This window comes from Cetorhinus maximus, chromosome 1, assembly GCF_964194155.1.
Source record: "Cetorhinus maximus chromosome 1, sCetMax3.hap1.1, whole genome shotgun sequence".
Classification (NCBI taxonomy): domain Eukaryota; kingdom Metazoa; phylum Chordata; class Chondrichthyes; order Lamniformes; family Cetorhinidae; genus Cetorhinus; species Cetorhinus maximus.
The window spans coordinates 12,835,103-12,979,281 of record NC_135879.1 but is presented as its reverse complement, the minus strand read 5'-3'; the positions used below and the strand labels follow the sequence as shown (position 1 = coordinate 12,979,281).

The 144,179-nt window shown below is 46.5% G+C and overlaps 1 protein-coding gene across 2 annotated transcripts; it reads left to right on the top strand.

Annotated features, from left to right (window-relative positions):
• The first annotated feature begins 43,138 nt into the window (after window positions 1–43,138).
• LOC144680941 (uncharacterized) lies at window positions 43,139–134,396 on the top strand. 2 transcript variants are annotated; one of them, XM_078542556.1, is made up of 5 exons: window positions 43,139–43,297; window positions 82,551–82,697; window positions 123,630–123,763; window positions 131,250–131,420; window positions 133,901–134,396. In XM_078542556.1, the coding sequence occupies exons 1-5, from the start codon at window positions 43,204–43,206 to the stop codon at window positions 134,027–134,029; spliced, it is 675 nt and encodes a 224-aa protein (XP_078398682.1). In that variant the 5' UTR covers window positions 43,139–43,203; the 3' UTR covers window positions 134,030–134,396. The 2 variants fall into 2 exon arrangements, with proteins under 2 accessions (XP_078398682.1, XP_078398770.1); XM_078542644.1 differs by lacking the exon at window positions 82,551–82,697 and having other exon boundaries at window positions 133,901–134,129.
• Window positions 134,397–144,179: the final 9,783 nt, after the last annotated feature.

The following is a 144,179-nucleotide window of genomic DNA, read 5'->3' as shown; positions in this document are numbered from 1 at the left end:
GTGGCCTGGGCCTCATAGCAGTAACAGTCAGCACATGACGTCAGGCAATGGCCACTAACTGCCTGCTGTATTGCTGAAACTTAAAATGGCTCTCACCGAATCAGCCAACAATTTAACTCTTCCCCCAGTTCAAAGTGCATTCAATTTATAGGCTAGAATGTCACAGCTTGTGTATTTTTTTATTCAGGCTTTTTTTGTTTAACACTTCCTGTTGCTGGTACCACACATCATTATCCATCCAAGGGGAAATGGGATTGCAACCTGCTCCCGGGCCCCTGCTAGATTTTGCACTGTGTAAATCTGAGACTTAACTTTCTTGAATAAAATAAAACAAACAACAGTTGCACATTAGACCAGCTGCTACAAGACTGAAGCACTGGCTTCCCCACTAAGAGGCAAGACCCACAACTGTCATCTAGAGACAAGAGAGTGCTAAATCTTAACGGTTGTCTCGAGTGAAACTGCGTTTTTAATCTGGCTGCTAAGAGCTGCGCCAAAGCACATATGGCTGAGCGCAGGTGGCCATTAAAGCCCAGATAAGCATATTAAGGATGTGCAGCAAATCCAATGCAGTCATCCCAAATGGTACAAATTAGCCTGGGCCAAATTAAATCAGAGTAAGCTGAACTGAGCTTTGAGCTCAGCTTCAGATTGGGAACGGGTTTTGAAAGGCTCGTCTCATTTAAAGTAAAAGGTCCTCGACGCACCCCTAAAACCATTTACTATTCGGAGGAAAGATGGTATTCCCTCTGAATTATGAGATAGGTGATCCTTCCTGTTCAATTGTTGGGTTATTGTTTTTTGGGTCAGTCTGATATATTCCATCCAATTCAAAAATACCAAGAGCGTTTCTTCATTAACACCAAAACAAAAGGAAAGTTCTCTCTGCCCTGGGGGTTGCATTGCCAGGGTTGGGAACAACCCCTGTTTTAATGCTTCCTTTGTGAGGTCATGCAATGAAAGTCCCATACTTAGGGCACCTGGATTTCTTTGCTGTGCTATTGACCTCTTCAACAAAGGAAAATGGAAGTACCACTAAAATGATTCATTTGGTACATATAAAAAATATTTAAGAAGGGGGGAATATAGTTACTGGTTAATATAAACCTGTCAGTTTAACATCAGCTGTGGGCAAGTTACTGGAAACTGTCATCAGGAATAGAGTGACTGGACATTTGGACAAGCATGAGTTGTTGAACAATGGGTCAGCGTGTAATTGTAAAGGATAGATCATGTCTGATAAACTAGTTACACTTTTTGAAGAGGTCACTAGTATTGTGGATAGGGGAGTGACTAAGGTGTCATCCAAATGGATTTTTGGATGGCATTTAATAATTTTTCACACAAAAGATTGTCAAAATAAAAGTCCATGGAGCCGGAGGTAACCTTGTGGCATGGCTTGGCAATTGACTGGAAGTTCTCTGTTTGGAAAAATGTGACCAAGGATGAATGCATATCTTATCACCACATGTGGATGAAGAAATAGAGTTTGTATCCAAGTTTGTAGACGACGCTTAAGTTAAGAGGTACAGTCAGCAGTGCAAGTGGAAGCTGCAAAGGAATATAGACAGAGAGTGGACAAATAGAAGGTGGATGAAATTAAATATGCGGAAGGAAGTATAAACTCATCCACTTTGGATCCCAAAAGACAAATTACAATATTTTCCTAATGAGGAGAGACTAGGGGCTGGAAGGAACAAAGAGATTTAGTTATTCATGTACACATATCAATAAAAGCTAGTGCAAAAACTAATCGAAAACACTAAAGGAATGTTAGCCTTTATATCAAGATGGTTGGAATGAAATCATAGAAATTATAGAAAATTTATTACGCTGAAGGAGGCCATTCAGGCCACAGTGTCCATCAACGAAGAGGTACCCAGCCTGTTTGGGTTTTGAAATGTAACCGGTCCGATTGTCACATCTGGCTTTCTGTTGTCATGTGACCATTACATGAGGCTGCCCCTGGAGGCAGACAGCTTAGAACAGTTTAATAAAGCCTCTCACAGAGACAGAAACTAAAGAAGACTGCTGTCTTTATACTCGAAACATGGGGCTGAATTTTCAGGATGGCAGGGACTCAGCCCCGCCATCCAAAGAGTGGGTGGGGAACACATCCCCGCTGACTCTAGCAGCCCTGATGCCATATTATGCTCTAATAAGCGTTGATTGGCATAAGGTGCAACTTTCACCCCTCACTTGGAGGCAAGCCCTGCCTTGCAGCACTGCTGGCCAATCAGATTGGCACTAAGTTCTAGGAGCCTGAGGACAGGTAAGTGGCAGGTGTCTGATGGCAGGGAGACTAGGGAATGCCTGTGGGTTCATGAGGGGGATGCGATTGGGGTCTCAGGGGATAGGCCAGGGTGGGGGTGGAGGGAGGTCCGGAGGTCACCCGGCCTTAAGGGGAGGACGCCCCCAGTCAGAAGGGGGCGCCCCTCCCACTTCCCGCCCAAGATTAAACTTGCTTTATTTTCGGGTTTCCCCCCCGAGTTGTCATCTGCCTGTCAGCTTAAAAATTGAGGCTCGGTGGGGAATGGCCCTTAAATGGCCATTAAGTGGCCAATTAACTGCCTTAACTAGGGCAAGGGCGGTCTTGCTGTCCGAGGCCCTGCCAACCCCAGCGTAAAATCACTGCCAGGTCTGGGCAGGAAGCAAAGAAAAAATAGATTTTTGGACCCTGGAAATGAATCAGAGAAGACACTGGGAACCCAGCAACACAGAAAGGTTCAAATGTGCAAAAAAGCTGCTGAAAAGGACAAAGGAAATGCAGACAAATGTTGCAAATAAATTACTGAGTGAGTAAATATGGCTGCAGTAAATTTTCCACTCCCATTTCCAATTGAAATGAATGGTGATAAGTGGAAAAACTGGCAGCTTTTCCATTTATAATGGCAAAACTATGAGATCGCAACAGACTTCATTAACAAGCCTGAACCAATGAGAGTAGCCACACTTTTAACACTGCTGGGGAAGGGCTGCTACAAAGTGTATACCACTCTAAATCTAACAGATGAACAAAGAAAAAGATGACAGGGATCGAACACCTTGAATGCATATTTTGAACCCCAAGTGAATGTTACATATGAACGATATGTATTCAACGCCAGAGTTCAGCGTCAAAACGAGACCATTGAACGGTATATGACTATAGTAACACAGCTGACAGAATCATGTGAATTCGGCAGCTGAAAGATGATCTGATTAAAGACAGATTAGTCTTAGGCACGAGAGACCCTCGGTGAGAGCAAGTCACTGAAAGATGAGAAACTGACACTAAGGAAAGCGATAGACATGTGTCGAGAAACGGAAATTGTGAAATGTCAGCTAGAGCACATGTATGGCAGAGCAGACCAGGAGATACATTACGCTGAGAGACAGGCCAAGCCGAAAGAGCGGAGCAATCGCAAACAAAGGGCAGAATGCGAATACTGCGGAGGACAGCATGCATGAGAAAGAAGGATTGTCCAGCATGGGGAAAGCAGTGTTTTAACTCAAGAAGCAGAATCACGTCACACACAAGTCTTTGGCTAGAATGAAGCAAAACAAGCCTATACAGATGGCCACAGGAGAGATATCAGCAGAAGAGTCTGATGAAGAACTGCACACAATACAACAGGTTGGTTCAGTCAAGTTTATAAGCGACAAATGGTTTGTGACTGTTACCATGATGACCACAGAGGGAGAGTATCAGGCGAAAAAGAAATTCCAAATAGACACGGGTGTGTCATGTAACATAATGACCTTCACAGATCTGTGTGAAGTGGCTCAACATGACGATCCAAAAATGAAGCCCTCGAAAGTAAGGTTGAGGCTATATGATGGCATAATACTCAGACTGAGAGGACAAATTAGCCTGACAGCCCAATGCAATGGCCAGATCTGGAGTCCCAGACCATAGATGGGATGCAACGGCCACTCATCACAGCTAAAGTAAGTCTAAAACTTGGACTAATAACCCTAAATGTGCCTACAGAGAAAGGGAAACAAAAGATTCCAGAGCGAGGGAGACAATATGTAAGCAAACTACAAGATGGTTGCCGACCATGTCAGTGCAAGGAAATGCACGAACAGAAGGTAAATGAAACAGTTCTGCAGGTAAATGCACACCTCAGAGTTGGACTTGAAGATTTGAAGGGCAAGATTCCAGCTGAGTATATACCGTTGAAAACGCATGGTAAACTGAAGTCTTCAATGAACCAAGCTGTGTGAGATCAGAACAAACAAATTTCAGAGACAACACTAAGGTACCAGGAAGAAAAAATGACCCACAATTCCATAGTTGGCAACTCAAAGCAGGAGTTGAAAAAACTCAACCAGATGTACAGCCAGGCAAAACAGCAGGCAGAAAAGGCATGCAAAAAAGTTGCGACCCTGAAAGGCTCCTTGAAGAATCAATATGTAGCCATGCAAAAACATGAGGAGCTAGTCAGGCTACAAAATCTCAACACTCTCAACAGGAGTCAGCCCACGTGTAAACTTGGGAGTGAAACTGTTCCTTCACTGCAATCAGCCGATCAGGGAGAAGGGATCTCACCAACTGTACTGAGCACAGAACTACCATCAATACCAGAGGTCCATGTGTCCTCAACAACCCCAATGGAACAGCAACAGTCAAGGGCCATAGGAATGACACTATCTGGACAAAGAACACCACCCAGACAAACAGCCAATGTCAACGCACACATGCACCATTAAGAGACCTGCATGATTTAAAGACTATGTGTGCAATGCATGTGCACTGACTGACTAATGGAACAAACAGTGGTTAATGCATGCGAACAGTGGGTGTATAGTAGGTAACTTGGGTAACTCACAGTCACACAGGATCATGCATGCAAAGGTGTCTTTTGTTCACTAGGAAAAGGGGGATGTTTGTATCTTTTGTTCACATGAAAAGGGGGATGTTTGTGTTTTGAAATGTAACCAGTCTGATTGTCACATCTGGCGTTCTGTTGGCATGTGACTATGCCATGAGGCTGCTGGAGGCAGACATCATACAGCAGTTTAATATAGCGTCTCACAGAGACAGGCACTGAAAAAGACTGCTGTCCTTATGCATGAAACACAGCCTAATAGCACTTACTTGCATTACATCTGTAGCCCTACAAGTCACAGTAGACATCAGAGCTATTTTTAAACATGGTGAGGGTTTCTGTCTCTATCACCCTTTCAGGCAGTGAGTTCCAGGGCCCTACCACCTTCTGAGTGAAAAAATGTTTCCTCATCTCCCCTCTAATCTTTCCACCAATTATTTTATATCTATTCCCCCTGTAATATGACAGAGGAAGTTCTGCTTCTGCTTATGCAAAGGCTGGATCATCTGGAGTATTGGGTTCAGTTATGGGTATCAAACCTCAGGAAAGATATATTGACTTTGGAGGGTGCATGGTGCTGATTCCTCAGTGTGATAAAAGGTCAAATGTTGCATTAACTTGGTTGGTTTTCCCTGGAGTTTAGAAGGTTAAGGGATGATCTCATTGAGGTCTTTGGAATGATGGGTATTTGTTACTGGTGATCGAAGGTTGAGCATTTATTACTAGTAGCCCACTGAATTTTTTTCAGGCCTTTAATAGTCAGAAAGCTTACATGCAACATACAGAAGAACTCAAGAGCACAAGAAATAGAAGCAGGAGAAGGCTATTTGGCTCCCCGAGCCAAAGTGGATAAGTTCACATTTTCCCACATTAAACTCAATCTGCTAAATTTTTGCCAACTCCCTAAAACCTATCTAAATGCCACTGTAGGCTCTTCATGTCATCTTGACAGCTTACTTTCCTACCTATCTTTGTGTCTGACCTGTGCTCACGACATGAGAGACTATCCAACTGGTGTGCATTATTCAAAAATTACACCCTTATTGTTCCTTTTTCAGAAAGATGTAAGTGCATTAGAAGCATTTCAGAGAAGGCTTACTAGGCTAATACTAGGAATGGTTGTCTATTGAGGAAAGGTTGCACAAGTTAGGTTTGTATCCACTGGAGTTTAGAAAAGTAAGAGGTGACTTGATCGAAACCTTTAAGATCCTGAGGGGTCTAGACAGGGTGGGAGTGGAGAGGATGTTACCTCTTGTGGGAGAATCTAGAACTAGGGGTCACATTTTAAAAATAAGGGGATGCCCATTTAAGACAGAGATGAGGAGAAATTTTTTCTCTCAGAGAGTCGTGAGTCTTTGGAAATCTCGTCCTCAAAAGGCAGTGGAAGCAGGGTCTTTTAATATTTTTAAGGCAGAGCTAGATAGATTCTTGATTAACAAGGGGGCGTAAGGTTAAGGGGCGTAGACGGGAAGTTGCAATGAGGTCAGCAGTGATCTTATTGAATGGCGGAGTAGGCTTGAAAGGCCGAGTGGCCCACTCCTGCTCCTAGTTCGTGTGTTCATATGTGTGTTCCTATGCAATGCCAAATCAAGATTTGGAGTGCATGTCAGTTAAAAATTAGAGATTTAAAAACCTGTAAAGAGTTAGTTTTACTGACATTATGAAGCTCTTGTTTTCACCAGAAGTTGACTTTTTTATTTTAGTCAATACAGCTTCAGTCCAGGGCTGACAACCACTTTGTTAATGTATCACTGACACTCAAGGTCAAATGTACTGACAAACCAATTTCTTTTATCCTTCTAATATGAAATAGGTGACACCAGAATTACCATAAAATAACGCAGTACAATCTTTATCACTGCTAAAAAAGTAAAATGCCCCTATTTGTTTTGTGGAAATCCGCTGACAATATTCATGAGATGCATTGATTTTTGCTTTGTGGCAAGTTAAAAAACTATCCTTTTTTTGGCTGAAGGTTGCAGCAATGTTCTGATAGTTGATGTGATTTTAGTCAGCAACCCTCCTCCAATCTATGTTCCTCTAACTTTCCTCTTGTGCATCCTTTACTTCCTTCACCCCACAATAGCACCATGTCTTCTGTTGTATATTTTACACATGTCAGAGCCATGCAGAGATGACACTAGTTTCTAAGTGTGTAAGAGGTTTATTTACAAGAGTATCAAAATATCTCTGCAATCACAAAATGTCCGCACTCGTGCTTACAGGTCAGCTTCTAGTAGCTTCTGTGGTGTCTGCTTGCTTTGCTCTGAGTCCACAACCAGTCTTAACCAATCAAGCACAGTGAACATAGATTATCAAATCAAAGACAACATTAGAACACTGCACCTTTTAGAATTCCCTCCCTAAAACTCTCCATCTTTCCCTCTTCCTTTAAAATGCCCCTTAAAATCTACTTCTTTAACTAAACGTTTGTTCACCCGTCCTAGCATTTCCTCATTCTGTACAATGCCAACTTATGTCTGATCTCACTCCAGGGTAGCACCTTGGGTTGCTGCATTATGTCAAAGGCGCTATATAAATGCACGGTGCTATGGTGTTCAGTCTGTCTGCAGTGTATCTGATCTGAAAGCATTCTCAATTGCTTCTCCTCTTCTTCAGTCAGCAAAAGGGAAAATATTTGTGTTGGGGAACCCAACATGATGGATCTACCAAAATAAATGACAATGCAGACCTGTGGCCAAAGCAGTGGAAACAAGAAACATTAGAGGGAAAGGTTCAGTAATGGCCTCAAAATGTTACCTCAAATCTTGCATTAGCACTTGCGAGATAGATGCCTTTAAACAGCACACGGTCTCGCAGCCCTGAATGCCCACTACGAGGACCAGAGTGGCATAAAAATTGGGTAATGGTGCGAACATCTAAAAGAGATATTTAAAATAATCAATTGCAGATTGTAGATTGCTATCAGTATAAAGCCCGATCAGAAAATTAATCGTTTCTTGAAGGTTTGAAAGGAAAATTAATTGTGCACTAAATTGGGTGCAAAATTCTTCCCGTTTGTCTGTTAAGTCAAGCACAAATGATCAGAAAATCACCTTAAATTAGTTGCAGGAGCATCAGAGTTAGCAGAAGGCACCATTGACTGAATAATCTGAGGATAAGTATGATTGTTTCACCCATGGCTTTCTCCATAGGTTTTTTTTTTATTCATTGGATGTGGGTGTCGCTGGTTAGACCTGCATTTATGCCCACCCCTAATTGCCCTTGTTCAGAGGGCATTTAAGAGTCAACTACATTGCTGTGGGTCTGGAGTCACATGTAGGCCAGCAGATCACCTAAAGGGCATTAGTGAACCAGATAGGTTTTTACAACAATGGTTTCATGGTCATCATTAGACTTTTAATTCCAGATTTTCATTGAATTCCAATCCCACCATCTGCCATGGTGGATTCAATCCCAGGTCCCCAGCTCTCTGGATTACTAGTCCAGCAACAATACCACTACACCATCACCTTCCCCAACATGATATGTAGGGGTAGATGTTTGTGTTGTGCTCTGAATGGGCACAACATTGACAGTGTGCCTGCAATGCCCACCCCCAGCATGGCAATCAGGTTCAATAACTCATTCAGTAAGCTGTGGCCACCGAACAGGAGCTCACTAAATCTGTCCTGTTTGTTCAGAAGCAGCATTATCCAGCTGCTGCTTGCAGCCACCAGGAAGCCTGGTGACATTGGCGAGAGATGGGAGGGGGAAATGCTTGGAAGCCAGTGGAGAGCAGGACAAGAATGGGCTGACATCACTCCTGACCCTGCAGCTTGTTTTAAAATTTGCCTTTAGGGCAAGATCCCTTTATGGACCCAATGGCCCTCAACACCTGGAGAACGTGGAACCAACGTACTCCGCACACATTTCAAACGTTTCTCTGTGCAAATGGTAATTGGGATCCTACAACAGGCATAGGGCTTTAGTTCAAAATTTTAAACAACCTCCCACCTGTTTTGGCCTGGAGTGCTTGACTCCCATTTGACTCCCAACTTGACTCCTAAGACTCGTCTGAAAATTGAATCCAGTGGGCAAATGGGTGCACCAGATCCCCCACAACAAACTTCCAACCTGGGGGGGAACCCTGTTTCCTCAGGTGAGAAACGAGCGGTCAGTCACTGAAAGTCTCCTCAGAAAGCCGCCCCCTTCAATTGCTCCCCTCTGAAGTCAAGCGAGGCCCATTGTCTGCATAGATCAGTAGCAGTGGCTCTGGTGTTGTGCTCCTGATAGATGTCAGTCTTAGCTCAGTGGTTGGTACTCACACCTCTGAGTCAGAAGTATTCGGGTTCAAGATTTCAAAGACCAAGGGTAGAATTTTCCGGTCCCACCCTCCGCGGGAATCACTGCAGGTGGGGTGGAAAATTTGACGGAGCAGCAAAAGGTCCGTTGACTTTGGGCGGGAATTTCCAGTACCACAGCGGGCGGGATGACATGCAATCAAGGCTGTCACTGCAGTGCCAAACTGAGGGAGCATGGGATTGTCAGAGGTGCTGTCCTCTGGATGAGAGGTTAAACCAAGGATCTTTCTGCCCTCAAAGGTGGATATGAAAGATTCCGTGGCACTTTTTGAAGAAGAGCAGATGAGTTCTCCAAAGCAGTTGTCACTCAGCTAAAGTTACTCAAAACAAAGTACCTGGTCTTCATTGCTGTTTGTAGGACCTTACTGTGCAAGTGGCTGCACTGTCAAGAAGATATAATAATTCTCATAATGTTATTGGAATTTATTATAAAATAGAGTAATCGTGGGATGTGTCTATTTGTGTTTGTGGGACTTAATTGAATTAGTCTGGGTGCTTTGATCTAAGAAGAGAGGTTAGGTTTGAAATGTTACTTAGGTAAACATGGGGCAGCTTAAAAACATAGGAGTCAAGGGAACATTCACATTTTGAAATAAACCAGACTAGATTGTTTTCAAAGGGAGGGTGAAATGTCTGACCTAGCCAGGTGAAGTTTAGAATCAGTGTGTTTATTTTTCCCAAATATTACTGTTAAAACTTAGTGCTATGAGAGGGTTTCATTATCAGGAAGATAAAGTCCACAGACATAGGTCAGAATTTTGCCCTTAACAGGGTGCTCAGCAGGGGCAAGCGGGAGCGGTGGGGAAGCCGCCCGCTGCCTGCAATTGGCACCGCACCACTATTTCACACCAATTAAGGCCCATAAAATGTGGAACATGAGCGGTAGCTCGGGGTGGGGAGGATTGTAACGGGCCAAGCACGAACTTCGCGCATGCACACGAGTGAACATGGAGCTGCCTCAGGGATATGAAAAATAAATAAATAAAAATGGACGTTATTAATGAAAAATTAAAGTTTTTATTATGTTTTTATTTGCTTTTGGAAACCTCATCCCGTCTGTGGATGAGGTTTCCAAAAAAATGCAAAAATGAAAATTTGAAAGCAATACCTTTTTAATGGCCTTAATAGGCTGTTTAATTGTCAGCGGGCACGCTGCTGACTCCGGCACATGCTCGCCAAACGAAATATCGCGGGACTACGTGATGACATCGGGACGCTTTCCCAATGTCATCGCACGTCATTTTACACTCAGCCGGGTCGGGTGCGCGCCTGCCCACCGAGCTCAATATTCTGCCCTATGTGTCTTACTGTTGCCTTAATGAAAGTGTAACTGGGAGTTAGATTGATCAGGGGATTTAGGAGTTATCATAATAGTAATTTGTAAATCTGTGCATGTATTTAAAATCATTTCTCTTATTGATAAATGCTTAATCTAGTTTTGTAAAAACCTATAAGACTTGGTGGTCTTATTACTACTGAATTGAAGATACGCATCTCAAAATTTATAGAAATTAAAAATTAGTTGTGACAGTTGTTTCAAGTTTCCCTCTGGGGTTTGAACAGTTCAGCATTTACCATCGGCTCTGTCATAACAGCATTACGACAATGATTACACTTCAGAAGTGCCTAATTGACTGTAAAGCGCTTTGGGACATCCAGAAACACAGTATCTTTGGAAGACACAAGTCCTTTCCTTTTTTGTAACTTCTGACCTCCCTGACCATCCTTTTTGCTGCTCTCCTTTCTCCTTCTACATGTAACATGTCCAGCATAGTCAGACCTGCTGACACAATCTGCTTCCATGAGGCTAGAAAGAGTGGAATCATTGCTTATATTTTGCCTAGATTCTCTTGCAATGTTGGTGTGTGCCTTAAACGTTGCCATCTAGCTGTTATTTTCTAATTAGAATGCACCACAATGAGCGGTGTGGCCAATCAGTCTGCAAAGCTGATGGCCATTTATAGAGACACTGATTGCTTACTGCTCCTTATGCCGACGCATAAATGCCTGTTTAAGAACATCTGTACCTGACTGGCTTCAACTAAATCAGAGAATTCTGCTCTATCTCATTAAAATATAATCAGGATAAATTGAAAGGAGCAGCCTGTTTCGTTTCATTCCATTTCTTTGTTACTACCGCTACAACAGGTGCAGGGTGGTGGCTGCAGGGTGGAAATGGATTAAATTCATCAAAGCCCATCGAAAGGGCAAACGTTTAAACTGTAAAGCTTAAAATTCCAATGGGCAGAATTGTACGCTGGTGGGATTTTACAGTCCTGCTGAAGCCAATGGGCTTTTGAATGGCTCGCCGCATTTTACAGCCCCACCCCCACCGTGACGGAGCCATAAAATTCCGCCCCATGTTTTGTAATCCAAACGATTTACCGTCATTTAACATTACACGGTCCAGCTGGTTAGCTGTACGTGCAATGGCATCAGAAGCCATTTCATTAGTTGTACCGACAAGGGAGTCCCATTTCAGGACTTGATGGCGACAGAAGGTAAGTTTATAACATGGCCAAAAACGGGTTGATTATCAACCTGTAAATTCCTTCTGATGCACCAACGGCAGACGGTAAGAGTGGAAGAGTTTCCTGGTCAGCCAGAACCGTGTGGTAGCTGCAGTGCAACGGCCCCCTCGAATTAAAAGACACCACGCGCAAGCTCTTGGCACGTGTCCTCCTCGCCTCAAGGGACTGCTAGGGAGAGAAAGATACAAGTTCAGGTCGAAGGCAGTGGGGAACATTAAAGGAAGTTTGGTCCAGTGGCCTAGTGGGAGGGCGAAATGCTGCAGAGGCAGCTGATTGGCTGGTCTAGATCATAGTGACAAGTCCTTATTGCTGGAGCTGAGGGTGAGGGAGTGGGGGAGAGGGGTTTAAGTAGACAGGGGTTATCTTCGCATTCACCTTTAATTAATGGTCATTAAGCTCTTAACAAGTTGCAAAAAAGGACAATAATGCTGGGTTTGTGCACCAACTGGCAATAAACTGGGTTACTTCCCAGAGGAATTTCAGGAGCCTGAAAAAATATCCCTCAAAGCTAGCGCATCAGTTACCACAGTTCAAATGCACAGGGGAAAATCAACTCCATAGTGGAAGCTTATTATATCCGTGAATGTCAAGTGGAAAATTAGCTTTTGTTAGCAGTTACTCTGATCCCAGTTATCAATTTGAAGAAATTCCGGCTTGCTAACTGTTAGCTAGGTGCATAGCAACTTCCAAATTTAACATTTACCTGCACAGATACAGACAGGCAAATAGAAAAGCTAGTGAGCTACAGAGCTTATGAATGACTGGTTTCCCAATCAAAGCCCATAAATAGGATCCAGAGACTTAGGTTGGGCACATTGCAGGATTAGAGAAACCGAGCAGCCAGGATATGTACCTGCTGAAAAAGCATTGCCAAATGAGCAAATCTCAAGGCATGTGCCCATTATGGAAGTGGCACCTTATGTAGAAAGGTTACTGCTGTCACTCTTTATGTATCTTCTCATGGCTGGCATCAGACCGCTATAGAAATAGGACTGAAGGCAACAGCGCCTGCCTCGCAAGACACTGGCGGGAAACCCGTTATGGGGAAGAGGGGACAAATCTGGGGTAGAAACAGAAAGTAACACAAAGCATCCATACATTATAAGAAGAACTGAAATAATAAAATAGCCATTTCTTCCGTTAACAGATGACTGCACGTCAACCGCTGCACAAGATAACAAGAAACCCAAAGCCTATTTCGCTTCCATTTACTTTTGTTCTGAGCTTTCCTTAAAATAATAAACACAAAGGCCAGAATTTCATGTTGAAGGAGTTTCTGCCATTCCTCATCCAAGGGCAGGATAAAAAGGGACAGGAGCATTGGCTGCGTGAGCTGTTAGGAGTTCAGTGAGAGTTAACTGCTGCTTTAGTGTTGAGATTTCATACCTTTTCCTGTGGTTTCTGCTGAGTATTTGTTTTGTTAGCTTTGTTTTGAGGACTCTTTTGCTTTGTCAACTCTCTTGGAGGAACTCTGCCAAGTGCACCCTTCAGTGCACGAGACAGTGCCATCTGCATCTCAACAGGTGGGCATTGTTTGCCCCGCTGGCGGGACCTCCTCTGAAGAGGAAGAGAGTGGCAGAAGGGAGAGGAGGTCAGGTGTCTGCAGGCAGCGTCCCAGGGAGCGACCTGTGGGAGGAGAGGAGCAGGCACAGGGGAAGTAGGGCCAGTAGGGAGAGAAGGGCAGAAAGCGCCACAGAAGATGCCACTATCCTGCTGCCAGTGTGTACAGGCAGCGATCCAGCTACCTCAACCAGCTACCTCTGAGGTCCAGTGCTGAAGGAGGCTCCGCCTTTCTAGGGACTCCATGATATCCATATGCCAGATGATTGGGCCGGAAATTGCCCCCAATTGCTCCTGTGGGAGGGCACCCAATGCCAGTGGCTCTAAAGGTCACAGGAGCCCTGAATCTTTTGCACCCATCTTTCCAAGGGTCAGTGAGGGAATTGTGTCGAGTGCTCCAATCACCTGTCCATGGTTGTATCAAGCTACTCACTGACGTTGTCTTCAGACAGGTCATGACATTCATTCATTACCGGACAGATGAAGACAGCCAGGCTAAGCGAGCTAGAGGCTTTGCAGCAATTGCTGGGTTCCCCCACATCCATGTGGCCATCAAGTTGCCAGCGGGTCAGCCGGGTGCCTTCATGAACAGAAAGGACTTTCACTCCATGACTGTGCAGATAGTATGTGACCATAAGAAACAGTTTCTGCAAGTTTGTGCAAGGTACCCTGGCAGCTCCCATGATGCCTACATCCTGCGACATTCCCAGGTGCAAAAGCTGTTCATGGCTCCAGCTCAACTGGATGGATGGCTGTTGGGTGACAAAGGATATCCTTTAAAAAGGTGGTTCATAGCACCCAAAGAAGGGGCAGAAGAGGGGTACAATAGGAGTCAGACCTCCACAAGGGTGGTGGTTGAATGGTTGCTGAAGAAGAGGTTCTGCTGCCGGACTGATAAGGGGGTGGACTGCAATATCCTCCAGAGCGCGTGTCGCTTATAGTCGTTGTCTGATGCACTCTGCACAATCTGACAATGACAGGGGGGGGGGCCACTGGAAGATGAAGATAGTGAGGCAGCTCCACAGGCCTCAGAGGGTGACTGTCCTGATGGATCTGATCAGGAGCCTGGGCAGGTACAGGGTGAGGACGTGGAGGCAGACTTGAGGAACCTTCGGGGAGGCAGGGACACCAGGGAGGCCTTGATTCAACACATCTTCGGCTAGGCTGCCAAGGCACAGCTTCAATCTGATGGCAGGGTGGCGCCTCCTTACCACACATTTCTGAGGGGGCAATCCCATGACCCAAATGCAGCTTCACAACCCCTGTAATAAAGTGGACTTCAACCTTCAACACCATACCAGCCTCACACCCCACACCCCATCCCCCACCTCCAGAGGAGCCTGTCAAATTTGAACATCCTACTCTTCTATGTCCCCAAGTCTAGCAGCCACATCTCCCAGCCTTGGCCGGCACAGGTATATGCACCATTTGTTACTCTGATTCTTACACCCCTGAGCACCACGAAGGACCCTTCACAACATCTCCACACAGTTCCATGCCAACTCAGTACTCACCCTTGCCGAGCGCAGAAGATCATTAAACCGTTTGTGGTACTGGATCCAGGAGCGACACACTACATCACGCCCACAAACCTGGGCTGCCACCTCTGACCAGGCCTTCATTGTCTGGTGTGATGGCCTCCTCTTGTCATCCTGCGGCATCAGAATGCCCCACCTGGCACTCACTGCCTCCACTAGAGTGCACAGGCACTCATCTGAGAACCAGGGGGGTGCAGAATGCCCACCAGCATTGCCCTCCTGCCTTGTGTGCCCATCACTGCTGCAAATTTCAAATGTGTCTTCAAGACAGCTCCCTGAGGCTCCTCAAAGCCTCCTGGCAGCCTTCAGGGAGCTGCCCTTGCTGTGCTTAAATGCCCTCCTGGGTCCCCAATGGGCTCGGCTCTCGCCACGCTCCTGCTCCTGCCCCTAGCACATCGCCAATGTGCGGGCATGTTTCACACTGGCCTGCCCTTAATTGGCCAGCCAGCATGAAATCGCGCTAGGGGTCTGATTGCAGTGGAAGCGGAAATTGCGTTCGCTTCCCAGCCTACCGATCAATTGCAAGCCACAGAGTATTAAGTAATGATTGTAATGGAGAAGAGAATAGCATCAAACAACCATATAGTGAAATTAATTTATCGCAGATAAACAGAGAGCTGTTTATGTTGAGTGGAGGCTGATTACACTGACAGATTGCCAAGGAAGCTAAAGCTAATATTTGATAAAGTAATTGAATAGGTTCTCTCGATTGTGGTCGATTGCAACATTCCGGGAAGTTGGTCTGACTTAAAAACTGGGAGGCAAGGAGCCACAAATTACCACCCACCACTTCATACTTGCTACTTTTCCCTGTATGCTTCCTTAAGACATAAAATCCATCTGATCCTGTTGCACCATAAGCGAAAGAATAGGGAGATCTCGTGATGGCCACATACAGCCTTGATTCTCCACAGAGCCGTGTCTTTAGACCCAAACAGACCAGAGCCAGTACACGTTGAATCCAGTTGCACGTAAACATTTGTATTCGCTTGCATGCAGAAGTTTGAGGTGTTGATTCAATTGATCCTTGCTTAAAAGGATTCCGTAGTGTTAGGAACTGGAAGTAGTTTAAGTAAGTTATATTTCTATTTGTGGGTGTTAGGGGTGAGTTTTAGCTTTAAGCTTAAGGGCAGAATTTAGCCCTCGTCGGATGGGCGGGGGCAGTCGGGAAGCCGTGTAGTGAAACATGAGCGACAATGCTCAGCACGGCCTGGGTGAGGGTGGGGAGTGCGAGCGGGGTGAGCGAGAACTTTGCGCCTGCATGCGAGTGCACGCTTGAGAGCACGGAGCTGCCTCAGGGAGATGAAGAATTTTAAAGAAAAGTAATAAAGAAATGAAAAATGTTATAAAACACGTCCCCTCACGTGACAGTCACATGAGCAGGGACATGTTATTAATTAAATCTTAAAATTTTTACTTGATTTTTATTTGCTTTAAGAAACCTCATCCCACCCGTGGACGAGGTTTCCTAAAAAGTGCAAAGGCCACTTGCCCTTTTTGTCTGCCGCCAACCGCAAGGTTGGACGGGCAGCGAGAAATGTCCATGAGTTGAGACTTTAATAGCCTTGACGGGCCTTTTAATTGTCAGTGGGTGGGCTGCCGACTCCCGTGCACACCCACCGACCGAAATGTGACGTGAGTGCGTGGTGACTGCAGGACGCTCGCTTGTCGTCATTTTGTGCTTGAGCAGGTCGGGTACGTGCCAGCCCACTCAGTGAAAAATCCTGCCCCAGGAGCCAGGGGGAGCTGGGCAAGAGAGGGAGCTGCAGAAAACAGATTTCCCATGAGAACAGGAGAAGATCCCAGAAACCAGGGAGTGGGGAAAAAAGAAAGTCCCAAGAAGACCTTCTAGTCAAAGGAAAAGAACAGGAATCTGGAAAAGGGCCTGTTAAGTGAGGAGCAGGGGAAGGCTCCAAGCTTAAAGGAAGAAGGCTGCAGGATGCAGACTTAAAGCAAAATGGACTTGCGAGAAGCCAGAAGATCCAGGAGACAGCCGAAAGTCTGTGGCTCTCTACTACCGGCATGTGAAGCAGAGGTGTTCTGTTGGCATGGCTGAGTATCTGAGATAGAGTGCGTGGAAGGCAAAACTCGAATGCACGTGGCGATCCCGGGGAGAGGAACATCGGAAGGAGAGTTTGAAACCCTGGAGGTGGACCCTTGTGGAAGGCGTCCAAGAGAAAGCATCCAAAGCGGGTTCTTCGAGAGTGGAGATTGGAAATCCTTGTGTGAAAGACGGAGTCAGTGCCACTGGTTGGCTCATGGTTTGACAAGTGTCTTGGGGGAATTGATGAGGGGTCCATAGCATCTGTGTGGGGTGGCATCTGTCACTTGGTTTCAGAGTGTGGTGTGTCTGACCACAGGTCACCTATTGGTTTACATGAACTGTGTACTTACTGTGAACATGAGAGCATAAGATAGGTTTTGTAACTTGTGTTATCCTGTCAAATCTATATATATATCTGTAAAGGTATAGTTGTGGGTGAAGGAGTATTGTAATATAGTTCGCCTTTTCTTGTTTAATAAATGTTTTATTCTTTTGTTAAAAGTTCATCAGCTGACTCCTGTGACTCTGTTCAGTAGCTACCCTCCACGTTCCTAAACAAAAAATAAAAGTTGGGATCCATCAAGATGGGTCCCACCCTGGGATCTGACTTGTCCAGTAGTAACATCAGCTGGGATCATAACAATCGGGTAGATGTGGAGAAATGATTTCCGTTGGCAAGACAACCGAAAACAAGAGAGCAGAATCATTAAATTAGAGCTAGGCCAATCAGAAGCAAAATCAGTAAGCACTTCTTCACACAAAAGGTAGCATCAATCTAGAACTTTCTCCCACAAAGAGCTGTGGATGGCGGGACAATTGTAGGTTTCAAGAACAGCGATCGACGGATTTTTGTTAGTTGTCAGGGTATATGGAACAAGGAAGGTAAATGGTTTTGTGGCATAGATCAGCCAAAATCTACCTGAGTGCATGATGGAGCAGATCGATGGGCTAAATGGTCTACTCCGGTCCATAATGTTCTAATGTTCCTAAGACTATTAACCGATAAAACAAGGGTTGAAATGAGGTGGAGTACCGAGCTCCTTACGCTCACTTCTTCCCACAAGCCACGGATTGTACCAGGCCCAGGTGCATACCTGTCATTCTGCATTTTTCTCAGCCCGGGAAAGTTGGAGGATGGCGGGTTGGGGGGGGGGGGGGGGGTGGGGGGGGGCGGGTGGGGGGGGGGGGGGGGGGGGCGGTTTATGTGAATGAATGTGGAGCATTAAGGGTGGGACCCTGCTGTGGCACACGGAGCTTTTCCCCACTGCCACATGGTGCCAAGATGTAGGTTCCCACCCTTGATCACTCACATGGGAGGCTGTCGATTTGAGATGCTCTGTTGTGGGCATTAGGAGACGGAGAACAGGCAGAGCTATCTCCGGTTATTTAATGTACCTCTACAGATTCTATTTTCCTCCTGCACACTTTAGCAAAAAAGAGAAAACAAGAATACATGTTGGGGGAGCACCACTCCCGGTCATGTCTGCTTTGTTGAAAAGGAAACCTCTATAATCCACTCCATGTTCAGAAGATGCGCCTTTCAATTCTCTGAATATACCCCTCTCAATATTCGGAAAAGATCCCTCTCAACCCCACAGTTGGTTATTCATGTATCCATGCATTCAGACATTCACGTTTATTAGCTGTGCCACTGGGCCCACTACAGTGTCGCTGCTAAACTGAGTGCGTGAGCACACGGCAGTCTGGGATGTACCATGCAGGGCTTGTTCCTTAATGTATACCGCAGGCGCGAGCGGCCATGCAAAACATTTTAAACGTATTGTGCAATGAAGAAAGAGGCCGCGCATAACAATAACATTTTACTGGGAGCAATGGCCTGCTATCACATTGTGAATCCATTGTGAATTGGAGCCTCAGCATGCGGAATTGTATAGAAACAAAAAACTGCGGATGCTGGAAATCCAAAACAAAAACAGAATTACCTGGAAAAACTCAGCAGGTCTGGCAGCATCGGCGGAGAAGAAAAGAGTTGACGTTTCGAGTCCTAATTCCGTTTTTGATGTGGAATTGTATGCCTGGGTGAGGGGTGTTAGCCCCGATGTACGTCAACAACAACAACTTATATTTATATAACACCTTTAGCATAATGAAACATTCCAAGGCTCTTCTCAGGAGCATTATAAAACAAAGTATGACACCAAGCCACATAAGGAGATGTTAGGCAGGATTTGACAGCCCGGTCGCAGCAGAGGCAAGGCCAAGGAATGTGGTGAACCATTCCAAAATCCATTGACTTCAGTGGGACCGTAAAATCCAGCCAGTGTAAAATTCCTCCTATTAGGTCAAATGACCCAAGGCTTGGTCATAGAGGTAGGCTTTGAGGGGAGTGTTAAGGGAGGAAAGTGAGTTAGAGAGGTGGAGAGGTGTCGGGAGGGAGTTCCACCACTTGGAGCCTAGGCAACTGGAGTCACGGCCACCAGTGATGGAGCAAGTATAATTGGGAACGCACAAGAGGCCAGAATAAAGGAATGCGGGTGTCTCACAGGATTGTGGGGGTGGAGGAGATTACAGAGATAGGGAAGGGAAAGGCCTTGGAGCAATTTGAAAACAAGGGTGAGAATTTTAAAGTCAAGACGTTGCTTGACCGGGAGCTGATAGAAGTCAGCGAGCACAAGGGTGATAGGGGGATGGGACTTGCAGTGAGTTAAGACACGGGCAGCAGAGTTCTGGGCGATCTCAAGTTTACAGAATGTGGGAGACCAGCCAGGCATGCATTGGAGTAGTCAAGTGTAACAAAGATATGAATGAGGGTTTCAGCACAGATGAGCGGCAGGGGCAAAGTTGGGGCATGTTACGGAGGTGGAAATAGGCGATCTTAGTGATGGCACAAATATGAGTGTCCACAAAAGCCTCTCTCCTGCAGTCTAGCCTGTCTGCCCCCACCCCCTCCCTGTACGTCATTCCATTCTAAATGCTCACACCACATTGTAACGTTGACTTCTTCGTTATACAATGAGCAAGGTCAGCAACCCTCCAGGGTTGTCCTGGAATCTCCAGGAATGGCAGATTGATTTCCAGGCTGGAAGCAACTTGAGCGAAACATCATGGCCAGGATTTTTCCTATGGCGGGCGGGCTGGGCGGGAGTGGGCGGGAGTGGGCGGGAGTGGGCGGGGGCAGGGGCGGAGCCGACCATTTTATGTGGGTGGGCCAATTAAGGCCTGCCCAGCATAATACGCAGTAACGCTCAGTGTTGCCCGTGTGGGCGGGGCAGGGAGGGAGAGTCGGGACCAACACTGTTTCATGCATGCGCGCAATAGAGCGCTTTAATCTCCCTGAGGCACGGAGCTGAGTCAGGGAGATTGAACGAATAGTAAAATAATTAAAGAATTGAGTTAAAAATTTATTTAAACATGTCCCCTCGTGCGACTGTGTCACAAGAGTGGGGACGTGTTTTTATATTTATGAAAATTAATTAATTAATTTAATTAAAGCTTCAGGAAACCTCATCCTGCTCGTGGATGAGGTTTCTTGAGAAACCTTAAGTAGCTCAGTTAATTTCTTAATGGCCTTAAAGGGCTGTTTACATTTCGGCGGGCGCGCAGCCAACTCCAGCGTGCACCCACTGAACAAAATATCGCGATGACACTGGGACGCACGCCCAACATCATCACGCGTCAGTTTACATATCAGCATTGTCAGGTCCGCCCCCACACGCTGACTGAAACATCCTGCCCCATAGGTGGACTATTTTTCACCTTCCTTCAGCACTTTCATTTATTTGTCATAAAAATATTGAACATGAGATAATAGATCCTGATGGAAACACAGGACAAGTCAACATGACGGCTGCAAAAATGCTCTTCAAACAAGGCATTCCATCCAATTATGTGTTAGAAAACTCACTGCATTTACTCCTTTTCTCCAAGAAACTGAATGACAGGTAGGTCTGGGTCTAAAGTTCACGATACTCTGAGAGTTAAGCGCTCTGTCACTGGAGATAAGGGCTTCCCAATTTGTTGTATGGCAGAGAACCATAGAAACTTAAAGCATTGAAGGAGGACATTAGACCCATGCCTTTGCACGCTCTGTGCAAGGGTATCCAATTAGTCTCATTCCCCCGGTTCCTTTCCCAAAGCCCTGTAATTTTATTTTTCCTTTTCAAGTGTATATTCTACACCCTTCCACAAGTTACTATTGAATCTATTTCTACCATACTTTCAGGCAGCGCTTACTAATTATAACTCACTGCATTAAAAAAATTCTGTTCATCTTTCTTCTGTTTCCTTTTGCTAATTATGTTAGATTGTGTGAGACATTAAGCCAAGGCCCTGTCTGCTCCCTCAATCGCATTGTAAAAGATCCCACAGCAGCATTCAAAGTGCGGGGGAGTTCTCCTAACCAATATTTATCCATCAACCAGCGTCACTACACAAATTCAAAAGCAAAATGCTGTGGATGCTGGAAAAACTGAAATAAAGATAGAAAATGTTGGAAGTACTCAGCAGGCCTGGCATCTGTGCAGAGAGAAACAGGGTTAACGTTTCAGACCTCTGACTTTCACATTATCTGGCCATGACGCCATTGCTGATTGTGGGAGATTGCCTGCTGCATTTCCTACATTACAACTTCAACATTGGCTGTAATGTATTTTATGATGTTCCGTGATGATAAAGGGCGTCATATCAGCCTGAATTTTTCACTCACCGGCCGCGCGAGATCGGTGGGCCCGGGAGTGGACGGGAAACAAGCCCCCAACCGCGATCGGCCACCAACCGCGATTTCACACTGGCCGGGCCAATTAACGGCCAGCTACCGTGAAACGCGTGCTGAGAAAGGCTCAGCACTGCTGGCGAGGGCGGGAAGAGGGCGGGTGCCAACGTCACCGCGGGTGCTGGCGAGCGCCTCCACTGAGCTCCCTGAAGGCAGACACGCGCCTCAGGGAGCTGCAGGCCTCCACAGAATATAAACGAAACAGCAAAAATGGTGCAAAATAATCCCACGCAGCACAATCAAGCACCGGAAAGCATACCTCATAAAAAAATAAACATTCCCCAGGTTTTGTTTTTATTTTATTTCCCCCAGGGATGATTTCGTCCCGCCCTGGATCGAGGTTTGAGCCAAAATGTAAAGGCCGCCTGGCCGATTGGCCTGTCCGTCAGCTGTAAAAGTGGACGGGCCATGAAAAATCGCTTTCAATTGCCTCCTTATCGGGTTTAATTGCCCGCTTAATCGTCGGTGGCTGCACTTCTGACTGCCACCAAGCGAGATATCGCGTGAGTGCGCAATGAGGTCGGGACGCTCGCCCAACGTCAGTTCGCGCTATTTCACAGCCGGGTGGGTCAGACACCCGCCCGTGGGGTGTAAAATTCTGGCCATAACTTTCATAAAGAGAATAGAAAATGTCGGCAGAGGCTCATAGCAAAAAAAATTTTTAAAAGACGAGTCTACCCTTTCACTCCACAAAATAAAAGCGGCCCTCACGGGTGCTAGACATGTTGAAGCAGGAGGAGAGCCCCAGCAGGAAAAGGAGGATGTATCGGAGACATCCAAGACCCTGGGAGGACCATCAGGACACAGCGTTACCCTAACTAGGAGTAACGGACCTAACTCAACCTCTCCAAAGCAATGTGTGAGGTGGTTAGCTCACTAATGAAGCCGTATGGATGAATTGACCCAACTCTGGGGCAGAATCTTTCCCACCTTGGCCGGGCTCGGAGAGAGGGAGCAGGGGTGGTCGCTGAGCTAACCACTGCCCGCAATCAGCTCCGCACCGCCCTTTTACATGGGCGGGCCCATTAAGGTCGGACGGGCAGCATAAAGTTGAACTTAATTACTTCGTTAATGGCCTTAATTGGGCCTTTTAAATATCGGCGGGCGCAGCAGCCGACTCCGGCACACATCCGCCGAACGAAACATCGCGGGACAGCGCGATGACATCGGGACACACGCCCAATGTCATCGCGTATCATTGTACGCGCCGGCCTGTGGGGCCCGCCCCTGCACGCCAACTGAGAAATCCTGGCCCCCGAATGAACCCTTAATTCAATGAGCAGCATCGATATGAGGTTATCAGTAGCAGCAACAGTTTTCTTTGCCACAGGCTCCTCCCAAACCCTGAAATTGACCAATGAGCTTGTGGCCAATCACCGTTGCAGTGACTATGGCCGGAATTTTCCATCCCCTCATTGCCAGCGGGATCTCCCGGTCCCGCCGATGCGAATGGAGATTCCAATGCCTCGTAGGCTCCGCCGCGGGGAGAGCCGCCACGGGGGGGAGCTGGAAAGTTCCGGCCTATGTCCCCAGCGCTCTGTTTGGGGATACCACCGAATGCATTCAACAAAGCGACGCCGTGTAGCACAGGGAGTTTTTGAAAGTTGTGGCACCCCCAACGTAGAGGGTACTTATTCACAGCACATACATAGCCAACCAAACACCTGTGTCAAATCCAGCGGTATTTGTCAACAGGAAGGGACACATCCAAATGATATTTGAGCATTGACCAAGCTGCCTAGAAACGCCTCAAAGAGTTGTGCAAGTGGGAGCGCCCACAGCGTGCATGCCATCAAAAAATCTTGCCTACCTCAGGTTTTTTCAGGTGAAGGCTAGCTGGATGGTTGACTTCCACCAAGATAATGGGCCACTTTTACCTTCCGCATATGATGGTGGACATCCGGACCATGTCAAGCAGACAGTGGCGTTGTTTGGACAAGGCTGACTGTACTCGACAAAACACCCTGAAGAGGGTTAGCCAGCAGCGAACGATATGCTTATTTTAATGAGATGTATTTTACTTTAAATTACCCGTCACATTACAGTGCAGCACTGAAGCTAAGCCAACTCTAACATAAGGCGAATAAACAGAGCCAGAGTGTTCTTTGATGGGGATTTGGGGTGTTTTTTCTGTTGCGAACTGTGGCCAGTAGGAATCGGATTGAGATTGCCATAAGCACATTTCACATATTAGTAGGCAGGTTTTTAATCCCATCAGGTCAGAAGTGCAAATACAATGTGTGCATCTTCACCTCTCCTCGCAGTTGTCAGTTACCAGTTCATCCCCCAGGCACAGGTTTATGAAATGCCATGCAATTTTTAAATCATTCCTTTCTCACCAAGGAGACGGCAGCTTTTTATGAATAGCACATTACAAGTTGCAACTATGCACAATGGCTAGAAAGAGTGCCTGCCAATCTGTATAATTAGAAGAAGAAATAAAACAAGTAACTCTCAAAAGCTGTTAATAACCTTTGTATATGCGACAAATTAATGACCAGAAAGACAGTAATGTAGCCCCAGTGATACATATTAAAAATGAAATGTAAATGACTTCACAGATGGTGAACAACAACTGCAACACTTACATGATGCCGTCTACACAAAGGTACCAGTATGTTTTGCACAAAGCAAATACTGTGAATCCCCCGTCATTTATGATGGGGAATATTTCCTCTATAATCATGTCAATAAATAAAAAACCAACCTTAGGGAGTCGAGGAAAAGGGAATGATCTTAACCTAATTGGCCAATGGGGCACGGATGGTGTCAGATTGTCTACCCGTTTTAGACTTGATAAGAGAGTAAAATTCGGCATGGTGCAAGTCTGGCAAGTTGTAAATAAGGCACTTTGTAAATCAGTAACAGTGTAAATCGGGCACGGTGTTATTCAGGCACGGTGTAAATCGGGAATGGTGTAAATCGGGCATGGTGTAAATCAGGCACGGTGTAAATCGGGCATGGTGTAAATCAGGCACGGTGTAAATCGGGCATGGTGTAAATCAAGCACGGTGTAAATCGGGCATGGTGTAAATCAGGCACGGTGTAAATTGGGCATGGTGTAAATCAGGCACGGTGTAAATCGGGCACGGTGTAAATCAGGCATGGTGTAAATCGGGCACGGTGTAAATCTGGCATGGTGTTAATCAGCCATGGTGTTAATCAGGCACGGTGTAAATCAGGCACGGTGTAAATCATGCACAGTGTAGATCAGGCACGGTGTAGATCAGGCACGGTGTAAATCTGGCACGGTGTAAATCAGGCACGGTGTTATTCAGGCACGGTGTAAATCGGGCACGGTGTAAATCGTGCACGGTGTAAATCAGGCACGGTGTTATTCAGGCACGGTGTAAATCAGGCACGGTGTAAATCTGGCACGGTGTAAATCAGTCACAGTGTTATTCAGGCATGGTGTAAATCAGGCACGGTGTAAATCAGGCACAGTGTCAACCAGGCACAGTGTCAACCAGGCACAGTGTAAATCAGGCACATTGTAAATCGGGCATGGTGTAAATCGGAAACTGTGTAAGTTGGGCATGGTGTAAATCAAGCATGGTGTAAATCGGAAACTGTGTAAATCGGGCATGGTGTAAATCAGCCAAGGTGTTAATCAGGCACCCTGTAAATCGGGCACGGTGTAAATCGTGCACGGTGTTATTCAGGCACGGTGTAAATCAGGCACGGTGTAAATCAGGCACAGTGTTATTCAGGCACCCTGTCAATTGGGCACGGTGTTATTCAGGCACAGTGTAAATCAGGCACAGTGTTAATCAGGCACCCTGTCAATTGGGCACGGTGTTATTCAGGCATGGTGTAAATCAGGCACGGTGTAAATCAGGCACGGTGTTATTCAGGCACGGTGTAAATCAGGCACGGTGTAAATCAGGCACAGTGTTATTCAGGCACGGTGTAAATCGGGCACAGTGTAAATCAGGCACGGTGTAAATCAGGCACAGTGTTATTCAGGCACGGTGTAAATCAGGCACAGTGTAAATCTGGCACAGTGTAAATCAGGCACGGTGTAAATCAGGCACAGTGTTATTCAGGCACGGTGTAAATCGGGCACAGTGTAAATCTGGCATGGCGTTAATCAGCCATGGTGTTAATCAGGCACGGTACAAATTGTGCACAGTGTAAATCAGACACGCTTAATTGGGCACGGTGTTATACAGGCATGGTGTAAATCAGGCACGGTGTAAATTGGGCTGGTGTAAATCAGGCACAGTGTAAATCAGGCACAGTGTAACTCAGGCATGGTGTAAATCAGGCACAGTGTAAATCGGGCACAGTGTAAATCAGGCACAGTGTAACTCAGGCAGAGTGTAAATCAGGCACGGTGTAAATCAGGCACAGTGTAAATCAGGCACGGTGTAAATCGGGCACAGTGTAAATCAGGCACAGTGTAACTCAGGCATGGTGTAAATCATGCACAGTGTAAATCAGGCACAGTGTAAATCAGCCACGGTGATATTCAGACACCCTGTAAATCGGGCAAGGTGTTATTCAGGCACGGTATAAATCAGGCACGGTGTATATCAGGCAGGGTGTAAATTAGGCACGGTGTAAATCAGGCACGGTGTAAATCAGGCACGGTGTAACTCAGGCACGGTGTAAATCGGTCACGGTGTAAATCAGGCATGGTGTAACTCAGGCACGGTGTAAATCGGTCACGGTGTAAATCAGGCACAGTGTAAATCAGGCATATTATAAATGAGGCATGGGGTAAATCGGGCACGGTGTAAATCGGACATGGTGTAAATCAGGCCTGGCGTAAATCAGGCACAGATTAAATCAGGCACAGTGTAAATTAGGCACAGTGTAAATCAGGCACAGTATAAATCAGGCACAGATTAAATCAGGTACAGTGTAAATCAGGCATGGTGTAAATCGGGCACACTGTAAATCAGGCAAGGTGTGAATAAGGCACATTGTAAATGGGGAATGGTGTCAATTAGGCACGGTGTAAATCAGGCACAGTGTAAATCAGGCACGGTGTAAATCGGGCACGGTGTAAATCAGGCACGGTGAAAATCAGGCACGGTGTAAACCGGGCATGGTGTGAATCAGGGACAATGTAAATGGGGAATGGTGTCAATTAGGCACAGTGTAATTCAGGCACAGTTTAAATCAGGCATGGTGTAAATCAGCCATGGTGTTAATCAGGAACCCTGTAAATCAGGCATGGTGTTATTCAGGCATGGTGTAAATCTGGCACGGTGTAAATCAGGCACAGTGTAAATCAAGCACAGTGTAAATCAGGCACATTGTAAATCGGGCAAGGTGTAAATCAGGCACATTGTAAATCGGGCACAGTGTAACTCAGGCACAGTGTAAATCGGGTGTGGTGTAAATCAGGCATGGTGTAATTTGGGGACTGTGTAAATTGGGCGTGGTGTAAATCAGCCACGGTGTTAATAAGGCACCCTGTAAATCGGGCACAGTGTTATTCAGGCACTGTGTTAATCAGGCACAGTGTAAATTGTGCATGGTGAAAATCAGGCATGGTGTAAATTGTGCACCCTTAATCGGGCACGGTGTTATTCAGGCACGGTGTAAATCAGGCACGATGTAAATCGGACACCCTGTTAATTCGGCATGGTGTTATTCAGGCACAGTGTAAATCAGGCACCCTGTAAATTGGGCACAGTGTTATTCAGGCATGCTGTAAATCAGGCACAGTGTAACTCAGGCATGGTGTAAATCAAGCACAGTGTAACTCAGGCACAGTGTAAATCGGGCACAGTGTAAATCAGTAACAGTGTAAATCAGGCACGGTTTAAATTGCGCACAGTGTAAATCGGGCACGGTGTAAATCATGCACCCTGTAAATCGGGCACGGTGTTAATCAGGCACGGTGTAAATTGTGCATGGTGTAAATCGGGCACCCTTAGTTGGGCACGGCGTTATTCAGGCATGGTATAAATCAGGCATGGTGTAAATCGGGCACGGTGTAAATCAGGCACGGTGTAAATCAGGCATGGTGTAACTCAGGCACAGTGTAAATCAGTGACGGTGTAATTCAGGCACAGTGTAAATCAGGCACATTATAAATCAGGCATATTGTAAATCGGGCACAGTGTAAATCAGGCACATTGTAAATCGGACACAGTGTAAATCAGGCCTGGTGTAAATCAGGCACAGATTAAATCAGGCACAGTGTAAACTAGGCACAGTGTAAATCAGGCAAGGTGTGAATCAGGCACATTGTAAATGGGGAATGGTGTCAATTAGGCACAGTGTAAATCAGGTACAGTGTAAATCAGGCACAGTGTAAATCAGGTACGGTGTAATTCGGGCACAGTGTTAATCAAGCGCCCTGTAAATTGGGCAAGGTGTTATTCAGGCACAGTGCAAATTAGGCACAGTGGAAATCAGCCACAGTGTTAATCAGGCACAGTGTAAACCAGGAACAGTGCAAATCGGGCACGGTGTAAATCAGGCATGATGTAAATCAGGCACAGTGTAAATGGAGAACGGTGTCAAATAGGCACGGTGTAAATCAGGCATGGTGTAAATCGGGCACTGTGTAAATCGGGCACTGTGTAAATCGGGCACGGTATAAATCGGGCATGGTGTAAATCAGCCACGGTGTTAATCAGGAACCCTGTAAATCGGGCACGGTGTTATTCAGGCACGGTGTAAATAAGGCACATTGTAAATCGGGCACAGTGTAACTCAGGCACAGTGTAAATCGGGCGTGGTGTAAATCAGGCATAGTGTAATTCGGGGACTGTGTAAATTGGGCGTGGTGTAAATCAGCCACGGTGTTAATCAGGCACCCTGTAAATCGGGCACGGTGTTATTCAGGCACTGTGTTAATCAGGCACAGTGTAAATTGTGCATGGTGTAAATCAGGTATGCTGTAAATCAGGCACCCTTAATCGGGCACAGTGTTATTCAGGCACGGTGTAAATGAGGCACGGTGTAAATCGGACACCCTGTAAATCCGGCATGGTGTTATTCAGGCACAGTGTAACTCAGGCACAGTGTAAATCGGGCGTGGTGTAAATCAGGCATAGTGTAATTCGGGGACTGTGTAAATTGTGTAAGGTGTAAATCAGGCATGGTGTAAATCGGGCACCCTTAATCGGGCACGGTGTTATTCAGGCACGGTGTAAATGAGGCATGGTGTAAATCGGACACCCTGTAAATCCGGCATGGTGTTATTCAGACACAGTGTAAATCAGGCACCCTGTAAATTGGGCAGTGTTATTCAGGCATGCTGTGAATCAAGCACAGTGTAAATCGGGCATGGTCTAACTCAGGCATGGTGTAAATCGGGCAAAGTGTAAATCAGTAACGGTATAAATCAGGCATGGTGTAAATCCAGAACAGTTTAAATTGGGAACAGTGTAAATCGGACACGGTGTAAATCCGGCACAGTGTAAATCCAGCAAAGAGTAAATCTGGCACGGTGTAAATCGGGCACAGTGTAAATCGAGCACGATGTAAATCAGGCACGGTGTAAGCCAGGCACAGTGTAAATCAGGCAAGGTGTGAATCAGGCACAGTGTAAATCGGGCACAGTGTTAATCAACCACCCTGTAAATCGGACAAGGTGTTATTCAGGCACAGTGCAAATTAGGCACAGTGGAAATCAGCCACAGTGTTAATCAGGCACAGTGTAAACTAGGCACAGTGCAAATTGGGCATGGTGTAAGCCGGGAACAGTGTAAAACAGGCACGGTGTAAATCAGGCACAGTGTAAACCAGGCACAGTGCAAAGCAGGCACAGTGTAAATGGAGATCGGTGTCAATTAGGCACGGTGTAAATCAGGCATGGTGTAAATCGGGCATGGTGTAAATCGGGCATGGTGTAAATCGGGCACGATGTAAATCGGGCATGGTGTAAATCAGCCACAGTGTTAATCAGGCACGGTGTAAATTGGGCACGGTGTAAATCAGCCACGGTGTAAATCAGACACAGTGTAAATCAGGCACAGTGTAAACCAGGCACATTGTAAATCGGGCACAGTGTAAATCAGGCACAGTGTAAACCAGGCACATTGTAAATCAGGCATGGTGTGAATCAGGCACGCTGTAAATTGGGGACTGTGTAAGGCGGGCATGGTGTAAATCAGCCACAGTGTTAATCAGGCACGGTGTATATCGGGCAAGGTGTAAATCAGTCACAGTGCAAATGAGGCACAGATTAAATCAGGCAGAGTGTAAATCAGGCACAGTGTAAATTGGGAACGGTGTCAATTAGTCACAGTGTAAATCGGGCACAGAATAAATCAGGTGCAGTGTAAATCGGGAACTATGTAAAATAGGCACGGTGTAAATCAGTCATGGCGTAAATCAGGCACAGTGTAAATCAGACACAGTGTAAAATAGGCACAGTGTAAATCAGGCAAAGTGTAACTCAAGCAAAGTGTAAATCAGGCAAAGTGTAACTCAGGCAAGTGTAACTCAGGCAAAGTGTAACTCAGGCACAGTGTAAATCAGGCAAAGTGTAAATCAGGCAAAGTGTAACTCAGGCAAGTGTAACTCAGGCACAGTGTAACTCAGGCAAAGCGTAAATCAGGCAAAGTGTAACTCAGGCAAGTGTAACTCAGGCAAAGTGTAAATCAGGCAAAGTGTAAATCAGGCAAAGTGTAAATCGGGCATGGTGTAAATCAAGCATGGTGTAAATCGGGCACAGTGTAAATCGGGCACCATGTAAATCGGACACGGTGTTATTCAGGCACGGTGTAAATCTGGCACGATGTAAAGCAGGCACGGTGTAAATCAGGCACATTGTAAATCGGGCATGGTGTAAATCAGGCATCGTGTAATTCGGGAACTGTTTAAATCGGGCGTGGTGTAAATCAGCCACAGTGTTAATCAGGCACTCTGTAAATCGGGCACGGTGTTATTCAGGCACTGTGTTAATCAGGCACAGTGTAAATTGTGCATGGTGAAAATCAGGCATGGTGTAAATCGGGCACCCTTAATCGGGCACGGTGTTATTCAGGCACAGTGTAAATCAGGCAACCTGTAAATTGGGCACAGGGCACAGTGTTATTCAGGCATGCTGTAAATCAGGCACAATGTAACTCAGGCATGGTGTAAATCAGGCACAGTGTAACTCAGGCACAGTGTAACTCAGGCACAGTGTAAATCAGGCACCCTGTAAATTGGGCACAGTGTTATTCAGGCATGCTGTAAATCAGGCACAGTGTAACTCAGGCACAGTGTAAATCAGGCACAGTGTAACTCAGGCACAGTGTAAATCAGGCACAGTGTAACTCAGGCACAGTGTAAATCAGGCACAGTGTAACTCAGGCACAGTGTAAATCGGGCACGGTGTAACTCAGGCACAGTGTAAATCGGGCACGGTGTAACTCAAGCATGGTGTAAATCACGCACGGTGTAACTCAGGCACAGTGTAAATCAGGGACAGTGTAAATCAGGCACGGTGTAACTCAGGCATGGTGTAAATCGGGCACAATGTAAATCAGTAATGGTGTAAATCAGGCACGGTTTAAACCGGGCACAGTGTAAATCGGGCACGGTGTAAATCAGGCACATTGTAAATCAGGCACGGTGCAACTCAGTAACGGTGTAACTCAGGCACAGTGTAAATCGGGCACAGTGTAATTTGGGCACGGTGTAAATCAGGCATGGTGTAAATCGGGCACAGTGTTAATCAAGCACCCTGTAAATCGGGCACAGTGTTAATCAAGCACCCTGTAAATCGGGCACAGTGTTAATCAAGCACCCTGTAAATCGGACAAGGTGTTATTCAGGCACAGTGCAAATTAGGCACAGTGGAAATCAGCCACAGTGTAATCAGGGACAGTGTGAACCAGGCACAGAGCAAATCGGGCATGGTGTAAACCGGGAACAGTGTTAAACAGGCACAGTGTAAATCAGGCACAGTGTAAACCAGGCACAGTGTAAATCAAGCACAGTGTAAATGGAGAACGGTGTCAATTAGGCACGGTGTAAATCAGGCCTGGTGTAAATCGGGCAGGGTGTAAATCGGGCACGGTGTAAATCGGGCATGGTGTAAATCAGCTACAGTGTTAATCAGACATGGTGTAAATAAGGCACGGTGTAAATCAGGCACAATGTAAATAAGGCACGGTGTAAATCAGGCACAATGTAAATAAGGCACAGTGTAGATCAGGCGCGATGTAAATCTGGCATGGTGTAAATCAGGCATGGTGTAAATCGGAGACTGTGTAAGCCAGGCATGGTGTAAATCAGCCACGGTGTTAATCAGGCACCCTGTAAATCGGGCACAGTGTAATTCAGGCACTGTGTATATCGGGCAAGATGTAAATCGTGCACGGTGTAAATCAGGCATGGTGTAAATCTGGCAAAGTGTAAATCAGGCAAAGTGTAAGTCAGGCACAGTGTAAATCAGGCACAGTGTAAAACAGGCACAGTGTAAAACAGGCACAGTGTAAATCGAGCACAGTGTAAATCAGGCACAGTGTAAATCGGGCACGGTGTCAATCAGGCACGATGTAAATCGGACACAATGCAAATTGGGCACACTGTAAATCGGGCACACTGTAAATCAGGCACAGTGTAAATCAGGCACAGTGTAATTCGGGCACGGTGTCAATCAGGCACGGTGTAAATCGGACACAGTGTAAATTGGGCACACTGTAAATCGGGCACACTGTAAATCGGGCACAGTGTAAATCGGGCACACTGTAAATCGGGCACAGTGTAAATCGGGCACAGTGTAAATCAGACACGGTGTAAATTGGGCACAGTGTAAATCGGGCACACTGTAAATCAGGCACAGTGTAAATCGGGCACACTGTAAATCAGGCACAGTGTAAATCGTGCACAGTGTAAATCGGGCACGGTGTCAATCGGGCACAGTGTAAATTGGGCACAGTGTAAATCGGGCACAGTGTAAATCAGGCACAGTGTAAATTGGGCACAGTGTAAATCGGGCACGGTGTCAATCAGGCACAGTGTAAATCGGGCACAGTGTAAATTGGGCACAGTGTTAATCGGACACACTGTAAATCGGGCACAGTGTAAATCGGGCACAGTGTTAATCGGACACACTGTAAATTGGGCACAGTGTAAATCAGGCACAGTATAAATCAGCACGCTGTAAATCAGGTACTCTGTAAATCGGGCCCAGTGCCCGACAACTCCCTGCCCCTGCCCGGCCCTTCCTGTCCATTGGGAAGACATGTTTCACGCTGGACAGGCATTAATTGGCCAGCCAGCGTGAAATCACGGTCGGGGACCTGTTTCCCAACTGCTGCTGGGTCCACCGATCATACACGCCCGTCAAGGGTAAAATTCAGGCAGAGTGTCAATCAGGCACAGTGTAAATTGGACACACTGTAAATCGGGCACGGTGTCAATCGGACACACTGTAAATCGGGCATAGTTTAAATCGGGCACAGTGTAAATCAGGCACAGTGTAAATCAGGCACAGTGTAAATCGGACACACTGTAAATCGGGCACAGTGTAAATCGGGCACAGTGTAAATCAGGCACAGTGTAAATCAGGCACAGTGTAAATCGGGCACGGTGTCAATCAGGCACAGTGTAAATCGGACACACTGTAAATCGGGCACAGTGTAAATCAGGCACAGTATACATCAGGCAGAGTGTAAATCAGGCACAGTGTAAATCGGACACACTGTAAATCGGACACAGTGTAAAACAGGCACAGTGTAAAACAGGCACAGTGTAAATCGGGCACAGTGTAAATCGGACACACTGTAAATCGGGCACAGTGTAAATCGGACACACTGTAAATCGGACACAGTGTAAAACAGGCACAGTGTAAATCAGGCACAGTGTAAATCGGGCACAGTGTAAATTGGGCACGGTGTCAATCAGGCACTGTAAATTGGGCACAGTGTAAATTGGGCACAGTGTAAATCAGGCACAGTGTAAATTTGCCACAGTGTAAATCGGGCACGGTGTCAATCAGGCACAGTGTAAATCGTGCACAGTGTAAACCGGGCACAGTGTTAATCGGACACACTGTAAATCGGGCACAGTGTAAATCGTGCACGGTGTAAATCAGGCATGGTGTTATTCAGGCACAGTGTAAATCGGGAACCATGTAAATCGGGCACGGTGTTATTCAGGCATGGTGTAAATCTGGCAAAGTGTAAATCAGGCAAAGTGTAAGTCAGGCACAGTGTAAATCAGGCACAGTGTAACTCAGGCATGGTGTAAATCAGGCACAGTGTCAACCAGACACAATGTAAATCAGGCACATTGTAAATCGGGCATGGTGTAAATCAGGTATGGTGTAATTCGGGGACTGTGTAAATCGGGCGTGGTGTAAATCAGCCACGGTGTTAATCAGGCACCCTGTAAATCGGGCACGGTATTAATCAGGCACGGTGTTATTCAGGCACAGTGTAAATTGTGCATGGTGTAAAACAAAAGTTTAATTTTTCATTAATAACATGTCCCTATTCGTGTGACAGAGTGACTCTGTCACATGAGCAGAGACATGTTTTCAATTAAATATGAAAGTTTTTATTTTATTTTTATTTGCTCTTGGAAACCTTTAGGTTGAACGGGCAGTGAAAAATTAAAGGCAGTTGATAACTTAGTGGCCATAAGAGGCCTTTTACTTGATGGAACGAGGGTATCCCTCCTGGCAGCCACCTCCTCCAGGAGGACCGCGAGGCCCTCATCTGAAAAGCGGGGTGGGCGGGTGGGGGGAGCCAAGTACCCACTCGACCTGCCCTCCCGCCTGGTGTTAAGGCCATAGCTTCAGTCTCCAGAACGCAGAATGTGATTCTTCCCTGGCAGCCTTCAAGGAGCCACCTCTGCCGTCTTCAAACCACCCACCGGGTTGCCATTGGTCTCAGTGCCCGACAACTCCCTGCCCGGCCCTTCCTGTCCATTGGGAAGACATGTTTCACGCTGGGCAGGTATTAATCGGCCAGCCAGCGTGAAATCACGGTCGGGGACCTGTTTCCCAACTGCTGCCGGGTCCACCGATCATACACGCCCGTCAAGGGTAAAATTCAGACAGAGTGTCAATCAGGCACAGTGTAAATTGGACACACTGTAAATCGGGCACGGTGTCAATCGGACACAGTGTAAATCGGCCACACTGTAAATCAGGCACAGTGTAAATCGGGCACAGTGTAAATCGGACACACTGTAAATCAGGCACAGTGTAAATCAGGTACAGTGTCAATCGGGCACGGTGTCAATCGGGCACAGTGTAAATCAGGCACGGTGTAAATCGGGCACAGGGTAAATCAGGCACAGTGTAAATCAGGCACAGTGTAAATCGGACACACTGTAAATCAGGCACAGTGTAAATCAGGCACAGTGTAAATCAGGCACAGTGTAAATCGGACACACTGTAAATCAGGCACAGTGTAAATCGGGCACAGTGTTAATCGGACACACTGTAAATTGGGCACAGTGTAAATCAGGCACAGTATAAATCAGCACGCTGTAAATCAGGTACTCTGTAAATCGGGCCCAGTGCCCGACAACTCCCTGCCCCTGCCCGGCCCTTCCTGTCCATTGGGAAGACATGTTTCACGCTGGACAGGCATTAATCGGCCAGCCAGCATGAAATCACGGTCGGGGACCTGTTTCCCAACTGCTGCTGGGTCCACCGATCATACACGCCCATCAAGGGTAAAATTCAGGCAGAGTGTCAATCAGGCACAGTGTAAATTGGACACACTGTAAATCGGGCACGGTGTCAATCAGACACACTGTAAATCGGGCACAGTTTAAATCGGGCACAGTGTAAATCAGGCACAGTGTAAACCAGGCACAGTGTAAATCGGACACACTGTAAATCGGGCACAGTGTAAATCAGGCACAGTGTAAATCAGGCACAGTGTAAATCGGACACACTGTAAATCGGGCACGGTGTCAATCAGGCACAGTGTAAATCGGACACACTGTAAATCGGGCACAGTGTAAATCAGGCACAGTATACATCAGGCAGAGTGTAAATCAGGCACAGTGTAAATCGGACACACTTTAAATCGGACACAGTGTAAAACAGGCACAGTGTAAAACAGGCACAGTGTAAATCGGGCACAGTGTAAATCACACTGTAAATCGGGCACAGTGTAAATCGGACACACTGTAAATCGGACACAGTGTAAAACAGGCACAGTGTAAAACAGGCACAGTGTAAATCGGGCACACTGTAAATCAGGCACAGTGTAAATCGGGCACAGTGTAATTCGGACACAGTGTAAATTGGGCACAGTGTAAATCGGGCACACTGTAAATCAGGCACAGTGTAAATCGGGCACGGTGTCAATCAGGCACAGTGTAAATCGTGCACAGTGTAAATCGGGCACGGTGTCAATCAGGCACTGTAAATTGGGCACAGTGTAAATTGGGCACAGTGTAAATCAGGCACAGTGTAAATTGGGCACAGTGTAAATCAGGCACGGTGTCAATCAGGCACAGTGTAAATCGGGCACAGTGTAAATCGGGCACAGTGTTAATCGGACACACTGTAAATCGGGCACAGTGTAAATCGGGCACAGTGTTAATCGGACACACTGTAAATTGGGCACAGTGTAAATCAGGCACAGTATAAATCAGCACACTGTAAATCTGGATAGTGTAAATTGGGCAGGGTGTAAATCGGGCATGAAGTAAATCTGGCACAGTATAAGTCAGGTGGGGTGCGCATAAGACTTAAGAGAAGCAGTGGCCATCTGGCCCAAGAAGGAATGGAGTATAAATCAGGCAGCCTATTTGTTTCCCACTGGGTGGGTTAGGCTGGCATTAGCCTCCAAGAGTGAGGTGAGGCAGGGTTAGAGGGCAACAGGTAATTGGTTACAGAAAGCAAGCCACAGTTCTACAAATGAGCAGCTCCCATACACCTGACAGCGTCAGCCCCTGCACTCCCATCCTCATTGTTCAACAAAGCAGGATATTTGAGTTGGGCTGAGGGAAATTCCCCTCTTCCCCATTCACTGGGACAGAGCTTCCTGCCTCCAATGATCTGAAAACCAGTGCACCCTTCACCTCCACTTCCAAGATGAAAGATAATTCCTGGGCCTGGGAAGGAGTATGGAGCTCACAGCAACTAACAGTGCCCCTCCAGCGCCTCCACACCTCCTATCCCAGTGGGATAATGTGCTGCCTTTGCCTTTTCTCTGTTACACAGGAGCACATATGGAGCAGGAAAGTGAACCGCTGCGCTTTCCTTGGAATGTCTGAGGAATGTTTTTGGACTTAGGGTCAAAATGTTGATTTTTGATGTTGATTTTGATTTTAATGTTGATTTTGAGTGCCAATATGTAGAGAAGGTAATGAAGGTAGTGGAAGTTTAGGCTGGTATGGGGCCAGTGAACTGCAGGGAGGAGAGTCTGACTGTCGGTGGAGGAGCTCAAGGGTTTATTTTACCTGAAAGTCCTGTCCAATTACTCCATGATGTTCAACCCTGACTGCCAATGTGCAAATCTCAGCTCGTTCCCCTTTTTCCCTCTTTCTGCTGCTCTTCCTCATTTTCAGCTGAGGCTTGTCTCCAAACCTTTCAGGTTGCCTTAGCTCCTCCTGAAAGGTGAACTTGTGCAGCAGTCAGCAAATAGGGTTGCCAAATGTGATTAAATGTATTCCTGGAGGTTTCAGCACATGGCTTGATCCACACTCCAGCCATTCCTCGGCCAACACATCCATCCTTTTGACACCCTGTCTTCCTATGCCAATTGGAAAGTAAAAAGTCTCATTACCCAGTTGGATGATGCTTGCCTTTTTTCTCCCATTTTCAATACTTTTATATCTGGTAAAGAGAAATGTTCAAAGGAAATGACAAAAATAAACTCCCATTTTTAATGCCCAGATGATTTTTCTCCAGGGCTGCACACAGCAGTGTCCTGGAGATTGATCTTCTAATACTGGAGGCTCCAGGCCAATCCTGGAGGGTTGGCAACTCTAAAAACAAAAATGGATAATCTGGGATACCTTCTCATGGCTGTAGAGTAGGTCACACCTGCCTCGAAATTGGAAGCATAACTGTATTGTCACACTGTCTTGGCATGGTGATGAGGGGTTGGGGGAGGCGGTGGGGTTCGGTGCTGGTGTGGGGGTTGGATGGGGGTCAGGTTATGACTGGTGTTAACGGCCAGAGCAGCAATGAATATGCTTAGCCTCCCAGAAACTGTGCCTCCTGCCAATCCACTTCTTTGTATAATATTGGCACATTGACCTTTCACAAGGCAGTTGAGTCGTAGCTGCATGCTAGGGTATTTTTGTGGTGATCCAGGACCACCTAAATCGTGATCAAGTGGTACCAAGTGTGATTTAATCATTCCAACCACAAGGTTGCTATTAGGCACTATGGTGTCCATATGGGCCACACTTGCACTCCTGAGACCTGATAGTAGTACGGCATTGTCACAAGCAGTTTCCTCCTTTAGAAGGCCAAATGTTGTATAAATGTTGGCCTGGTGTCAGTGGATAGATGTTAGGGTGACGTGACAATTATCACCAATAGCGGATCGAAATGAGTCGCTCGTATAAAAGCTCAGTGGAGTTGGTGGCCTAGTGCGACAGGCCTGGACTGGATATGGTCTGCAGCCCAGGCCCCAGTAAATGGTGACATCTGTGGTCATCCTGCCTGTTGCAGCACAGACAGTGAAGGCAGGTTCCTTCAAACACACTCAAGTGGTTAAGCCAGGGGCTGGTTTGCGCTGCCAACACCATCCACTAGATGCCTAAGGTGCCAGCACAGTTGCCTTTCTTCCATCTCCAGGAATGAACTTCTTCCCCATATTTCCAAGAAAGCCAGCAGAATACCCATACAGCAACTCGCTAAAGCTTCTTCCACAGCATCTTTCAGACCCATAATCTAAAGGGACAAGGGCAGCAGATGCATGGGAACGCCACCACACCCAAGTTCCCCTTCAACTTGGACATTCCTTCATTTCACTGGGTCAAAATCCTGGAACTCACTACCTGACAGCACTATGGGAGTTCACCTTCACCACACAGGACAGCAACAGTTAAAGAGACAGGCACACAACCATCCCCTCAATGGCAACAAGGGATGGGCAGTGAACACTCGCCTTAACCATTGCGGCCACTATCTCGAGAATGAGTTTCTTTAAAATGGCCCTTACTTATTGAAAGAGTTGCTGTTATACATGTAGAAAAAATCCCACAAGAAAAGCAGCGAGCAAGAAGACACTGACTGTGCTGCTTGGCACATGAAAGCTTAACAGGGAGTGAAAAATAAAACAAGCAACTAACACGAAATGGAGATGTTTGTTACAGGAAAACAATGAACAATGGTCCCTGACATTGATTCATTCGTCTCTCACTCATGATATTCCTTTGCTTTCTCTGCAATAATTCTAACCCCCTTGGCATTTCAGTCTGTCTGCTCAGATTGTTAATGGACTTTTTCTCTCTCTGATCCCATCGCACTCTATTTTAGTCCAGTCTGTACTTTTGGCTTCTTGATTGGGTTCTGACTTCATTTCATTTCTCTCCCTCGGCCTTTTCAATCTCCCTTTTATTGTTGCCACCTGCAGCTTCTCTCGTACAATTCTACATATTGGCTGCTTTGAATTGTTTCTAACGATTGCCCATCATATCTCTCCCCTGTGAGTCTGTGTAGAATAATGGATAACCCTAACTAAACTTGCTCATTTTAATTATACTTAAGGAAACGTGGATGGCTCTTGAATTAACGGTGATGGGCGGAAGTTCCCCTGCCATATCGTTTACAGCATGATCTTCATCATTTCATATCCTCACGCTCTTCCCTTTGGGGGATGCTGTGGTGTGGTAGAAGGGTTCACAGGCTGATTAACAGTCTGGCAAGCTGCGATCTGAATGGTCCTTCCATTGCTGTAACCTTCTCTAATGCAGCTGAAAAGGTCTGTTTGCTGGAACCACTTTAAGGGCTTAGACCTCACAGCCCATATGACGAGGGGATGGGGGCCACTCACACCCACTGGATGGGAGGATCCCCAGTGAAAATCAACCCCAAATTCAAAGCCAGTGCTCTGACACCCCAATGGCTAGGACCGTCCTGAGTGGGGTTCAAACCCAACTCCTCCTGATTCAGAGGTAAGAGTGCTAAATGAAAGCTTGGCTCCCAGCAGAGCTGTGAGGGCTGTAAGTTACAGACCAGCTGCTTTATCTTCCAGTCAGCCAGCTAAGTAGTATTTAGGCAGCATCCTTAACCTAGAAAATGGCTCAAGATGCTTTATGTGGGCGGAAGGCAGGGAGATAAAAGGCTTTAAGCGGTGGATGTCAGATTATGGTGTGAGTTAGGAGGAGGCGATTGAAAACTTGATCAAAAAGATGGGTTTTTGCGAAGATTTTCAAAGATAAACAGACAAGTGGAGGCTTTGTCGCTGATGGAGAGACACAGGGAGACAGGGGTGCAGAAATGGCCAGAATCGGAGGACCAGCTAAGGTGGGAGGGTGTGTAAGGTGGAATGATAGAATAGGGACAAGGCCTCAGAAGGATCGGAAAATGGGAACAAGGATTTTAAATTTAAAGGGAGGAAGAGGGAGTGTGTGTAGATGAGCGTGGGGAGAGGTGATGGGTGAGCAAGACTTTGTACAGCGCAGAATCCAAATAGCTGGAATCTGGGTGAATTGGAGTTTGAGGAGGGGGTGCTGGCTGAAAAGGAGAGCACTGGAGAAGTTGGAAATCAAAGTCAAATGGTCTCAACACCAGGCAGCTAGTCTATAATGCAAGAATGGCAAGTTGAGCATCTATCCCATTGAGTCTGGAGGTGGCAAAAATGTGGTTAAGGATTTCAACAGCAGGAGAGGTGAGAAAGGACATTTTTACAGAGCTGGGAGTAAGTAACCTTAATGACGATAGATGTGGAGATTGAATAATATTCTCACTGGCCGGCCGGCGTGCTGGCTTCCTGATACCATTCCCAGTGCCCATATATTTGAGGAGGTGGGTTCAGAGTTGGCAGGGCTACCCGCCCCCACAAGGCGAATAACCAATAAAGCTCATCAAGACTCTTGCTGCAATTAAAGGACCAGTTGGTCACCAGTTTCCCAAACAGGGCAGGGCGGGTTCAACCCCAGGCAGTGTCCCAGGCAGGCCGACAGGTCCTCCCTGCTTACCTGGGTGGTGGTGCAGCCAAAGGACACTCTGTAGAGGGAGTCCCCCCTGCCCATTCACATCCACCACCACTCCCACAGTGGTGGTCTGGCTGCCGTATCTGTTTTTTAATTGAAGTTTCAGAAACGTTGGTGACAGGGCACCTCCGTGTTGAAGTGTCCTCTCAGTTACTTACCCGTTACTGCAGCCTGCTGTTCCTCTCAAGCTGGAAGGCCTCTGATTAACCTTCCAGTTTCGAGAGTTGGCATCTTTAACTGTCTCTTTAACTGTTGCTGTCCTGTGTGGTGAAGGTGAACTCCCATAGTGCTGTCAGGTAGTGAGTTCCAGGATTTCGACCCAGTGAAATGAAGGAATGTCCAAGTTGAAGGGGAACTTGGGTGTGGTGGCGTTCCCATGCATCTGCTGCCCTTGTCCCTTTAGATTATGGGTCTGAAAGATGCTGTGGAAGAAGCTTTAGCGAGTTGCTGTATGGGTATTCTGCTGGCTTTCTTGGAAATATGGGGAAGAAGTTCATTCCTGGAGATGGAAGAAAGGCAACTGTGCTGGCACCTTAGGCATCTAGTGGATGGTGTTGGCAGCGCAAACCAGCCCCTGGCTTAACCACTTGAGTGTGTTTGAAGGAACCTACCTTCACTGTCTGTGCTGCAACAGGCAGGATGACCACAGATGTCACCATTTACTGGGGCCTGGGCTGCAGACCATATCCAGTCCAGGCCTGTCGCACTAGGCCACCAACTCCACTGAGCTTTTATACGAGCGACTCATTTCGATCCGCTATTGGTGATAATTGTCACGTCATCCTAACATCTGTCCACTGACACCAGGCCAACATTTATACAACATTTGGCCTTCTAAAGGAGGAAACTGCTTGTGACAATGCCGTACTACTACCAGGTCTCAGGAGTGCAAGTGTGGCCCATATGGACACCATAGTGCCTAATAGCAACCTTGTGGTTGGAATGATTAAATCACACTTGGTACCACTTGATCACGATTTAGGTGGTCCTGGATCACCACAAAAATACCCTAGCATGCAGCTACGACTCAACTGCCTTGTGAAAGGTCAATGTGCCAATCCATCCTGAATTGGACAGGGAACTGCCTCCATGCCAATTAAGGGGGCACCCCATTCAAAATCCTAAAAAATGAATGTTTTCCCTGGGGGCAGATTTGGAACGTGGAAAGTCTCTACTTTTGCTTCCCAACCACCCACCCCACCACACCCCCTCCTAACAATGAAGGGAAAATTTTGTGTTGAAGGTGTGCAGAAGGGGCACAGTTTCTTCTTGTTTGATCTTTAGTTGACTGTAATGTTGGAGATGGTGGGAGGAATCTGATTTCTTTCCTCGCGCGTTAGACTGGAGTGAGATTGTCTCCTGCGGCCAAAGCCTGGTGTGAAGCTGAGGGCAGAGGCTTTGTACTCGCCAATGACCGCTCCCCCGATTCAGCTGATAATCCAGGGTCAGGGAGACCCTGAATATTTTCAGCAGGCTTGCTGTGGAATTCCAATCTCTATGCGGCTGCCTGCCTCAGGAGGCGTGGTGTAGGGAAGTGTTGGAAAATCACAGTCCAGGCCCCAAGCGTCTTTCATTAGGTAACGTAACTGGTCAACTCCTGCGTCAATTGAAATGGCTGCTGGGTTACAAACTTTCACTTCATGATCAACAACTTGCATTTAACATGGTAAAACGTCCCGAGGCATTTCACAGGGGGAAAATCATAAGGGCAATAAAACATCTTGCTTTTAAAAATAATTCTTTGAAAAGTTTAATAGTTATAAAAATAGGGGACTTGGGGTGAAAAATAGGGGCTGTTTGACTGATGGACGGAGCGATCCAACTGGGCATTGAAGAGTCTGTTTGGTTTTCGATTGGTGCGGGAAGATGGTGAGACATGTTAGTTGACCAATGGCGGGTGTGTGGGGGCGAGGTTGGCGGAGACAGCAGATCATGTGATGACACTCCAGGAACACGTCCAAATAGAGTTGGCAACCACCCTAAAACAGGGTCAGGAGCACTGGCCTAGGGAATGAATGCAGAACAAGTCAATTAGCATCTAGAAGAGGTAATGGTTCAGCTGTAGTAAACGAAACTTGAACCTTTCTTTCTCTTTGTTAATGACTTTGTTGTGCATTTTAACCCTCAGCTTTCTAACCTACATGGTTTTCTCTTTATCAGATTCTTTTTCAGCCTGACTAGCCTACATGGGAAGAGCTATTTATTTCGTCATCACAATGACATCTCTCATAAGACATGATGATTCACCTTTGAGATGATTTCAGATTTCGTTTGATTTTGTGTTATCGGAGGGGCTGGTGAAAGGATTGCTTCTCTCTGTTAAGATAGGGACATTGTTAGCTTTTTTGTTTGACTTCCGCTATAAGCAAAGTGAGCGTTCCCTGCTGGGGATACAGGAAAATCCTCATTCTGCTACTCTGCACTCCAACAGTAGAGAAGAAACTGTCACAAAACCTCTTGATAAAGCCATCTCTCCTCCAGTACCAGACAGAAGCACCGGGCTGGTCTCCAAATGAAGCCTATCTATTTATAACACACAAAAGTGCTAGGGGTTGGGTGGGGGATGGAAAAACAAACCATTCTGATTGCTTGTCCTTTCTCCATATGTCTTCACTGCGTGAAAGCTGGTACAGCAGATGCCTCTCACCCAGGACGACCTGGTGACTTTCCAGACGTTTTGCAGCGCTGTGTCGTGGCTCTCCAAGGCCAGCGTCGAGACCAAACTCCGAGGTAAGATCAGCCACATGACTCCCCGAGAAGTACACAAAGGACCAGCAGTGTATGAGCAGCCAGCTGGTCTAGTTAAATAAAGCCGATCTTTGGTAGATGTACTTTCTATTAATAGAGATCTGTGTTTCCTGGTCTCTTCACTGAAAGCCTTTTAGAGAATGGATTCAGTGGATGGGCGGGGGGATGAAATCAGAAAGGGTAGAAGAAAATAAAAGAGCTTCACTTGCTTTCTTAGTTCAAAGCATCAACCTTTTTGAAATACGAAATCGCAGTAACCAGGAGACAAGCACATGTAGACAAACAAATAAAAACTGAATTGGTGTTCGGTTGTTTGATCATGTTTAGAAGGAGGCAACCCGGGGTAGAAATTGGCCCTTGTGGTGCCCATTCGGACAAATAACATTGATGTATATACAGGGAAGCTACATAAACACAAGGGAGAAAGGAACAGAAGGATATGTTGATGGGGTGAGATGAAATAAGGAGGCATTAGGCTCGAGTGGAGCATAATCACCAGCATAGAGCCATTAGACCAAATGCCATTCTTACGATCAGGTGAAGGAGGGTGCAAGGACTGCCCCCTTTTTCCCCACTCCTCAATTCATCCAAACAGGGTTTTTTGAAATTTACATGCTGATTGCAAAGAACTCAGTCCAGCAGGCTTTCCTGGGTCTAAAGAGTAATGGGTTAGTTTTTATTGGGCTAAAAACCTACCCAGGTAAAGATGTTGAAAATGTTTTTTAAAGTAAAGAACTGTTGCAACACCGACACGTGTGCGTAAAAATACATGTTACAAAGTAGAAGAGGTTAACTTTTGGCCAAATTAAGAGTCAATAATAAAAGACAAAGATATAAAGAGTATGAGTCCTTTGCTATGGTTTGTGGCTGATGCAGTTCTTCAGCTGTGGTTCTTGGGCTTTCCCCCTAGAAACGCTGCTTTGGGGTTAGAATTTCTTTGTCTGTTGTCCATAGTCTGACATAAGCAGGCAGGGTTCACTTTAGTTGAAAGAGAGAGAGAGTGGTAAACAGCCTTTTGCTGTCTTCAGATGTTGCTTCTCCAGACTGCCTTAGCAAGCAGGGTTTTGTAATAAAAGACAATTCAAAATGGTGATCCCCATCACATGACCTCTCACTCCCTAATGACTGAGTATTCCCCAGAAGCTAATTGATCAGCTCATGACTAGACAGACTTGGCCTTGGTGATTAATGTTTTAATGTCCAAGTCATCGCCTATGATTCCTCCATGTAATGAGTTAAGAAGAACATATCAATAGCCATTGGCTCTGTAGACTCTCTATCTCCAGCCTGATGGAATGGAATGCAGCTTTTATAGTGCTGCAAATAGTGGCAGTCATTTTAAGTTTCAGTCCTTCGTTGAAGTAATCCTTGACATCAGTAGGTGTGAAATCCCACAAGAGGATTGCCTGGATGTGTTTTAGTTGTAATCCACATATTGGAAACTTCCAAAAATTTGACCAACTTGCAGTTGCAGACATGTCAGGTGACCCGTGGCTGCCACCTTAAGTCAGTGTCAAAGGGCAGGATTTTCCATGCGTATTGGAGTCGGGGATGAGCGGACAATATGGCAGGAAGGCCAAAAATCAGTTTCACGATGTTGTGAAACCAGTTCGCGATCGTCCGCTCTGCCCGTCAATGGCGGGCCGCTTTTCCCATGGCCAGACATCGGGAACTTCATTTTAATATATCTGCATATCATTATAAGCCCAGCTCACCGGAATCATCCCCCCACACTGGATCATCTGGGCACGTTGGCATGTTTCACAGCTAAACATAAGTGATGGGCACCTGGCGAGCTGCACTTCACTCAGGGCTCTGAGGCTCGTTTGCCTACCTTACTTTGGACAGCGCTCGCAGTCATCAGCGCCAGGCTTCTCAGGCAGCATCACATCACTTTTCGGGGGGCTCACAGGAAGATCTCTACTTACCAGACCAGCCATAAGACGGGGGTGGCTTTTCAGTGGCTGCAGGGCTAGGGCTTGCTTGGGGAATGGGGAGAAGTGGCCTCAGGCAAGGGAAGAGGCTGCAGGGCCAGGGCATTACTGGGGAAGGGGGGGTATCCCAGGGTGTGTGTGGGGGGCACATGTTGACCAGTGCAAGTGGCCTCAAGAGGGTGAGGGTTGAGGAGGCAGTCCCCAGAGGAAATGAGGCCATACGGAGATGTGAGGGTGTGTGTGAGAGAGTGAGTGGTGATGTCCCTTGAGCTGGCAGTGAGTAAGATGCCAGTGAATGTGTGATGGGCTTGAGTGTGTGAGTTTAGAGTGATGAGATAGTTGTCTTACCCTGGCAGCACAGGTAAGATCATTCATCCTCTTTCTGCACTGGACTGGATGGCCAACCTCTTCTGTGCAATGTTGGCACTGACCACCACTGCCACCACCTCCCAAGCCGGAGTGGTGACACTGATGGGCCTCCTGCGACCAGAGTGGGGGTAGAGGACATCGTAGTGGGCTCCAATGGTGTCCAGAAGGCGTCCCAGGGATGCGTCACTGAATTGGGGGGGCTGCAGCCTTCTTGCCTTTCAGGGCCATGTCTTCTGTGCAGTAGCCCTGAACTGAAAGCGTTGAGAGGTGTGCACGCGGCTGCACTTTAAATATGGCACGTGGCGTGAGGAAGCGGTGAGGTGAGGGCATGGTGGGCAAATCGGAGGTCACCCGCCAGCAAAATGACGTGTTTCCCAGAAATACATGGTTAATGAGGCTGGATTGGCCATTGCGGCCAGCGAGTGAAACATCCTTTTTCCCACCCGCTCCCGCACTTGGTGCAAATCTGGGACGATTGGGTCTTTTGTTTTAACGGTTGAAACTGCCTTTTTAAAAAAGTTCCAGCGGATGAAATTGAAATTTAATATTTGACACAGCACACCTCCGTAACAGTATGTGACTGTGCTGTAAACAGCGTGTATGGTAGGGTTACCAACTCTAGTTGGGCATTTTCCTGGGTGTTTCTCACATGACCTCCCCCTTTCAACCATCGCACCCAGTTAAACAGTTTTTCTTCTCCCTCATCTCCAGTGTTTTCAAAACTAAGAGAAAAAAAGCGGCAAAGAGGAGAGAGTAAAACATTTTTTTAATGTCCCGATGATTTTTTCTCCTGGGAGTTATTCGCAGCTGTTTAATTCCCAAAGACTCCGGGGGCAGGATTTCTGGGTCATCGGGAAACAGTCCGCCGTCCACAATCAGCCCCCCCCGACCGCGATTTCACGCTGGCTGACCGTTAATTGGCCGGCTGGCGTGAAAGGCGCGCCGAAAGGCTCAGCGCTGCCGGGGTGAGGGCGGGAGGAAGGCAAGCGCTGAAGTCAGCGCGGACACGGGGGGAGCGCGGAATGAAAGCTCCCTGAAGGCAGAGAGCTGCCTCAGGGAGCGGAAGAGTTTAAAACCATCAAATAAAGATTTTAAAATGCAGAAAAAAATGTCCACACATTCATCGAAACATATCGATTGTAAAAACTCTGCCCATTTTTTTAAAGTTAATATCAGAAACCTCATCCCGCCCTTGGATGAGGTTCCCCAAAAACGCAAAGGCCGCCTGGCCGATTTGCCTGCCCGCCAACCATAAGGTTGGACGGGCAGTGAAAAGCTGTCATCAGTTGCTACTTTAATGGCCTCAGTAGGCCTCTCAATTGTCGCGGGCGCGCTGCTGACTCTCATGCCCACCCGCCCACCGACCGAAATATCGCGAGAGTGCGCAATGATGTTGGGACTCTCGCCCGCGTCATCACGCGCTGTTTTACGCCCGATCGGGTCGGGTGTGCGCCCGTCCGTGGGATGTAAAATTCTGCCCCAGGACAACCTTGGAGGGATAGCAATCCTATCGGATGGGTATCAAAAGGAGCAGTTTCAGATGCTACGCCCCACACCCATCACAGTGGGAGTACAAGCCTTTAGCTGGCCCAGCACAGTGTCGGGGGTGCATGTCAAGAGCCGGCTCCTATTTGAGCTCTGTGATGTCCCATCCATTAGTCTTAAGTTGGAGCAAGTGCAACTAGCGTTGCACCATGAATGCTGAGGAACTTAGGCCGAGGAGTCTCGAATAATTCTGCTACTCTTTCGCTGCCATCAGATAGATGAGTACACCTGGGTCAGCATTGGTCCTTGTTGTGCTGGGCGGAAAACAAGGGCCAAAATGACCAATTTTGCAGAACCCCACGGATGCTTGAAGTAAGGCCTGATGCCATATTGTCCTTGGACAATTTTCAGGCACGCCAGGCGGCTCCTTTAAACAGTGGGTGGGCCCCCTTCATGAGCCAACGAGGAGCTTAACGTCTGTTTAAATTCGCCAACACTGAGGGGAGCAGGTGTTGGGCCTGTTCCTGTTGGATTTTGTGGGATAGCCAGTGGCTGTCACCAAAAAAAGTAAATTGAATTTTTTTAGTTGTTGTTGCTCACCTCTGTGTGGAGCTGGGAGGAGCAAGGAGAGCATTTAATCATCATTATTGAGCGTTTTAAAATGACAGTCCAAAGTAAACACCCCATAAAAATTCCCTGCAAGATAAAAGGAATTATTTGTGGAATGCTTATCAATCACTGTAGAAAGGCGATGAAGAATACATTCATAGTTCAACATTGCATCCAAATGCGAGCGTCTAGCATTTTATGGGCTTTTTTTTACATTGTGTGGAACACCTGCGAGAAGAACGTTACATGTCAAGTTAAGAGCAAGCCTGGAATTCTTCACAATTCTGTTTTAGTTGAAGAAATCCTTCAACCCTTGAAAGAGCTGAAACCTCAATTTTTATAATATCATGGGCCTGTAAAATTCATTACATAATTATAGCTTCTTTACAGGGAGACCCACTGGTATATTATTTATTTGTCTGTTTTTAGCAAGAAATGCTCCAAACATGAGTGGGTTTGTTTTGCAGTTCCCATCGTTTTGAGCTGGCGGAGGTGATGATTTGTCACAGAATGCAGACTGCACAATCCTGGAATGACTGTAGTCTGACGTAATGTAAACAAACCTGGCTGTTAATTTCCACCCATGCAGGAAAGCCCCACAAGCAGCAATGAGATGAATGTCCAGAGGATCTGTTTTGCGTGAGAATTAAGCATTGGCCAGGACACCGGGAGAATTCCCCTGCTCTTCTTTGCACACTGCCGGAGGACCCTTTGCATCTATCTGAGAGGGCGGGCGTGATTCATAATTGCACCTCACAGCTGCCCCTCTTCTCTTCTAGTTATACAGTGTGGTTGCTCAGGACTCTGGGTGCTATTATGGGATTACTGCAGCACCGTTGCTGTGCTATGTGCTTGTGGCTGCTCCAGATACACTGGGCTACCCAGTGTCGAAATAACTGCTGTGGACCAGCGACGTCTAAAACAAAGCAGGGGCCTTCTCTGTTGACAGGCTCTGTGAATAATTTGTAGAACGTTTTATTAATTTGTTCCCTCCCTTCCCTTTATTTTCAGCTGTGGATCAGTGGGTATCCTCGCTGTTGAGTCAGAAGGTTGTGGGTTCAAGTCCCACTCCAGAGACAGGGGCAGAATCTTCGGGCCCTACGGAGGTCGGAAACAGAGGTGAACGGAGCCTGAAAGTACTGATATCAGTTGGCCTGCCATTTTCCCCTCCCTTGTTCCCAACACTAGCAATGTAGGGGAAGCGGGTTTAGGGCCGAGCAGGGCCCCTGCAAGGCGGGCAACCAGTCAGGCTCATATAAGAGACGCTCGTTAAGGCCAGTTAAAGGAGGCCGACTACGATTTTCCAGCTGGCCTCCAGTTTCCTGATTCAATGGGGGGCAGTTTAACTGCAGGGAGACGGGTACCCAGTGACAGGCCAAGGGGGCAGCACTCCAGGTAGGCCTACAAGCCTTCCCTACCTGCCTGCATGTGGGTGCGGCCAAAGGCCAGCCCCCGTAGAGGGGTTCTTCTCCCTCTTCTACATAGCGGTGGCCTAGTTGCTTTCTCTGCCTTTATTTGAACCTTTTAAGAAGGTTGTGAGAGAGCACCTCCATGTTAAAGCACCCTCTCAGTAACCTACTCTCTGCTGCAGCCTGCTGCTCCCTTCAAGCATGAAGGCCTCTTATTGGTCCTCCAGCTTCAAGGGATCGTGAACCTGTCTCCATGCCAATTAAGGGAACATCTGGTCAATATCCCAAAGAGTGACTGTTTACTACTCCCCCCGCCCCGCCCCACCCTACCCCCCTCCCCCCACCAGGGACGGTTTCGTGACCCAGAAACAGTGACAACTCCTGTTCCCCGTCCCCAGAACGAAAATTCGGCCCACGGTCACGTGATCCAGGCTGACACTTCAGCGTGGTACTGAGGGATGTGCTGCCCTGTCGGTGGTGCTGTCTTTCAGATCAGCCACTAAACCAAGGCCCCATCTCCCCTCTCAGGTGGATGTAAAATGTCCCAGGGCAGCATTTGAAGAAGAGCAGGGGCATTAATCCCCGGCCAATATTTATCCCTCAACCAAAAATCTAACACAGATCATCTAGTTATTTATTCATGCCTCATTATGGGAGCTGGCTGTGCAGAAATCGTTTGCCATTTTCCCTACATTACAACAGTGACTACACTTCAAAAGCACTTCATTGATAGCTTTGGGCATCCTGAAGCTGTTAATAATTTCCATATTTATCTTTGTCTTTGTGGGGGGTTTTTTTTGCATCTGCTCAGGATGTGCAGCAATCCTGGGTGAGAACCTAGGCAGGTGACTAGCTTTTGATTATCTCCTGATGCTATACTCACTAGTGCAATAGATGAAAAGCAGAGAAAGGCAATTCACAGCTATTCTGTGGAAATGCTGGTTCTCCATTTAGTGCGTTCCACAGAGGTCAGAAGCACATCTTGGCTTTTCAATTTGCTGCAAGATTCTGCACAATTTGTTCCCCACTGGAGTTTAATAAGGCACATTCTGCCATTTCATTTCAACAACTCCAGTTTGTGTTTGATGCAGGAAAGTGTGTCTGAGTTGATAAAAATTATTATATAACTTCTACGGGAGGTGTTGTGGGGGTTCAATCCCCTGACTTTTGACCTCCCACCCTCTTCGGCGCAAGATCAAGAAGTGGCGTGGAAAGCTATTGTGTTGGCATTCCTGGGAAAGACAGGGCCTAGAGTAAGGGCCTGCACCTGCTGTGACCACGGGCACAATCCCATCTCAATTTCCTCTTCCTATGATAGTGGGGTACCCGGGTGCAGGGTTCATCGCCAAGCGAAAACCAGGGGCTTGGGCCCGGACTCTCCTCGGCTCAGAAGCTGGCCCCGATGGTAAGCCGAAGAGCAGCCCCAAACCCCAAAGCAAGTTCAAAGTATTTTTTCTGCTTTTGCCACATGCCCAGGCCTTTGGGTGCCCCCTGGCTGCTGCCCTCCCATAGCAACTGGAAGGCCCCAAGGCTGGCAGCTAGGCCTTGCAACTTAAATTCAGGCCTCTCAGGCTCGGAACTACTCCTGCTCTCTGCCTGTTTCTCATCGAGATTGTAGTCAGAGAACTACCACCCTCTGGAAGGCTCCTGGGCCTTGTCAATGGACTAGGAAACCAAATATGGATGCAGCTCGGCCTGGACCGGTGTGGCACACTTCGGACAGGATTTTCCCTCCAGGGGCAGAAAACAGGGGATCAGGACTGTTTCCGGGAGCCGGATTCAACCCCTGGTTAATTCATTGTGATTTTCACAGGGGCGCCCTGTTAATTGGACTGGAGATGGGTTCACCATCCAGTTAAAGGACGCGGTGTCAGCTGTGGCTCAGTTCATAGCACCCTCGCCTTTGAATCAGAGGGTTGTGGGTTCAGGTCCCACTCCTGGAAACCAAGAACTGTGATTGTACTTGAAAAGAGTTGCAATCTGTGACTGCTGATAACTCGAAAGAGTATCCAGTTAAAGGACGGAGGGTGGGTTCTTGAAGCTGGAGAGCCAATCAGAGACCTTCCAGCTGGAAAGGAGCAGGAGTCTGTAATGGAGGTTAAGTAAGGAAGGGGACACTTCGCCTGGGAGGTGCTTCACTTCTACTGGTTTAAATCTGAAATTTTTTTTTAAAATGGCTTTTGCAGCCATGTCACTGCTATGTGATTTGTGGGGGTTGGAGGTCAGGGGGCGAGCCCTTCTACAGCAGGCAGGCAGGCAGGCAGTCAGGGAGGGCATCTAAAGGCCTGCCTGGAGTACTGGGCCCTCAATCTGCCACCAGGCGACTGCCTCCAACCACCTAAACTGGTTCCCCGCCTCCTTTCATTCGCTTCAAGGGGCTCTTCATGAGTCGTGCCAGTTACCCCCCAGGTGTGGGTGGGTAGCCCGACCTTCACAAAAATCGTCCCAGCAGGGGCCACAAATCCAGGCCTTCAGGTGTGTAGCGCCTGCCCAGAAACAGGGACCCGAAATAACCGGATCCTAAATGACTTGCTATTTGCTTCATTCCTTTACCCTGTTTAATAGGTCTAATGACACTCTTGAATCAATAATTTCCGTGTGATATGTTTATCAAATAACGAAAGAATAAAAATTGTGCGTGTATAATTCCACCTCCAACAAAATAAATTGTTAATCACTTTTGAAATCTATAAAATATTTTTGGATATGTTTTATACAAGTTCTCACATTTTGAACTAAATCTTTATTATAGAATTAGTTCTGGTAAAACAAAGAGTAGGGAACATTTCCCACCAACACAGTTAACCACGACTATGGTAAAAACCTCAATAATTGCAAACTAATACCAATACCATTTGTCCATTATTTTGCAGGAGGAAAATAAAAAAAATTTCAAATGCTAACAATAGCCCTGAAAGGACATACCAAATTTAAAGATATTGATAAGTCCTGTGGTATTCTTGATCGAGGAAGATCATGTTTGCTGGTACGAGACAAAGTCTTCCAAACAGCATAGAATGAGCTCTCTCTGCTGTACTGTCCGTTGCTTAGCAACTCACATTCTGACTCTTACAAAATGCCAATTAGGATGACACAGGTGTCATCAGTCAAAATCAAATTAACAAAACTTCTCATTTTTAAAGGGGCACGAGTCAGTAAACTCAAAACTCTAAATAAAACAAAAGGTAACTCATCAAATTAAATCATAATGTTGTTCCTGCTGTCAACCGTGCATGTCAGTCTCTCGATTCAGGGAAGGCCTCAAGTGTACTAGCGGACACCCGGGTGTGGATGTGGTAGCATAGCCACGGAAATGAGGCAGTCAAGCTGGCTGACCAACTCATTCGACCAAGCCCGGCCTGGGCAGACCCAAGAGCAGTCCCACGATGAGGTCCCCTCACTTGCCACCAAGCCCTCGATCTTCGCATGATATGGCCAAAGATCAGGAGGGCGGAGATCGAAGTGGAGCCAGAAGTTGCGGAGGAGGCCCCTTCGTGCAATGGAAGAGGGGCTGCAACCTCTTATACTCTGACTATGGTGGTAATGTCACTGGGCTAGAAACCCAGAGGCCTAGGCTAATGCTTTGAGGATGTGGGTTCAAATCCGATCGTGGCAGTTGGTGGAATTCAAATTTAATTAATTAGTAAAAATCTGGAATTGAAAGTTTGTCCCAGGAATGGCACCATAAAACTATCATTGATTGTTGTAAAAACCCACCTGGTTCACTAACACATTTTAAAGAAGGAAATCTGCTGTCCTTACCTGGTCTGGCCTGCATGTGACTCCAGACCCACAGCAATGTGGTTGACTTTTAATTGCCCTCTGCAATAACCTAGCAAGCCCTCGGTACAAGGGCAATTAGAGATGAGCATGATGCTGACCTTGCCGGTGATGCCCACATCTTTTGAAAGTATAAAAAAAAGTCTCACTCAGTCCCACATGTCTGACGACAACATGGAATTTTTCATTGGGATTGGTCCTGGATGAAATCCGGGCCTAGATGGAAGATGGGAGGGGAAAGAATTTTACCTTTAGAAAATCATTTGTCAGTAAGGATTTTATTTCTAAAACTTTATAGTCAATAGAATTCTCTACATGTTGCTTTGTTTGCCTGGGATTAATTTTCATTTTCACCATTTGGGTGCTAATCTAAGGGAATGATTTGCCTGTCTGGTTATTCCATTCCATATTTAGGCCAGAGAGAAAATTCAATCTGATGGAGAGTTTGAGATGGAAAGAAGGAGAAATGAAAAGGTGGAAGAAAAAGAAAGTCACGTGCAGCTCAGAGAAGTCTCAGTACTATTTCAAGAGTTTACATTATGTCATGAAGCACACTGATAAAAAATAGGCGGAGATTCACCGCCCAAGCTAGAATTTGAGTACATGCAAGGACAAAGAAGCAGAGGTTTTCAAATGTTACTCTGCCACTATCTTTAACTCTGGAAGATAGTGTCACCCAGCCAAAGGAAAATGGTGTCATTCAGATCTGTGACTCACGGGTATAAGTAAGTTTGGAAAGCAACTGCCCTGGTCACCACCGTCAGATCTGCCTGATCCACTTCAAGCGTTATTGGCCTCCATCTGTGCAGCCAGATCCTCTTCCTATTCTCTGGTGTCCTGGAGAGCAAGGCCAATCTTAAGCTGTTCATTTCCAGCAAGAGAGGATCTAACCACCTCCCCTAGACAGTCAATGGCACTACCATCGCTGAATCCCCCACCATCAACATCCTGGCAGCTACCATTGACCAGAAATTCAACTGGACCAGCCACATAAATACTGTAGCTAGAGCAGGTCAGAGGCTGGGAATTCTGCAGCGAGAATTCTATTCTGAATTCGCTCACCTCCTGACTCCCCAAAGCCTGTCCAGCACAAGTCAGGAGTGTGATGGAATACTCTCCACTTGCCTCAATGAGTACAGCTCCAAAAACACTCAAGAAGCTCGACACTATCCAAGACAAAGCAACCCACCGCACCCCATCTATCAACCTAAACATTCCCTCCCTCCCCCACTGATACACAGTGGCAGCCGTGTGTACCATCTACAAAATGCACTGCAACAACTCGCCAAGGCTCCTTTGGTAGCGCATTCAAATCCACGACACCTATTACCTAGAAGCCCTAGGGCAGTAGGCACATGCAAATACCACGACCCCTGCGTGTTCCCCTCCAAGTCACACAGCATCCTGAATAGGAACTATGGGTGAATCGTCCCAGATTTGCACTAAGTGCAGTAGCGTGCATGTAAAAAGACGCTTTACCTGCGGGCCGCAATGGTGGGTTTTTGTGCTGTATTGTCCCATTCCCGACACATCCCACCTCATTAATAATGCAATCACAGGAAACACACCGGATCGCTGGCAGGTGAACTCGGATTTGCCCACCATGCCGTGACCTCAGCTTTTTCTCGCTCTGGGAGCCATATTTAAAGCACACCAGAGCGCTGCCTACTTCAAGTCTACAGACCAGGACGGCTCCAGGCGACAGGTGGCCCTGAAAGCAAAGAAGATGGCAGCCCCCAAATTTAGTGACTCCCTCTGGGGTGCCTGCTGGATGCAGTGGAGGCCACCGCGATGTCCTCTATGCCTGTCATGGCCGCAGGAGGTCTACCAGAGTCACCAATCTGACCTGGAAGGTGGTGGCAGCGGTGGTCAGCGCCACTGGAGTACAGAGGAGGTCAACCATCCAGTGCAGGAAGAGGATGAATGGTCTCATCCATTCCGCCAGGATAAGTCAACCACCTCATCACTTTCAACTCACACATTCACAAACCCATCACACATCCACAGGGATCTCACACCTCAAGGGACAACACCACGAACTCTCACACACACCCTCACATCTCCATCAGCCTCATCCTGTTGAACTTGCATCCTCATCCCATCCATGTCTCTGTTCACCATTCATACATTCTCCGCAGTGCCATGCATCTTGCTCATCCACTCCATCTGTTTTCACGCAGGAGAAGCTGACTCAGAACAGGAGGGAGAGATACCAGAGCAGGCATGGAGTGGTCCACATTAGGCCCCTCACTCACTTTGAGGAGTGTACCATTGCGCTGACATGTGAGGGATGTGGAGTTTTTCTGTGGAGATGGTGAGGTCAGCGGCGAACATCCACTTGGAGGATCCCTCTCTCAACGCAACTGAGTGCTCTCTCTCCTGCTTTTGACTCTGCTGCATTATCTCTACTTTAGTTCACAGGGAGCTCTGCCAAGTGATTGACACCCTCAGCCAGCCAGTCCCTCAGCTCCATCCACGTCCTCACCTCCAGCCAAGAAGACACTTCCTCCATTGAAGAGCTGGAAATAAGCAGCCTGGAACATCTGTCACAGCGCTTAGCAATACCCTCTCACAGCGCAGAGACAAATGCCGGTGGGACAAACACCTCGGTGGGACCTAGATCTAGAGCAGGCTCAGGTTCACAATCTGGTGGTCACCGCACAGACACGTGTCCGCAGCAGGAGGAGGGGGTTCAGCTGAGCTACCCGGCACTCGGAGAACTGCTGGGGAAGAGGCATCCGTGAGGTCCGAGTCCGATGATGAGCCTCTGGACTCAGCGTTCCAACTCATCCAGGAGAGTCAGCAGAACATCACGCAGAGCTGTGGAAGCCCTCTACACAGTGACATGCAAGTCGAAGGAGTGCATCCGCTTGCTCTCTGTTGAAGTGGTGGAAGGATGACGAACATTATGGGAGACCCTGGTCCAGCAGAACGTGGAGATGCGCACAGACCTGCACCTGCAGTAGCCATGGGTGAGTTCCTGCAGTGGCAACGTGAGAGGGAAATGAGGCACCTCGATGTCCCTCCAGGTGCTCCTTCCCCTCAAGGAGTCAGGCCGGGGCACTTGGGCACCTGAAGGGAGGAGGAGCAGCAATTGGACACCCCTGGGTCATACACTCAGGAATCTCAGAGGCTGTCCTCTCCCTCCGAGTCCCCTTTGCCTGTGACCTCCTTAACCTCATCCTCTGTCACTGCAGAGGGAGCAGCTGGCCCACAGGAGGACAGCCAGAGCAAGCTGGGGCCCTTAAGGCTTTGGCTGTCCAGAGGACACATGCCGACATCATCAGAGGCAACAGGGTCAACCATTGCACAGGCTGTCTCCACCCCTGCTGCGGATGTCAGGGCAGCACCTAGAAGAAGTGGCAGGCCTAGAAAAATTAAGAAATTCTGATCACAGGTGGTTGCATGTGTGAACACATTTTGTCACTTTATAATCTGAAAATATATTTACTTTCACTGAACAATGTGCAATGTTCTCCTTCAGCTTCATTGACAGGCTTCGCAAGTCCCCCCACTGCATTCCCCACCCACCCCCAGCAGTTCAGCTACTCACAACCGGACCACAAGTGATTCTGGAGCGAGAAGTGTGTGTGTGTGGCAGATCTTTTTGGAGCCTCGTGCAAGTACTGTCCCACACACACAGAGTCTTCCTCCATCACACTCATCTCACTGTCCCAAGCATTTTCAATGCTGCCTGCTCTCTTTCAGTTATCCATCTGAGCTGTCCTGCATCTCCGCCCACCCACTGATCGCACCCCCATGCAGCATCTGTGCCCGTCCAGCACAAGATTCCGCTTGCTTCTGATTTCAACAATGATGCTGAAATCAGATTTTTGCTCAGCTCCCCTGTGCTTTCCACTCCGAGTCCACACCCAATCACCCTCGCCGTGCCTTGTGTTGCTATCGATGCAACCACACCCTCCCACCTTTCGGGCTGCCTCTGCCTCCTCTCATGCTCACCATTCACTCCTACCACACCCACCCTCACTTCGCTCCCCAAGGGCCAGTCATTGACTCCACAGACCCCTCTCCCTTGCACTTTCACCTGGACATCCCCACCTCTTACTCCCTCCTCTCCACAAACACCTTCCTCCCCCTGGACTCCATCCCCCCTCTGAACTCCCTCCTGCCCCCGGACTCCTTTCCCCTTCCAAACTCCTTCCCACTCCAACTTGCCCGTCCAACATGAGGCTCCGCTCACTTTCAATTTCAGCAACCATGGTCATGGCTAAGTATAGCGTCAGCTCCCCCGTCTGTCCCAGTCACCCAAGTCCTTTCCCCTATCACTGTTGACCCCACCCTGGGCATCACCTTCCACCTCCCCACTGTCACCTACCAACCCGAACCATTGTCTTTCCAGGATTTCCAGAATGTGCATGTTCACTACCTCCCTGAGAATCCCACCCCCATCCACATTGACCTCCCCAGCCTCTTCCTTCCCACCCCCAGGGTCCGTGCCTGCTTTTGAGCCCCCACCAACCACCCTCACTGTCCCTTCTAATGCTACTGATGCACCCTCACTTTCCCACCCTACTGGCTCCCTATGCCCCCTCTCCTACTCACCATTCCCTCCTACCACACCCACCCTCAGTTCGCTCCCTAGGGGGCAGTCATTGACTCCAAAGACCCTTCCCGTGTACTTTCATCTGGACATCCCCACCCTTTACTCCCTCCTCCACCCTTACTCCATCCTCCCCCGGGAACATACCCTCCTCCAAACTCCCTCCTTTACACCTTCCTCCCCATTTGCTCCATTCTTCCCCGTTACACAATCCTCCTCCCGTACTCCCTCCTCCTACCACAGCCTCACCCCCCGACACCTTCGGCCCCCCTCTCGCAACCTCACCCCACCCGGGATACCTTCCTCTCCTAGTCACACCTAGCCCTTCCACTCCCACCACACCCCCACCTCCCTGGTACACCTAGCACTCCCACTCACACCTGGACCTTCCTCTCTCCCTCCACTCTTCACCGGTCATCCGTAGCAGCCCATGGCCAAGACCGTGATGTTCCGAAACAGACCTGAAGCATCAGTGGAGGCCTCCCACCATCCGTGAGCTGCTTCAGGGCAGAGCCATGTCCATGAGATTCCACCCAGCATGCGATGCATGTGTTCCTCCAGGTTCCAGTACATGTAGGGCTCCAGCATCTTCTGCTCCTCCGAGGTCCACGATCTGAGCAAGGCCCTAACAGTAAGCCCCGACATCTGCATTCGCAATTGTCCAGGCATGTCCTGGGCCAGCGCGTTTGGTGCCAGCTTAATGATAAATCTGGTGTGGGGGGAACGATTCCGGCCGGGCTTTCCTTTGCATCCCATTCGCGGGATGCAAAGTGGGTTCGGGCTGGCATCCAGCGGGATTGGCGTTCCGCCATGGCGGAGCCCATCAGATGATCCCACTGTTATTTCACGCCGGCATGAAATTAATATCTGCCCCTCATGCCGAATTGCCCCACCCTGCCCGCCATGATGCCCCTGCAAACAGGACTAGATGATTCCACCCTGTATCACAATTCCTAGACCATCACTGGGTCAAAATCCAACTCCCTTCCTAACAGCACTGTGGGTGTACCTACACCACAGGGACTGCAGCAGTTCAAGAAGGCAGCTCACCACCATTTACTCAAGGGCAAGTAGGAATGGGGTAAATAGGGTTTTGTTTAGTGTGTAATGTACCTTTAAGAATAATATTTATTAGGCAACCAATAGGAGTAACCAAGAGGAGTGTAGCATGGGCTACCTCGGGACTCAGTGTAGAGAGAGAGTTGGAGTTGAAAGCATACGTGTAGTTACTGCTGAGTATACTGCAAATAAACTCAATGGGCAGAATTTTATGGCCCGGTTTCGGCAGGGACGGGGCCATAAAATGCGGCAAGCCGTTATAAACCCCCCTTGACATCAGCGGGAACGTAAAATCCCACTACCGTAAAATTCTGCCCAATGTTTCCACCCAAGAAGTGTCAGCAGGTCAACTCTATCATTAATAGTGCAACTTGGCCACCCCACAACAAACTGGCAATGAGGATAAAACAGAATTGAACAGAAGAAATCAAGTTAAAAAGAAATCGGCACTCTACCTCGCCCAGTGTTTGGAAGGAGCAAGCTCCATTAGAATTGAAGAAGCTATCCCCTCTCAAAATGCCACAATTTTGGAGAATTGATCCTTTTACTGCCACAGATGACTGGCCTCAATACATGGAACACCTCATGTTCTTTTTTCAAACGAACGAGATTTTGGGGGAAGAGGAGGCAAGCGATCCTTTTGAATACTTGTGGGAGAAGAATCTACTATCTGATTCGAGGTTTGCTGGCACCCAGTGCCCCAGGTTCAAAGAATTTCATGAATTGGTGGACCTCGTGAAGGGTCACTTTCACCCAAAGCCTTCAGTCACAATGCAGAATCTCAGGTTTAATTCGCAAAATAGAGCCCCAGGTGAGACAATTGCATGCTACATGGCAAATTTAAAGCAGCTAACAGAACATTGTGAGTTTGGTACAACTCTGAACGACATGCTCAGAGATCGTTTAGTGTGTGGTGTGAAAGAGGACACTATTCAGAAAAGATTATTGTCCGAAGTGAATCTGGATTTCAAGAAGGTGCTAAAGATAGCGCTGACCATAGAAAGTGCAGTAAGAGATTCAAAAGCTATACAGGGTGTGCAAGATAGCGCCGTCCTCCACATTGGGCGGGAAACCTCAGCCAAAAGAGGCATGAAAAAGCGAGACTCCGCCAAGGAGCGGGAAACAACTGCCGCTAGCTGAAGAGTAAATAAAAATAACTTAGCAGCAAAATTGAAGAATAATTTTAATAGCAGTGGAAACAATTAGTCTTTTAGTGATTGGCAGTTTAGAAAAATCGAATGCTACTATTGGCATAGAAATGGACATAGGATGAGGCAGCGCAAGGAAAGATTGAAGCAGCCTTGTAAACAAAAGAAGAAGCCCAATGAAATCTACAATGTAGAAGAGCCTGAAACAACAAATTCAGACATTTACTCATTGTTTAATCTGAAAGTTGGAAAGACAGAACCAATACTTGTCACAGTGAAAGTAAATGGCAAACCTGTTAGAATGGAAATGGACACGGGAGCTTCCACTACAGTAATTGGGGAAGATACCTTCAGATATTTGAATAATGGTGAACATCAGTTAGGTTAAGAAGAAACAGATGCCAAGCTAAAAACATTTATGAGTGAAGACATTTAAGTAAAAGGCATAAGCAGAATAACTGTCCATTATGGAAGCCAATCAGCAAAGCTACCCTTGGTGGTGGTAGCAGGTGAAGGGCCAAGCCTCCTGGGGCGAAATTGGTTCAAGGAGATTAAGTTAGATTGGGCTGAAATTTTCCATTTGAAAGCAAGTGGGCTACCAGAGCCACTTAGAAAGTAGGCCACCATCTTTAAGGATGAACTGGGGAAAATCCAAAGCCTGCAGGCCCAGATTCATGTGGATCCCTCGCTTCATGAAGGTGAGGCAGGTACCATATGCCCTGTGAGAAAAAGTCAACATTGAACTGAACAGACTAGAGAAACTGGGCGTTATACAACCTGTTCAGTTCTCAGAATGGGCAGCACCCATAGTCCCCGTCCTTAAACCCGACCAAAGCATCTGAATTTGTGGAGATTACAAACTGATGGTTAACAAAGTAGCTAAGTTAAACAAGCATCCCATTCCAAAAATCGAAGACCTGTATACCAAGCTGGCAGGAGGAACAATGGACACAAAGCTTGACATGAGTCATCCTTATCAACAACTAGAGTTGGATAATGCCTCCCGGGAATTTGTCACAATTAATACCCACAAAGGGTTGTACCAATATACACGATTGCCTTTCGCTGTCTCCTCCGTTTGTGCCATCTTTCAGAGAATAATGGAAAGCTTACTGCAGGGGCTGCCCCAGGTTGTAGTCTATTTCTACAATGAATTACTCACAGGACTCACTAAAAAAGAGCATTTGGCAAACTTAGAAGAAGTCTTAAAACATTTCTTGCAAGCTGGAGTGTGTTTAAAAAAAGAAAAGAGCACATTCCAAGCAAGGGACATAATCTATTTGGGTCACCGGGTAGATTCACAGGGCCTCCACCCAGTTGAAGAGAAAGTGAGAGCCATAAGAGAGGCACCTGCGCCAAAGAACGCCTCAGATCTCAAATCATTCTGGGAATAATCAACTATTATGGATGGTTCTTACCCAATTTGTCTACAATACTGGCCTCCCTGCATTCTCTGCTCAAAAAGAACCGACGTTGGTCTTGGGAGGTGCCCCAGAAAGAAGCTTTCATAAAGGTGAAGCAATTGTTGCACTCGTCCAATCTATTAGTGCATTATGACCAGATGAAAGAATTGGTGCTGACATGTGACACATCTCCCTGTGGAGTGGGAGCAGTGCTCTCTCATCGGATGAACAAGAGCACGGAACGGCCAAAGGTTACGTATCAAGAACGCTCACCACGGCGGAAAATGGATACTCGCAGATAGAAAAAGAAGGCCTGTCCATCGTCATTGGTGCCAAGAAATTTCACCAGTACGTACACGGCCGCCAATTTACAATCGTTTCAGAGCACAAATCATTGCTAGGATTGTTTATTGAGGTCAAGGCTATACCACCCATAGACTCAGCAAGAATACGATGATGGACCTTAATCCTGGCAGCATACGAATACACTTTCGTACATAGGCCTGGCAATCAAATCACAAATGCCGATGCCCTTAGTTATTTGCCTTTACAAGAAAATGATGAGCTTGTCCCAGTTCCACAGGAACTTGTTTTACTGTTAAATTTCTTAGATTCCTCGCCAGTATGTGCTCGACAGATCAGACTGGACAAGTCGGGACCCAGGCCTATCTAAAGTGAGAGAACAAATGCTTCATGGTTGGTCACAGGAGCCTGTATCTTCTGAAATGAAACCTTACTTCAACAGGAGACACAAAATAACCAGCCAGGATGGCATCTTATTGTGGGGAGCACAAGTGATAGTTCCTCCAAATGGAAGGGAACCACTTTTAATTGAACTACACAGTGCCCATCCAGGAATTTCCTGAATGAAGACCATAGCACGTAGCTATCTATGGTGGCCTGGCATGGATAGTGAAATAGAGAGTTTAGTAAAGCACTGTGTGCAATGTCAGCAACTGCAAAAGTTGCCAGTGACAGCTCCATTACACCCATGGGAGTGTGCGGGTAGACTCTGGTGCAGTTACACATTGACTACGTTGGACCTTTCCTGGGAACAATGTTTCTGCTCATTGTTGATGCCCATTCAAAATGGTTGGACATATATGAGGTGAAATCACCAACGTCGGCTGCTACAATTGAGAAACTACATCAGAGTTTTGCCATTCACGGACTACCAGAAGTAATCGTTTCCGATAACGACACAACATTTATGAATGCTAAGATTCAACGGTTTATCAGCCCCAACGGTGTCACTCAATTGAAAACTGCACCATACCAACCTTCCTCAAACAGACTGGCCGAAAGGGCAGTTTAAACCTTCAACACAAGCATGTAAGAGCAAACTGGAGATTCCTTGGCAACTAAGCTAGCACGCATTATTTTTCAATACAGGACCACCCCTCACACAACAACAGGTTTCATACCTGTGGAGTTATTGTTGAAACACTGTCTCAGGATGAGATTGAGCTTAATAATGCCGAATTTAGAGGGGAAGGTGGAAAGGAGTCGGGAACTCAGAAATCTAGGCATGACTGGCATAATCGTGAGAGGAAATTTACCATGGGAGAACCAGTATACATGAAAACTTTGGGGAAGGACCAAAGTGGTTACCAAATGAAATAAGTGCAGTTACTGGTCCTATATCTTACCAAATGGTGGTGGAAGGCCGGATCTTCCATAAGCACATGGACCATTTAAGGAAGAGAGAGACAAATCACCAAGATTTGGTTCCGCCAGTGATCATGACTGGGTCTGCGTTTCCTGTTGAGGATACTCAACCCAGGACTGACATGTCTGATGTTCCTGTAAGAGTTGAGGATACAGAACTGCAAGTGCCCACTGAAGCACCTGATGTTCAGGCAACTCCGGAAAAGGAGGTTCCTGACAAAGTGTCTGAAGTTGTGGAGCTGCGACGTTCCACATGTACCAGGAAACCACCTGAAAGACTGAGCTTGTAAATTCTAGTGTAAATATTATGTTGTTTTGAAAAATATCTACTTGTAAACATAATATGTATAGCTGAGTTAAAAGAGGAAGAGAATGTAGTAATTATGGTTTTATTTAGTATGTAATGCATCTTTAAGAATAATACCTGTTAGGCAAGATCACATGATCTATAGCAACCAATAGGAAAGTAGCGTAGGCTATCTCACCAGTCAGTGTAGAGATGGAGTTGGAGTTGAAAGCTCATGTGTAGTCCCTGCTGGGTATATTGTAAATAAACTTCATGTTTCCACCCAAGAAGTGTCTGCAGATCTGCTCTATCATTAATAGCACAACTCGGCCACCTTACAATAGGCTCTAGGTCCAATTGCGACCCAGCGGGCTGTTTAAAAATGGCACAGGCAGCTCCTTGAAGGCTGCCAGGGAAGAACATTCCTTGAACATTCGCAGAGTGAAGCTATGGCCTCAGGCAGGAAGGCACATCAGGTGACCACTTGGCCCCTTGGTTTGCAGAGGAGTGCCTCGCCGTGCTGTTGGAGGAGGTGGCTACCAGGAGGAGCACCCCCAACCCCAGAGATGGAAGGAGGCGGACACCGCACCGGATCAAAAGAGCTTGGGAGTAGGTGGCAGCTGAGGTCAGCAGCCACTACGTTGTGTGATGCACATGGGTGCAGTGCCGCAAAAGATTCAATGGCCTGCTGCGCTTGGGAAGGATGAGTACCATGTTGGCATGGATCGGTGTGTTGAAGTGTTAAGTTCTGGCTGTCCCCCACTGTGGAGCTCAGGGGTGTTCGAGTCTGAGCACCAACTGTCAATGACGCCGGAGCTGGCTGCTTGGACTGAGCGCCTTGCGACTCAAGGGCCACGAATCGGATGTGCCCTGCAAGGTGTTCCTCAGGTGGGGTTGGCCAGGCTGCAATGGTGCTGCAGGTCGAGGGTGGACTAATCAATGCTCCTCTGTCCTTTCAGGAGAAGACGGCCCATAACAACATTGAGAGGTCTAGGACAGACGGAGGCCTCCCCAAACCTGCAAATCCCGACAAGCTTTGAGCAGGACGCCTTGAAGCTGAAGAGGCACCACACTCTTCGTTCATCCAGTCACGGAGAGTCTGGGGTGTCAGACGAAGGTATTGGTGCAGTGCACAGGGGTGAGAGTTTCAGATGGTGCAAACATTCTTGTGTAGTGGCTTCACTGATGGGAGCCTCAAAACTGGAGTCCACATTGATCATTGAAAGAAGATGGCACCATGGTGCAGATCTCCATGGTCTCACCAGGATGACTGGCATGCACAGAGAGAGTGTGATGACTTAAACTAATGACATGTCATTGTACTCCCTTAGATTCACCAGCAGGCTCCCTTTCACAGGACCCCAAAGAGCCACCCCTGACTCCAGAGGACCGCTGGGCTTCAGCTGCACCTGCATCACGCCCGCTCTCTGAATCAGGCACCAGCGCAGGTACCTGCACCTCGGTGGGAGTTAGATCTTCGGCTAGAATGTCAGTGCACAGCGGTGAGGGTACTTCACACTCAATTGAGGTGCAAGAGGAGGCAGAGAGTGCCCAGGGCATCGGCAGTCGGAGGACTGCTGGAGACCAAGACGATGCTGAGTCGAAGGCTGATGATAAGCCTCTGGTGTCATCCATTAGGTGCTGGATATCCAGCGGAATGTGCGGGAGGATCTGGTGGAGATCCATGAGGGTCTGCGTGCCATGGTCTCTGTTGTGGAGGAGTCCCTGTGGAGCATGAGCACTGCGTTGACCCTCATGGCCGAGCGCACTGCCTCCTCCATAGGGAGGCAGCTCCAGGAACAGAATCAGAGGTTCCTGGGGTTGCATTCGGACCTGCAAGCCCTCACACAGGCACTGACCGCAGGAGGTCAGTGCCAGTGTGGGAGATGGATGAGGCACCCAGTATCCCAGCTAGGTGCCAGTCCATCAGTGGCAAGCAGGGAGGTCCACAGCGACCTCAGGTTGGTGCATGAGCTGCTTGTCGTCTCTGCGGGCTCCTCTCAGGGTGCTCTGGATGACGGCAGAAGCTTCTCCGCCCTTCTGCCAGTAACCGTGGCATTTGATGAGGCTGCGATGACTGGGGAGATGCCAGCCGTGGCACTGGCTGCTTCTTCCCAGGTGGGGCCAGCACAGGTTCCACTGGCCAGAGGACGACTGCCAAGGTCATCAAGGCCAACAAGACAGCAGAGTCAGCAGCTGTCTTCAAGGTCGGTGCCAGCGAGAGGGGGCACCAAGATGTAGCACTCGGAAATGTAAACTTAAGGCACCATGAGCACAAGACGGAATGATCACGGGTGATCTTTTGTTCTATCATGTTTTGTTTATGTTTACTGGTGTGAAAATGAACATCAGAGATGGTCATGTTAATATTTTTTGATTGCGAAAAGTACTTAAATTTTGTTTTTGTCCTAGTGTATGCTTCACCTTATTTTCCTGGTGTGGGCCATGCTAGTATGTAATACTGGACATGAGTGGGCTCTAAACTTTATTCCACAGAAACTGAGTGGACTTTGGGTTCGAATGAAAGGCTCACTTCAAATATCCTGGATAGAGGCGGCAGCCCTGCCATGAGGTGGGAGCAGATCTTTGGCAGCCTAGCTGAAAGAGCTTTGGATCAAGGCGTCCCTGGTGTCCCTGCCTCCCTGAAAGATACAGAGGTCTACCTCCATGCCCTCAGCATTCTCCTCACTGTGCTCCTCTTCTAACTCACTACTGGATTCACCCTCTGTGGCCTGTGGAGCTGCCTCAAGATCCTCTTCCTCCAGTGGGTCCCCCCTTGCCAGTGCCAGATTGTGGAAAGCACAGCATGCAACCACGGTCAGTGAAACCCACTCTGGGGAGTATTGTAATGTTCCCCCTGAACAGTCCAGGCATCGGAAGCGTAACTTCGGAAGACCTGTGGTCCTTTCTATCACCGCCCTTGTGGAGGCATGACTCCTATTATAACACTGCTCTGCCTCTGTTCTGTGTGGCTGACAGGCGTCATAAGCCACCTCTTCAATGGATAGCCCCTGTCACCCACAGCCATCCATCCAGCCGGGCTGGAGCACTGAAGAGCCTCAGCACCTGGGAGTGTGAGGATGTAAGCGTCATGGGAGCTGCCTGGGTACCTTGCACAGACTTGCAGAATCTGCATTCTGTGGTCACACACTGTCTGGACGTTCATGGAGTGGAATCTCTGTTGAACAAGGCGCCCGGCTGACCCGCTGGCGCTTTGATGGCCACATGTGTACAGTCGACTGCACCCTGGATGCAGGGGAACCCAGCAATCGCTACAAACCCTCTGGCTCGCTCAGCCTGTCTGGCCTCGTCCATACGGAAATGAATAAATGTCATTACCCTCCTGAACAGAGCTTCTGTCACCAGCTTGATGCAACTGTGGACAGCTGATTGGGACTCTCCACACAGATCTCCCACTGAGCCCTAGAAAGAGCCAGAGCAATAGACATTGAGGGCCACTGTGACCTTCAGAGCCACTGGCATGGGGTTTCTACCCATACAGTTGGAGATGATCTCAGGCCCGATCACCTGACAAATGGAGGTCACTGTCTCCGTGGAAAGGCAGAGCCTCCTTCCCATTGCATCTCGGACATACTGAGGTAGCTGCATCACTGCCTGTAAACCCTGGCAGGTTAGTGACATCTTCTGCAGTCCCTGCTGCCTTGGACTTACCTGCTGGTCTTACACCCCTTGTGCCTGCACCTCTCCTCCTACAGGACCCTCCCCTGGAAGCTGCATTGGGACACCTGGCCTCCTCTCCCTTCTGCCCCTCTCTTCCTCCTCAGAGGAGGTACCTCCAGCGGAGACCACAATCCCCATTACCAGGGTAAAAGAAGGCTGTCTGATACCTGGGAGGGTCCACCTGGTCAATGCTCCCCAGGGGCCTTGGAGGCACCAAGGAGTCCTGAAATGAAGTCTAGAAATGCTAAGAATGAAGGTCAGAACTGAGATGAAGCTGTCAAGTTCCAGTAAGAAACCAGCAGCAAACTGTCTCCTAAACTCCTCAATACTCACAATGGCAATGCTGCTGACCCTTTTTATCCAGTCCTTGGATGAGGTTTTGCAAAATGTGGGCTGCCCGTTTTGCCCGTGCGACGAGCGCAAAATCGCACAGTCAACGTGAAATATGGATCAATTGGATTTCTATTGGCCTTAAGTGGCCTTTTAATTGATGGCGTGCACGGGTCCGACACCCGTGTGCGCCTGGCAACCTGAAGATTGCGCACGTGCTGGATGATGTCAGGACACTCGCCCGATGTCTTCTCGTGCTATTTTACGCCCAATCAGGTCGGGCGCACACCCGCCTGCGAGGTGTAAAATTCTGCCCATGGTCACCATTACTGAGACTAGCCCTCAATTCCGGATTCTTTCTATTAATTGATTTTAACTTCTGCCAGCTGCCATGTTGGGATTTGAGCCCATGTCCCCAGAGCATTAGCCTGACCCTCTGGATTACTAGTCCAGTGACATTACCGCAACACCACTGTCTCGCCTTGTTACGAGGCTAAGGCTGCTTTTTATTAGATTTTAAGTGGTGGGGAGGGGGCTTCAATCTGGCAGAATCTCTGGTCTAACAGTAACTCACTCAGTCAGCACCTCCTTCCTTTGCTGCTCTCTAATCCGGCTTCAGAAAATCGATAAAACCTTTAGAGACAAACCATTATCGTTCTTTATGGGTAGCAGAATGAGCAGCTGCTATGGGTGGTTCGCAGATTCAATGGCATTGTTTGCACAGGGCCAAAAAATTAGAATAAACTGAAGGCAATTGACTTACAACGATTAGCTGCACTCCACTAAATGGAGAGGATCATCTGGTGCGGATTTGCTCAGTCAAGACCTTGTCGATCATAGCACATTACTGGGAACCTGAAAGTTTGTCTTTGTTCACCAAGTACAACTTCGCTTGTGCCAAGTGCCACATTTTCACAAACATTCTCCAATTCGATTTATGGTGACAGACACTCACCACCTTATCACATTTTCCCCCCGCTTTGTTCTTGAGCCATTCGGGCCTACAGTCAAATTCCTGTTATGCTGTATTCCAAAGCCTTTGATTATTTTCCACGCTATTTGAACAGCTTGTTTGTCATCTGTACTGGGATAAGCGTCCAAGGAGTGATTAACAAGTCAGTGACCTTATCAAAGGGATCAGCTGATGTCATTACCAAAGGGAATGAAGCCTGAGAACTTCATAACCACCATCTCTATCAACCCCGAGATGAGATTCTTTACTGTAATGCCGGGGAGTTGCTGGGATACTGTTTTATTCTGTTATTAATCATTTTCTGCAGTCGTTTACTTTTAATCTATTTATTCTTAGGATGTGGGCCTATCCCAGCAAGAGTCAACCATTAAGTAGGTGGGAGTCGTCTATAAGCCAGGCAAGAAGGGTCTTTAGTAAGCTGCTTTGCAGTAATCTAGCAACTTTTATAATAGAATCTCTCTAGGATTTATTGAACTGACCTTCCTAATTTTGGGTCAGAATTTGAGCTTATAACCCAGTGACCCAACAACGCCAGTATACACCATCCCCTGCTGGGGCAATTAATGATTGCAATGAAATTAACATACTAGGGTCGACCTTGACTTTGTGCGATCATGCAGAATGAGTGACAGCGAGTTGTTAACTTCAATGGAAATAAAAATTAGAAGACACAAAAAGGACTCCAGACAAAGTCCCACGTTTTTTTTCCTCTCTCTCCCTCCCTTTCTGTGTATCGATGTTGCTTCCCCTTTCGTTCCAGCCTCACTTGCTTTTTCTTCCTGACTTTTGTTGGCCGGTGTGAAATGTAAATTATCGAATAACATTGACTTGGTTAGAGTTGACTCTTGTTATGCTGCAGCACCTGCACGGTGACAGGTGATGGAAGGTGAGGCAGCTAAATAATGAGCTCACTACTGGAGACAAAAATCCTTGTGCTTTTGGCTAAGCTGGTGAGCAAGGTCAAAGGGCAGCAGTTTGGGGTAGACTTTGTTTTATTTGTTCATGAGATGTGCTAGCAATACTGGCATTTATTGCTGTTGTAGGGTGGCTGAGTTGTACCATTAACGATAGAATTGATCTGCAGACACTGCTTGGGTGGAAACATTAAGTTTATTTGCAATATACTCAGCAGGGATTACACGTGTGCTTTCAATTCCAACTCTATCTCTACACTGACTCCTGAGGAAGCCTGCGCTACTCTCCTATTGGTTACTACAGATCATGTGATCTTGCCTAACAAGTATTATTCTTAAAGGTACATTACACACTAAATAAAACCATAATTACTACATTCCTCCCCATTTAACTCGGCCAAACATATTATATTTACAAGTAGATATTTTACAAGACAACATGATATTTACACTGGGTAAGGAATTTACAAGTTTAGTCTTTCAGGTGGTTTCCAGGTTCGTGTGGAACGTCGCAGCTCCACAACTTCAGATTCTTTGTCAGGAACCTCCTTTTCCGGAGTTGCCTGAACATCAGGTGCTTCGGTGGGCACTTGCAGCTCTGTATCCTCAACTCTTAAAGGAACATCAGACATGTCAGTCCTGGGTTGAGTATCCTCAACAGGAAATGCAGACCCGGTCATGATCACAGGTGGAACCAAATCTTAATGATTTGTCTTTCTCTTCCTGAAATGGTCCACATGTCTATGGGTGATCCAGCCTTCCGCCCCCATGTGGTAAGATAGTGGTCCATTCATTGCACTTATTCGGTAACCACTTTGGTCCTTCCCCAAGGTTTTTCAAGTATACTGGCTCTCCCACGGTAAATTTCCTCTCAAGACTATGCCAGTCATGTTTAGTTTTCTGGCCTCCCTGACTCCTTTCCACCTTCCCCTCTAAATTCATCATTATTAAGTTCAACCTCATCCTGAGCTGACGTTTCAACAATAACTCCACAGGTGCGACACCTGTTGTTGTATGAGGGATAGCCCTGTAAAGAAAAAGACAGCGTGCTAGCTTAGTTGCCAAGGAATCGCCAGTTAGCTTTTTCATGCCTGTCTTGAATGTTTGAACCGCCCTTTCGCCCAGTCCGTTTGAGGAAGGGTGCAGTTTTCACTTGAGTGATACACCGCTGAAACTCAGCACTCGTAAATGCCGTGCCGTTATCAGAAAAGACCACCTCTGGTAATCCGTGAATGGCAAAACTCTGACATAGGTTCTCAATTGTAGTGGTCGATGTTAGTGACTTCACCTCATATACGTCCAACCATTTTGAATGGGCATCGACAATGAGGAGAAACATTGTTCTCAGGAAAGGTCCAACGTAGTCAATGTGTAAACGCACCCAGGGTCTACCCGGCCACTCCCATGGGTGTAATGGGGCTGTCACTGGCAACTTTTGCAGTTGCTGACATTGCACACAGTGCTTTACTAAACTCTCTATTTCACCATCCATCCCAGGCCACTATAGATAGCTGTGTGCTATGGTCTTCATTCAGGAAATTCCTGGATGGGCACTGTTTGGTTCAATTAAAAGTGGCTCCCTTCCCTTTGGAGGAACTATCACTCATGCTCCCCACAATAAGATGCCATCCTGGCTGGTTACTTCATGTCTTCTGTTGAAGTACGGTTTCATTTCATCAAATACGGGCTCCTGTGACCAACCATGTAGCACTTGTTCTTGTACCTGAGATAGGACTGGGTCCCGACTTGTCCAGCCTCTGATCTGTCGAGCACATAGCGGCATCGAATAAATTTAACAGTAAAACAAGTTCCTGTGGAACTGGGACGTGCTCATCATCTTCTTGTAAAGGCAAACGACTAAGGGCATCGGCGTTTGCGGTTTGACTGCCAGGACTATGTACGAAAGTATATTCGTATGCTGCCAGGATTAAAGCCCATCGTTGTATTCTTGACCAGAAACCAATGCAGGTCGGCATGCACAGGGGTGTAGACGAATGGAACTTGGCGCAGGTATGGACTTGGGAACAGAGTTTTAAATAACTTCAAATTTATGGAAGATAGAATGTGGGAGGCCAGGAAGGATTGCAATGGAAAAGTCGAGTGTAGAGGCATGAATGAGGATTTCAGCAGCAGATGAGCTGAGGCAGGGATGATGTTAAGCAGATCAAGATAGGTAGTCTGAGTGATGGAGTGGATCTGTGGCCAGAAGCTTACCTTGAGGTTAATCTTGAGGACACCAAAGCTATGAAGAATAATAATTCTATTAATCTGTGCAATGAGGTCATTGGTGTTAGCTTGAAAAGGCTCAGTGGCTTTTGTAATGAGGAGTGGGCTGCGCATCATGTTAAAATTTCTAATACCAGGAAGAATTCTAATAGGAAGTGTGAGATAATATATTTGGGAAACAAACTGATAGCAGTAATTATTCTGAATGGGGGTCAGCTGGATGGTGTGAAAGAGCAAAGGTATTTGGAGGTTTGGGTTCACAGGACATTGAAGGCAGCAACTCAGGCTGATAAGACCATAAGAAAAACGAATGGAATTCTACATTTTATCACAAGAGAAATAGGGTAGAATTTTCCGGCCCCGTTGGCCTCGGGTGTCATAGTGGGTGGTGGGGTGGGGGGGTTGGTGTGGGGGGGGGCGGTGCGGGGAGGGAGGGTGTGCAGACAATATGGTGAAAAGGCCAAAAATCGGTTTCACGCCAGCGTGAAAGCACACCGGGATCATCCGACGGTGTCTGCCATGGTGGAACGCCAATCCCGCTGGAGGCCAGCATGAACCCACTTTGCATGAGATGCAAAGTAAGGCCCGACCAGAATCATACCCCACACGCCAGATTTACCGTTACGCCGGAGGCAAAACACGTAGGCCCAGAACACACCTGGACAAGTGTGATGTGCAGACATCGGGACTTACCATCAGGGCCTTGCTCAGATCACAGACATCCGAAGGGGAGAAGATACTGGAGCCCTACAGCTACCGGACCCTGGAGGAATACGTGCATCGCAAGCTGGGTGGATTCTCATGGACATGGCTCCAACGCAAAGCAGCTCACAGAAGGTGGAAGGTCTCCGCTGATGTCTCGGGTCTGCTTCAGGTCTTGGCCATGAGCTGCTACAGATGATCGGCGAGGGGGGAGAGGAAGGACCAGCTGTGATTGGGAGAGGAATGTCTAACAGGGGAATGGGAGAGGAAGGGCCAGGTTTGACTGGGAGAGGAAGGTGTATCGAGAAGATGAGGTTGGGAGTGGACGGCAAAGGTGTTGGGAGGTGTGAGGTTGGGGATTGGGGGGGACGGTGAGGTTGGGAGGAGGTTGGAGGGAGTACGGGGGAGGAGGGCGTAACGGGGAGAATGGGGCAAGTGGGGAGGTGTAAGGGGGGAGGAAGGTGTAAGGGAAGGAGTTCGGAGTGGAGAGGGAGCTCGGAGGGGGGAAGGAGTCCAGGGGGAGGAAGATGTCCGGGGACAGGAGGGAGTAAGGGTAGAGGAGGGAGAAAGGGTGGAGGAGGGAGTAAGAGGCGGGGGATGTCTTGGTGAAAGTGCAAGGGAAAGGGGTCTGTGGAGTCAATGACTGCCCCCTAGGGAGCGAACTGAGGGTGGGCATGTTAGGAGGGAATGGTGAGTATGAAGGGGGGCAGGGGGAGCCGGAAAGGTGGGAGGGTGTGGTTGCGTCAGTAGCGGCACAAGGCACAGCGAGGGTGATTGGGTGGGGACTTGGAGGCAGACATGGACCCTGGGGGTGGGAAGGAAGAGGTCAGGGAGGTCAACGTGGATGAGGGTGGGATTGTCAGGAAGATAGGGATCGTGCACGTTCACCTGGACATCTTTATCCTATTTTTCCTTAGTTCTGTTGAAGAGTCATACGGGCTCGAAACGTTAACTGTGCTCCTCTCCGCAGATGCTGTCAGACCTGCTGAGTTTTTCCAGGTATTTTTGTTTTTGTTTTGGAAAGATAAGGGTTGGGATTGGTAGGTGATGGTAGGGAGGTGGAAGGCGATGCTGGGGGGCTCGACAGTGATGGGAGAAAGGACATGGGTGACTGGGGGATGGGAAAGGACAGGGGAGTTGAGCAAAAATCTGACTACAAGCATCATTGTTGAAATCAGAAGCAAGCGGAATCTTGTGCTGGACGGGCACAGATGCTGCATGGGGGTGCGATCAGTGGGTGGGCGGAGATGCAGGACAGCTCAGATGGATAACTGAAAGAGAGCAGGCAGCATTGAAAATGCTTGGGACAGTGAGATGAGTGTGATGGATGAAGACTCTGTGTGTGTGGGAGAGTACTTGCTTGAAGCTCCAAAAGGCCCTGCCACACACACACACGCTTCTCCCTCCAGAATCACTCATGGTCTGGCTACCTGTAGCTGAACTGCTAGTGCGGGGGTGGGGGGGGTGCTGGTGATGGGGGGGATAGAGTGGAGGACTTGTGAAGCCTGTCAATGAAGCTGAAAGAGAACATTACACATTGTTCAGTGAAAGTAAATATATCTTCAGATTATAAAGTGACAAAATGTGTTCACACATGCAACCACCTGTAATCAGAATTTCTTAACTTTTCTAAGCCTACCACTTCTTCTAGGTGCTACCCTGACATCCGCAGCAGGGGTGGAGACAGCCTGTGCAATGCTTGACCCTGTTGCCTCTGATGACGTCGGCGTGTGTCCTCTGGAGAGCTGAGGCCTTGAGGGCCCCGGCTTGCTCTGGCTGTCCTCCTGTGGGCCAGCTGCTCCCTCTACAGTGACAGAGAACGAGGTTGAGGGGGTCACAGGCAAAGGGGACTCAGAGGGAGTGGACAGCCACTGAGATCCCTGAGTGGGTGGCTCAGGGGTGTCCAGTTGCCGCTCCTCCTCCCTTCAGGTGGACGAGGGATCCAGCCTGACTCCTTGAGGGGAAGAAGCACCTAGGGGGACATCAAGGTGCCTCATTTCCCTCTCCCATTGCCACTGCAGGAAGTCACACATGGCTCCCGCGATGGAGTGCATGTCTGTGTGCATCTCCGCGTTCTGCTGGACCAGGGTCTCCCATACGTGTACATGTGGGCACCATTTCATCGGAGAGCAGGTGGACACGCTCCTCCAACTCACGTAAAGGGCTTCCAACAGCTCTGCGTGATGTTCACACACCTTCTGCTGACTCTCCACAGTGAGTTGGAAGGCTGAATCCAGAGGCTCGCCATATGACTCAGACCTCACAGATGCCTCATCCCCAGCAGTCGTCTGAGTGTCAGGGGTCTCGGCTGAATTGCCTCCTCCTGCTGTGGGCGCCTGTCTGTGTGGTGAACACCAGATTGTGAACCCGAGCCTACTCTAGATCTAGGTTCCGCCAAGGTATATGTCTCTGTGCTAATGGAAGGTGTGAGTAAGTGCTGTGATGGGTCTTCCAGGCTGCTTATTTCCAGCTCTTCAATGGAGGAGGTGTCCTCTCTCCTGGAGGTGAGGACATGGATGGTGCTGAGGGATTGGCTGGCTGAGGGCGTCAGTCGCTTGGCAGATCTCCCTGTGAACCAAAGTAGAGATAATTAGTGCATGGCAGCAGAGTCAAAAGCAGGAGAGAGAGCACTCACAGTTGCAATGAGAGGGGGATGATGTGGTGCAGGATCCTCACGTGGGTGTTCATCGCAGACTTCACTGTTGCCGCAGGCAGGGTCCACATCCTCACCAGTCAGCATGATGGCACGCTCCTCAAAGTGAGTGAGGGGCCTAATTTGGGCTACCACACCCCTGGTCTAGGACCTCTCCTTGTTATTGTGAGCCAGCTTCTCCTGTATGGAAACAGATGGAGAGAGTGTGAGCAGGGCACATGGCACTGAGTGGAGTGTTTGTGTGGTGATCGGAGCCATGGGTGGGATGAGGACGCGAGCTCCAGAGGATATGAGCCTGATGGAGATGTGAGGGTGTGCGTGAGAGTTAGTGGTGTTGTCCCTTGAGGTGTGAGAGCCCTGTGGATGTGTGATGGGTTTGGGAGAGTGTGGTGCGTTTGGGAGTGTGTGAGTTGAGCGTGATGAGGAGGTTGGCTTACCCTGGCTGAGACCATTCATCCTCTTCCTGCACTGGTTGGCTTCCTCCTCTGTACTCCAGTGGCGCTGACCACCGCTGCCACCGCTTCCCAGGCCAGATTGGTAACTCTGGTGGACCTCCTCTGGCCAGAGAGGGGGTAGAGGACATCGCGGCAGCCCTCCACTGCATCCAGCAGGTGCCCCAGAGAGGGATTGCTAAATTTGGGGGCTGCCATCACCTTTGCTTTCAGGGCCATCTGTCGCCTGGAGCAGTCCTGGTCTGAAGACATGAAGGATGCTGCCATCTGGTGCACTCTAAATATGGCACCTGGAGAGAGGAAGCGCTGAGGTCATGGCGGGGTGGGCAAATCTGAGTCCGCCCACCAGCGATGCAGCGTGTTCCCGTGAATGCATTATACGTGAGGTGGCGCGCACTGGGAACTGGATGATATGGCTCGAAAACCTGCCATTACGGCTGGCGGGTAAGATTACTTTTTTCCCACCCGCTATCGCACTTTGTGCAAATCTGGGACGATTCCGCCCATAGAGTATAAAAGCCAAGAGGTCTTGACCATACTGAATAAGGCCACAGTCACAGTACCATTCCATCAGTGCTTTGCCTGAAGGCAGCTCCTTGGCTCATTGTCTGCTGATGCTTCATCCCAAGGTGATTTTCTTGGCAGTTTTTGGCAGTGGTGGTTCACCATTGCCTTAACTCTCAAGGACAAGGGGAGGAGGCAGGTCCCAATTAGTCCACCTCAGCCGGAACAGGAATGCTTCTGGCATTATGCTGAACTACTCGCTAGTAATCTAAGCCAACTGGCCCCCTGTTGGAGATGACTGATCGAAAAAATAAGTTGATTACCTCAAGAACAGTGTTGCCCAATATATTAGCCACATGAGGCTAGCTGGGAATCGAGATACGGCGAACCACATTTCTGTTTAGTAAGTTAAAAAGGATTCATCAACACCATTATTAGACTCAACACTCATATTCTCATAGTGAATACATGTGAACTTTAACCTTTTTTGTGTTTGTTGGTAAAATGGTGAGTCATAAAACAGAGTTTTGTTGGCCTTAATTGTTGTGCATGCTTCACTCTCTTGGCTATTGAATGGTGGTAGATATTTGTTCAGTAAATATACAAATGTGAAGTATACCTACTTGTGTATGGTATGGGTGGGTGTAAGGGGTTTGTGGCTAAAATTAATGGGCAGAGTTAAAGAAGTGTCACCATAGCCACGTCCCTGGCTAGTCAGTGATTTTTATTGGGCAGCACCACTCTAAGAAAACATGGCGATATTGTGGCGCATTTTGCGGGATGAGGACAATGGCCATGTTTCAGGTAACCTGTGTCACTCAATCAACAAACCAAGGAGACTGAGCCCACAAATAGATAACAGAGGCAGGGAGGAAGCTACAGAAACTACATCTCAAACACTCTGCACAACTGGCAGGGAAAAGCGTTCAGGAATGAGATCAGTTAAGGTCCCATTTGTGGTTTTGTTTGTATTTTTGCTGGAAAAAAAAACCTTTGCAGCATCGCGCACGAGTGTAGCCATAGCAACGCTAACCAGATTGCAGCAAGGTCACATAGACCGATTTAAAAGGAAATTCTCTTCCTAGTTTTCTTACAGAAAAAGGGACAGGGAAAAGAAAGAGAACTAGAATTAAACAGGCAGAGTTCAATGTGTGAGATTAGTCAAAGAGGTTGAAAGCAGAAGTGGAAAATAAGCAGAAATATAAAGGAAAAAAGTAGGAAGGGAATCATTTTGTACTTTTTTAGTTCTTTTCGTGGCATCCAAGATCACTTCACAGCCGATTAATTACTTTTTAAGTGTAGTTACTGTTACAATGTAGGGAAATGTAGCAGCCAATTTACGCAGAGCAAGATCCCACAAATACCAATGAGATAAATAACCTGAAAACCTGTGCTTTTTTTCCCGATGTTGTTTGAGAGCTAAATGTTGACCAGGGTACCAAGAAGACCTGTTCTTCTTCAAAGTCGTGCCATGGGAAATTTTACATCCACCTGAGAAGGCGGACCGGGCCTCGGTTTAACGGCCCATCCAAAAAAAATGGCACCCCCAACGATGCAGCACTCTCGCAGTACTGTGCTGGAGTGTCAGACTGGATTCTGTACTCAAGTCTCTGGAGTGAGATTTGAAAATTAATCTTTTTTTTTAATTCATTCAAGGGATGTGGGTTTCACTGGCTAGGCCAGCATTTATTGCCCATCCCCAATTGCCCTTGAGAAGGTGGTGGTGAGCTGCCTTCTTGAACCGTTGCAGTCCATGTGGTGTAAGTACGCCCACAGTGCAGTGAAGGAGGGAGTTCCAGGATTTTGACCTAGTGACAGTGAAGGAACAGTGATATATTTCCAAGTGAGGATGATGTGTGACTTGGAGGGGAACCTCCAGGTGGTGGTGTTCCCATGTATCTGCTGCCCTTGTCCTTCTAGATGGTAGAGGTTGTGGGTTTGGAAGGTGCTGTCCAAGGAGCCTTGGTGAGTTTCTGCAGTGCACCTTGTAGATGGTACATACTACCGTTAGTGTGCATCGGTGGTGGAGGGAGTGAATGTTTGTGGATGTGGTGCCAATCAAGCGGGCTGCTTTGACCTGGACGGTGTCAAGCTTCTTCAGTGTTGCGGAAGCTAGAGTCATCCAGGTAAGTGGAGAGTATTCCATCACACTCCTGACCTGTGCCTTGTAGATTGTGGGCAGGCTTTGGAGAGTCAGGAAGTGAGTTACTCACTGCAGGATTCCTAGCCTCTGACCTGCCCTTGTAGCCACGATTTTTATATGGCTAGTCCAATTGAGTTTCTGGTCAATGGTAACCCAAAGGATGTTGATAGTGGGGGATTCAGCAATGGTAATGCCATTGAATGTCAAGGGGCAATGGTTGCGTTAGATTCTCTCTTGTTGGGGATGGTCATTGCCTGGCACTTGTGTGGCGCGAATGTTACTTGCCACTTATCAGCCAAAGCCTGGATATTGTCCAGGTCTTGTTGCATTTGGACATCGACTGCTTCAGTATCTGAGGAGTCGCTAATGGTGCTGAACATTGTACAGTCATCAGCAAACATCTCCACTTCTGACCTTATGATGGAAGGAAGGTCATTGATGAAGCAACTGAAGATGGTTGGGCCTAGGACACTACCCTGAGGAACACCTGCAGTGATGCCCTAAAACTGAGATGATTGACCTCCAACAACCAAAATTAAAACCAAATCCAAAGGAAAATTAAAGAGACAGGTATAGGATGAAAGAGATGCATTTGCCCATGAACAACGCCTCAGGAAATTGGGTGTTTTTTCTTTAATAACTTACAGTGTACACTGTAGATACTGTAGACATCATTGCGGCATCAGTAAATCGGAATAAATATCTATATGAGTCAGTAAATAACAATATCTCAGCTAAAGCTATTGCCTGTCCATACTGAACTCAATACATTAAGCTAGTATGGGTAGAATTTGCCCCTTGTTGTGCCCATTTTTGTGCCTATTTTCTGAGTGAGAGCAAAAGGGAACAACTTCAAGGCACAACATCCTTCATTCCATCTGTGCTTGTGCTTTGAGTGCCAACATTTGGGTAAAAACAGCTCTGTAGGCAGCCTTGGAAGCCATTTAAAGGAGGAGGTAGGTCCTTTCAAATGTAAATAAGGCGCCTAACACCTATATTGAACCCCCTTGCAGAAACTGCTTCTGACTGAGAGGGATGGAAGGCCAGGCCTGCTGCACTCGGGATGCTAATGCCAACGATGTGGCCCAACCCGTGACCACTACCAACAACAGGATGTGTGATACTTCAAAAAACATGTTTTAAGCAAAGCATTGCCAATTGGAGCTAGAAGGAGCAGATTGCTCCCCCAACTCCACAGATCCTTACAATCTGCCCCCCACCACCCTATTGCCTACCCAGAAGGAAAAAAATAGTTGGGACCAGTACCCTTATTTCCCAGCTTTTGCTGGTGTCCCATTTTAAGGTATACAAGACCAGTTCAGACCAGTATTCTTATTTCCCAGTTTTTACTGTTTTTACCTTCTGGTCGCCAACCCCTCTCCCAGAACTTACCCTTTGGGCCTTTGCCGGCAAGACAAACAGTTAGGTGAACCAACCCAGGAGGCCACTGAAACTGGACACCTTCGCTACACACACTGGGTGATGTCAGCAATTTCCTTACCTAAGGTCAAAGGCTGCAAGTGCTTGAGGTGAAGTGTCTTGGTGGCGAATGTTTTGAACTGGTGGATTAGGGGCAAGGGAGGAAGCGCTGTGACGAATTAAATTAACAAATGCCGAGAAAAGGTTTAAAGCCGGTCACAGCAACCAAGAGATGCTGTCACTCATGTCATGGAATGGGAACTCCGTGAACATAACTGTAGCTGAAAGTGCAACACATTTGATCTTGTCCTTTTAAGGTGAGACGAGGCGTAGCTGAAGTGGTCTTGTCATGAGAGCTTACTTTCCTGTAAAATTTCAATTTATTTAAAAGAAGTGGTCTTAAAATAGCTTCCATGGCTGACTTGAGACTTTGCTTGTATTGCCTATTACATTACCTATCTGCCTGCAGGCTTTCGTTTACTTTCCCTTCACACACAGTGAATCGAGATAGTTCATCTATTCAGGTCACGTTTCAGTTTAACTTGTATTACAAATGAAACACACTGTGGTTAACCACATACAGCTATCCCTTTAACATCCTGGGCCTGAGCTTCTTGTTTTCATATTCATTAACTACACACAACAGCTTTCTTAATCTCCTCTCAGCCGAAAATTCTCTTGGTGATTTTGCTCTCAGTTAAACTGAAAGAAAGAAAGATTGTTCCCCTCATTGTATTGATGCACATATAGGCCGCTGCATAAGGGTTCCACCCTCATTGTGGGTCCCCCCTAGGCGGAAAATAATTGCCAATTCTCGTGTAGGCCCAACCTCAACTCAAAAATCAAAGTTTCGCAAGCACGTGGCCTATTTGCAAATAAATATGTTAAACTGATAAGCAGTAGCCCAGTGATTGTGACCAGCAACCCTGAAATCATGGGTGTAATTTTCCCTTGGGCTTTGGGGCCCTGGTGTCAGGACAAAAATGGGGATCCAGAGCCTGCGCTTGCTGGCAGCGAGATTACTGGAGGGGGGGGCTCCTAATTGGCCGCCTCCGAGCTCGAGCTTGCCGGCCAATTAAGGACGGTGAGCATACCCCCAATCAGGGCTTCTCGAGTGTTGTTGGAGCTAGACTCATTCAGGCAAGTGAAGAGTATTCCATCACTCTCCTGACCTGTGCCTCACAGATGATGAACAAGCTTGTGGAATCAATTAATCACCACAGAATTCCCAGCCTCTCGCCCTTGTAGCCACATTATTTATATGGCTGGTCTAGTTAAGCTCCTGATCAATGTTGACGCCCAGGATGTTGATGCTGTTAACCTGAGCTACAGCTTGTTTCAGCTGTATCACTCTTACCTCTGAGACATCAAGTCTTGGAAGTAGTCTAGGTTGATACATCATAGGTCTGAGGGAGTGCTGCATTGCCATAGGTGCAATCTTTTGGATGAAAACATAAACCAAGGTTCTGCCTGTCTACTCAGGTGGACATAAGAGATCCAATAGCACTATTAGTGTCAGCCCTGGCTCAGTCATAACCATCTCATCCTCGTACTGAGGGAGTGCTGTTCTGTTGGAGGTGCTGCCTTTTGGATGAAACATTAAACTGAAGCCCTGTCTGACATCTCTGGTGGCCATAAAATATCCCATACCATGAGTGGAAGAAGAGCAGGATGATCTCCCAGTGATAGTATTGAGCCCTCAACCAACACTTCCAAAAAGCAGTAAAACTGACCATTTAACTCTCTGCTGTTTTGTGGGATCTCGCTGTGCGCAACTTCGCTGGCCCATTTGTACCTTACAGCACTGAATTCACTTCAGAAATACTTCATTAACCATAAAGTGCTTTGGAGTGTCCTTGGGTAGTGAAAGGTGATATATAAATGCAAATTCTATTGGAAGGAGTGCTAAGGAATTCACTCATTGTCCTAATCAACTATTATCCCTGAGCCATCATCTCTAAAAATACAGACTAGCTGGCTGTTTACCTCTTTGTGATCATAGTTCAACAATTTTAATATCATGGAATACTCCATATAATTGAAAGAGCTTTTTTTTCGTGTTTTCCTCCAGGGTCTTTGTCTTCGGGGGCAGAATTTTGCCCTTGGCGTGGGGGCTTGGCAGGGGCGGGCAGGGGTGATCGGGCTCAGAAGGCAATTGCCCGCTGGCAGGCCAATTAAGGCCCACCCAGCGTGAAACACGAGCCTGTGCGGGCAGGGGGAGGAGTGTGAGCAGGGCGAGTGCCACCTTGGCACATGTGCGCGCGAGTGCACGCCACAGAACCTCCCTGAGGCAGAGAGCTCCCTCGGGGAGGTGAAGAAACGTGAAAAAATATAATTACAAAAATAAAAATGCAATGAAACATGTCCCCTCCTGTGGCTCTGTCGCGTGAGCAGGGACATGTTATTCATGAAAAAAATTAAGTTTTTATTTGATTTTTATTTGCTTTTGGAAACCTAATCCTGCCCATGGATGAGGTTTCCAAAAAAGGCCTTTTTGCCTGCCAGCCGTGAGGTTGAATGGGCAGTGAAAAATTTATTTTAATTAACTTTTTAATAGCCTTAATAGGCTTTTTAATTGTCAGCGGGCACACTGCTGACTCCGCCGCACGCCCGCCAACCAAAATATCGCGCGTCATTTTGCGCTCGGTCAGGTCGGGCGTGTGCCTGCCTGTCAAGCTTAAAATTTTACCCAGGATTTAACACCTCTCCTGAGGAGAGGAAATTGAGCTTTTTCTAAATATATCCCTTAAGCTTTGTTTCTTGATTATACTGGGCCCTCTGCTTTTCAGCATTTCCACAGTTTGTATACGTTTCTCTGAGTCTGCACCCACATTTAACCATCCGAGCACAGTGAGCATCAATAGTAAAAAGGCTCACATAATCAAGCGCAGAACAATTGAACACCACAGTTGCTATGGGTTAAACAAGTTGTTGTGGAAATTGGTTACTGGACAGAAAATGGGGGTAAAAAGGACTCATTTCAGAGGCAATGCCCAATACCCAACCAGGGCTTGCACTGCGGGTTAATATTCCTAAAGGCAGCTTTGCAGGCCTGTCTGTCAGCCAACTAAAATGGACGTTAGACCTCAACATGTGTAAATGATGGGTCGAATGGCTGTTTTAGGCCCCTTGCAAAATGTTTCAGATGAGCAGAAGCCAGCCTGCTCTACTCAGTATTCTTCAGGGGTGACCAACAAAAGACAAGGAGCTTTTAAAGTTTTTATGCATACGTGTGGAAGTAGAGCCCCCCACCCCCCACCACTCTCCACACCCGTCTCTGATTTCACAGTTGTCTGGAACGCCGCACGCTCCATTGGCACTCCAATGCCTCATTCCAGGACTTAACTTGGGGTTGTTAGCCCAGATAGTCTCAGTAAAATACACAAGCCGCCTGTGGAGATCACACACAAAATAAATGTTAATGAGGCCAGAGGACAAACTGTGGGACAGCGCAGCCTGGTTGTGGGCCTATAAAAGAACCATAGCAAGCTTCTATCCTACTGACAATAAGATTTTCCTTTGTGCAGGGTTGTACCAGACATTGACTTCTAATGGTCCACTGAACCAGGGAGCGCTTCAGCTTCTTCTGCAGGATCTCTACCCCAGTGAGACTTCAGAGTCCATCGCCCAACTTTCCCAGCTTTTACTGAGAGAAATTGATGAGAAGTTCCAAGGTAAGGTGACGTCCTTTTCCACAGTAACAGCGCAGCGCCAAAGCTGAACTGGCAACATTTCACCGGGGAAAAGCAACTGAGGTTAATCGTGGTGCAAGGGCGATGCCAGTGATCTCACATTATCAGTCACATTCTCTAGGGAGTGAAGTTGAACGCAGTCCAAGCCACTTTTGATTGTCACCAAGGGTCAAGTGAAATCACTGAGCTATCAATCTGCCTCACAGAAAACGTCAGCTTGCGTCAAAACAAACCCAGAATTTACTGGCGTCGTAGTCGAGTTAAAAAGAAAACCCGTCAAGGCTAAGATTGTGAAATAAAGAGGAAATACGCTGGAAATGCACATCCGGGAAATCAGCGCCTTGGAGAAAAACAGGTTCTTGTTTAGAATGTGGCTATTGCGGAGGTGGTGGCGAGGTGGTATTGTCACTGCACTGGTAATCCAGAGATCCAGAGGCAGAGCTTCTCTCTCGCCAGGCAGGCGTGTGCCCGAACCGCACGCGAGTAAAACAGTGCGCGATGATGTCGGGCGAGCATCCAGACGTCATCGCGCACTCTCGCGATATTTCGCTCGGCAGGCGGGCGCACTGCTGCCCCTTGTGCCCGCCTGCCAATAACTAAGAGGGCTATTAAGACCCTTAATCAATTCATTAAATCAGATTTTTACTGCCCTCCCAACCGTTCAGTTGGCGGGCGGGCGAAAAGGCCAAGCGGCCTTTGGGTTTTTTTTATGGAATCCCATCCGCAGGCGGGATGAGGTTTCCAACATGAATTAAAAATAAAATAATAATGTTTAAATCTCATTTAAAACATGTCCCTGCTCATGTGACAGAGTCACATAAGGGGACATGGTCACTTATTTTTTTAAATCTTTATTTGCACTGTTCTAAATCTTCAGGTCCCTGTGCCTTCAGGGAGCTTTCACCCGCGTACATGCACACACTTCTGCGCTTGCCTTCCTCCCGCCCCCACCCCGGCAGCGCTCAGCATTGCAGGGCGCGATTCGCGCTGACTGGCTGTTAATAAGCCAGCCAGTGTGAAATCATGGGCGGCGCCCGATCACGGGCGGTGGTCAGTTTCGCGACAGCTCCTGGGCCCGTCCACCCAATGGGGGCAAAATTCAGCCCCAGGGGTGATGCTCTGGGGACCCAGGTTTGAACCCCACTGTGCAGACGGGGGAATTTGAATTCAATAAAAATCTAGAACTAGAAGTCTAATGATGAAGTACAATGTCATTAAAAAAGACCGGTCTGGTTCACTAATGTCCTTTAGGGATGGAAATCTGCTGTCCTTCCCTGGCCTGGCCTACATGTGACTCCAGACCCACATCAATGTGGTTGACTCTTAAATGCCCTCTGAACAAGAGCAGTTGGGGATTGGCAATAAATGCTGGCCTAGCCAGTGACGCCCCCATCCCACGAACAAATACAAAAATAAATTTATAATTATTTTGAAGCTCTTGGGCCTTGGGCTCTGGAATTCCCTCCCCAAGCCTCCCTGCCTCTCCATGTTTTCCCCCTTCTCTTCACTCCCTAAAACCTACCTCTGTCACCAGGCTTTTGGTTACCTGTGGAATGAATCCTATGTGGCTGGGTGCCAAATGTTTTTTGACAACACTCCTGTGAGGCGCGGATTGCTGAAAATGTCATTGCGAGGGAGAGTGACAAAGTGAGTTTAGCACATCAGCAGCCTTTGAAGTCAATGTGCAAAGGCAAGTCAATAGAACTGAGATACAAATCAGCCATCATCTAGCTGAATGGAGGTGGCACAGGTTTGAAAGGCTAAATGGCCTAGTCCTAATGTCTTATCTATTGGCTAGCACAACAGAGGACAGGCCAGGGCATAAAAATAATGGTTTCAAAATTCCACAGGATACAACCCGAACGGTTGTGCCAGAGTTTACAGAGTCAGTGCAGAGGGCACCTACCCTTTCGGCATCAAGCCAGCAACCACAAGCACTAATTTAACAACCTCCAGCTGCATGCACCTGGAAACTGGGCCATCCATCCACCAAACAACTGGGTTGATCTGGGACATTGATCCAGAACATGGAGTCCAAGGCACCTTTATGGAGACTGATAGGTTTTATCTTCCTTGGCATCTTAGCTTCTGGCAGATCCTTGACAAGGCCAGGGTCAGTTTAAGGGTTGTTCTCATCGCATCCCACCCCATCCACCTCTTCCTCTCACGCCAGATCAGAAACTAGTAGAAAACTGAGATTATTCTCATTGGTACAATGAATGTTAATAGAGTTGTTCATAATTGTATGGAGCTTTAGTGAATTAAGTAAGGAGTAACTGTTGCCAGTGGTGCGAGGGTCAGCAACTGGAGAGCACAGTTTTAAGATAATTGGAAAAAGAACGAAAAGATGAGATGAGGAAGAATTTCCTTTATGCAGTGAGTTGTGTTCTGAAATGCACTGCCTGAAAGGGTGGTGAAAGCACTTTCAATAGTAACTTATAGAAGGAGATTGGATTTTTACTTGAGAAGGAAACACTTGCAGGGATAAGGTGAAAGGACAGGGGGGAATAATTGGATAGAGCTTTCAAACAGCTGGCACAGGCATGAAGGACCGAATGGCCTCCTTCAAAGCTATGAAAAGTCAGAAACCCAATGTGATCCAGTCGACTCCTTGGGCTGAGTTTTCACTCCCGAGTCAAGAGTGCAGAGTCAGGAAAATCCCCGATTCTACAAACGCGGCTCAGGAGAGGTTGCCCCAAGTCTTTGGATTTTCATTCTGGGGTTAGTTGGGGTGGTGGGTGGGGGGAGGGGGGTGGGTGCGGGGAGGAATGGTTGCTGACTGAATTCAGGCCCACTGACCCCAGAAAGAATTCGGAGACAACCACAAGGGCAGCCGGGAGTGGAGGTGGGCTGTTTAAAAGGCCCGCCTCGGTGATCTGAGACATTGTCCCAGTTACAATAAAAACAATAAAACAATAAATAGCCCTCCAACCCTTAAACCTCACACCCCCTCAGCCCCCCATGCCTCGTCCATGCCAACTCATGCCACCTCATGCCCCCACCCATCCCCATGGCACTCATATTCCCCATGCCAACCCATTCCCTCTACCCATCCCATGGGCCCCCCTATCCTCCATGCAAATGTTTTTGCCCCATTCATCCCCATGGCTCTTTATAGCCCCTATGCCAACTTAGTGCCAACTCAAGTCAACCCATGCCAACCGTCCACCCTCCACCCTTTGTCCTTACACCCTCCATGCTATCTTACCCAATACCCACCTTAAGCTGTCTCAGGAGTCATGGTGTTTATTGCAGGCTTCACTATATTTAAAAAAAACTCTCATTGATAACATTTAAATCCCTTCAAGCACTTAATCCTTGCTGAATACAAACATTTGTATTCCCACAAAGCCCCACATCAAAGACAGTTAATCTCGTTATAACCAGTTGGATATGTCATTAAACTGTGAATTTACACTTCCCCCAATAATGATAATGATAGATTATGGAAACAGCCAAGCAGCACTAATACTAGAATGATATCCCTCAGATTTATGTCAATAAACAGTGAAATAGCAAGCACCATTTTTTTTCAGCTGCAGGCTGGATGTTTTTTTGTTTCAAAACTTTAAAGAGCCTGGGGATTTAGATGACTTGACAACTTTATATTTCCATGGAGCTTACCCACTTTTTATGCACATGCATGTCTAATTTTAACAATCCCAAAGGGGTACCTTATCTCTCCAAATAACTCCGGAAACTTTAGACCTTTTCCTCAAATATCTAAAGCATATGAGCTGTGTTTTGGAAATCCCAGGAATGAAAATTGGATCTGTTTAAGGGCAGCTGCACTTTTGTATGTGCAGCTGCCTCCATGAACCACAGGTGTGCAAAGTACAACCCGACCCCTTCCCCGCCCGGTAAAATGGTGAGTGCCAGGTACTCGGGATTAAGGCTTCCAGAATCAGGGCTCTGGCACCATATTGGCAAATACACAGAGTCCTTCCATCCCCAAGAGAATTCATGCCCTTGTTTCCTTGGCAGTTTCATCAACCACAATAGCAACTAAGGGCAGAATCGTCCCAGATTTGCATTAAGAGTGGTAGCGGGCAGGTAAAACATTGTTTCACCCATCGGCCGCAATGGCAGATTTTCACGCCATATCATCCCAAACCCTCTGGAGGTCCCCAGCATCACAGATGCCAGTCTTCAGCCAATCCGATACACTCCACGTGATATGAAGAAACGGCTGAAGGCACTGGATACTGCAAAGGCTATGGGCTCTGACAATATTCCAGCAATAGTGCTGAAGACTTGTGCTCCAGAGCTTGCCGCACCCCTAGCCAAGCTGTTCCAGTACAGCTACAACACTGGCATCTACCCAGCTATGTGGAAAATTGCCAAGGTATGTCCTGTACACAAAAAGCAGGACAAATCCAACCCAGCCAATTACCACTCCATGATCCTACTCTTGATTACCAGTAAAGTAATGGAAGGCATCATCAACAGCGCTATCAAGTGGCACTTGCTTCGCAATAACCTGCTCACTGACACCCAATTTGGTTCCACCAGGGCCATTCAGCTCCTGACCTTATTACAGCCTTGGTTCAAACATGGACAAAAGAGCTGAACTGCAGCGGTGAGGTGAGAGTGACTGCCCTTGACATCAAGGCCACATTTGACCAAGTGTGGCATCAAGGAGCCCTAGCAAAACTGAAGTCAATGGGAATCAGGGGGAAATCTCTTCACTGGTTGGAGTCATACCTAACACAAAGGAAGATGTTTGTGGTTGCCGGAGGTCAGGCATCTCAGCTCCAGGACATCACTGCAGAAGTTCCTCAGCCCAACCATCTTCAGCTACTTCATCAATAACCTTCCTTCCATCATAAGATCAGAAGTGGGAATGTTTGCTGAATATTGCACAATGTTCAGCACCATTCACAACTCCTCAGATACTGAAGCAGTCCATATCCAAATGCAACAAGACCTAGACAACATCCAGGCTTGGGCTGACAAGTGGCAAGTAACATTCGCACCACACAAGTGCCAGGCAATGAACATCTCCAACAAGAGAGAATCTAACCATCGCCCCTTGATGTTCCATGGCATTACCATCACTGAATCCCCCACTATCAACATCCTGGGGGTTACCATTGACCAGACTCTGAACTGAACTAGCCATATAAATACTGTGGCTACAAGAACAGGTCAGAGGCTAAGAATCCTGCGGCGAGTAACTCACCTACTGACTCCCCAAAGCCTGTCCACCATCTACAAGGCACAAGTCAGGAGTGTGATGGAATACTCCCCACTTGCCTCGATAAGTGCAGCTCCAACAATACGCAAGGAGCTTGACATGGTCCAGGACAAAGCAGCCCGCTTGATTGGCACCACATCCACAAACATTCACTCCCTCCACCACTAACGCATGGTAGCAGCAGTGTGTACCATCTACAAGATACACTGCAGGAATTCACCAAGGCTCCTTCAACAGCACCTTCCAAACCCATGACCACTACCATCTAGAAGGACAAAGGCAGCAGATATATTGGAGCACCTCCAACTGGAAGTTCCTCTCCAAGTCATTCACCATCCTGACTTGGAAATATATCGGCGTTCCTTCACTGTCGCTGGGTCAAAATCCTGGAACTCCCTCCCTAACAGCACTGTGGATGTACCTACATCATGTGGACTGCAGTGGTTCAAGAAGGCAGCTCACCACCACCTTCCCAAGGGCAATTAGGGATGGGCAATAAATTCTGGCCCAGCCAGTGAAGCCCACATCCCATGAATGAATAAAAAACAAGGTCTGCATTTCCGGGAAATGCCGTTTCGATGGCAGGCAGAGTCTCACTCGCCCATCACACCATCACCTCGCCGCTTCATCAAGCTGGGCGACATATTTAAAGTCCAGCCACATGTGCACATCTCATTGCTTCCAGCCCACGACTACTGCAGGGAAAAAGAAAGGCAAAAAGACTGCAGCCTCCAGGTTTAGTGACGGGTCACTGTGGAATGTGGAGGCCTGCCACGATGTCCTCCCACCCACATATGGCTGATCTGGTAGGTAGATACTGCCGTGAGTACCCCTAAAAGTGATGTGGTGCTGTCTATGAAGCCTGGTGCTGATGACTGCGAGTGCTGACTGAAGCAAGGTAGGCAAACAAACCTTGGAGGCCTGAGCAAAGTGTAGTCCGCCAGGAGCACGTCGCTTGTGCGCTGTTGTGAAACACATCGGCAGGTTTTCCCACTGACGTGGGCAATCAAGCCAGGGCAGGGGGACGATTCCGGCCGGCCTTATAATGATATGCTGATGTATCACAATGAGGTTCCCGATGCCCAATGGCGGAGAATGTGGCCCGCCATCGGCGGGCTGAGCGGACGATCGCAATCTGGTTTCACGCCGTCGTGAAACCAATCGCACCATATTGTCCACTCATGCCACCGAACACACCCGATGCGGGTGGGCACAGAAAATCCCAGTCTAAGTCCCAGATTTTTGCTCCCAGGTTGTGAACGCAGAGACGGGACATTTCCCTGCTGTGCTAACCCGATCGGGAAAAATAGGCCCGGAAGTTGGAATTTTTGTTCCAGTGTGGCGGACTAGACAAGAAGTCAGGCCCACTACCCCCAGAACAAGTACAGAGGATGCCGGGTGCAGAAGCAGCCTGGGCTGAAGGCCTGCCTCTGCGCTCCAGAACTTTTTGAATTTATTTTCAAAAATGGACAAAACAAAAAACATCCCTCCAGCCCTCACCCCTCACATCCCACACACTCCCATGGCCCATTCATGCCACCTCATGCCCCCCACACACCACTGATGGCCCCTCATAACCCATATGCCACACTCTGACCCTCTACCCACCCCGTGGCCCTTTATAGCCCCGATGCCAACTTAGTGCCAATTTGTGCCAAACCAACCACCTCCCGCCCCCCACCGACCACGCTTTGCCCTTACCCACTATATGCCAACTCATCTAGTATTCACCACGGGAAAATCCCAGGAGCCATTCTGACCTGAAATAAAGCTATAAATTTATTAACGATGTCACATTTTTAAAAGCATCCTCATTGATAAAAAAAAACATTTAATACATTGAAATTCCTTCAACTAATCTCTTATGAAAACATACATTTCTATTCTATGACCACTTGGAGTTGTCAATCAAACTACTCACTTAACAGGCACCCCACTGTGATAATATTAGGTTGTAAAATCAGTTTTGCAGCACAACTCCTATAATGGTAACCCTCAGGCTCATATCAACAGACAGAGTGACATATCAAGCACTGATGTTTTTTTTTAAACTCCACATTTTTTTTCAGTTGCAGGCTGGATGATTTTTTGTTTCAAAACTTTAAAGGGCCTGGGGATTTAGATGACTTGACAGCTTTATATTTCCATGGAGCTTACCCACTTTTTATGCACATTCATGTCTAATTTTAACAATCCCAAAGGGGTACCTTATCTCTCCAGATAACTCCGGAAGCTTTAGCCCTTTTCCTCAAATATCTAAAGCATATGAGCTGTGTTTTGGAAATCCCAGGAATGAAAATTGGATCTGTTTCAGGGCAGCTGCACTTTTGTATGTGCAGCTGCCTCCATGAACCACAGGTGTGCAAAGTACAACCCGACCCCTTCCCTGCCCGGTAAAATGGTGAGTGCCAGGTACTCGGGATTGAGACTTCCAGAATCAGGGCTCTGGCACCATATTGGCTAATGCGCAGAGTCCTTCCATCCCCAAGAGAATTCACGCCCTTGTTTCCTTGGCAGTTTCGCCCTGAGGCTGTGCCCTCGGGTCCTAGTCTCTCCTACTAATGGAAACATCTTCCCCATGTCCACTCTATCCAGCCCTTTCAGTATTCTGTAAGTTTCAATCAGATCCCCCCTCATCCTTCTAAAACGCCATCGAGTATAGACCCAGAGTCCTCAAACATTCCTTATATGTTAAGCCTTTCATTCCTGGGATCATTCTCGTGAACCTCCTCTGGACCCTCTCCAGGGCCAGAACATCCTTCCTGAGATACAGGGCCCAAAATTCCTCACAATATTCTAAATGTGGTCTGACCAGAGCCTTATTAAAGCCTCAGCAGCTCATCCCTGCTTTTATATTCTAGTCCTCTCGAAATAAATGCCAACATTGCATTTGCCTTCCTAACTACCGACTCAACCTGCAAGTTAACCTTAAGAGAGTCCTGGACTCGGACTCCCAAGTCCCTTTGCACTCCAGATTTCTGAATTCTCTCCCCATATAGAGAACTATAATTGTCTACATTCACTTTCTTCAAAAAAATATGGCCAAGCGACAATATGTATTTACATACCACCTTCAATGTGGCAAATGTCCCAAGGAGACTTAGCCAACAACATTTAATAATAAGCCACATTAGGAGATATTGGGGAAGATTGTCAAAAGTTTAGTCAAAATAGCAGCTTTGAAAGAGCTTCTTAAAGGAGGAGAGAGGATAGAGAGGCAGAGAGGTTTAGGAAGGGAATTCCAGAGTTTACAGCCTTTGCAGCTAAAGGCACAGCCTCCAAGAGTGCAGTGATTAAAATCAGGGATGATCAAAAGGCCAGAACTAGAGGTGTGCAGATATCTTGAAAGATTATAGGGCTTAAGAATGTTAAAGCTAGGGAGGGGTGAGGCCATGGAAGGATTGAAAACAAGGATAAGAATTGTCAAGTTGAGGCGAAGTTGGACCAGGAGTCAATGTGAGTCAGCAAGTACAGGTGTGGCAGGTAAGCAGGACTTGCGTGAGTTGGGATGCAGGCAGAAAAATCTTGGATGAGCTGAATTTTATGGAAAACTGGAAGGCTGGCCTAGAGAGTATAGTCAAGCCTAGAAGTAACAAAGACATGGATGAGGGCTTCAGCAGCTGATGAGCTGAAGCGATGTTATGGAGGTAGAAGTAGGCAGTCCTGGTAATGGAACAAATATGATTATATTCTAATATTCAGTACTAAAATAAACATGAAAGTTGCTCTTAAGTCAACAGACATCCTAGTTATAGCCACTTGTCACTTAATTACTAATTACACACACAATAATAAATTAAACAAGGAATTTTGTTCTAAACACCTCTAATTTCTTATCCTTAAACAAACTTCTTCCATAATTCGAGTAGCTCAAATATCTCAATGTTGAACTACAAATCAGATGGTTGGACAGAGGCGTCTGACAGTGACTTTGGTAGAAGATTTCCGATATGTTCTCACCTGCATACCTGGATGGTCTACAACGAACAACAAGTTCTAAATTAAATCTTGTGAATACTCACTTTCTTTTTCCCGAAAGAATTCAAAAAATAATTTGTTTAATTCCGCCTGCCCTAATTATTGAGCTTACCCAATGTGATCTGTTTGAATCATATCACCTGATTAACTGATCTTACAGATGAGTCTCTGGCCTAAACTAAATGCAAAATGATATTCAGAAAGGAAAAATGGAAAGGGGGGAGTAGTATACAGCGAGATCAGAAGAATAAGCCTGTAGTTTAATTTTCTATCGTGAGTTTCTGTAAATAAAGCTTACTCTAGCCTCTCATTGATGGTTCCTAGTTTTGCTAATAGCCTAAACAGCCTTCCATTTTGCACGTCCTTCATCAGATCATCGGCCGATTGGTTGTGGAAAGTCTAAAGCCTATAACTCTTTCGAGTTATCAACAGATCGCATGTAACTCTTTCGAGTACATTCACAGTTCTTGGTTTCCGGGAGTGGGACATGAACCCACAACCTTCTGATTCAAAGGCGACGGTGCTATGAACTGAGCCACAGCTGACACCTCAGCCTATAGGTGGACACCGCAAGCTGCCTCTCCACTCATTTAACGACGCCAATTAAACTAAATTAGGAAAAAGGAAGGACAAAATAAGATGCAGCCCCTTAAAGGGACACTGCAAACAGAAAGTCAAACATAAGCTCCCTCCCCAGGGACACCCAGGTGCGAACGTAATTGCTCAAGATACTTAAACAACCAATACCCTCCACCTGTTTACCCCTAACAATACAATCAACATAGTATTAGCACGGGGCTCAGGTTAACATCTCTTCCAAAAGACAGTGCCTCTGGTAGAGAAGCACTCCCTCAGTAGCGTCCCGAAGCATTGGCCTAAATTACGCGCCACGTGTTGAAGCTGGGTTTGAACCAACAACTGTCTGACTCAGAGTTAAGAGTGCCAGCACTGAGCCAAAGCTAGCACTTAGCTTTGCTAGTGCCTAATAGAAGTTTAAAATATCAACACCACCTTTGTGACTTTGGTCTGCTGTCGGAAACAGATGGTGAGCAGAAGCCAGGTGCTTTCCCACAGGGAGAGAAATTGAAGGAGAAGTGATCCTAGCCTGATCTTCCCTATCTCCTAGCAGTCGGGTCAAAAATCTGCAAGGGCAAACTGCTAGGAGTCCAGGTCAAAGAATGATGCAGGTAAGACGAAAGGAGAAAACATTTAAACAGCAACTTAAAAAAAATTTTTTTTAAATGAGAGGGAAATCGTTCATTAAAAAATATACAGATACGGCAATCATTCATTGTACTTGCTTGAGTTAGAATGCTTGATGTTTCACTTGAATGTATAGGCTGGAAATTTCAGCCAGGAGAACCAATTAGGCAATTACGCCCCAGGCAATATTTAAAATTAATTCCCAGAAATTCATGGGATGTGGAGTTTTCCAATATGGATTTGTGTGTGTGACAGGAATACTAAGAGGTGAAGTCTCTGCTCAGTGACTCACTCCCCAGCCCTCAGAAGTGACTCAAAAAATTTGAGAAACGCATTTTCTTTCATCTTTCCAAACTAATGCGAAATGATGACTTTTTTTAACAAATTGGAATGATTAAACACAAGAACTCATTCATCTTTAAGACAGAGATGAGGAAAATCTTTTTCTCTCAGAGGGCCATTAGAGTGTGGAATTCCTCTTCCCCAGAAAGTTGTGGAGTCTGGGTCTTTAACTTTATTCAAGGCTGAGTTAGGTAGATTTTTACTAGTAAAGGGAGTCAGGGGTAGTGGGGGGTCAGACAGGAAAGTGGAGTGGAGACCACAATCAGATCAGCCATGGGCCGAATGGCCTACTCCTGCTCCTAAATCCTTTGTTCCTATTATATGTTTTCTGGTTTGTGATATAATCCTGACTTTCACTGTAATTATAGGTCATTTTAGTTTTACCCAGAATAGACATCTTCCATGAATATTGGGCTAAACAAAAATGGATATCAGGCTCAACCGGTCTGAATAAATGTCAATCCATTCTAATGAGCCCAATTATTACATCCAGCGTCTTTGTCAGGGATGACTGAAGGCCATGTTGATGAGGCTGGAGTGATGTCTCCAAACCTCAAGCCTCAATTCCCTGGGCCTCTGCCTGGCCCAGTTAATCCACAGTGAGCGTTGGTATTTGGAACCACTCTCTTCCATGTGGCAGATCAGGGAGCCAAGAGGAGCAGGCAGTGAGGCCTAGAGACAGGAAAAAAAGGAAATGCCCTTTACTCCCATCCCCTTTTGGCTGTCTAGATTTTGAGTCCTTGGGCCATTGTGTTTAGATGGGAGCCATTGGCCATTGCCTCCTTTGTAGGCTGGGAAAAGTAGGCAGGCCTAGTCCCTGTGGTACCTCAAGCCTGGTGTAGCAACCTGCGCTTGCAAATACAGGCTGAGCCAGATTAGGTATATCCTATTCATTTGGGAAGTGGTGGTGAGGAGACGGGTGAGGTTGAGGGTGGGAAAAGAGTATCAGTCCCAAAGACCTGTGTAGTTCAACCAAGATTAGTATTTTGTTCTTGCCAACGGACAATCTGGCCTTTAATTAGTTGTTACCTACACTTATGAGTAGTTACTTCAGAGCTCACCTGCACTCTATATAGAATATATATAAACTTAGAGTAAATCTCTAGACAAAAATGCAGACCTCCATTTGCAAAATAAAGATTTTCTATATAACAGAGGATATCTCTTATCACTTGCTGGCATACCTACACTAAATAGAGGATAACTACTACTAACTACAATCAGTAGAGGAAGCAGGGAAGAACTTGAATGGGCTAAATGGTCTTTCCTTCTCCCAACTTTTCCTACACTTTGGGGGTGAACTCTCCATGGGCTTCTCCTGTTCTGGGTGTAAACCAGGGCTCTCACCAAAGTTCCTGCAGCAGAGTGCAAGACACCCCCCAACCTGGTAATGTGCCCACTCCATAGAGAGGGTAGCTCAACTGAAGCGAAGACAAATCTGTCTTCCGGAATTGTGCCATCACTGCACTTCCCACTATACTGTTTGTACCTTAGGAACATAGGAGCAGGAGAAGGCCATTCAGCCCATCGAGCCTGCCATGCCATTCAGTACGATCATGGCTAATCGAACCCTTCAATGCCTTCTACCCAACCTATCCCTATAACCCTTTACGTTATTGTTAATCAGAAATCTATCAATCTCTACCTTAAACACACTCAATGACTGAGCTTCCACGGCCCTCTGGGGTAGAGAATTCCAAAGATTCTCAACCCTCTGAGTAAAGAAATTTCTCCTCATCTCAGTCCTAAGATGCCCACCTTGCAAAAATAAAGCAGCATTATTATAATCCCCAAAATATGGAGAGCTGTGTACCATGAAATGGTGGGATGCAGGGCTGAATCGATTGGTTTTCAGTACAAGAGGTCCCAGGCCCAGTCATTTCATCATAAGAAGGAGCTTTAGAGAGTGTCCTTAGTATCCCAAAGCAAAGAAAAATCAGAAATGGGAATACTTGCATTTGTACAAGAATATGGGAACAGGAGCAGTTCTTTCAGCCCCTCATCTCCGCATTCAATCAGATCATGATCGATTTGTACCTTGACTCCATTTACCCATTTTTTGCTCCATATCCCTTCTTGCCATCGCTAAACAAAAATTTATCAACCTCAGCCTTGAAATTACCAATTGACTAATCAGCCACAGCCTTCAGGGAGAGAAAAATAGTTTCTCTATAGCTACCCTGTCAAACCCCTTTATCATTTTAACCACCTTGATTAGATTACCCTTCAACCTTCTCAAAAACTCAAAGGATACTCAAACTGGGTTTATTGATACACTCTTATGGTTTAAGCCTCTAAACACCAGTATCATTGAGGTGAATCTGCGCTGTAGCGCTTTCTTGGACCATATGTTTTTCTTGAGATTCAGTGCTTAAATCTGAACCTTGTACTCCAGTTAAGGCCTTATTATGTCACCAAATGCTTCACGCAGTTAATTATCACTCCTTGGTAACTGCAGCGACAGTTACCAAGACAAACACAGCCCAAACATAAGAGAGATTAATTAATCTATTATTTTCGGAAAAAGCATTTTGGCATTTAATTGGATTCTTCCTGGCCATCCTTCTCCTAACATACAAGACAGAACCTAATCTGAAGGATCAAACAATTCGGTACCCCTTCACTAGCACATCAGCTAAATTGTACAGACAAAGCTTAATAGGAAGCTTAAGACGACAACCTTCTGACCCTCAATGCTACCAATTGAGCCCAACTGGCATGCAATGAGTTTTTAGTGTAGTAATCTCTCTCTCACTGTGTATCATCTTATATACTTTTTTAAAAACACAGAAGAAAGGACACAGCCTGCCCTAATTTTAGAATTTCTGAAGCACTGCCTGTAAACCTATTTGTTAACATAGGAACAGAAGTAGATGAAACATTCTATTGAGCCTGCTTTGCCATTCAGTTTGATCATGGCTGATCTTTGGCTTCAGCTCCACTTTCCCACCTGGTTCACATACCCTGTAATTCTATGAGAGACCAAAAATCTATCTGTCTCAGCCTTAAATATATTCAATGATGGAGCATCCACAACTCTGTGGGGTAGATAATTCCAAAGGTTCACAACCCTTTGAGTGGATAAATTTCTCCTCATCTCAGTCATAAATGATTGATTCCTTATCCTTATGGGTGGGGGAGGACAGAGTTCCTCTATCCCCCCCCACCCATGTTCAAAACTCCCCAGCCAGGGGAAACAACCTCTCAATGTCTATCCTATCAAGCTCCTTCAGTTCTGTTGAAGGGTCATGTGGACTCGAAACGTCAGCTCTTTTCTTCTCCACCGATGCTGCCAGACCTGCTGAGTTTTTCCAGGTAATTCTGTTTTTCCTTCAGAATCTTGTATGCTTCAATGAGATCACCTTTCATGCTTCTGAACTCCAGAGAATGTAGACCTAATTTACTGAGCCTGTCATCATTGGACAATTTCTCATCCCAGGGGCCAATCTAGTGAATCTTTGCTGTATTGCCTCAAATTCAAGTATATCCTTCCTTAAATATGGAGACCAAAACTGCACACAGTATTCTAGGTGTGGCCTCACCAAAGCCCTGTACAATTGTAGCAAGACCTCCTTATTCTTGTACTCTAATCCCCCTGCAATAAAGGCCAACATACCATTTGCCTTCACAATCACTTTCTGGACCTGAATGTTAACTTTGTGTTCCTTGTACGAGCACACCCAAGTCCCTCTGACCATCAACGTTTACAAGTTTCATGCCTTTTAAAAATTATTGCTGCCCAGCTGACCTTGATAAAGGCTATCAGTGGGCAGAATTTTAACATTTAGCCTGGCACGCAGGTAGGGCGGCCAGCAGCAGGTCAGGAAACTGAAAGTTATTGCAACAGGCTTGACCATGGTTTTTTAACTCAGCTGTGGTGTTAGGATACTGCTTTCAGGTTTCCTGACTGATTGGAGGAGGCGGGCCTGATGACAACCTGGACCCAACAGTTAAAAGCTTTCTGTTTAAAGCAACTACAGCAGGCAGCAGAATGGATTCAATATAGAAGAGTCAGGACAGAGAGAGCAAGCGATGAGATGAAGTCAACTCAGTTATCTGAGACATCCCTGGAGGTCTTGCCGCGGGTTGTAAGGACCCAGAGAGAAACACTCTTCCCAGCCGACAGGTAGAAGATGCCAACCCCTGAAGCCAAGAAGACATGGCTGGAAGTGGCTCAGGAGGTCAGCAACTGGAATGTGGTACCTCGCACATAGATTCAGTGCCAAAAGAGGTTCAATGACCTCAACAGGACAGGAAAGGTGAGTGGCATCCCACATTCAAGTGGCATTAACCCCTTCACTCTGACTCTACCAGCTTCTCCTGCACATCACTCCTCAGACCAACACACTTTGCAGCTCCACCCATTCCACCTCTCTCCAGGCAGTGCCACACATCTCCATCAGAACAGCCACCACTGACATTCACCCTCATCTTCTTGCCATCTCACACCCATCCCTCACAGTCACTCTCCATCCTCTTTAAACATTACATTTCTCACACTCATAACTCTCTGTTTTCTCTTCTTGCAGAAGAAGAGAGCAGAACACCAGGGAGTGGCAGAGAATCAACGGGGCTGGGGGGGGCGCTGGTGTTAATGGTGGTGGCCCTCCAGTCTTCACCATACTGACCACTGCAGAGATGGAGGCCATGGAGATCAGCAGAGTGGAAGATAGCATGGCCATTGACGATGGAGAGGCAGGGGTGGCCCAGATACAATTCACGTCTTTCGTCTCCCAAAGCTCCTTCAAGTGTGATGCAAGAGTTGGTGCAGGCGGAGGCTGAGAAGTTCCAAGATGAGATCACGCACTCTGAGGAAGCAATGTCTCACAACTGATGTGCACTCTCCACCAGCTCAGATCCACACCCCTCAGTGGGGCCTCCTAGGCAGGCAGCTGCATTATCATGCAGTACATCACAAGTGAGCAGGTGTTGGAGTCAGGGTCAGCAGTCAAAGAGTGCTCAGGGCACTCTGTTCAGCTGGACACAGATGCTACGCAGTGGGGGTCATCCAGGGACAGGCATTCTGGAGCAGCAACAGAAAATGTGTGAGGCTGTCAGCTTTTCCAGAGGCACTACACACCATTGGAGAGAGAACAGAGGAATCTGTTTCTAGCATGAGTGCCATGATGTCTCAGGCATTTGCAATGATGTCCAATCCAGTGTTAATGCTTTGCTAGTTAGATTGCTAAGATACATAGGTGAGTGGAAATTGTTTAATTAAGTACTTGGAGCGCTTATAAAGAAAGACTGCTGGGACACTGGGTATTAGTAAATAGGAGACAGACATATGTAATGCTGCGTTCTGTAAATAAACCGACTGTCAAGAAAGGGATTTGCATCTAGTTTCATACTCCACCATCTGGTTTGGGATCCATTTATCATCCAGATGGGGTAGAGGCACAAAGGAATCTCAGAGTACAAATACATCAATCACTGAAAGTTATGCCACAGGCCAGCAAGGCCATCAAAAAAGCAAACCAGGCACCAGGTTTTATTTCTAGAGGGTTAGTATTGGAAAGTATGCTAAACTTATATCAAACCTTGATTGGACCACAGAACTGTGTGCAGTTCTGGACGCTATATTGTTACAATCCCCATGTAGACTTATAACATTCAAAAAGCGATTTGAATTCCCAGTGACCAAGACAAACGATCACACAGCAAAATTCCACATTTTAAGACTCCTACTGTAGCAAACAAAATAAAATCAACATCTACTAAACATTAATTAGTAGGCAACTAATAGACTAAACTACATAAAGATATGTCCCCTTAACTTTCTAGCATGACCAAAAATCCTACACCATGTTTATAAATTACACCGCACTCTTCACAGAATTTAGTTTTTACATGAACCAGTCCATAGTTACTCCCAGCTTCCAACAGGCTCACTTTGCCCTATTTTGCTAAACAGTAATGTCAAGTGTCCATCAAAAGTTCTTTCCTCAGTCTATTGAGAATCCCCAAACTGATTCCCAGTAGTAAGGTCCACCATGGTGTTTCCTTCTCCAGGCCGCGCCAGGGCAAATCTTCCAGTGCCCTTAAATCTGCACAAGGACCATCTCTTCAACTAGAGAATGAGCTTCCTCCAGCATCCTTCCTGGTGGCTTACAGGAAGCAACCTTCTCCTGCATCTGCTATTTTGCTGTCTCTCTCTCTCCAGGCCTCTCTCTCTCTCTCTCTTTCTCTATGATCAGGGTCTCTGAATCAGTAATTCTGGCAGCTGTAAGGCCAGCTGCCTTTTCCTTTGTCTCAAGATGTTAAAAATTGGCACTTTGCTTTCAATTGGGTTTGACCTGTGCCACTTCCTCATTGGCAACCAACTCACATGGGCTTATCACCAGGCAGGACTAGTAGGAGGTCACATGCCCCCCTCCAATACACAATTTTACTTTGAATTAAAGGACACAGTTTAAAACATAACCATCTTATAAAACCTCACATTCAACACAATATTATGGAAAGGATATACAGGCACTTGAGAGGGTGCAGAGAAGATTTACAAGTATAATACCAGAAATAAGTGGATATACATATCAGGAGAGCATTGACAGGCCGGGTCTCTTCTCTCTTGAAAAGTACATCTGCCAATTGTGGTGCGATTAAAATCAGGGATGTTCAAGAGGCCAGAATCGGAGGAGCGCAGGGAGCTCTGAGGGTTGTAGGGCTGGATGTGATAATAGAGAGAGGCAAGGCCAAGGAGGAAACTGAAAACAAGGATGGAGAATTTTAAAACGGAGGCATTGCTTAACAGGGAGCCAATATAGGTCAATGAACACAGAGGTGCTGGGTAAATGGAACTTGGTGCTGGTTTTTTCAGAAGCCTCACAGCCTACTCCTGGTGCTTTTAGATCTCCTTTTCATTTCCGTGCACCAACCTGTTTCTTCTAATGTGATCTCGACAATTTTGGTCTTGGTTTTATTGGAATGCTCATTGTAATTTATGATTTATCTTCAATAACTCCTAGCTTCCTGCTTTGCCACCGTGTGTACTTCCCAGGGATTCCTGAGGTCAATGGTGCAGAGTGGGGGGTGGGTGGAGAGAACATTGAACCTCCCCACCTCCCACACCATCAACAGAGACACAAACCCAGCCGGCCAAAACCATGCAAACTATGTGACACCCTTCCACCCTGCAACTTTGTGAACTTTGACAGGGCTCTGGGGCCAGGCATATCGTGACACTTGCACAGAGGTGTCCACTCCCCATGGACTGTTCCAGTCCTTATTCTCACTAAAGTCTTGAGTCGTGACTTGATGAAGCAAATTGGCTCCGAGTTTGCCAAATATCAACTGTGACAGATTCAGCAGTGACCGGGATGAGGGGAGGGACACTTATTGATTCCACATAGTTTAATAAGAAAACAACACCCGCTGACATTGACTGACAGCTCCACCGCAGAACACAAGGGGATAAATCACAACAATGTCACCAAACTGAAGACAATGTGTCCCTAACAGACAACTTCACACACATCATTATGCAGAGAATACAGAGAAGACTGAACCCGGCTTCTCATGATTAATGATATCCAGATAATACAAAGGTTGTACTGCTAACAAATCTTGTACTATTACTTGGAGAACAGCTGTTGTTTCTTCCCTGTCGCCACTGTAATATTAACACAGGCTGCTTAACCCTCTCTGTACCTTCTGTAGTTCTACATTTCTGCAAGGGTATGTCAGGAGAAGAACGATCAGGAAAGAACCATGATTGACTGTCAAATTTCAAGAGTATCGCAACGTAAAATTATAACAGAAGAACAGAATGTTTTCTTAGCATATTATGTCCTTATTTTGTTCCTCATCCTCTCTTCAAGTGTCCCTGCGTCCAATGCCTAAGTCATTGTGAAAGAAACCATGACAACAGACAGAATTTCCCCCCCATTGAGGGGGAAATTTAAGAGTGGGAGTGGGGAGACGCGCCTCCGATCGGCGCCCTCGATCGGGGGCGTGCCGCCATTTTACGTGGGTGGGCCAGCTAGAGGTCCACAAGGAAGCGCTATGCGCTCCCTGTGCGGGTGGTGGGGGGTGGATTCCCTGAGCCGGAAGCGCGCTCTTTCGCACATGCACGTGAAAGAGCGCACTCATCTCCCTGAGGCTAAGTGCTGCTTTCAGGGAGATCGGCTCTACAGTAAAAAATCTGAAAAATAGAAAATAAAAATTTCCCTGACATGTCCCCTCATGTGACACTGTCACATGAGTTGGGACAAGTCCATCACTTTTAATTACACTTTAATTATATTTTTTAAAACCTACATGAAACCTCATCCCACTCGTGGACGAGGTTTCATGCTTTTTCTAATGCCCGCCAGGACTCCCGGCCTGCCCGCCAACCTTAAGGTTGGATGGGCAGGTCCGCTAATTAGTTTAACGACTTTATCAATGGCCTCAATTGGCCATTGACAGGTCAGCGGGCACATAGCTGATTCTGCTGAGCCCCCGCCTACCTGGAAATTGAAATGGGGCGGGGTGATGTTGGGAGTTCCGCCCGACGTCATCCTGCGTCATTTAACCCATCGGCGAGCGGGCCTTACCCCCTGCTCACCAACCAGGAAATCCTGGCCAACAATTTTACTCAGCTTTTCCAATGGACTCCCCTGTTGGAACTCCAGTTCATGCCATGTGAACACGACTCTCGATCATCAGTAAAGTGATGGAAGGAATCTTCACCAATGCTATCAAGCAGCACTTGCTTAGTAATAACCTGCTCACTGATGCTCAGTTTGGGTTCCAGCAGGGCCTCTCAGCTCCTGACCTCATTACAGCCTTGGTTCAAGCATGGACAAAAGGGCTGAACTCCCGAGGTGAAGTAAGAGTGACTGCCCTTGACATCAAGGCCACATTTGACCAAGTGTGGCATCAAGGAGCCCTAGCAAAACTGGAGTCAATGGGAATCAGGGGAAAAACTCTCCCCTAGTTGGAATCATACCTAGCACAAAGGAAGATGGTTGTGGTTGTTGGAGGTCAGTCATCTCAATCCCAGGATATCACTGCAGAGTTCCTCAGGCTAGTGTCCTCAGCCCAACCATCTTCAGCTGTTTCATCAATGACCTTCCATCCATCATAATGTAAGTGGGAATGTTCGCTGATAATTGCACAATGTTCAGCAGCATTCACGACTCCTCATTTACTGAAGAAGACTGTGTCCAAATGCAGCAAGACCTGGACAATATCCAAGTTTGAGCTGACAAGTGGCAAGTAACATTCACACCACACAAGTGCCAGGAAATGACTATCTCCAACAACTATCCCCTTAACATTCAATGGCATTACCATAGCTGAATCCCCTACCATCAACATCCTGGGGGTTGCCATTGACCAGAAACTGAACGAGACCAGCCATATAAATACTGTGGCTACAAGAGCAAGTCAGAGGCTAGGAATCCTGCGGTGAATAACTCATCTCCTGACTCCCCAAAGTCTGTCCACCATCTACAAGTCAGGAGTGTGATGGAATACTCTCCACTTGCCTGGATGAGTACAGCTCCAAAAGCACTCAAGACATTTGACTCCATCCAGGACAAAGAAGTCCGCTTGACTGGCACCCCATCCACAAACTTTCGCTCCCTCCATTACCGACGCACAGTGGCAGCAGGGTGTACCACCTACAAGATGCACAGAAGGAACTCACCAAGGCTCCTTAGACAGCACCTTCCAAACCTTCGACCACTACCAGCTAGAAGGGCAAGTGACAAGGACATGGAACACCACCACCTGGAAGTTCCCCTCCAAGCCACTTACCATCCTGACTTGGAAATATACCGTCGTTCCTTCACCGTCACTGGGTCAAAGTCCTGGAACTCCCTCCCTAACAGCACTGTGGGTGTGCCTACACCACAGGGACTGCAGTAATTCAAGATGGCAGCTCATCACCACCTTCTCAAGGGCAATTAGGGATAGGCAATAAATGCTGGCCTAACCAGCAATGCCCACATCCCACGAATAAATTTTAAAAAGTAAATGGCCCCAAAAGCTGCCAGATTATTTTAAGAACGCACAGGTGCACTAATATGCTTCAGAAAAAGGAATCAGACAATCTCCTGACCTGGTCTACATGCAAATCCAGTCCCATGCTCTTAATGCCCTTGTGTACCTTGGCGAGCAATGACGGGTATCAGTTTAGTGCTTCGTCCAAATAATGGGATTTGCATTAATGCAACACTCCCTCAGCACTGCACTTAGCGTCAGCCTAGTTCATGTGTTCAAATCGTACTTGAACCTATTCTCTTTTGACTTGGAGGCGCTGAGCCAAGCTAAAAACATACAGCTAAGGCCTTACATAATGATGAGAACTTGTGCTTTTGTACGAGTTTATTCTCGATAATACATCAGTGACAAAACACTTTGACACTGTGTGAATATTTACATGACAGCATACATACAGCACAGAAATAGGCCATTTTTTCCAACAAGTCTGCACCTGAGCGTTAAGCCCCATATACAAACTGATAGGAATTACAAGCATACGCATGCCGTATACAATGATGATTGCGTCACTTACTAAGCAGGTAACAGTATTGCCTCTTGAGTCAGAATCGTGATTTTTAAACCCCATTTCAGGGTTTGAGTGCCTAATCTAGACTGGCACTTCAATACTGAAAGTGTGCTGCACTATTAGATGTGCCAACTTTTGATAAGATATTAAATTGAGTCTTCTTCTGCCCTTTCAGTTGGCTGTAAAATATCCCAGTGCACTATTTGAAAGAGAGTTCTCCAAGGCCAATATTTATCCCTCAACCAAAATCTGGAGTAGATAATCTAGTCATTTATTTCATTATTGTTTTGAAGATCTTGCTGTGTTTCCTACATTGCAACAGTGACTACATGACAAAAAGTACTTCATTGGCTGTGAAGTGCCTTGAGGCTGAGAAAGGTGGTACATAAATGCAAATTCTTTGTTTCTTTTGAGACCAATTGACTTAAAAAGCAAAACTGCGTTATTGCTTTCACCCTGTGGATCAAGCATATCAGTGCATTGAAGATGCCTGAGAAATCCCCAAATCATTGCAATCCTGATAACTACATAACAAGCCTGGCTGCACAGTTTCTACTCTAATCATCTGGGAGTTCTACAGACTGCCCGAGAAATCACCACTGACAATACTTTCTCCAGTATCAATTTACTCATTCACTCACTGTGCAGCAGAACCTAAATGGAAATTGCATTTTCGCTTCATCTTACATAAATATATATACATACATATTTGCTTGGTATCACATAACTTGAAAATTGCTGCAAAGAGAGACATGTTGCAGAAGCTTTTCGTTTTGCACTCACCAGGACAAACACAAGAATGCCAAATTTCAGAGGATCACAACAATTTCTACTACGGGTGAAAAGGGTGCTGATTGGTTGGCAGGCCGCCGCTGATTGGCCAAGGCATTGCCATGGAGAAAACATGGGGAACTCCTGGGTAATCCAATAAAGACTTGAATATATTCCTTTTGTTTGCAGAGAATGGTTCCCTGTGTATGAATGTCTGTCACTTCTGGCAAACGTAAATGAGCCACATTATAATCTTGACTGATTATCTTAAATTGGCTGTTAGTGTAGATATTTGCACACTCATGATTGTTCAGCAAATGCTGCCCAATCAAAAACAAAAATCTTCAGCATGTCTCGCTTTTCAGCAATATATAGGGCACATGCCAGAGGTGGGATCCCAAAAGCAACTGATATCCTATTGACAAACCACAGGTGCATCAATCTTTGATCTAGATGGATGAAAACTATGTGGCCACCATTTTTGGATAAAATGTGTATGGCTCTGTGTGAGGCTGGCTCATGTAAAACCTATTGAAAATTTCCAATGCAGCACATAGACACAAAGACGCTTAATTACGTAAATAAACACATCACGGGATTCTTACTAGTTTGTGGGGATGAATTTCCACAGGAACTCTGGTGTTCATCCATGGAAGAATCATAGAGATAGTGAAAAATCCATGTAAACAGTTTACACAGTTCTTCGAGGATATTCTTGACCCATCAGCCAAAGCTGCAGCAGACAAGTAGAAGAACTCCCACAGAAATTTATCGCCTATTTATTTAATCCAACCCTCTCCCCTTGAGTTTGCATCATTTGAGGGTTTTTTTTACAGAGGAAGGATAGAGGCTAACTGGACTCTTGGAATAGTTAAAAATAGTCAGATTGTGCCTTCAAATGTTTCAGAGAGTATGCAGCCTAATGGAAACCTAACCTGATGGGACCAAGAGCAATTATCATTCATTGAATTCATATACTCAAGGAATGATCCCTTGCAGGTTTTCAAGACAGTTATGATAAGGTTGCTTCCATAAGTCAGTGAGATGGTTGTAACAGGAGGGCACAAATATGAGCAATTACAGAAAGAATTAAGTAGAGGCCAGAAAAGGATTTCTTTGCAACAAGAGTGGTAATAGAACATGGAGAGAAAGTAGAAGAATGGGCTTAGGTGAGATATGAGATATTATGGGATATAGGGAGCAAGCAGGGGAGCAGGATTAGGTTAGATAAGGTAGAATATTATAGGGTATGGGGTGTGAGCAGTAGATGACATTAGATTAGAAAGAAAAGGAAAGACTTGTATTTACATAGCAACTTTCACAACCACCAGGCATCTCAAAAGAGCTTTGCTGCCAGTTAAGAACTTTTGAAGCACAATCACTGTTGTAATATAGGAAACCAGGCAGCCAATTTGTGCACAGCAAGCTCTCATAAACATCAACATGTTATGACCAGATAATATGTTTCAGTGATATTGATTGAGGGATAAATAGTGGATAACTCCACTGCTCTATTTTTTATTCTTTCGCAGGATGTGGGACTTGCTGGCTAGGTCAGCATTTATTGCCCATCCCTAATTGCCCTTGAGGAGGTGGTATTGAGCTGCCTCCTTGAACCGCTGCTGTCCCTGTGGTGTAGGTACACCTGCAGTGCCGTTAGGAAGGGAGTTCCAGGATTTTGACCCAGCGACAGTGACAGTATTTCCAAGTCAGGGTAGTGTGTGGTTTGGAGGGGAACTTGCAGATCATGGTGTTCCCATGTGTCTGCTGCCCTTCTCCTTCAAGGTGGTAGAGTTTACAAGTTTGGAAGGTGCTGTAGAAGAAGCCTTGCTGAGTTACTGCAGTGCATCTTGTAGCTGGTACACACTTCTGTCACTGTGCATCAGTGGTCGAGGGAGTGTATGTGTATGGTGGGGTGCCAATCAAGTGGGCTACATTGTCCTGGATGGTGTTGAGCTTCTTTAGTTTTATTGGAGCTGCACTCATTCAAGCAAGTGGAGAGTATTCCATCACACTCCTGACTTATGCCTTGTAGATGGTGTACAGGCTCTGGGGAGTCAGGAGATGAGTTATTTGCCACAGAATTCCCAGACTCTGACCTGCTCTTATAGCCACATAGCTGCATATATGGCTGCTCCAGTTCAATTTCTGGTCAATGGTAACCCCCAGGATGTTGATAGCGGGGGATTCAGCTCTGGTAATCCCATTGAATGTCAAGGGGCAATGGTTAGATTTTCTTTTGTTGCAGATGGCCATTGCCTGGCCCTTGTGTGGCACAAATGTTATTTTCACTTATCAGCTCAAACCTGAATGTTATCCAGGTCTTTCTGAATGTGGACATGGACTGCTTCAGAATCTGAGGAGTCGCAAATGGTGCTAAACATTGTGTAATCATCAGTAAACATTCCCACTTCTGACCTTATGATGGAGGAGAATTTATTGAAGATGGTTGGGCCTAGGACACTACCCTGAGGAACTCTTGCAGTGATGTCCTGGCACTGAGATGATTGACCTCCAACAACCACAACCATCTTTTTTTGTGCTAGGTATGAGTCCAAGAGGGTTTTCCCCTGATTCCCATCGACTCCAGTTTTGCTAGGGCTCCTTGATGCCACAATCCGTGAAGTGCTACCTTGATGTCAAGGGCAGTCACTCTCACCTCACCTCTTGAGTTCAGCCCTTTTGCCCATGTTTGAACCAAGGCTGTAATAAGGTCAGGAGCTGGGTGGCCCTGGCAGAATCAGGGCTGTTCTTCGCAATAGTGCCATGGGTCTTTAACGTGTGCTTGAGAGGGTAGATGGGCCCTTGGTTTAACATGTCCCCTGAAAGGTTGAATCTTATAGGTTGCAGGGAGGGAGCAGGTGGGAAGGATTATATTACATGGGATATTATACACTATTGTGCACACCATTTGTATGGGGCTAAATGGGCAATTTGTGGATGCTGACCTGCCAAGTGTGCCAGTAAGTAGTCAGCATGCAGCACATGGAGGGAGGGAAATTTAGAAGCAACCATCCTTCAGCCACTCTCTCAAGCTCCCAAGGGATCAGATGAAAAGTTATAATGCTGACTCTCTGCACTTAGGCTGTTTCACCTGAGCTCAGTGCCACAGATAATGCTCAGTGTGAGAGCCCATGAAAAGAGCCAAAAAGGAGATCTTAAATAAGCTCTTTAAAAAGTGTCTCACCTTCACCAATGATAGAAACTGTCAATCCAAGGACGCAGGCCAACCAGCTCCAAACGAAGCCTCAAGGTTTATATCTGATAAAGTTTTAATTTGTAGATGTTTTTGAGATTTGTCTTACTTTGGAACGAATTTGATTAACCTCAGGGCACAGTTTCGCATCTCCACATTGACAAAGAATTTGAATACAAATCGTTTTCTATTCAAAACTGAACATGTTGCTCCATTAATAAAGCACTGCATCCCATCCAAAATGATCTTGAGTTACCGACAGTGTTCGGTTTCTGAGGACTTACTTTATACACCTATCAAAGATTAAATGACCAGCATCTGGTTCTGTTGTTAATAAGATTCCTTTTTGAAATATTTGATTGCGGACTGGCTTGCTGCCAGATGCATTTTCAGGATATTGTATGTAGTGACTCATGTAGGAGCTGGAATATTAGTTTTTTTTTATCCCCAGCGAGTGTTTCATTACTGAATAAGGAGACAAGCTGCCAGACCTCCTTGGAGATGTAGTCACTGTCAGATCATTGTCTGCCAGCCTGAATGTTTAGTCCAGCCTAAGCAAAATGCATGTTAAGCATTGGAAGTTTCCTATAGGCTGCTATTGGGGCCTTATGCAATTGCTCAGCATCTCGAATCACCAGCAGACACGCCAGTAAACATATTGAAAATTGACCAAGCATTGTGCTGGGTTCAGTGGAGTGGGGAAGGGTATAGATGGGGACTCTTCCAGTGTGACCTCGGTAGATGCCTTCAAAGACCTGAGAGAAGTTATGTTTTTGGAGGACACAGCTGGGATTATTTGTACACTTTGGAAACTCATTCATGTATGTGTAAAACTGTTCTCCCAACACGTGTACACGTGAGCTGTAACCTTGTAAGCAAATGCTGAATTTCAAACATTTAGCAATTCCCCTGCTCGATTTTCTGTTGCATCTTTATCAGATGTGAAGAAAAGGGACTGGCAGGCATACAGAAATGATGGCTGAATTTCCATGCCTTTAATCCGAGCCTTTATTAGATTAGGGATTTGTGGGCAGGGTCCTTATCCAATCCTGACTATAAACCAGTGACAATTGAGGTAGATTGGAATACTCAAAGGCAGTGGCAGCGCCCTCTTCAGTGGGCCCCAAACTCTGAATAATTCGCTGGTGAAGAAACAAGACTGACACCAATCTGAAATTATCCACTTTGAAATGGAAACATATCTACAATCCTCAAAAATAGTTTCTAGGCTGTATTGTAGCAGGAAGTGAAGCAGATAATGTCATGTCCCAAAAATGAATGTAAAGGGACTGCAAGCAAATTAGACCAAACGCTTGACATAAGAGTTTGGCAATAAGAGAAACCAAATACCTGTTCACATGGAGTAATCAGGTAGACTCATAACAAGGGAACATAGGACTTAGAAGCAGGCGTAGACCATTCGGCCCATTGAGTCTGCTCTGCCATTTGATAAGATCATGACTGATCTGATTGCCATATCAACTCCACTTTCCTTTCTGCCCCCCATAACCCTTGACTCATCAAGTAAGGTTCACTGCAGATTGCTAATCAACTCTTGTTCAATAGCTTGTTGAACGTTTCAGTGTCCTCCCCGAAATAAATTTCTACTCTTGATGAAAATTTTCCTGTTGACACAGATTTGCCTATTACTATTGCTGAACGCCCTTGTTCAAGTTGTGACCCCTGGAGGTCATCCTTGGGGTTGATCACTTCAATACAACACTCAGAATCTAAATTCACATTATAATACAATGCTTTGAATATCTAGGTTTTTCACAAATGTCTTATCTCAATGTCCTTTCCAGGCTGGTCCAACAGACCTTAGTCATGCTTGAATTACATGCAACTTTGCATTTCTGAGCTCCTATAATGTGCATGATACAGTGACCCTTTGATGTGGGTGAAGTTGATTCAGCCTTCAACCATCCTCCTACAAATTAAAGTGAGCAAGTTTCTTTTGTTCTCCCTTTCCCAAGGTCTCGGGAGCATTGTGTAATTAAGTTTCACCAAAGTTCAAACCAGTTCATGTCCATAAATGGACATGATTAAATTCTAGAGAGTGAAGGCAGAATCTGCTTTTTTAAAATGATGATTAGACAGAGAATTGAATTTCCTGTCTCCACTTGTGTCCTATGTTTTAGAGTTGGTATTCTACATTTTAAACCTTTCCAACCTTGGCTCCTGGTAATACGACTAAAGAAAGCAAAGGCGGGAGGGAGAACAACGGAAAGAGGTTATCTGTCAAAGGGCTTAATGAATGGGAATCATTTTGTTAAACTGAAAAAAGATGACAAGTGCTGTATGACAAACAGAAGTCAACTCAGTGCAGGTTTGAAATGGCATTGGAAAGACAAAAGACAAGAATGCGAGGAGGAAGTTTGTGTTGAAGTTTGCTGGAACAAAGATGGAATAGCCTGAATAGGAATGAGAGAGAGACGTTGAGATATGGGAGATACATGCAGCTCAGGATCAAATCTGGGTCGCTAGCTCAAAATCCTAGAGCTGCCTAACAGCACTGTGGGTGTATCTATAACCAGATGGACTGCAGCGGTTCAAGAACGTGACTCACCTCCACCTTCTCAAGAGCAATTAGGCATGAACAGCAAATGCTAGGCTAGCCAGTGACGCTCACATCCGACGAAAGAATGAATCAAAAAATACCTAACAGTCAGATTGGAGATGTTTGGCAACGTCAGTAAATCCATGTTTGAGCTTCCCAATTTAGACAAAGTGTAGCATGAGTAACAAATCAAATGTACTCGATAGGATACAACTCACTGTGTCATGTGGAAAACGTATGTTTATGATCCCAAACAATTGTATGGGATGAAATAAATGGGCAGGTGTCACATCTGCCACGGTTGCATGAGAAAGTTCCTCAGGAGAACTGTCTTTTTGTGTCCTTTTCGTCTTTTGTCAAAATGAACACAGATGGTGTTGCAATCCCCAAAGAATTCAGATTTCTCTCCTAATGAACGTTCTTTCCACCTGATGGAGGATCTGGGGCACCAGGGGCTTTGTCATGCCTGGTTGATTTCCCCTCTTCCTTCAGATTAACCCACTCCAGCCCAATAACTCAGCGTGGCTGTGTTGCTGTAGCATACGAGGCGGTGAAGAATCTTTGAAACCAAAGTGCTCTTCAGTTTTCAGATCGACTGTTCATGTGACAGTGGATGAGCGGTCCTAATCCAAGCCAGTCCAGTTTGAGAATATCTTTACTGACTATTTAGACAGGTTTAACCCTTGCTGCACTTTGAAAGATGTTTCTGAACTGGAGGGCTGTCTATGAAATTGGCATTTGATATGAAGATTAACCAATTTACCTGGGGTTGGCCTGCATCAGCCCAACATCAGATGTTGCCTTACATCAATAGCACAGAAGTAATTTTACCATGTACCATCGGCTCTGTAGGTTCTGAGGATGAATTGCCACAGGAGTTTTCTTGCTTGTCGGTCATGATTTCAGCAGAGAGGCCACAGAAACCCTGGAACAATAGCATAAAAAGGGAGCTGCATCCCAATGTTACATGTCCATTGGCTCCATTTAAAGTCCCCATGTTTGGATTGACTTCCTTGGCAACCATTTCTACTACTACAAAAGCCAAATACTTTTAATGAATTTTTAGCCTTTTACAGATAAAAAATACTGTTTGTCCCATTAATGGCCCTTTATCTTTGGCTGCATAGCTTCAAATCTTTTCTGGTGACTCTGCGTAACTTTTCACATTCCCTTTTCTCGGCAACCTGGGTTAGGTCAGAGACTGTGTAATTTATTTAGATTGCCCAACCTCACAAACCACTGCAAGGTCAGGCTCTGCCTCATTTAGCAAACATCAGAGTAAAACCCAGAGAAAAAAAGTTGACCTTGATATTTCTTCCAATGGTCTCAACTCCCATTCCATTCAGTCACCTCTAGTGTATCCAGAGGTGTATATTTAACCATCTGCTCCTCATCATTAATATACTAATCTCAGACTGTGTGCAACGTATGCTGATGGTACTTAGTTCTACCTCTAACCTTCTCTTCGATCAAGCAAAGACTATTTCTACCCTCCCCAACAGCCTCTTCTACACTAACCTGATGAATTGAAACTCCCTGCAACTAAATGTCGGTTAAAATTATAAAACCACTTCCTTTTCAGTTCCCGCTAGCAACTCCACACCACCCGCACAACTCGGCTTCAGTAACCTGCCAGGGATCAGCTGAGGCTAAACCCTAAGGTATGCAGCTGTTCTCAGTTCCCTCCCTCACATCGGCCTCATTACGTAGACTATTAACTTTCACCAGAACATCAGGTGCCTAAGCTCATCTCTGCTCCCTATGCAGCCAAACCCTTGCCTCCCACTCTTATCTGAACCTCATTACTATTCAGCATCCTTCTTACCAGCTTGCCAGCCTGCGATCGACCATCTTCCACAAACTATAATTCTACCAAAATGTTTCAACTTGGATCCTTTTGCCCCAGCAAGATTCTACCCCACCTATTCACCCATCCTCCGCAAACTCCGCTGTCTACCGCTGTCCATTGATTTGAGCCTTCATGCTTTCAAATCCCTTCACAACATCAGTGATCTCCTCAGGCTACATGTCCCTATACCACAAAATAATATTATTGAAAAAAGAGACATGTCGAAGCTTTGCATCTTGCACTCATCAGGACACTTTGCAAGAATACCGACATAAAGGGAAAACCACAATTTATACTGTATGTGAAGAGAGTGCTGATTGGTTGGCACGCAAACTCTGATCGATAGAGGCGTTGCCATGAAGAATGCACCAGTGATGGTGACTGTCAGATAACTGACAAGCATTGGCCAACTTAAGATTGTCAGTCATGCTCGCAATGTGGTGCATTTGCGTGTGCTGGAAGCTACATATATTAATACACGGGGCCCTATTCTTTGCAGACAGAAAGAACATATACACACATTGCGCCTGTTTCAGCTAAACAGAATAAATGACAGCCATTCGCTGACTAATTCCTCAGGGTAATGCCTTGACCAATCAGGGTCAAGCTGCCTGGTTTAAATTTCAAACAATGCTTGTCAGTTAACTATCAGTAACCATCACTGATGCATTCTCCATGGCAGAGTCCACATGCCAACCAATCAGCACTCTCTTCACATACAGTATAAATTGTTGTTTTCCCCTGATGAGTGCAAGATGAAAAGTTTGGGCATGTCTCTTTTTTTCAGCAATACTTATGTTCTGTTCCATCAAATGACTATAAATAAGATGATAGAAGAATGAGGGCCACAGTTGCACCCTATACTCTCTTGATCTTCTTGAGCATTGTGCTACCTTATCCATTCACAATCCAACCCTTAGTCCAATACATTTTGATTTCTGTTTGCATTTCACCACCAGACTCATAGGGTAGAATCTTATGGCTGACATGTGGGTGGCAGAACCCGCACGTCAGCGCTTAAAATGTCGCGCGCTGACATTGCGCGAGCGTCCCGATGTCAGCGCGCGGCATCGCGATATTTAGGTGGGCAGGTGAGCTATGAAGTGCGACGCGCGCCCGCCATTAACTAAAGGCCTTGTTAAGGCCCTTAACTCGGCAATTGAAGCCGATTTTGAGGAGCCCGTGTGATCTTCACCTCGGCGCACGGGCCCAACGGGCAGGCAGGTAACTGATTTTTTAACAAACCTCATCCACAGGTGGGATATGTGGGCTCAGAGGGGTTGTTAATGTTTTATCTGAAGTATTTAATGCAGAAAGTGTTTTAAACTTGCCTGTGTGATTGTTAGCAGTTCAGATCGATTTCCAATAGCTTTCTCTGTATTTTGAAGCTTAGCTCACCAGCCTACAGACAGGAATCTTTATCGGGCCTGCAGCTTTCCGGAGGCCTCCATTTAGCCTGGGTATGGGTTCTGACATCTCCACTGGAGGCAGCTCCTCTGAGGAGGAGGGGAGGGCTAGAATAAGGAGGAGGCCAGGAGTGGACAATCAGCCTCCAGGGGAGCCACCTTTGGGAGGCCAGGCACAGGCACAAGGGGCGCAGGGCCAAGAGGTTGTCCAAGGTGGAAGGGGCCGCAGAAGACGCCACTATCCTGCTGCCAGGGTATACAAGCAGCTACCTCAATATGACTGAGGTGTAGTGCCGAAGGAGGCTCCGACTGTCAAGGGGAACAGTCAACTATATCTGTCAGCTGATTGGCCCTGAGATCTCCCCTAACTGTGTGGGTGGACACCCCATGCCAGCGGCTCTGTGCTCACAGCTGCCTTCCACTTCTATGCCTCTGGCTCCTTCCAGGGCTCGGTCGGTGATCTTTGTGGTGTCTCCCAATCAGCTGTCCACACTTGTGTCAAGCAGGTTACAGACGCTCTGTTCAGGCGTACATTGACCTTCATCCACTTCCGCTGCGACCAGGCAAGTCAGACACAGCGAGTCAGAGGCTTCGCGGCCATTGCTGGCTTCCCCCGTGTCCAGGGTGCTATAGACTGTACACATGTGGCCATCAAGGCGCCAGCAGGTGAGCCCGGTGCCTTCGTCAACAGGAAAGGCTTCCACTCCATGAACATGCAGATAGTGTGTGATCACAGGATGCTGATTCTACAAGTTTGTGCAAGGTACCCAGGCAGCTCCCACGATGCCTACATCCTCAGACACTCCCAGGTGCCGGGGCTCTTCAGTGCTCCAGCCCGGCTGGATGGATGGCTGCTGGGTGACAAGGGCTATCCCCTCCGAAAGTGGGTCATGACACCTCTCCGCCATCCAAGAACAGAAGCTGAGAAGTGCAACAATAGGAGCCACGGCACCACAAGAGCTGTGGTGGAGGGAGCCATCGGTCTTCTCAAGATGCGCTTCCATTGCCTGGACCGCTCAGGGGGCTCATTCCAGTAACCTCCAGATGGTATCTGTCTGATAGTGGTAGCATACTGCGCTCTGCACAATCTTGCGCTGGAAAGGGGGGATGCAGTTGATGATGAAGACCTTGATGCACTGGATGAGGCTGCACATGATGAATCCAGCAGTGGCTCAGAGGATGAGGAAGCACAGGGCGATGATGAGGGGCAGCACGCCGACCCGCTACTACACCAAGGAGGCAGGGACATCCGGGACACTTTAATCCAACGAACCTTCAGCTAGCTCCACACACATTGATCAGCAGGACCAGCATTGCCTGGCACTTCCACACGTGGCACTTATGTGCTACATCTTCCACCTCATCAGCTGCAACTAATGGCTTAGTGCAGAAATATCATTGTCCACTCAAACACTCATGATATGTCTATGAAAGATACAAATACAGCACAATGGAAACACCTTCAGCCATGGTCAGAAAACTGGACTTTATTGCCACCAAAATAAACCACAAACGTCGCTCAGACACACATAATGATAAATTCCCCAATCTAGGGCCAACACAAAAGCACCAGTGACATACCCATAGAGTGCCTAACGTGCCTTATGCTTACGTTTGCGGGTGCTACATCTAGGTGCCACCCCATCGCTCAGAGTGGCTTGTGAGACAGCCTGCTGACTCTGCTGTCCTGTTGACCTCGATGACCTTGGCGGGCGTCCTCTGGCCCGTGGAGCCTGTGCTGGCCCCGCCTGGGAGGGAGTGGCCAGTTCCAGAACTGGCACCTCCCCAGTTGTCGCAGCCTCAACGGATGCAACGTTGACTGGCAGAGGGGCAGAGGAGCTGCTGCCCTCATCCGGAGCGCCCTGAGAGGAGTCCGCAGCGACGACAGGCAGCTGCTGTGCCGACGTGAGTTCTCATTGGACCTCCCTGCTCACCGCAGATGGATGGGCACCGAGCGCCGACACTTGGTGCCCAGAACATCTCCCACATTGTGAATGACCACCCGTGGCCATTACCGCTGTGAGGGCTTGCAGGTCAAAGTGTAACCCAATCAGAAGATTCTCAATCCACTGGAAGCCCCTCTCAATGAGAGTCGCCAATCTCTCAATGGAGGAAGCATAAAGCTCTGTCCTGAGGTTCATGCCATCACTGACACTCTGCCTGGATTCCTCCACCACAGAGACCAACTGAAGCACACCCTCATGCAACCCTGCCAGATGCTCCCACGCACCCGGCCGCTTGTCCTGCAGCTGGTGCATGGCTGACATCTCCAGAGGCACATCATCACTGCCCGACTCAGCATGTGCCTGGTCCCCTGCAGTCCTCCGGCTGCTGGCACCATTGGCACTCTCTGTCCATGCCATCTCCTCCAGCGATTGTGAAGTGCCCTCTCCACTGTGCCCCAGGACAGTAGCTGACATCATAATCCCCACCGAAGTGTTTGTCGCTGCGCTGGTGCCTGGCTGGCTGAAAGGATGTGATGCAAGTTGCAAGTGTTGGCCCTCAGGTGTGGAGGGGGTCTCTGGATGTGTTGGTGGCAGCCATGCGGTGGTGATGCTGAAATTAACAAAAAGGACAGTGCATCAGTTAGCGTTCAGTCAGTAACACCTTTCATCCCTTCCGCCCCCAGCCTTATAAGTCACTCATCCTTCAAGAACCTAAGGAGACAAACATTGGTGGGGTGGCAAATAGTCAGGAGGAGGCCCAAACATTACACGCGCATACAGACAGGCTGGTCAGATGGCCTAAGGAATGCCACATGGAATGTTATGTGGATACATGTGCAGTTAAGCACTTGGGCAAGGTACGGGAATACATGAGTAATGGTAGCGCTGTGGGAAGTCACGACGATTACAGGGAGCTTGCTGGGCAGACCCGTTAAGGTAGCAGAACAGGAACATAAGGCGCTTAACAAGGTCGAAGCCAGACTTGCCTTTATTAGCCGAGGAATAGAATGTAGGAAAAGGGAGGTCATGTTGCAAGTGCAGAAAACGCTGTCGAGGCCACATCTACACTTCTGCGTTTACTTGTGACCTGCGCTTCATGGGAGGGATGGGATTGGAGTGGGGAGAGTGCAGAGGTTCCTGACCTGGATTCATGCTGGCCTGGAGAGTTGCAGTGATGAGGAAACATCGCAAACACTTGTGACATTTGCCGTGGAGCACAGGAGATTGACAGGTCACATTATTGACCTTCATACCGTTATGAGGGGCATAGAACGGGTGGGCAGAAGGCAACATTTCCCCTTGGCGCAGGGATGACTAACGTGGTGGCATTTATTTAAGTTGAGTGCCATGAGGTTGACAGGTGAGGTGCTGAAGACCTTTTGGACAGAGTAATGTGGGGCGCACTGGCTGAAAGGGTGGTGGAGGTACAAACCCTCCTAAGATGCAATAAGTCTTTGGATGTGCAGCAGCGATGCCATGGCATGTTAGGCCATGGGGATAGTGGTCACAAATGGGATAAGGCGACTTTGGAAGGTGCTGGAGACGCGCATCCTCAGGGGGCCAAGGAACCTTTGTGTATGACCCACACGTCTGACTGTATCAGTCTGTGAATGAGCAGTGTTGCTGCATTAACGATTGCAGCAACCATCAGTGCTTTGGATGGTGGGGAGACAGAGTGGATGGGACTGTGGACCTCAAATACCTGGACGCTGCACCCCAGCCTCGCCGCCACCTGCCGACCTGGCCGCCTGCCTCCTCCCCAGCTCCATGGCCTGCTCCTCGAAGGTGGTGAGGCGCTGGAGCAGGGCGTGCCCACCATCAGTCCGCAGATACTCCCGGATATTGCTCTCAGTTTTTGCCTGCAGAACAGAGAAGAGGATTTATTGGGGCTGATCGCTCATGTACTCTGCGCACGCACGCCGCACCCCAACCACAGTGGCCCATCTGAGGCCTCCAGCGGCTGCTGTCCACACTACTGGTGATCAATCCCCAGAAGATAGTACGGCTGGTCCAAACCCACTCCCCCAACGGCCACCTTGGACACATTCGGCGTCCCTCACTTTGAATAACGCACGGGTCTTAGCGCCCATGGCAAGGAGGCGCAACTTGGTGCGGCGCCAAGGCCAGCAGATGGCTCTTGGCCATGACACCTTGAGGCTCCCCTTCCACCATTTCATCACCATCAATATGACATGTGTTGGAGTTCTGAGTATGTGTCTAGTTGCCTCCCCTGCAGGTTGCCCCCAGACTACTCAAATGCGACAAACACCATCATATGCTGCAGGGAGAACCCATCTTCTCCTCAAACACTAAGGCTGATGTAAGCATGGCCACTATCTGTTTGCCCACCTAGCGTGCGCCAAATGCCCAATGCAGTAATGACAGTAAGACGAAGGGGTGGGGGGGGTGTGGGTGGGGCTTCAAAGGCTAAGGTAAACCTGCTGGGTAAAAATAGCCAAGGCTGACATGGTACTCACCCTTCCAGAGAGCAACCAATCATTGAAGCGCTTGTGGCACTGTGTTCCTGTGCACCACACAGCATCATGAGAGCTAACAGCCTCCGCCACCTCCTGCCACGCCTGCCTCATCACGTGGGGGGGCCCTCCTCCCCCCATCCTCTGGAAACAAGACCTCCCAATGGTTGGACACCTCTTCCAGGAGGACAGCAAGGCAGGCATCGGGGAACCGAGGGGCACAGTGGCCCCCCGCTGGCCTACCCCGCAGTCTGCCCCCCCTCCTCCTCCTCTGCCCTCACCTCTTGTGGTGCCCGGTCGCTGACCATGGTGAACAGCCTAAAGGAGGCTGCCTGGCCGTTCTTTACACAGGCTGCCGGTTCCCCATTGGCACCGGCGGTCTGAACACGCCCGCCGCTGATTTAATTTTCCTGCTGAACACGGGAGTCTGAAACGCACTGGGCGGGCCTTAATTGGCCCGCCCGCGCAAAATGGCGGCGCGGCCCATTTCGGCGGCGGGGATCGGCTTCCCGCCCGTCGCCGATTCGGTCGGGCCCGTCCGCCCGACAGACAAACAAAATTCAGCCCATCAAGTTTAAATTCTGAAACCCAATTTTAACCTCAGTCTTGTTGAGGATTTTTTTTTAAATTGAGTTCCATTCAGCTTCTTTAATCGAATAAAAATTTCTCTCCCCATTCCTTTCCATTCCAAGTCTATTTTAAGTTTCAAATCCAATTCTCCAGCAAAACTTTTAAGTAAACTTTCAACATTTTGATAAATTTATCCCCTGACCAAAACGGTACCCCATTCGAATGAAGTCCTACAAATAGACACAAAAAGAGTCAACTACAACACACGGCTTCCCAAATATTACTTGCTGACGTAGACAAGTTAAGATGATTTGTTCTGAAAAGCAGTCAGAATTCTGTCTCTCTTCTGTAAGCCAGCTTCAACCCCAATCTCTGGAACTTCATGATTATTCTAATTTAATGTTTCTCCAGTCAAGAACATCTGTTAGCCGAAAAATTCTTAACAGCTGCCTTTAGCAAATTTTCACTGTGACTGGGAGAGAGGGGTCTTTTTCTATAAGCAGCTGTTGCAGCCTTCAAAGTCAACTCAATAATTCAAACTTACTGTCATAATCATTGCGATATCAGTAGTAAAGTTCACTCACAACAGCCCAGTCACGCCACATTGTTTGACTGTTTTATAAGAAGAGTTTCTACTGGTTCACTACTGTGCTCTAACATGGCCTTTTGTCGGGTACAAAATTATACTTTTGCATATTGCAAGTTCCCACTGCTGATCAGGTAAGTGTTTTGCCCAGTAGGAAGTGGTGGAGATCATGGGGCAACCTAACCTAACCTTGGATCTTTTAGGCAGGTGATGATAGAGGCTGAGGGACAGAGGCAATAGAAACAGAAAATTCTGGAAATACACCGCACATCAGTGAGTATCTGTAAGGAGGAAAAACAGCTTAAATTATGACATTTCAGTAAGTAGTCTTCCTCTGAGTCTAATGAAAGGCACGTACCACCAACATCGATACTTGGCCCACGCTTTACAGACACTGACCGACCAGATATGTATTTCTAATAGTTCTGTTTTTATTTCAGATTTGTTTTACCCAGAGACAGATGCCCAGTCATGATCTTAGCCAGAGAAGTGTGTAGAATGGGCATAAAACTTAATGGTCAGATAGGAGAGGAGAGGGGCTTGCTTCTGTGTGTTCATTCAGATAATGCAACAAAGTGAGCCCCTGCATATAGATCAGCAGTGAAGCAGTGTGAGCAATGCACCTGGAGAACCTGCTTATTTAATGGGGCTTGATATAATGATTAACATGGTGATTTTGCGCTGGTTGTTAATCCTTTCCAAACTGAGTCCCTGACAGAGTCATACGTCACACTATTTAGACTTCAACTTCCCACATCTAGAGACCCATGAGGCAGACAAAGCACATGCTTATGTGTGTTTTCCTGGATCAGGTCACTAACATGAAGCCAGAGGCTACAGCTTGAGGAGCACCACTTTGCAACAAGTATGGCTGACCAGTAGTTTCTCCCACTCTTACCGTGTGCCATATTGTGTAGGAAGGATTTGCAGGTTGATAATCAACTTGTTTGGCCGTTTTAGGAATGTACCTTCTGTGGCCATCAAGTCCTGGGTTGGGACTCACATACAGAGCTTCCAGCTCAGAGGCAGGGACTGTAGTATAAGGGTCTGGCATAGAAAGGGTTAACATGGGACTGGGTACAGTACTGCCCACACTGTGATGTAAAGGAACACATGACCCAAGTCTAGAGGGAAGATTAGTACTGGACAGAGACATGTGTAGAGGCAAGTATGGAGACACCTCCTAGTTTAGAGGTTATACTGTGTATATGTATATAGTTACAAGTAGTTAATAAACACTTGTTATTAAACTATACAAGACCCAGAACCTCTTTGTGAGACAACATCTTACAACCGGGACACTACCCACTGCACCACAAGTCTTCCCCTACTTCATGCTACTGAGGGAAAATGCCAGCACACTATTCCCCACATCCTACTCCCTTCAGTTCAAGGCTGTTTTATCACAGTATTGAATGCCTCGTAATGTAATGTACTATCCATTATTCCAAACTCTTCACCTAGTTTTTTCATAGTATGTCTAAATATTTCTATTATGGTTAAAATGGCAGTATTAGAGGGTTTGAGTAATGTGTCATGACCACATAAAAGGTGTTTCCTTAAAATGGCCCGTGAGTTTGTGTATGTAGCTCCCTCTTAATTTATGAGTGATTCAATTAGAAAAACCCAGCAGACAAGTTTTAACCTTAAACAAGATAAAGGTTAATTTATTATAAAACTATTGCTGAAAGTTATTTAGGTAAAAGTGATAAAATTACTAACTAAAAATAGAGATACAAAGATTAAAATAAGGTAAAGATACAAAGATACCTAAAGATTAGATTTTGGACCAGTCTCTGTGAGGTATCATTGAGGGCTCGTTGCTTGAGTTCCTTTCCTTCTACAGGGAAGGAGTTGAAACTTGAGGTTCAGTTAGCAGCTGCGATGGTTTCTGCAGTTGCCTTTTTTCAGGCGGATTCAGGAGGTCAGCAGGTTTTTGGGAGAGAGAGAGAGATAATGTTTCCCATTCCTAATTCTGTGGTTACAGCACTTGCAGGTTGCCTGGACTTTTTCAGCAGAAACAGCAGTTGATTTCTTTAAAAAAAAAACCTTCCTCTTTGCCCTCCGCTCTGGCCAGGAACCCTTTCTGAAGTTAAAAGCAAAATACTGCGGATGCTGGAAATCTAGAACAAAAACAAAAATACCTGGAACAACTCAGCAGGTCTGACAGCATCTGTGGAGAGGGATACAGTTGACATTTTGAGTCCGTATGACCCTTCATCAGAATTAAAAAATATAGAAATGAGATGAAATATAAGCTGGTAGAGGGTGGTGGGACAGGTAGAGAGCCATGCTTTCTGAAGTTGTTTCCCAGTACTTTTCCTGGGGTTCTGCATACAAAATGGCTGTTCACAGCCTGTCTTTATACAGTTCAAAAACTCAAAACTGGCTGCTATCCCAAACTGTCAAATCATGCTCCCATATTAGGTATTGGGTTAGCCTGGGGGCGGGGGGATAGTCCCATCCATTCTCTTTGTAGCTGAGGTAATTAAGCTTTTAAATGCCTCGTCCATTAACTTCAATGGTTCCCATTCTCCCAGGTTTGTGGAGATAAGAAAGAGCTACCTCCAGGGAAGTCACAATGAATTTTTGGTTACCCCTCGTGGAAATGTGAATTGAATTGCAAATGTCTTCACTTGTCTGGATATGTCTGCCTGCAATCCACTTAAAAGCTTTCTGAAAGCTTGACCACATTGCTGTTACAAGAAAGGTCAGGTGACTTCTGGCAGCTATGTTTAAGGCTTCTTGTATCCATTTAAAACGCAAGATTAGCTTTTTTTCACAAAACCCATGATATCACAACTACACGTTCGTGACATGTGAGTGCATCAATAATAAATGCATTAACCATTAACATTTCAGTACTGGGATCTCCTACGGGGACATTGAAAGGTGCTCTGATGTTAACCATTTGGGTAATAATTGTCCTTTAATTTAACCTTTTCAGTAGCACCTCAACTTGCCTCTTATTAACGATTAAAGTAATGAAAGTTTTCTATTAACTGTTCACTGATGCATGGTTACTTATCAATTGTTCTCTTATTAATCATATAACTCTTAGTAACCATTTCAGCAATCAATAATCTCATTTAATTATTTCAGCAACAAATAATCCTTTATTAACAATTTCAGGATTCAGTCATTTCTTATTAACAATTTCAGACTTCAATAATTTATTTTAACCAATAAACTCTTATTCATTTCAGCAATCAATTCTTGTGTTCACTATTTTATCAATCTATGGTTAACCTATTCCTCATCAACTGCTTGAGATTAACATTTAAGCTTTAATATAATTTATTATCACTGTTGAATAAAATTGCATGGGTGAGCACCTGTCAGCGACAGAATAACCCCATGGATAAATACCTGACAATGGTGGATGGATTCTATTGATAAATACCAGAACAATTTGGAGAGATTCCTGCCAGATTCTCTTGATAGATCCTAAATTGAGTTTAAGTTGCATCAATGTAGGTCCCTTTCCATCAATTAAAAAAACTTATGTTCCTTTTGTTTCTTTAAACTAGGTGGCCTTCTCTTACCAAAACAGCAGGCAACAATCAGCATTGACATTTTGAGTCCGTATGACTCTTTTCCAGAGCTCTGAAGAAGAGTCATATGGACTCAAAGCCTTAGCTCAGTTTCTCTCACACCAATGCTGCCTGATCTGCTGAGTTTTTTCCAGCATTTTCTCTTTTTTATTTCAGATTTCCAGCATCTGCAGTATTTTGCTTTTATTTTAGGGAACAAGCAGCCCCATTCCCTATAGGCAGCACATCAGTGCGGCAACGTTGACTAATCCTGCAGGTATTCCCAGCGCCCACCCATGAGGAAGCTCCCGGCATTTAGTTCATGTTTTCCTCCAACATCGCACCCAAGACTGCCGCAGATTTGATTAGGGGATCTCACCAGGCGATAATTGTCCATGAAAACACTGGCCCCTTACCGCACGTACTAACATCCCTCTTTCCTTTCAGGAGACCTGCAACCGTCTGAAACTGAAATTTGTTTGGGCAATTTACACAAGGTGACTTTCAACTTGTGTCAGCAACAGATAATTCCTTGGAGCTACTTCCACTCTGCTAGCATAACTTTATTGGAAATGCAGCAGAAACTCCCTTTACATGTGTACACTGCCAGCAAAGTTGGGTTTCATGTTTGCACTAATTAGCACTTAATTATTTAAGCACTTAAATAGACCTTTAAAAAAAGCTCCGGGATCTGTTATTTATGAAGGGTTGCAGAAGCAAACTGTATGTTTCATGGGAAAATGAGATGGATATGGGCAAAGGGTTGTGCTCTAACTTGAATGACTCTGTTTCTGGTACTATTCAGGCTGTATTGACGAGGACCAGTTTGTTACCTGGATATGGAGGCTGCCTCAGGATGTTGTGGAGTCAATTCTACACTTCCCTATAATACCACAGGACATCATTGCAGCAAGTAAAGACCAGCCTTCCAGTTCAGCTGTAAGTCCAAATGCCTCACAATGCAAGAAGTCCAGGAGTCACTAACTGCACATTAGCCTATTATGTAGTACATCACATAATTCACAGGATATCAAAATTCAGTAAAGCAATCCTATTTTTAGCTGATGTATCTTACTTGTATTTCAGAATAAAGTTGAGAACCATATTGGTTCCTCCAGTGAATATGTGTCTGGCGATGGCTATGTAGCTTAGGGTACACATGGATGCAATGGGGAGGGTTTGAAGGAAAGTGACACGGATGATTCTCAAACTTTAGTGCAGTAATCAAGGACTTTTGCATCGTCTTGTGGATGAGATATTAAATCGAAGTCCATTTTCCCCTCTATGGTGAACATAAAAGATTCCATGGCTCTATTTGAAGATGAGCAGGGGAGTTATCCCCTGTGTTACCAACAGGGGAGAGAGGCAAACTGGACTCCTTTATTTTTCTCACTGTAAGTAGAGGTGTTTTAACAGACTGTGGCATGTTTCCCCAAACCCTCTGTTTGTGAAGTCAATTTTAAAGTGACTCTCAGCAAACTCTCTTTAAGGTTAAATCAGAACTGTTGTTTATTCATACATTCAAACCTGGGGATGGTCATCGCGACTACATACATGCACATATTCACACAAGAAGGAGATAGGAAAGAAAAGAGTTTTACAACTAGGAATAACTTAAAACAATATTAGTTCACATGAATGTCGGAGTCCAGTGAGGGCTCCTCAGGGTTCCTTCATGTAGGAGTTAAAGTTCATGTAGGTTCAGCTGGCTGAAGGCAAGAGTTGCCGAATTCCTTCAAAATTGGTGATAATGCAGCAAGATGAGGTTGGTGTACAGAGACTTGGTCCGCTCTACAGACGATGGCAGGAATTTTCCAAAGGACCAGGCTTCGAGGAGGTTTAGACTTGAGGCAGGCCTTGTTTTCAGTCTGGAGTCCTGCGTTGGTGTTGACAGGCTGGATGTTAACAGCAGACTGCCCTGGGAGTCCATGAATGTAACATTAAAACTTTCCAAAGGCCAAAGGAGCTTAAGTCGTGTGGCGTTGTCAATTGATGAATCAGTTTCAGGTTAACAATCGGTTTCTATGGCGGGAATTTTCTGGCCCTGCCATGGCGGGACCCGCCTCGAGGGGTACAGGGGGTGCCAGCCAAAAGCCCACTGACCTTCGGTCAGCCCGGAAGATCCCTGCAGCTGGCAGGGCTGGAAAATCCCAGCCTATGAATCTGATCAAAATCCATTGTTCACCTTAGGAAATAGACGGTGGCCATTAGCGCCTCCACAGATATAATGAGTTTTGGTGGTTCTGTCTCTATGTTATAAGTCCAGACTGGGGAGACAGACCATCTGCTGCCCCCTTGTTATGGATCTGAAAATGAAGGATATGAGATTCCACAAGGATGAGGGTTGAGCTTTGCACTGTAATTACTGTTGGAAGTTTCCAGAACTGTAGCCAACTTGCAAATCATGTGACCTGTAGCAGCCATTGTTTGGTCCAGCAAAGTCCATTTTTAAATAAGCAGAAAGTAAGGTTTGATTTAAACAGTTTATGACCTCTTTCATGTCTTATGGACATGTCACCAGTGCCCTGGCCAATTTTTTTTCTTTATTCTTTCATGGGATGTGGGCACCTTTGACAAAACCAGCATTTGTTTCCCATCCCTAATTGTCCTTGAACTGAGTGGCTTCAGAGGGCAGTTAAGAGTCACCAACATTGCTGTGCATCTGGAGTCACACAGGTGGGAAGGCAGATTTCCTTCCCCAGCGAACAGTAATGAACCAGATGGGCTTTTACAACAATCATTGCCATGGTCACCATTACTAAGACTAGCTTTCCAGTTTTTATTAATTGAATTTAAATTCCACCAGCTACCATGGTGGGATTTGAACCCATGTGCCCAGAGCATTAGCATGGGTCTACCGAATTACTAGACCAGTGACATTAACACTATGCCACTGTCAACCCCCCAACATTTATCACACAGCCAACATGACCGAAAATAGATTATATAGTCATTATCACATTGCTATTTATGGGAGCTTGCTGTGCACAAATTGGCTTCTACATTCTAGCAACAAATACCCTTCAATAATTCTTCATTGGCTGGAAAGTGCTTTGGGACATCCTGAAGTGGGGAAAGGCAACATATAAATACAGATCCTTCCTTTCGGACACTAAGGTATAAGTGGAGAATTTTGTACTTGCCATCTGAGAAGAGGCTAAGAGGTGTTAAAATTTCCTTGGTATCACACTAGTAAAAACCTATCTTAGGTAGTTTTGATATAACCAATGTAATGTACTGCATTCTTGTGAGATGTGATTTAATCTCTACAGATGCTGCCAGACCTGCTGAGTTTTTCTAGCATTTCCTGTTTTTAAAGCACTTTGCTGCTTCTTGGGCCAGAATTTTACATTCGGCGTGCGGGCGCGCGCCCAACACACCCGGGTGTAATATGACCTGCAATGACCTTTGACGTGCAGGCGAAAAGGCCAAGCGGCCTTTACAATTTTAGGAAACCTCATCCACAAGCGGGATGAGGTTTCCTAAAGCTAATACACATTAAATAAAAACTTTATTTTGAAATTAAAAAGCATGTCCCACCTCATGTGGCACAGTCACTGGAAGGGACGTGTTTTATTAAATTTTATTGGCTTTATTAATTTTTTTAAAAAGCGCTTCAATCTCCCTGAGGCAGCTCCGTGGCCCCAGGGAGACTGAAGTGCTCTTTCGCGCACGTGTGCAAACTGCACGCCAGGCCAGCTCTCCCTCATCCCCCCTGCCCACACAGGTAGTGCTGAGCACTGCCGCTCATAATCCATGCTTTAAGGCGGGGCCTTAATTGGCCCACCCGCGTGAAATCACAGAGCGGAGCTGATCGCGGGCGGCAGTCGCCTTCCTGTCCCGCCCAACGAGGGAAAAATTCTGACCTGGGACTTTGCTGTCTGTGACTTGGCTACCACATTTCCTGTATTACAACAATGACCACACTTCAAAAGCACTTCATTAGCTGTGATGCACTTTGGGACGTCCGGTGGTCATGAGAGGTACTATCTCAGTGCAAGTCTTTTTTTCTTCATCAACGATTGGTTTTAGCTATAATTTTTAACTGTTTCTCCTCATTTACCTGATTATTTCCTCTTGGCGTTAAGTTCTCTGTACCAATTGTGACGACAGTAAGTTTTCCCACTGGACTGCCCTATCTGATGAATCTGGAAGAAGTGCAGGGATGCTGGGCAGGACCACTTGCCTGAACCAGTGCCATCAAACCCAGATAGCTTGTGAGTGGAGGCTGCAGTCCCCAAAGGAAGGTTTACTGGCAGGGTGACGATAGCATCACTTAAAATGTTTGACAGGCTGGAATGTTGGATGCCTCTTTAGAAGCACCTCAATCACAGTGTGGACCTACTTCAAGTGGAACATCATGAAAGAAGCCATACGAGAGTGATTAATATTCATTGAAAACCAAGCTGAATACAGAAGGTTCAGAGGAGAGGCGAAAAAGCAAGTAAGGGAAGCAAAGAGCGAGTATGAAAAGAGATTGGCAGCTAACATAAAAGGGAATCCCAAAATCTTCTATAGGCAACTAAATAGTAGAAGGGTGGTAAGAGGAGGAGTAGGGCCGATTAGGAACCGAAGGAGGGATTTACACATGGGGGAAAAGGGCATGGCTGGGGTACTGGGTAAGTGCTTTGGGTCTGTCTTTGCGAAGGAAGAGGATGCTACCCAGGCCATGGTGAAGGATGAGATAGTTCAGACACCAGATGGATTTAGAATTGAAAGGGAGGAGGTATTGGATGGGTTGTCTGTGCTAGGAGTGGATGGGGCACCAGGACCCGATGGGTTGCATCTGGGGATGCTAGGGGAGGTGAGAGTGACAATTGTGAAGACACTGGCCATGGCTTTCTGTCTTCCTTGAACTCAGGGGTGGTCCCAGAGGACTGGAGGATTGCAAACCTTACACCCTTGTTCAGAAAAGGTTGTGAAGATAAGCCCAGCAACTACAGGCCAGTCAGTTTAACTTCAGTGGTGGGGAAACTTCTAGAAACAATAATTCAGGACAAAATAATAGTCACATGGACAAATATGGGTTAATTGAGGAAAACCAGCAAGGATTTCTTAAGGGAAGGGAAAATCATGTTTAGCTAACTTGCTGGAGTTTTTTGAGGAGGTAACAGGGAGGGTTGATGGGAGCTGCTGATGTGGTCTACATGGACTTAGAAAAGGCATTTGGTACAGTGCCACAGAACAGACTTGTAAGCAAAGTTATAGCTCATGGAACAAAAGGGACAGGAGCAACATGGATACGAAATTGGCTGAGAGACAGGAAACAGAGAGTAGTGGTTAATGGATGTTTTTGTGCTGGAGGAGGGTTTGTAGTGGAGTTCCCCAGGGGTCAGTGTTGGGACCCTTGCTTTTCCTGATATATGTTAATGGCCTGGACCATTACAGGGGACAATTTCAAAGTTTGCATATGATACAAAACTTGGAACCATGGTGAGCTGTAAGGGGGACAGTGTAGAACGTCAAAGGGACATAGACAAATTGGTGGAATGGATGGAGGGGTGGCAGATGGAGTTCAATAAAGAAAAGTGTGAGCTGATTCATTTTGATAGGAAGAACATGGACAGACAATATAAAATAAGGGGTACAACTCCAAAGTGGGTGGAGGAGCAGAGGGACCTGGGTGTGTATGTGCATAAATCATTGAAAGTGGCAGGACATGTTGAGACAGCAGTTAATAAAGCATACAGTATCCTGAGATTTATTTATTGATAGGGGCATAGAGTACAAGAGCAAGGAGGTTATGTTGAATAAAAATAAAATACTGCGGATGCTGGAAATCTGAAATAAAAGCAGAAAATGCAGGTAAAACTCACCAGGTCTGGCAGCAAATGTGGAGAGAGAAACAGAGTTAACGTTTTGAGTCCATATGCTCTGACGAAGAGTCATATAGACTCAAAACTTTAACTCTGTTTCTCTCTCCTCAGATGCTGCCAGAGCCTGGTGAGGTTATGCTGAATTTGTATAAGTCACTAGTTCAGCCTCAGCTAGAGGATTGCATTCAGCTCTGGGCACCGCACTCTAGGAAGGATGTAAAGGCATTAGAGAGAGTGCGGAAAAGATTCACAAGAATGGTTCCAGCGATGAGGAACTTCAGTTATGAAGATAGATTGGAGAAGTTAGGACTGTTTTCCTTAGAGAAATGAAGGTTGAGAAGAGATTTGATAGAAGTATTCAAAATCATGGGGGGTCCAAATAGAGTAGATAGGGAGAAACTGTTCACACTCATGAAAGGAATAAGAACCAAAGGGCCCAGATTTAAAGTAATTAATAAAGAAGCAAAAGTGATATGAGGAGAAACTTTTTTACACAGCGAGTGGTTAGTGTTTGGAATACACTGCCTGAGTGTGTGGTGGAGGCAGGTTCAACTGAAGCATTCAAAAGGGAATTAGATCGTTATCTGAAAAGGAAGAACGTGTAGGGTTAGGGGGAGAAGGCAGGGGAACGGCACTAGATGAGCCGGTGCAGACATCATGGGCCAAATGGCCACCTTCTGCTCCGTAACAATCCTGTGGGAGAAATTTCCCACTCGGGTTGGCAGTGGGCGTGTTGGGGGCACGAGCGGACAATATGATGGGAAGGTCAAAAATCGGTTTTATGCCATCATGAAACCAGTTTGCAATCGTCCGCTCCACCCATCAAAGGCAGGCTACGTTTCCCACCGCCACACATTGTGAACCTAATTTCAATACTTTAGCATCTCATTATAAGCCCTGCTGGCAGGAATCAAACCCCACACTGGATCATCGAGGCGCGTTGGTGTGATTGCACGCTGACCTGTTTCACAACTGTACATAAGTGACATGCACCTGGCCAGCTGCACTTCACTTGGGATTTTGAAGTTTGTTTGCCTCTCTTGCTTCGGGCAGCACTCGCAGTCATCAGCGCCAGGCTTCACAGGTAGCACCACGTCGCTCTCAGGGGGGCTCACGGGCAGGTCTCTACCTACCAGACCAGCCGCAAGGCAAGGGTGGATTTTCAATGGCTGCAGGGCTAGGGCTTGCTTGGGGAAGGGGGAGAAGTGGCCACAGGCAAGGGATGGGGCTGCAGGGCTAGGGCTGTACTGGGGATGGGGGTTATCCCAGGGTGTGTATGGGGGCACATGTTGATCTGTGTAAGTGACCTCAGGATGGTGAGGGCTGAGGAGGCAGTCTCCAGAGGAGGTGAGGCCAGATGGAGGTGAGGGTGTGTGTGAGAGAGTGAGTGGTGATGTCCCTTGAGCTGGCAGTGAGTGAGATACCAGTGAATGTGTGATGGGCTTGTGAGTGTGTGAGTTTAGAGTGATCAGATGGTTGCCTTACCCTGGCAGCACGGATGAGATCATTCATGCTCTTTCTGCACTGGATGGCTGACCTGTTCCATGAAACGTTGGCACTGACCACCATGCCACCTCCTCCCAAGCAAGAGTGGTGAGATTGTTGGACCTCCTGCGGCCAGAGCAGGGGTGGAGGACATCACGGCGGGCCTCAGAAAGGCAGTCCAGTGACGGGTCACTGAACTCTCCTTGGCTTTCAGGGCCATGTCTTCACTGGAGCAGTCCTGGGCTGCAAACATTGCGAACTGTGTGGGTGGCTGCAGTTCAGATATGGGACCCGGAGTGAGGAAATGGTGAGGTAACGGAGTGGTGAGTGATTCGGAGGCTGCCCGCCAGAGAGGCGGCGTGTTTCCTGTCGCTACATAATTAATGAGGCAGGAAGTGGATGATATGGCACAAAAACGTAATTTTTCACGTCCCCTACTGTACTTAGTGCAAATCTGGGATGATTCCACCCTGTGATTCTGTGATCACCAGAGTAGTAGATCACCCTTACCGAGATCCAAACAACCACTATCTAGAAGCTTTCGTACACTTAGCCACCCACCACCACTGGCACCTGTTTCTTCAGAGTCTGGGCCAGCACCAATATAGGTGCTCGTGTTGGATCAGCAGCAAAACTCTTACTCCTAAGTCTGAAGGTCATAGGTTCAAGCCCCACTTCAAAGATTTCAGTAAATAATTGAGGTTGAAACTTCAGAGCACTAATAAGGAAGGGCTGTGCTTTCTTTCTAAATGAGACAATAAATTGAGACTTTATCTGCCTACTTAGATGAATATAAAAAATCAGACATTGGCAGGATTCAAAAAATGGTAGGGGACATCTGCCAGTGTTCTGACCAAAACCTATCCCTTAATGAACACACCAAATAGATTATTTGTCCATTTTTCTCATTGGCTGCTATGTTTGCCTATATTAGATTATATTTCTAAAGCGGGCTGTGAAGTACATTAGGATATCCCAAAAGGTGTTTTATACATATTATACACACAAGTTGTTTATTCTGGGTTCAGGCAGACTTGGGGCTTTCACTCTGCAGCGTGTCAATGAATTCTGAAACTGTGGGTCAGCAGTTAACCCCGCACTCTCCTTGCTTGCTTGTCTCACAGAATGTTGCAGCTCCACAGGAGACCTCGGGAGTGACAGACGAACAGCTGCTTAGGATTGCCAGTGAGATGTCAGATCGAAAGAGAGACTGGAAGCTTCTAGCCAATAATTTGGGCTTTCTAGAGAAAGAGAGCCATGCCTTTGAAGGCAAACATTCAGAGATCAATCAACAGGTAACGGAAGGCAATTGCTGATTTGTAGTCCTTTTGTCTCCTCCCAACACTTTAATTTTTATTCACTTACATGCCTCTAGTTATTAGTTCCTCACTGGTCCCTTAACATATTTCAAAATTTTTAATTCTTGAACTATATTAATGTACAACCACCTTGTGAGGTTCTGACAAAAATGAAGGCTAAAAGTACTCACCCACCACAATAAACTTCTCCAGCCACCAGCACGTACAGTCTTTGGGTCATTACTACACGCCATACCTGGCTTGCCATAGTCATGTGACCTCTGCCATGAGGGAATGTCTGGGGGTAGTCATGATACATTCAGTTCAATAAAGACATGCACTAGAAAGATTGTCGCCTTTGAACTCATAACAAGGGGCAGAATCATCCCAGATTAACACTAAATGCAATGGGGAGAGTGAAAATTTGCTTTACCCGCTGGCCGCAATGGCGGCTTTTTGCGCAATATCGTCCCGTTCCCACTGCGTCCTGCCACATTAATAATGCATTCATGGGGAGGATGTTGGATCGCTGGCGGGGCATCCTCTGTTTCGCCTGCCTTGCCGTCACCTCAGTCCTTCAATAATTCGGGCAGCAAATTTAAAGGGCGTCCCTGCACAGAGCTAGCTCTCTCTAAGGGATCGAACGCTGCTCCAAGTTCCCCTCGACGTTTAGCTCACCACGCACACGTCAATGTATACAGTTGTGAAGCACGTAGGCATGGTGCCAGATGATCCAGTTTGGGGGGGGGGGATGATTCCTGCGAGCAGGCCTTATACTGAAATGCTAAAGTATTGAAATTAGATTCCTGACGTGCAGCAGGGGTAAAGGTAGTCTGCCATTGACAGGTGGAGCAGACAATCTCAAACTGGTTTCATGATGGCGTGAAACCGATTTTTGGCCTTGTTGCCATATTGCATATTGTTTCCCCCACTCCCCGGCCCACCATGATGCCCGCTGCCAACAGGATCAGACGATTCCACCCATGACGTCAGAACTGGAGCTGGGATTGAGTTTTGGAAAGCTGGAAGAGAAGACACAGCTGCCGAAGAGGAACACTGAAATGTTCCAACCTGCTAAAAGCTGCTGAGAAAAAACAGACAAGGAAAAGCTAACACGAGCTGGAAGCTGCAAGTAAAATATTGGGTGAGATAAAAATGACTGTAAATTTTCCACTCCCAGCTTTCATCAAAATGAAAGGAGATATGCAGCAGAACTGGCAATTTTTCCACTTGCAATGGCAAAACTATGAGATTGCAACAGGTTTAATTAACAAGCCAGAGCCAGTATAAGTAGCAATACTTTTAACACTGCTGGGGAGAGACTGCTACAAATTGTATTCCACCCTAAATCTATCTGAAGCACAGAAAAAACAGACTGCAGAAATTTTGAAAGCCTTGAAGGCTTGCTTTGAACCCCAAGTAAACGTAACTTATATGAACAGTATGTGTTCAACATTAGGGCTCAGTATGTGACTGCAGTAACACAGTTTGCAGAATCATGTGAATTCGGGCAAAGGGACGAACACCACCCTCAAGATGAAGGGGCGGGGGGACCTGCTACACTTGCAACTGAAGATCCACAGAGAGCCATCGCTTGTAGGTGCCTTGCTAGACCCAGGGTCTATAGACGGCACTTGTCATTCCTGCAGATGACTGAGAACCAGTGTTGTATATCTAGGGAACTGGTCGGTCACATGTGCTACCTGCTGCAAGATTTGGCACCATGGGAACATGGAGGGCATCCACTGCCAGTGGCTGTGAAAGTGACCAAGGCGCTCACATACCATTAAGAGACCTGAACAATTTAACAGCTATGTATGCAATGCAGTTGCAGGGACTATCAAGAATAACGAGCAGTTTGTTAATGCATGAGAACAGTTGTGGTGCAATGGGTAACTTGGGTAACTCACAGTTACACATGATAGTGCATGCAAAGTTGTCTGTTGTTCATGATGGGGATTTTGGGTTTTGAAGTGCAATCATTACTACATGTCCTACCTGGCTTGCCATAGTCATGTAGCCTCTACCATGAGGGCATATCTGGGGGCAGCCATGATACATTCAGTTCAATAAAAACACTACACTAGAAAGACTGTAGTCTTTGAGATGATAACATATAGTGTAGCTCAATTGTCAGTCCATTTATCTGAGGAGAGTTTGCTGGCTAGATACATCACTGCTGGCAAACCCCCAGCAAATCTAGCCATTAGTTTTCACAAAGGCATTTTGTGCTACCTCACCAGTTAGCAGTGGTGGAAATTCGATTCTAGCCTTTTGCCCACCTCAATTAAACAGTTTAAACAGCCTCTCATTAGCTTAGTTGTCCGTTTTCTCAACCCTGCTGTTATAGACATGGTGCCATAAACACAGGGGATGAGTAGGGTTGGCAGGTGTGCAGCTTAATCAGGGGTCTCTTGGAGTGAAAAATGAATTCTTTATAATTCTGTTCTTAATGAGACTGCTTTTCCCATTTTCAGATATTGGAGATGTTGCAGACATGGCAGAGAAAAGCAGGATTGCTAACTGAAGCTTCTGTACTGCAGTCTGTGTTACAGGCCAGTGGAAATACAGACATAAGCAATGAGGTCTTCCAGCTCAGCTTCTGAAAACACCACTGATCTCCAGGATCGGTTTGGGTTGACAGACAAAATCCACGAATCAATCTGCCACGTAGAGACTGAGAGAACTATTGTGTCAGTTGGCCAACTAAATGCAACTGAGACGTCATGGGAAAATTCACACACTGCACGTGCTCAGATGTGCCTTCATGTGCCCTCGGCTTTTGGAGAGCTTAAAGCCTTTGAAGCAAAGATTTTATAGATAATTTTAAAAGACATAAAAGATAATTTAATGGATAAGTGAGAAATCGGTAATTTTGTGCATTTCTTATTTTGTTTCAAAATTATTTTCTTGTTATGGAGAAAAGCTGACAAATTAAGCATTTTCAATAAAGCATTTTGACTGATTTAATTGATGAAATGTTGACATGGGTTTCTCCCTGCCTCTCCACCCACCTACCCCCACCTAATTTTCAATGTTTAATGGGCAATTTGTATGACCAAAAGCATTATTCAAATAATGTGATACAGGAAATAAGGTTTGTGAACAGGAAGTTTGCATAGTCAATGATTTTTAATAATTAGATAATTTAATAATTAGTAGACCTCCCATAACATTGTTCACTGTAATTCGTAGGATATATTCTCTCTTTTACCTAACTGTATTCCTTCGCTTTTTGTCTCCCTAGTTTATTTCCCTCTTCTGGTCCTCTCTCTTCCTCTAATACTTTTGACGATATGTTGTCTTTATGTTGCCTGTTCCTCGGGCTGGGGCATCGGAGGAGCTGAAATGCGGTCTGGCGATCAAAGATTTTGAGCTGCTGGATGCTGTGAGAGTAGAGAGGCGGTAGGGGGGAAACAGAGAGGGCAAATGATGGGAAAAAAGGAGAGAGGAAGGACAAAGAACAGCAGTAGAGGGACATGGGCAATGCTGAAGGTCAACAAAAAAGGGGAGGCAGTGGTGTAGTGGTATCATCACAGGACTAGCAACCTAGGGGCCCAGACTAATTCTCTGGGGCATGAATTCACATGACAGCTGGTGGAATTTAAATTCAATTAATTAATAAATCTAGAATATAAAGCTAGTTCATGTAAAAACCCATCTGATTCACTACTGTCTTTTAGGGAAGGAAATCTGCCATCCATGTGACTCCAGGCCCACAGCAATGTGGTTAACTCTAAATGACCTAGCAAGCCACTCTGTTCAAGTGACACCCACGCCCTATAAAAGAAGAATTACATATGCCTTTTGGAGGGGAGATGACTGGGGTCTAGGACACAGGTTGCAATCTTTTGGTGCTGCCTGGGGCGGGATGAGGCCAAGGGTGAGTTGTGCTGTGGAGGGAGAGGGAATGTTGAGGAACAGGGATGCATGGTTGTCCTCTGGTGAGACACGTTTGGAAAGGGGATGATGGGCAGATTGTGGTGCAGGAGGGGGAATGAGCGCTTGCTGCCAAAGGCTGTAGGGCTGGGTGGCAAAATGCAAAGGGTGGGCACTAGGGGTAGAAACTGGGAGGAGGGTGAACAGGAGAGCTAGGCAGGGATGGAACAGGTTCTTGGGATGGAGTGATGGAGGGTAAATGCTCAGAACCTCTCCCAGGCCTTCCTAATGCATTTCAGTTTAAGTGAAAGGTTTTGTGTTCTTTTTGTGTGCTTTAACCTTTAGAAAAATTCCCTCCTTGTACTTCAACAGTAAATTCCTGACCTTGACCCCGTGCCAACTTTTCAAGAGCCGGGACAGTTTTGATAAGGGGTTTGGGATGTTGATGTTGGGAAGCCCTTGTCACTTAAGACGCAAATACCATTAAATAGCCTGGGCTTTTTATAAGGTCACGGAGAGTGCCTTTTTGGGTGTCCTGCTCCTGTACTTCAAAATCCAGCCTCAAAGGGAAGAAATGGGGTTCCAAAGTGTGGTCTGGGTAGACAGGGTGTTAACAAACGGGACTTCAGACCACACCAGGCCTGTAGGTTGCAGAAAAAGCGGAAGTGAAGCCAAAGGAAGCGGAACAAAGATCTGGGAGTCAGCAAAGAAACAGGGCTGGAGGCTAAGGAGGCCAGCCAGTAGAGGCACGGCCATGTAGAAGTGGAGAGGTGCCCCAGTGCCACCTGTGCTGGGAGGCTTGGAACTATACCATGACAGATAAGTATTTACATGAGAAATTTCCATTTAAAACATTTACATAACCAGTTTCCATTGTAACTGCCGACATGAGAAGCATCAATCAACATTATAACAACAGGAACTAAGATTTGTACACATACCTAGACAGGAGTTTTATTCTGTAAATGGATATGTCTTCTACTATGTTCACTTATTTCCAACTAATCCAATGTTCACCAGTCTCAATACACCTATCTGTAAAATATGACATTATATATGGGAAGAAGATGTTGAATCCTCATTTCCCCATATCTTATTTATGATGGTGGTAAATTCATTTTTGGAGGATTTTTTTGTAGCCAAGAAAAATCAGTCTTGATACAATTTTATCATTATGACCATATTATTTGTTGAAGTCACATAAATACTAGGAACCAGTGGCAGATTAGACAGGTATTTTTTTTATCATATGCCTTGGAGCAAAGGAAATTGGGACAAGATTTGACAAGAGGTGTACAATATTTATGACAGGTATTATGATAAGGTAGACAAAGAAATACTGTTTCCATTAGCTGAAGGTACAAAGACTACGAAACACGGGTTTAAGGTTTTGGGCAAAAGATGTAGAGGGGATGTGAGGAAGAACTTTTTTACGCAGTGAGTTGTAATGGCCTGGAATTCGATGCCTATGAGGTCAGTGGAAGCAGAGGTGATGAATGATTTCAAAAGGAAATTGGATGCGTACTTGCACTAAGTAAACTTGCAGAGCTGCGGGGATAGAATGGGGAAATGGAATTGATTGGATTGCCCTATAGAGAGCCAGCATAGACTTGATGGACCAAATGGCCTCCTTCCTGCTTTAATAACTCAATGATTCTTTGATTGTCGCAGTGCTCAGGAAGAACTTTCAGAGGTTACCACGAAAAGTGTCATGTGGTTATCGGGGCTGATAAGTCAATACTGCATAAACAGAAATCTACCACATTCCCTCACCCCCTTCCTGGACATTCACTACCATCATTGGACCAGAGTAATGTCAATCAATTGTGGAACTAGCTGATTGATCATGTGGTTAGCTAGAATCAATGAGAATGCTGGAAAGTAACAAGTGACGTAGTCACATGATTACTGTTGACCAGTGACATTGTTTAAAATGTAGTAGATTTAATAATGGCCATTAAGATTACTCATCTTTTAAATTATATGAATATAGATTATAATTAATTATAATCAACATCAAATCATTTCAATCCTCAAAATTTACAAAATAAGTATTTTGGATGCAATGCTTGAGATGGATTTTGCTTTTGGTGAAATTTCTTCCTGTTTAAATATATGAGCTTGTTGCAAACTTTCCAATACTCAAATTCCAATTAATAGTTGACACGCTGCTTCACTATGGCTTCAATTTAAGTCCAAAAATGTTTATTTCTTCTGTAAGCAGTGTGATTCTCGTAAGTTGCCTGAGGTTGTACACATTTGTGAGGACTCGAAACGTCAACTTTTTTCTTCTCCGCCGATGCTGCCAGACCTACTGAGTTTTTCCAGGTAATTCTGTTTTTGTTTTTAGCTCAGAACTTTGTTGGGCAGAATGGGTTTTTTTTTAACAGCTACTGTCACCAAACCAATCAAAGGCTTAAGTGAGGGGATGCAAGGATGTGCAGACAGATATTGACCTGCACCTTCCCTAAGAATAGTCTTCAATTGATTTTCAGGCGGAGACCATTTGCAAAGTAATAAGTAGCAGTTCGATGCTGCCAAGGCTTTTACTTTATCAACAACCACCCCATTCCCATCCCTTGGCCCATCAACTTTGGAAGGCACATGTTCAGGCTCTGGTAACATTTGCCAATAAGTCATCAGTGAAGAAAAAGACTTGCATTAACACAGTGCCTTTCACAACCTCAGGATGTCGCAAAAAATGCTTTACAGCCTGTAAACACAGGAAACGCTGAAAACACTCAGCAGGCCAGACAGGAACTATGGAGAGAGAAACAGAATTAATAAGGTGAATTTTACGCTTTTGGCGGGATTTTTAAAATTCTTTCAAGGGAAGTAGGCGTCGCTGGCAAGGACAGCATTTATTGCCCACCCCTAATTGCCCTTTGAGAAGATGGTGGTGAGCTGCCTTCTTGAACCGCTGCAGTCCATGTGGTGTAGGTGCACCCACAGTGCTGAGTTCCAGGATTTTGACCCAGCGACAGTGAAGGAACAGCGATATAGTTCCACGTCAGGGTGGCGTGTAGCTTGGAGGGGAACTTGCAGCTGATGGCATTTCCATGCATCTGCTGGCCTTGTCCTCCCAGGTGGCAGAGGTCGGGATTTGGAAGGTGCTGTCAAAGGAGCCTTGGTGTGTTGCTGCAGTGCATCTAGTAGATGGTACACACTGCTGCCACTGTGCGTCAGTGGTGGAGGGAGTGAATGTTTAAGGTGCTAGATGTGTTGCCAATCAAACAGGCTGCTGTCCTGGATGATGACAAGCTTTTTCAGTATTGTTAGAGCTGCACTCAGCCAGGCAAGCGGAGAGTATTCCATCACACTCCTGACGTGTGCCATGCAAATGGTGGACAGGCTTTGGGGAGTCAGGAGATGAGTTACTCATCGCAGGATTCCTAGCCTCTGACCTGCTCTTGTAGCCACAGTACTCATATGGCTAGTCCATTTCACTTTATGATAAATGGTGAGCTTCAGGATGTCGATAGCTCAGTGTTTCAGCTCAGTGTTTCAGGTCGATGATCTCTTGTCAAATGTGGAACAGATTGGAGATTTAACATGTTTTAAGCAAGTACAGAGCCGAGAGATGGGGGAAAGAAGAAAATCAAAAGGGGGAGAATGGGCAGTCAAGTTGCTTCAATTAGGTTCAGGATCGAGTCTGGTAGGAATTAAGAATGATCAGTTCGAGTATTTGCAACCGATCACTATCTAGCTACCTCAGTCAGTAAGTGCAGGAAAACACAATGGACTCTACCATGATGCCCTCCCAGAAAGATGGCATGCCCATTGACTCAGAACGGCTACTTGACTGAGATGCTGGAGAGGAGCTGGCACCTATGTACATTCCAATCAAACCTGCGGCAGCAGAACCAAAACTAAGAGTCCCGGGCGCATAAAGTAAAATAATGTTATGATACATTAAAAAAAAATCCTTCCTCTGTTACAGTTGGCAATTGAATGCAAACTCAAGGTAGGGTCTTGATTTGCATATAGATGAGCTGAAGAAACAAGTCCATGGTTTCCCAATAGAACACAACTTGCCATTTGCTATTGCTTTAAGCTGTTTAAGTTCTGTTCACAAGCCACACACTCTCTATAATGGCAGCCCTGTTCTATGTTGCACCAGCAGCCTGCATGACAACAGGGCAGTTTCTCACCCCATAATTTGTCACTTCAACTGCACAGCACTGAGAAAGTGATGCAGTGTTTTGTGTACATCCCAACAATTCTTTCTATCTATCTGTCTGTCTATCTGTCTGTCTGTCTGTCTATCTGTCTATTTGTCTGTCTGTCTGTCTATCTGTCTATCTATCTATCCACCTACCTATCTATCTATCTACCTATCAATCAACCTATCTATCGATCTATAGATTTTTGGACACTAAGGGAATCGGGGTAATGGGGATGTGGACAGATAGGGAAAGTGGAGTTGAGACATGATCAGCCATCATCTTATTGAATTGTGGAGCAGACTGAAGGGGCAATAAGGCTTACCCCTGCTTTTTTTCTTATAACTGAAAATAAATTTATAAACATGAAGGGGAAAAGATGAAGTTCAATATTCTAAAGTACCCTTCAAACAACTGACCTGAAAAATTAGTGGTAGTGAACAACTAGTATTTACCTGGAGATAACTAGCATACAAATGCTTAACATTTGTGCATGATGCTTGGGTTAACATAGTGGATAAAGATCTGGATGTGTTATATGTTCTTACACTAATCTTGTCACCAGTAACATCTCGTGCAAAATACTGAATCTTAGTAGTGAGTCCAAGAACTTGACTCAAAGTAGATTTCAAAGTGATGGCCAGTTCTTTATTACAACTTTGTTAGAAGGTGTTAGCTGTGGCCCAGTGATTGCAATCTTGCTTCTGCGTCAGATGATTGAGGGTTCAAGTTCCATTCTGAAGACTTGAGCTCAAGATCTGTGCTAACGCTCAAGTGCCATAGTGAGCATACGCTGCTTTCGAATGAGGCATTAAACTGAGGCCTACTTTACCCACTCAACTAAATATAAAAGCTCCCATGACACAATTCAGACAAGAGCAGGAATATTCTCCTGGTGTCCTGGTCAGTATATGCCTTAACCAACACCACTAAATTGATTGCCTGATCGCTATCACATTGCTGTTTGTGGGACCTTGCGTAAATTGGCTGTTGCATTTCCTACATTACAACAGTGACTACACTTTAAAAGTACCCCATTGGCCGTAAAGCACTTTGGGATGCCATGAGGTCATGCAAGATGCTTTGGAATGCAAGCTTTTCTTTCTTGTCTGATATGTACAATAATGGAGCTCCCCACCAACAAGAGTTAAGGGATGACTGATGTTAATGTGACCTCAGCCGAAAAGGACGACTTGAGGTGAGTAATGGCACAATGCAGGAAATAGTCATGGAGAGGGCTACAGTTTGGCTCACTTTGCCCTCCAGTGACAGGTGATGTAATGGCAAGTTTCTGAGGCCTCTTGGATCAATAGCGTAATGAAAGAAAAATCAGGCATCAAACTTATTTTAGAACTTTACATATGTTGACAGAAAGGATTTTGTCCAGAGTACAAGAAAAAAAGTGGAGTTTTAGCAGAAGATTACGGTCAAGGAATTTGGAGGAAGATTTATACCAATAGGAAAGATCATTTAAAATGTTAAAGAACTCATAAACAAAAGATAGCAAAGATTTTAAACGATATCATTGGCAGTGAAAAGAAAAGGAGAATTTAGTGTTGTACTGAGCCCAAAAGCAACTGATTTAGGATCTAAGGGAAAAGCCTAAACATTGCATTGATGAAGAGGAAACATGATTGCAGTAAAGACCAGGCTCCCATCAAATGCTTTAAATCAGGTTTTACAAAAATAAATTATACCCAAAAGTCTTCAAATTCCAAATGAGGTGTTGCAGAATTTATTTTCCCTACCACTTCTATCCCTCCTATACCCACTCCCTCTATACTTTTTCCTCCCATTCTCCCACCTCAATCCTTTCTTTTCCATTCCCCTCCCCGTCCCCATACTTTCCCCTCTCATTCTCCCTCCCCTTTCTCTCTTGTCTATCCTTTCCCCTTCCCTCTCAATTCCCACCCCCCCCAGCTCCCTCTATCTTCCCCTGCCTTCTCATCCCCCATTGCCTGCCCCTCCACCTCTTCTTTCTCCACCTATCTTTCCCAATCACTTGCTCCTTCCATCCTTTCACCTCCCCTCCCCACACATTGCTCCTCCTCCCTCTCTTCCTCTCCATCTTCCTCCTCACAATCCCTCCTCCCTCCAAGGTTATTATCCATAGATCATTCACGGTTAATGAACACTCATTTTGGCATCCATATTGAAGTGCAATAGAGATGCTAGCTTGACAAACTGCTCTTGTTCTGTGAAGTAAATCATACTGAAGGAAGAGTTCATTTATGTGCTGGGAGTCTCTTGCCGAAGTGCATCATTTAAAACATTCACATCAATCAAATTTAAATAGAACATTAAACTTGTTACAAATGTAATGCGAGTGCCAAAAAAAGTCAGTCTGTAGTGGCACTTGGACAGCAGCCATCCCATCAATATTTCCTTCTTTTTTATTCTTCATTACTTTGTTTTTACAGATGATGCACAATATAAATAAGAGAAGTGAAAAAAAGAGAGAAGCTTGTAATAATCCCAATTTTAACTGCGCAAACGATTAGGAGCGAGTACTCAAAACATTTGCAGTCACTTAGTTCTGATGTGTGCCATGTTTTTGGCAACTATTCCTATCGCTGCCATGTTTCGTGATGCTCCGTAAATGTTGCTTGTTTCAAACCTAGTCGGCTCACAGGGTTTCTAGTTGCACTGACAGCTTGAACTAACCTTAGACCTGTGGAGGGCAGTTGTGGGGGTGGGGGATGTGTTCGGGGGTGTTGAGTATTCATGATGTTCCCTGTGTAGTGTTCGATTGCTCTCTGTTTTTTTAATTCATTCGCGGAATGTGGGCTTTGCTGGCTGGGCCAGCATGTATTGCCTATCCCTTGTTGCCCTTGAGAAGGTGGTGGTGAGCTGCCTTCTTGAACGGCTGCAGTCCATGTGGTGTAGGTACACCCACAGTGCTGTTAGGGAAGGAGTTCCAGGATTTTGACCCAGAGACAGTGAAAGAACAGCGATATATTTCCAAGTCAGGATGGTGAGTGGCTTGGAAAGGAACTTCTAGGTGGTGGTGTTCCCATGCATCTGCTGACCCTGTCCTTCTAGATGGTAGTGGTCATGGGTTTGGAAGGTGCTGTCTAAGGAGCCTTGGCGAATTCCTGCAGTGCATCTTGTAGATGGTACACACTGCTGTCACTGTGCGTCAGTGGTGGAGGGAGTTAATGTTTGTGGATGTGGTGCCAATCAAGTGGGCTGCTTTGTCCTGGACGTGTCAAGCTTCTTGAGTGTTGTGGGACCTGCACTCATCCAAGCAAGTGGGGAGTATTCCAGACTTGTGCCTTGTAGATGGTGGACAGGCTTTGGGGAGTCAAGAGGTGAGCTACTCGCCGCAGGATTCCTATCCTCTGACCTGCTCTCGTAGCCATAGTATTTATATGGCTCATCCAGTTTAGTTTCTGGTCAATGGTAACCCCCAGGATGTTGATAGTGGAGGGTTCAGTGATGGTAATGTCATTGAACGTCAAAGGGCGATGTATAGATTCTCTCTTGTTGAAGATGGTTATTGCCTAACACTTGTGTGGCATGAATGTTACTTGCCACTTGTCAGCCCAAGCCTGGATATTGTCCAGGTCTTGCTGCATTTGTACATGGACTGCTTCAGTATCTGAGGAGTCACAAATGGTGCTGAACATTGTGCAATCATCAGTGAACATTCCACTTCTGATCTTATGATAGAAGGAAGGTCATTGATGAAGCAGCTGAAGATGGTTGGGCCGAGGACACTACCCTGAGGAACTCCTGCAGTGATGCCCTGGAGCTGAGATGACTGACCTCCAACAACCACAACCATCTTCCTTTGTGCCAGGTATGACTCCAAAGAGTGGAGATTCCCATTGACTCCAGTTTTGCTGAGGCTCCTTGATGCCACACTCGGTCAAATGCGGCCTTGATGTCAAGGGCAGTCAATCTCACCTCACCTCGGGAGTTCAGCTCTTTTGTCCATGTTTGAACCAAGGCTGTAACGAGGCCAGGAGCTGAGTGGCCCTTGCAGAGCCCAAACTGGGCATCGGTGAGCAGTTTATTGCTAAGCAAGTGCCACTTCATAGCACTGTTGCTGACCCCTTCCATTATTTTACTGATGATCGAGAGTAAACTGTTGGGGCGGTAATTGGCCAAGTTGAATTTGTCATGCTTTTTGTGTACGGGACATACCTGGGCAATTTTCCATGCTGCTGGGTACATGCCAGTGTTGTAGCCGTACTGGAACAGCTTGGCTAGAGGCGCGGCAAGTTCTAGAGCACAAGTCTCCAGTACTATTGCTGGAATATTGTCAAGGCCCATAACCTTTGCCTTCTACCGTTCCTTGATGTCATGTGGAATGAATTGAATTGGCTGAAGATTGGCATCTATAATGCTGGGGACCTCCTGGAGGAGGCCGAGATGGATCATCCACTCGGCAGTTCTGGCTGAAGATTGTAGCAAATGTTTCAGCCTCATCTTTTGCACTGATGTGCTGGGCTCCCCCATCATTGAGAATGGGGGTATTTGTGGAGCCTCCTCCTCCAGTGAGTTGTTTAATCGTCCACCACCATTCACGACTGGATGTGGCAGGATTGGGAGGGCTTAGATCTGATCCGTTGGTTGCGGGATAACTTAGCTCTGTTAATCACTTACTGCTTATGCTGTTTGGCACGCAAGTAGTCCTGTGGCGTAGCTTCACCAGGTTGACACCTCATTTTTAGGCATGCCGGGTGTTGCTCTTGGCATGGCCTCCTGC

Excerpts from the sequence above, each read along its gene's own strand:
- LOC144680941 (XM_078542556.1), top strand. The coding sequence starts at position 43,204 with ATGCCTCTCACCCAGGACGACCTGGTGACTTTCCAGACGTTTTGCAGC. Across the intron at positions 82,698-123,629 it reads AATTGATGAGAAGTTCCAAG|GCTGTATTGACGAGGACCAG; the intron begins GTAAGGTGACGT and ends GGTACTATTCAG. Across the intron at positions 123,764-131,249 it reads ACCAGCCTTCCAGTTCAGCT|AATGTTGCAGCTCCACAGGA; the intron begins GTAAGTCCAAAT and ends CTTGTCTCACAG.